The sequence below is a fragment of the Nyctibius grandis genome, chromosome 8 (assembly GCF_013368605.1).
Source record: "Nyctibius grandis isolate bNycGra1 chromosome 8, bNycGra1.pri, whole genome shotgun sequence".
NCBI lineage: Eukaryota > Metazoa > Chordata > Aves > Nyctibiiformes > Nyctibiidae > Nyctibius > Nyctibius grandis.
Window position 1 is genome coordinate 4,256,523 of NC_090665.1, and position 136,864 is coordinate 4,393,386.

Consider the following 136,864-nt stretch of genomic DNA (forward strand, 5'->3'; position numbering starts at 1 on the left):
GCAACCTCACTGACTTTACAGCAATTTCATGGGCTATAAATCGCTACATATTATGATTCTACGTTTGTTGCCAGCCTGGGTTTAGACTATTTAAATTCCCTGTCAGCATCAGTTATGATCAAATCATTTCACATAAAAAGTGAAATGGATCCATAACAAGACTTAATGCTTTGTTGTTTGAAAAACTACTCCAACATGCAATTAAAAACTCCAAGGTTTCTAATTGAACTGTTTTTTTTAGGAAGAGAAAATTAAAGATTATTACATACTTAATAAATCAGAGACATTAATAACCCCCCACTTTCCCTAAAACTCATTTTATTCATTATAGACAAATTGAGCCAAGCCAGTGTACAGAAAATACTTTAGAACACCTGTCAATGAAATACTCCTTCTACCTAGAAAGAAAAGCCTCATAACAGCTTGCTGAAATCGGTGTCAGTCATTAAAATCGCCTGCAGACATTGTGTGCCTTCTAGGAGTCCTTCTTTAAGCACAACCACGTTGCCGGTTCAGTCACTGCTTATCTACAAGAGATATTCCCAGCTTTTATCACGGAGCTTGTGTTTGTAAATAGGCATCACACAAACTCACAGCTCATTTTCCCATTTTTGTACTTAACCGCTTTATGAATCCCAATCTCTTTTGAAGAGAATTTGCACATTCGTACAGTTTTATTATAACGAGCTAAATTCTGCCATCCTTCATCATGAGAGAGAATCATATCCCGGAGATTAATCACTGAGTTTCAGTAGAACCATTCATTGACTAATGATCAAACTCAACAAACACGGCGGCAGATGGTGGCCATATGAGATTTCTAGTACCTCCTTTAATGAGCACAAAACAGTCGCTACCTCATTTGCACATCCCAGCCACTACATCAATGAGTTGTCTACACACAAGCAGCTGCCTGGACAGGAAAAGTGTTGCCTAATTACAGGGCCAGATCCTCAGCTAACGCAAAGCGGCCTTGCTCCTTTTAGATCAGCGGAGATGGAGAACTTATATCACCTAGATATTGCGTTCGTGACTTCTGTGGGGCTGCAGGATCAGCAGCAGGCTCCTTTCCCAGGGAGCCCCAGGGCTGCAACCACCAGCTCCCCAGCAGCACTGGCACTAACTCTACACCAGCAGACTCAGGATACCAGCAGCAGGCTGAAGAATAGACCCCTAAAAGCTCAATAAGCTTATTTTTCCTTTGACATATCAGTGACATTCACAGTATTGTAAGCCCTCCTCATCTGAAATATTTAGAAGCAAACAGATATGCATCCTAGCTGGCATATACACGTAGTAGATCACTAATTTATTTCTTACAGCCCTCCTGGGTGCCATACGTGCTGAGACAACGGCATTCCTAGAAATGGGCATAAATATCTGTATTTATTTTCCCATCATACTGACAGGGGACCTGGGGAGAGGGAGCCAGAATAAGAATCATCCAGAGAAAATGGCTTGACAAATACTCTCAGTACGCTTCCTTCGGTGGGGTATGTGACATTATTTCTCATCTGCTGTGCTACAGTTTAGAGGGGGCCGTAATTACGGATTTCCAACTGGCATGATGATTATTATATATTAGAAGTTAGTCTGTAAAGACTGTCAAACCAATGAAATTTGCAGGTTCTGAGTAGCCTCCAGGGTAGGGCTCTGCAAGGCTCGGCTTCATGAGCCATTAGTGTTATTTATAGTCTAGAACTAAACAAGGCAGAAATTAAGGGAATGCTCCTCGCCGAAGGTAATGATATGAAAATGCTGAGGTAGGTCTGTGACAGCAGACAGAAGCAATAGCCCTGAGAATATATTGGAAGTGTGGAGGGGAACAGAGCGAGCAGCACCTCAAGGCTGCTTTTTGTCACTCTGATGGGACAGGGTCGTAAATAATCCCCCCCTCCCAAGTCTACACTCAATTATCAGTAATTTAGTAGCACATGGGATATTATATGCACAGGAAAATACAGCATGTTGCTTCCAGCTCTCAACAAAATCACTTGGATAAATTGGTGTTTCACCTGATTTGGACTGCAGAGGTTTTTGAGGGTTGAGGCGCAGTTTAAGGTAGGCATTTTCCATACCGCTATTCCAAACAACTTTTCTACCATACCTCCCTGGACTAAGCAACTCTAACTTTAAATGAAGAAGCCAATCCTGAGCCAAACTTACAGGAAAAAAAAAATTCTTACCAAACCTAATATATACACGTGCTAGATGAAAGTTCACCTTAAAAAGGTTAACAGAACTTGTGTTCCTGTACAGGTGTAACGCTGGTCACTGGAAAAAAAAAAAAAGGAAAAAAAAGTGCTTTTTATAAAGATCAGACTATTAGAATATCGGTAAAGGTTTTCCAAGGAAGTGAGAAGTGGGTCTTAAGGCCTTTGCTGTTCTGTATATCACTAGCAACTCCCACTCCCCCACCACTTCAGCCCTGCAGCCTTGGAAGGGAAGAGGTTTCATTTCAGGTTCTTATCTCGGAACAAGATTGGTGTGTATCATCTACGGGTGCTGCAGAGTCGTGGCGTGAATTGGGACCATCCCAGAAATGCTCAGTGCTGCCTGCCTGTAGACTTCGAAGTAGTTTCCTGCCCTGAAGAATTGATTCCTTCAGTCTTTGAGGCAGGAGGATGGCAGAAACGGGGAGGAGGGAAGCATTGCTCACCACCCCTGTAATAGCCATGAATGAGGTACGTTCCCAAGGGCTTTCAGTCCTGCCTCCTTAAAGTCCACACACGAGCTTTGGCTCATGTCTTCTTTCAGTGCCTGTGTAATTGCCAATTCTATTAGCAAAAACTGCACTTGCAATCTTCAGTATCAGAAAGCATCTAAATTAAAGGCTGAAATGCGTTACCTGCTATCTCTGCTACAACGAGCTGCTCAGGAACACACGCCAGCTAAGCCAGGGAGTTATTTAAACAGCTAAAAACATACCGATTCGAAATGAAATCAATGAGGAGTAAAGATTACATATAGCACTACACTCAAAATCTTTTTAACATTTTTTCTGTGTACATTGTACTTTCATGCATGATGTGCTACACAGAAAATGTTCTTTTGCTGCCTGTTCGATGATATGCTTTCAGCAACCTGGTCTAGGAAGGTGTCCCAGCCCATGGCAGGGGGTTGGAACTAGATGGTCTTTAAGGTCCCTTCCAACCCAAACCACTCTATGGTTCTATGATATGCATCCAACTGTCCTTTCAGTCCCCACTGTAAATCACACACATCTCTACACACCTCTGGGGAAAAATATGCTTGTATTTGGGAAAAAAAACCTTGTGCACAGTACACAAACTCAATATAAATGAGCATTTGCCCTTAACTCTTGAAATGATCCCATTTGGTCACGTCTGGTAAGTAACAGAGCTTGGCCACCAGCCAGCGCCTGGGTCCTCCTGCGCAGTGCCAGAGCCAGCCTATGTGGTACCGAGGGCACGTTCCCACCTCATCTATTAGGCAATAAACATTCTGCTATCTGTAACAGAGTCTGTGGCAGTAAAATGCAGCACGGAGGGCATGATACTGACACCGACCCCCCTTTCCCTTCTTCAGCTTGAACAGCAAATTGCTTCACGTTGTTCAGATGAGAGGCTGTAATTACCCTCGTAAAGGACGCACAAATAAACCAGTCACAAACAAATGAATCTAGTCACATCTTACTACTACAGAGAAGTGTTTTATCTGTATTGTCTTAAACATAATTATTATTTCTAATAGGTTGAACTGAATTTTGAACTGAGTTGCCATAAAAACGCCGTCTGCTTGCAAATCAAAGGATAAACCAGTAACTGCCACAAATAGTATTTCTCTGCTGGCACTGAAGCCTGCACCCAGCTTGCAGCCTTACGGGATATATGTTCTTAGCAGCAGACATTATCAGTGACATTACTAATATCATGGCTACAGTGACCCAAACAGATATATAATCACATGAGTATCTCATAAGATCTATCACCAACAAAGTACAATGACATCCCAACCTCAAACGATACCCAGATCTACCACATGGGTATGAATATCTTACCACCCGAAGGAGCTGTGTCGATGCTTTTCCAATGATCAATGCTTAGGAAGATGGCAGTACTTACATGGAATTGTATGAAAGCCAAGGAAATTTCAGTTCAGCATTTCACTGATAAAATTCTTTCCATTTCTGTTTATCTGTTGATTGGAAAGAGACAAACTGAACCAGATAGCAAAATTTATATCCACTCAAGGGATCACAACAGCAAGATTACATAGGATACAGGTGGACATGGCAAAGTTACAATCAGGGAAAGCAGATAGTTGTCTTTGGACCTATGGTTATTTAATAAGACTTTGCCAGATAGAAATAGAAGGTAGAAATAATCAGTAACAATAATCTTTTCTTTAATTTTACCACTTGCTTTTAGGAAGAAAAAAAGGCAAGTCAGTCAAGTGATCCCAGCTGAAAAATGACAGGCTCACTAGCCTGGCAGGAAGAAAAATAGACTGATCTTCACCAAAAATAGAGGCCTTTCAGTTCTGTCTAATGTGCAGATTGCAAACAGAATCTGGTCTGTCTGCAATAATATTTTGCATAGTACAGCGATGTTTTATTGTCTGTAGAGTACCATCGATTTCCTACTCACCATGTCAAATAAAACTTAACTTTATTTAAAAGAATCAAAGCCATATCTACAATTGGAAAAAACAACAACTCCTTGAAAGGACACCACAGAAAATAAAGCAAACTCCATCACTCTAATTAGAGCCTTAAGTGCCTATGCAAGGACACAGATGAGTTGTCCTCAAGCAGAAGTCACCCGGGACGTTGGCCTTGTAGCGCACCACAAAGCCCAGGAGGACTGACTGGCTCCAGAAAGCTCAGGCAGAAACTCAGTACTCGAACGGTTCCAGAAAGCGTGCTGACAGCTAACGGATTCATTTCCTCTTGGTGTTAGTGTTTTGGCTATATCTAAACCAGCTTCCTGGTCTCCTACTATGGTCAATGGTGCTGCAGAGAGCAGTTCATCCCACCCATGTAAGCAAGCCAAGAACACAGTCAGCCAATGCCAGTTGGAGACAAAACCTACCTTTGCTGGAGACAAAAAAATAAAGAAAAAACAATATCAAGACAAGCATTTAGATGATTGAGTTTGGGTGAGGTGAAGTTTAGACCCAGGTCTCAATTGAAAACAATGTAATAATGAATATTATTCTCAGTTCATTGCAAACATCATGGATTCAGAGCTTTAGCTCCTTATGAGCCATGATTACTTTGCAGGCATGTGTGAACAGCAACAGTATGTTCCCTCCTTGCAGCTGGGAGTTATTACATAAAAATAGTCAGTATGTAAATACACAATGCAAAATATACAGAGAGGCAGCACGCGCCCTTGGTGCTAAAAGGCATTTTTCCCCATTTCCAGCACACTGCCAGTACATTGTATTGAGCATGCTTTTGGCCATAACTAGTTATTTTCCTTGCTGAATTTATATCCTAAAAGGCACAGAAAGATATTTGTTCTGAAAGTTTCAAAGGAGACAAAGACACAGCAGCAATTTATCCCTTTTTATTCCTCATCTCTGAGTGAACAACTGCTGTGTAAGTCATCTCTCCAGATAAAGCCACATCTATATTCTTTGAATTTCTGAGTTTACAAATGAGATGTTTGCAAATCATGTCTCAGTATTTTTCATAATAATGATATAAAAATTTAGCAGGGAAGTGCCTTTTATAATTTCATTTCTTTGAAGATCTTGAATAATTTTAAAGTGCACTTTCTCCCCTACTACAAAGCCGAGAGAACAAAACCTTAGGAAGTCAATGTTGTGGCAATCCTACGCTGTAAACACCAGCCTTACAATAACCTGAACATGGACAGACCCATGGCTTGAAACAGGATTTGTTGTGCCGACCTGGTGCCTTAGTTTGCAAGAGAGATGGTAAGGAGCTTCCTCAACTGTGCTGCAACTTTTAAAGCAATTTTCAGTGATCTACAGCCAGACCTAAATCTTCTTTCTGCACCGAGTTGCCAATGAACCAGTGAGTTACTAAGCTTTGAGAAAATTAGACTTTGACAGATTTTTATCTTAAAAAAACTGAAGTAAACAACACATTTCAACAATATATCTTTTCCTGCTTTTTCTTATATCATCTACGGTACCTGTCCCAGCGTGTCACTGTTATCATCCTCTTTAGTACCAGGATCTGGGAGATGTCAACTGCTCTGTCCTTTCCAACACTAAGTTTATGACGACAGTGAAATTAAACTTCTAATTAAGAACAATAAAAACAAACCCCTTACTATAGGCAAAGCAGAAAATACTCTAGTAATTTCAGAGTCAATAAAGTGATGAAGGAAAATAGCAAACCCAAATATAAGCAATATGATATAAGGTGACAGGAATTACTAAGTCACATACTCCTACGACTATTATTTCATGCATGCTAAAACTAACGTATGGGGACAGAGGAGCTTCAGCATGTGTTACACAGATTGCTCTGGCTACGCACCCTGTCTGGGATTGCAGGACAACAGCAGCTCGGCTTACAAGTTAAAATACTACCCAACGATACAGTAATTAGTACTGTGCTACCTGAGCAGTGGCACTGATGGGTACACGTGGCCTCCGTTCCCTTTCGCAGGGCTGTGGACACCCCTCCAACCCCACGCCTCGCTGTGTGCTCACAGGGCTTTAGGGATACCTACCGACCTCCACTGCGTAGGCGAAGGACCGAGGGAAAATTCAGAGCGCTGATATGCCCCCGCCTAGATCAATCAATGCTCACCTATGCTCAAACACACTCACATTGTATGTAATGATTATTTTTTTTTCCAATGTATAACTGAGTTTTCCCTGCACTAGCCCAACATCACGCTAAAAAACAATAAAATAGGGTCTGTACATTGCCACGCACCAATAGGTGCTTTTCCTAGGCTGATATTCATTAATTCACAGTCTGGCTTCTACAGATTAAAACAGCTTTTCCAAAGATGCAGTTTGGGGAAATATTGGTAGTACACCTCATTTTAAATGTAATGTAATTCATGCAGCGATAATTTATATTGACAGTAATTTCAGATAAGATGTATTTGCCATCAAAGACGGAATGCATTTCACCTGTTGGTATTCCAGCTATGCATATTTCACGACAGGAATCTATTTCAAAGGTGTTGCATACATTTGTTTTATTTACAAGACAGAAAAACTGAAATAAGGAATTCCCTTGCTGTATCCTCCCTGCTGGAAACACTTGACCTCAGCTTCAGGACACTGATTTAAAACTCTGACTGTTCTTCAGATTTGCACTTCCCCTAGTTTATCCTGTGAGGGGCACCACCCTTGCACCTGCTTGTTTCTTATTTTAACGGTTCTGTAATGCTACTTCTTAAAAGTCGAAATGGAAGACAGGTAAAACACATAGAAGACCTAATAGACCTGATGTTCTAAGACAGAGCTTTTGTATTTAGACAAGTCCTAATGTAGCATTAAGAGAAGCCTCTTTTCCAGGAAATAGAAATTACTACTTTTTTTTTCCAGGAAATATTATTACTACTATTTATTAGGGCTTCCCGCTTCTCTGAAGTGACCTTCCTCTGAGAGCACCTCTTATTAGACAAACCCAAGGGTTTAATTCACATTAACCTCAGCATCAGCTTCCTGGATAATGGGGAAAGGTATCAGGACATAAGCTTGATCTTTGTTACAAGACTGAGATCAAGGCAGCAAGAACAAAGTTTGCCATTATGTAGAGAAGTTTCTGCCTGTGAAGTACGACCAGATACCAGAAATACTTTGAACTGGTACACTCGATTTACAGCGCTATATTTCCAACAGCTACACAGCACACACCCAACTTTCAGTGAGTTTGTGGTAGACTTAAGTCAGTCCCTTTGTCCAGTCCCCAGGATAAGCCAGATATACAATGTTTTTGAAACCAAATCTAGTGACTTTCTAAAGCATCACCAGAAAAGCTAAGCAAGGTTTAGTGAGCAAGCATGGTGCTGGGAAGCACGAGACTGATTCCTGGGCCAGCTCAGCTGCTGAGTCCGTGCATTACTTTTAAGCTCGCACTCTTTCCACTACCACCCTTTGCTCTGCAGCACCGTGAACTCTCTGCTTATGGATTTTCTGCTAACATCTGCTGATATATATGATGTGTTTTATTACAGAGCTAGTAAATTAAATTGGATGGGTCAGAGCTGGCCCCCTCTGAAGATGTCAGTTTGGTCAGTGAGTTAGAAAGAGTTTAGTGTGCATTCGGGTTAAAAATTAACAGCGCTGTACACTGGCCAGTTCTTTGTGAAGCTGGTATTTTCACCTGGAGCATATAAGCCAAGGTCCAAGACTAAAGTCTCCTTAGCTCATGTGGTGGTTTGCAACACGACCGAATGTTTGGGAATGTTACAAACACATTTAATTGTTATTGCCTTTTAACACACCAACATTTGAATACATGCTGCCAGCGTAGGAACTAGCAGGTTATGATCTTTACCAACATAGCTCCCATTTCAAAACCTTCATCTTGCAGTGACAAATGTATTAACCAGCTGATGACGCATCTCTCCAACTGATGAGTACTCCAACTAAATGTCCTGCTTTGGTTTTCGAGTCTCACACTACACAGGGCATGGCATGTTAGAGGGACTGCTAGAAAGCTGCACTAAAGGGCAGCAAACCCCATGGAGGTCAGATCCTTGTATGGTTTCTGACAGAGCCTCTCTCATTTAGCTGACTGAAATAATTGAGTAAGAAAAGCAGGATTTCTACCATATGTTGCACAGTCCTCGAAGCGAGGATTGCATGTCATGGCTTATGTGTATATGTAGGGTTTTAGATGAGCAATGAAATCAAACTCCATTTTCCCAACAGCATTATGGTTTCAACATCTTTCTTAGCAAGGCAGGGGAAAACAATATGCTATTGTTTTGACATTTGTATTTGGGTAAAACTGCGAGAGAAGCCCAGAGCTTGAAAGGCTGAAGGAGGAGGACAGGCTTTCCTACACCTTTATGATTCCGCTTGTGCTCCGGGTTAAAAGCCTCGTCTCACATCCAGTGCCACAGTGCTAAAACTCAGCATCCCCATGACAACCAGTAAACAGTTTGATTTTCTGCCCACTGTCAGTCAGCAAGAAGGTAACAGTAGATCCTGTGTTTGAGTTAATTACCTAGGGGAGAGCAGAAACTGTGATGAAACATAAAGTCTTGCTATATACATCTTCATTACAATAATCTCATACGATTGTGCTCTGAACTGAGAAAATACTAAAATCTGAAATGCAAATCACAGAGCAGTGGGCATTGGTTTTTATTCCCCCCTCTTCATCAATTCATTAAAAAGATTTCTGATCCCACACTACTCAGGGCAGCAGACTCGCTCCTTTGGAGTCATCTGCGGGGGTGAAGCAGGGCATCACCACAAACACGGCCACACACCAGGGACAGCTGGGGAAACGTGTCTAACAGAAGCTGTTTGGTGGTTAGGGAGATCTTCCTTATTTCTCTTGGATAAGCAACACCTTGAGTTATCACAAGCCCTTGGAAAGTGAAATTCAAGGACACTGAGAAGACAGCAGCTGTACTTCAGAATTCATTGGTTAGGATCAGATTCACAAGTTAGGAGAAATTTCATTTGAAATCCACAATGACTGTTTCTTTTCTGTGTTTTGGTCAGTGGACATGAACTTGCTCAAAGACAACAACCTCCTACTATCGTTTGCTGTAAACTTACATCAGGGAGTCACATCTGATCGCGTTACTGCAATCCAAAGTCAAGAAATCATCTTGCAGTGCACCAGGAAGGGTCATTTGTAATTGTACTATCACTGTTATAGCCCTGTTTTTATAAAATAAAACTGTCAGGCACTTGATACTTAAAAGGCATCATAGTGAGTCTTCTACTTGTCAGCTCATGGCAGAGCCACTGTTTAAGGGTGCTTCATACGCCCTCAGAGTTGTTTTATCTCACAAGTAAAACACACACTGTACTGACCATTGCAAAAACAACTCAGGAGTTTGTCCTGGAAGCAAAGGCATACCACCTTCCAAACTCTTCTCACTAAAGTTTCTCACCATTTCTCTGATTTTTTTTTTAAAAAGACAACTTTAAAAGTTGTATTTCTTCACAATGCAATTCAAACCTAAGAAAACATCCTGGGTTTTGCAGCCAGTGCATACAACTAAACTGGAGAAACCTTATATCATAAACTAATGTTTGATCTTAACACCTAAGGCCATAAATATAATAGTAATCTATTCTAGCAACAACTGGTTGAAACCATCAGAAATATTTTCTTGTGTACTTGTAAAAAGTCATTGAAGTGAGGCAGTGTGAAGCTGCCCTTTAGAAGGTCTTATTTAATTACTTAAACCTATTTGAGAAGCAATATACTTCATACTTACCAAATTACAAAGACTGCTTCTGCCCTTAAAAACATCTCAAGCAGAGCAAAAGCTGAACTCTGATTATAAGCAAGCTTCCTTTTAACACGAATCTTGGTATTTTCTTACACGTTCTAAGCTCTCTGCCAATTACTGAAGGGTACTGAGAGGTTACAGATTGCTCAGAAAGGAAAGGAAGGGATAAAAAAGAACAGAGATTATCTTGTATATCAGGAAATCATGCACTTTCTCAAAAATATGCTGTTAAAGTTAAAGGGAAAAACAGAACATGGGAGCTATCATGATTCACCACAGATCACTAATTTCAGAAGGTTTTATCCATACATGCATATATGTATGCAGTGATAGGACGAGGAGTAACATTTTAAACTGAAAGAGGGGAGATTTAGATTAGATATTGGGAGGAAATTCTTTCCTGGGAGGGTGGTGAGACACTGGCCCAGGTTGCCCAGAGAAGCTGTGGTTGCTCCTTCCTGGTTCAAGGCCAGGTTGGATGGGGCTTGGAGCAATCTGGTCTAGTGGAAGGTGTCCCTGCCCGTGGCAGGGGGGTTGGAACTAGATGATCTTTAAGGTCCCTTCCAACCCAATCCATTCTATGATTCTATGATATTAGTCCTTTATGAGCAACTAGCAGAATCAAGAGCACTGAACAGTACCATTGCACAAAAACAAAAGGACAAAAATTTTTAAAAAATTTAAAACAATGATATTTAAAAAACCTAAGGCACACTACAATGAGAAGCAACTTATAACAATTAAAGATAATAAGAAATCATTCTGTAAGTGCACTAGGAATAGGAGGAAAAACAGGGAAAATATAGGTCAAACAAATGACAGGAGGGTAAGAGCTCTCCCTTAAATAGGTCAGATCATAATTGGACAAGACGGATGTTTTCAAAGTCTGACCAGTGAACCTCAAAATCTTAACTATTCTAATTGAGGAATCAAGGAAAAAAAGCATGATAGCAGGACACCTTAAAAGGCAATTGTTTTCCCTGTCTGCTAGAAGAGGGAGAAAAGAGATGAGAAAAGAAAAACAAGACAGCATTACTTCCATCTCAGAAAAAAAAATAATCAGGAATAATATAATCATGTTACTGGTAAGCAACAAAGGGTACCAAGAGGTGAGCAGCGGCCGTCACTCACTCGCCAAGAACAAAGCATATCTCATTTCCTTTCAGAGCAACATAGCAGAAAGCAGCAGTTAATTCCATATATCTTGATTTTAGGCAGACATTCTCCTAATTAGTTGCCAAGATGAACCTATTACAGGAGAGAGGCAAAGCAGATGGATAGTCGTCGTGATTTACTACCGAAGTGGGAGGGTGTGCTATGGCACAGTGCATCAGGAGGTGGGCAGGGCTCTGGCTCCGCGGTGACACCATTTACCATCTGAATGATGGAAAGGATCTGGTGACACAGATCTGGGAGGTAGAATTAGAAATTGTCACCATTTTAGCTGTTATTCTCTTACAAAACCCAAGAGTTAATGATATATTTATGTATCTGGAAGATTTGTGAAGTACTAGAACTGGTAGGGCTTCCCCTGCAACACTAGTTCAGTGCTGGAGAGAGGTCCAGAGGAGACAGGGGTCAAGAAGGGCAAGGAGGCATCGGTATGTGATTATGTTAGCATAGAGGGGACTGAGGAAAGAGATGGTAACAATCTCCAATTACCTGAAGGCTGTTGCACTGTGAGAAGGGACTCACCTGTTGTCCGTGACCATGGGGGGATAGGCAAGCTCTGGGGACCTCAAATTACAGGAAGGAAAATCTAGTTAGACATTAAAAAAAGCTTTTTAAAAGCTTTTTTTTTTTTTAGGATAACATAGGTCTAGAATAAATTACTTGAGGAATTAATGGAGACTCCATTACCAGAAGTAATATGTTACCAGAAGTAATATGTTAGAACAACTTTTAATAGCACAGGGCTGCCTCCCGGTACCCTACTTCTCTGTGGTCGGTGTCTGGCAGGCAGAGGCTTATGATCAACTCATCCAAGGTAATTTAAACAGGGAGCGTGAGAGAGAAGTTCACATCTAGTGATAAAGACATGGTAAACAAAAAAAAAATTAAAAATCAATTAAAAGAACTGACACCAAGAAATGTAAGCTCTGTTGCTGACCATATCATCATCAGATAAAAGGCACAACAGATCCAGAAAACATGGCTGTACCCCAATATGAGAGAAAGTCAGAAAGGTGGGGAAATCGGTTTAGGACTGGGCACTTACTGTTACAGCTCCAGATAACTTCTAGAAACTAAAGAAGAAAGTCTCATTATTGCTCTTGCGAGATTTGATTACCAAAGCAGTAAAATTCACGATTTCCTTGACCTAACAAGCGTTTCACAGCAAAGTTAGCAGAGCGGTTACTTCTCTGAAGGCTTACCTAGCCATGCTTACCCATGGCCAGTGGGAGCAGTTCAGGGTATGATCACTTGGGATGGTGAAGGTAGCATTGAATTTAGCATTACATTCTACGCCTCACTTCCTAGCTTTTGCTAAGACCAGTTTTCTGGATGAGAGGTTGTAAGAGGTTTTTTCCTGCCTTTTAAACAATTTCTAATAGTTTTTTTTATTAATACATTTATTGGTAATTGCCAATTACCAATTTTCAGTGTATAGCTGCATAGTTAACTCTTGCCTTTTAAACCAGGCAGACAGTATCCTCACTGAAGAACTCATTTTTTACAACACATGCTGGTGGAAATGGAGCACGTTGCCCAGCTCTGGCTGACCCTCTGCACATGGTGGCACTGTCCCAGCCCAATAAGAAATAAACTTTTATATAATACCATTCCGTATCTATTAATGGCAAACTCAACAGACGTGCTTACTGGCAAACAGACACTGCTCAGTTCAAGAAAATCAGTATCTAGAATTGGATGAGTAGAAGACTAAACAGCAGAGGGGAAAATAAAACACAGGGCAGGAGATATCACCAGTGTAAGTGAAGATGTACATCTACAGCCCAGAAATGCAAGTTTCACAGGTACCTGCCCTAGATGTACTTATCTCCACATCCAAGCATGGCTCCAGATACTAAAAAGCAAAACTAGCTTTAGTAATAAAAAACAAGCCACAGGGCAAGAAATTACGTTTAAATCTAGACAGTAACTACCCTAAATATCTCAGCGAAACACATCTGTAGTCTAGATCACATCCATTTATAGTTGTGAGATAGATTTGCTCTATGGAGGAGGCTGATTCATCTAAATAGACTACCAGACTTGTATTTTAAGCTTTTCTGAGATGATTCTGTTCTCTTTCACATGGGTATTATTTTATGACAAACTTTCTTGAAGAAATGTTTTATTTCAGAAAAATGAACTAAAAATGCAACATTTCATGTCAAATGCGTGATGCTCATCGCAGCCAGAATTAGCTGTGGTATTTAAGCATCTATTCCCAAATCACCATGCAGCAACATCTTATCTTGTTCCTCTGAGCCTCTCCAGTAGTTAGGTGAAATGCTGTACGCAGAAATAAGAGAGAGATGGAGAAATGGCACACAGCAAGCAAAAAGATTTCTGACAACAAATAACCACCATTTTTTTTCCCAACTTCAAATTACTGTCTGTGTTTGGGTATTTAACTTTTAGGTGCTACATCAGAACAAATTGATTATCCAAGTTCAGTCATACATCTAACTTTTGAATACCACTACCAAAAAAGGCTTACAGGTGGTTTTCTCCCCCAAATAAAAGCATCCAGTGATGCTTCTGTCTTAAGGGAATCAGTCACCCTTTCCTTTAGATTCGGATTTTGTGGCTGATTTTGAGCCTTCAATTTTAACAGTTAAACTGAAAACATGCACCTTGAAAACAATGTTCCTCTTGCTAAGTAACACTTTTTTAATAACAAAATTAATTTTATACTTTATATTCCAAATGCCTCTGAAGTTTTAAACAGAAAACATACAGGAGTTGGTCCATTGCCCAGGGAACTTCTGCTACTGCCGCAATAAATGCATATGTATGTTTTATAGCATCAGGTTAGTAAAGGAAGAACTCTTAGTCAATTATAAATGGGAGAGGATTTGCCCTGGCAAAATACAACAGTCATAGCTGAAAAACAGGTAGGACACCAGTGCTAGAGACTCAGCTTTTTGGGTAACTTCTTCAGCCCCTGCAGGGAGTTAGGCTGACCTACCCTAGCTGAGAATCATTCCTTTCAGTAGCCCGTTCATCCCAACATCAAGTCCAAGCCCTGTATCTCCTTATCTGCTCAAACACTGACTCCATCTGTATACGTGTTCCTATAAGATCTCGCAGAAGGCTGCTATTACCTCTTCTGGCTCTAAGCCTGCACCAGTGTTTTTCTGCTATGGCATGATGCATCTCTACTGAGCTAGAGACAAACAATTTTCCACTTACATGCTGGCAAGTGACATTTTGATTCAGCTTCCCAAGACAGGAAAAAACTCCCAAATACCAATCTCGCCTCCGCAGTCTGATCCAAATACAAACTACACTTGAAGATGATAGATTTCAAGTGCACCAAAAGCTATTTTCAGCCCACAGTTCACCAGCATAAGCTCCAACAATTCTAAAAGCTATTTTAGCACTGAGTGATGGCTGACAAAATTGTAAAGGGATAATTGCCAACCATACATGCTCCTAAGAAGAGTTTGCATTAGTGTCCCCATTAAACAGCAAAGTAACTTCTTGTAAACAGAGTTTAAAATAACCTTAACTTCCCTTAAAGCTTTAGGAGATGTTTAAGAAACATTTGTTTCTTTAACCTGAAAACACTCTGTCCAGAGGGAGAGGATTCTGAATTGTGCTTTCAGACAGGTGGGCACAGATTGATGGCTCTGACAGCAAACTAGATCACTGCCTGCTTTTCTTCAGGGATTTTTTTCTTTTTCTTTTATGATCAGATTGTAGCACTGCTGCCATGCTATAAACATTCATTTACACCAAATAAAGTGATGAAAACAAGTCACGATCCCCCATATCAGAACACAATACGCTCCAAGGTTTGCATCTCAAGCAGCAGATAAAAGATGCTGTTTGGGCTGAGCTCTAGCAAACGTTATCAGAGGCGTTCCCCTGTACAGCACCCACGGCTCTTCATTGAGATGCAGGTAGTGCTTCCATACCAAAGACTGCAGTGCATCATTAAAGTACCGGCAAGACAAACAACACTCACGCTGCATACCAAGTGGTGTTACATTTAACTGAATCATTTTCGTATGAATACATCCAGGTCTGCCACTGCGAGCCACTTGTGTAAAACGTGCTGGCAGAAATGGATCTGCACTAATTACATTTCATGCATATTTCAGAGTTAACCTCAGGGATACGGAAAGGTGGCAATAAAGGGGAATTTTATAACCAAGTTCATTTGAAATTGGCAGCCACGTGAAAACTAGCTTTCCTCAGAGATAACCCTAGAACAGCTCAGATTAGGAGTTTTATTTCTATTATGGTTGTTTCACTGAAGCACAGGACACATGAAGATTTTATATCTCTTCAAACCTTTATCAGAAACTAAACCCCTTTCAGCAATGAAAGGCTGGAGGACTTGAGCTGGTGTGCCAGCTCAACTAAAGCTCAGGAGCAGCACACTACCCCTATTTCTCTCCAGGGAGTGTCACAAAACATCACAATTAGGCTACATCAGTATGAGATAATTTCCTATCCGAAGTAAAGGGTTGTTTCTTTTTGTCCCTCTGAACTTTCTGAAATCTCTTCCAAGGACACACTACTTTCAAGCTTTTTCCCAGGGAACTGCAGAAAGGTTGGTTTGCCTTTTTCTTTACCTGCTTCAAGACTGAATTGCACAGGACACAGCTAACAGCCTTCCCGCTGCCTCTGACCCTTCTGCTAGTTTCCTGCTCCATTTCCAGTATCATCAGTTCATTATTAAATGAGATAAAGGGGCATCTCTGAGCTTCATTAAAATAGAGAGAAGAATGGGATTTCAGATCTCTGGGAATAAGCCAGCAATCTTCTGGATGCGCAGCTGATGCTGAATGCCCTGGCTCCTCAACACCTGTGAACACAATAGAGAAATCACCAATTATCTCCAGTTTTTTGCTTCAGAATGGGATTCAGAAATGAATAGCTTGCCCTGCAGAAGGTCTGCCTTGCTTATTATTTTCCTCACTTGCCACTAAACACATTTAGGTTTGCTGTAATAAAGAGTTGTCAACCACCATTTTCCATTTTTATTTGTTTTGTATCAATAGCCAGGGCCCTATTGTACTATTATTCACTGCATGAATACACAATATATTCCAGTGATATCCTGTTCCTACTCCAGCATGTTATATTTTGTGGCTTTCACATTCTTTGGAAAAGATTTGCTATTTGTTGTATGGAGCAGCAGAGAGGTTTGTGACTTGGGATACCCATGAGGCAGGGTGGTGGGGACACCTGGAACACAACGCCTGGTGCAGAGCTGCCTGCAATTGCAGGGGAATCACCTCCACGATCCCAATTAGCCCTTCTAGGCGTCTATTCTTAAGACACAGTCTTTGTCTAGACTGGCTTATGTTCTGCATGTGCAAAGGAGGGGAAAAAAGCAAACAGGTGATTTATCCAAGGTCACAAAGCAGACAAAGGGCACAGTTTGCCATCAGTCCCGTTTCTGATCTCAATACGATGCCTCAGCTAATGAATCACACTCATTTTCTTTTCCACAGTTCGTGCCTTTTTCATTTGATGTGTCTGCATTGAAACGTATTTGTTTTATAATCAGGCAAATGAGAGGAAGCAAAGCCATTATGTCTAAAACCTCTTGCTCTTGCATACAGAAAGAAATTAGAGTTATCAGAGAAAAGCTGAAACATCAGCATTGGCAGACCTATGTTTTGCGAGGGTCTCCAAAGACCAGGAAATATTGTACAGGAGCTCTGCAGCCAATAAGGCCGGTTAGGAAGCGATACGGTAAAAGTCTCCTGTGGAATCCTACAGAGGCTGATGCAAGAGACTAACAGCTCAGATGGAAATATCATGGTCTGTTGTGCACATAAATGAATAGGCAATTTCTAAACCAATATTTACTTGGTACGTTGTAAAGGGCTTTTAAATAAGTCTATGGCAGTAACTGCTCCAGATCACAGGCAACTGCCCGTTCTGCAGGGACGATGGGGGTCTGTTCTTTGTATCATCCCTGAAAACATGCAGCTGCAGGACATCAATAACTAAACGCAGACGAGTAATGGACAGGCAGGCTCCTTCAAACAGGGTTCGCCTGTCAAAAAGGGTCCCTTTCTGCAAGAGGCCATCCAGAAAAGGCAGAGATTTTACTTAATAAACAATCCCATTTCTCAGAAATTGAGTGGATGACAACCTTGATATATTACCTTAAAATCTAAACATTTATTATAGTGGTAATCATACATAATGGTTTTTCTTTTAATTCCATCTTCAATTACCTGAAATTTCACCAAACATTTTTCCAAACTGAATCTTCTCTTTTTGCAAGCTGATTTGTCTTCTGAAATCACAGCCACCATTTAACTGATGCGATAATTCACTCTGATGGGTAATATGCCTACAGGTAAAAGAAATATTGGTACAATACACAATCATAGCCACCATCATAAATCATGGTAAATTAATAGAGAATTAATTTTAAAATTTTTAGCATAAAATTAAGATGAGTTGAGAGTAGGAAGCAAGAGCATAAACTCCTTGGGCAATACTGAAACACCGTTGTAAATGAGACTCACTCTCCACACCAGCACTAGTATATTAATAACACTGGTTGCACTTGAAATAAAGGCATTTAATGAAGAACTATATGCAACTATGGAAAAAAAATTGAAGAAGTCAATTCATGCAGAACTAGGCACATAATTAAGAAAGATACTAAACTTCACCTGCAGGCTGATACCAAGACCATCAAAGCAGCTCCCCACATTACAATGAACTGCATTTAGTCTGACTAAGTCCCAGAGATGCTGGATCCTGCAAGGTCCCCAGCACTCATGCTTCAATTAAAGACTGCTCACAGGCTTAAGTGTGTTTCTGGAGACACGCCAAGGTTCTCAGCATATATTAGATATGACTCTCTGGAGAACAAGGACACATACTTGACAACGTGCGAGATAACGTACGTTTGATCCTGCGAGGTATTCAGTGGCATCAACCCTTACAGGCTCAAAGTTGTAGGAGATCCTCTGTTTCAGAATGGACCAAGAAAGGAATCCACTGTGGTGAAACACACTGCACTGCTATATAGTATATGTAGTATATATAGCTTATATTGGTAGGATCCATATAGAAAGAGTGAACGCTGGCAACTGACTTGGGAACTGCTACTTCTAAACCATTGCTGTGTCTGTCTGAACACAGCTCTGAAGTGCTTTCTCATAAATGACCTCAATTTTGTCCATGCTACTGGGCTAGTTATTCTTCACTCAGCAAAACAAAACTGGCATCTAATGTTTACAGTATACACTAATTATTCTTCCACAAATACATGGTTGCTCTACAGTATGATGATGATGGGATCAAAATGCATAACTACCTGAGAAATCCCCATGTTGTTTTTTCTAGTTAAAACCCAAATGCATCTATAATTTTCACTCTGCAGTCTGTATGGAAAGACAAACGAGGAAGTTTAAAAGCCTGACTGTTGCTCGAGGACTTGAACCTGCAAGGCTCTGAGTGGCATTTATGAAAAGTTGTGTTTCATGAGCTTGGTAATTTGCAGTTTGTTACAAAGACTTAAACTCGTTTCTGACTAAATTGTATTGCAAGTCATGCTCCTCAGAGAACATCTAACTAAAAGGTGACGTTAAAGTAATTTCCATAACATCAAACTATGCGTCAAATTAAAAACTTTATAGAGAAGAAAACTGGGGAAAAGGAGCAGACTGAGACGGAACAAATTTCTTTACGGTAGTGCTCAAAAGGGGAAAAGCCAGATATTGCTCTGAAAACTGCAATTTCAAATCTGTTTTAAAAAGCACAGCATTTGTTTTTCAGCTGTTTTACTCCGTTATTAGAAATAATTTTTCAGCAGCATCCAGATACTCAGCAAAATGTTCTCCAAGGAGCAGACTCCTGGCAGGTACACACCAGCATAGCCTCTATGGTTTGGGTGTTTCATTTGGTCTGGCCCCCAAAGTTATCTTGTACTAAAGCAAGTTGAAAAACAACTCTTACATCCAAAGTAAAGGACTGAATCAGCACATACTCTGGCAATCATTCCTGCTCACTGCAATAATGTGATATTCTGAGGGGAAAGATCATTTGATCATTCAAGAAAAAAGAATTTGCAGCCTTCCTCTTAAGAGCAACTGGCTGATCATACGAACAAGGAAACTAGAGCAGTGAAGAAAATAACTTGTACCTGCCAAAGAAAGACCTACCTTGAGGAGGGGAAAAAAAAAAAGGGTTCTATCAACCTTGAAATTTCAAATCAGGACATTTATCAAGGTAGTTGCACCAACTGCAGCATGGAGATCCCATCTTATTAACAATCCCTATCTGGCAGGTCTTTACATTTTAGTATCACTGCTGTGGCTATTTTCCTTAATGAGACAGAAGGGGGTTTTCTTGTGAGAGACTGAAAGACCTAAACGTGTACAACTTGGGTATGTGACAAATAAGGGGGTGACAAAGTGTGAGAGTCACTGAAGGCAGCCAACATAAATAGAAGAACAACCTGTTTAGTGTAGTACAATGATTATGAATGTGAGGAATGGTATGCAGCAAGGATGAGGGTAATTTATCCTGAATATTAGAAAAAGCTCTAACAGTGAGACTGAATTCATGTTCTGTGCTGTCAAGGGAATGGACTAAATGACATGAGAGGGTTTTTTCCTCCTGTAATTTCCATCATCCTATGATTCCGTGATAAATTTCCTTCCTGCCTTTGAATTTCATTCAGGTCATGCATAGGTACAGCACTAGAACACACCTCAGCTGGTAGGTCAAAACCTCTGATGCTGTGAGCAACATATTATAAAGTCTTTCCAGCAATTTAATAACCTCTCACTTAAATGCAATAATGCCAACTGGATATTTTCTTGTTTGATAGTTTGTGTTTTCTTCTTACAGTTCCCACTGGACAGCTGTATTAAAACTAGCTGCCCTAATGATAATTGCATACCTAAATCATTCAAGGCCAATTTATATGTTCTTGTGCCAGTACTGTCCTTTCACCTGACTACATTTTTTCCACCCCATTTATCACACTAAAATATATATGGATGACATCACAACCTCCCTCAGCCTACAAAGACTTACCAAAAAACTCTAGGCTTACAAAAAAACCAAACACTTTCTGCAAAAGATTATGACAAGAAGAACGAGGAGTCTGTCTTCTCATTTACTCAATGAGATTTTTTTCATTTTAAAATTCATTAAAAGCTATTATAGAATTTTTATCAAAATATATTTATGACATTATGTTTAACGTGTCCAAACATCAGTATCCCCAAACGTTAGAATGACTTCATGCTGATCATAAGCTTTATATCAAAGCTCGTATATAGCAGTGTTCTTTACAAGCACTCCGGTACAGTCTGTACCGAGAAGAGTTCTTGCTGGAATTTGGGTTACAGAAGCAAACCTGTTTACTTGCAAAAACAACAGCCATAGAAGAGCCACCACAAAGAAAAAATTATGCATTCAATAACTTACATATCCCTCTAACAAAATGGACTATGCAGAAACTTCACAGAATCACACAATGGTTTGGGTTGGAAGGGACCTTAAAGATCATCTAGGTCCAACCCCCTGCCACGGGCAGGGACACCTTTCTGCTAGACCAGGTTGCCCAAAGCCCCATCCAACCTGGCCTTGAACACTTCCAATGATGGGGCATCCACAACTTCTCTGGGCAACCTATTCCAGTCTCACCACCCTCACAGTAAAGAATTTCTTCCTAATATCTAATCTTCCATTCATCAGTTACTGGTTATTGTTGCTACCAACTGGTAGCAGCATGTCTGATTGCTACAGGCATCTGCTCTAATCTCATCTCAGTTGACCCTCTTCACCCTAGAGACTCTAAACGTGCAAGAAAATAACTACAGTATATTTTCTGCTGCTCACAGATCTAAAATTGTATTTACCAAGAAGTCAAACCAGCTTTATTCAGAGTTGTACCCATACCACCAGTTCTTAAAGATCCCAAAATATCTTCTTATCATATTTAAAATAAGCCATCTGTAATTTTTAATTATCAGCACAAAATAAAACATATTCAAGTAATAATTCCTGGCAGCCTTGTCTTTAAATATATAGAGAGCGCTCTGAAGTTGACACAAAAGTGTTCAGCCTCAGAAGACCAGTCCTGATCCCACCATAAATACTGAAAGGTTGTGCCAACATGTAATAATGATGCAGTAAGATCAGTATTCAAAAAAAAGTAAGAGGCACATATATATTTTGAACTTCAGACAGAATTGATACTTCTGGGGACTTCCCTGACACTCAGGGATGAGTTTACTCCACTGTAAGGGATGAAGCATGTATGCCACCACTTGCTATAATCTACAACTGTAATGACACGAGTGAATTTCATACCTTTTTTTGAGCTCAAAAAAAGGTAACTCCAATACTTTTCAATTCCCTGGGGAATATACAGTGGTATTGCCTTCTCTGAGGGCCAGTCACTCTGCTGAAACTCTGAAAGGTGTAAATTAATTCCAGTTCTAATGAGGGGTTGGGTTTTTTTTGGAGCTTTGGACACCTGAGACCACAAGCTTGTTTCAGATGATCTATTGAATAGCCGTCAGATGGTAATGATTTTTGGTTGCTGGGCTCAACCTGCTCTAGTGAACCTGGCTGGAAGCTTCTGTATCTTATTAGTGATCTCCTAAGCAATTATCCTACAGCACAGACTTTGCCTTGATTTCTTCAGTTGTCCTTTACCAGCAAGAAGTATGGATGTATTACGTTGGGCAGGGGGCAGGGGCAGTGGAGAACGACATTAGGAATACAGTCCCATCTCTTCATGACAAATTCCTGTCTATAGGTGTAAATGATGACTTTCATTTTTATGTTAAATAAAAATGAGAAATAAATTCAGCTGCTTAATACCTGTGTAGAAAAACCACAACTAATCCTCATATCAATTCTATTAATATTTTCTTATTGTATTTTTCTGCTAGTCAGTATTTTACATTAACATCATGATAGTCTCAACTGCAAGTTATGTATTTGAAGAATAACTTATTTCACTATGAGAATGAGGATCTCTGCTTTATGAAATGTAAACATACCCTGATTTTCTAAGGTGCTAAGCAATCCACACTAAAATCTTTTCAAGTGGGACAGTAAGAGCAGAGACAGAATAACTCAGGTTGTGTCTTGGTGGCTGAAGCCTGAAGTCAAAAGGAAACAAAAGAAAATCATTTTTCTCATCATGTTGTATAAAAAGCCTTCAAGCTCAATGCAGAGTTTTCTTCTACTAGAAATGTTTTAATTCAGTTTTTTTTTTTCTTAGGTCAATGCCTAAAAATTAAATGTCTAAATGTAACTTTTTTTTTAAAAGGGTGAAACTCTCTTTTGCAAGTGTTGAGCTAAGTAATTGTGATATTTATTTTTGCTTGAAAATAATATTCCCCCATATACACACTTCTATTTTGCTAAAGTTAAGTACAAACTTTGATCCATTTTACAGGTAGTTTCAATAAGTCCGAAGTGGCATTTTTTATTTCAAAAGAATTTTGTGGTTGAAGAAGCTCCCTTAGCTTTACACAAGAATGGAGCTTCAGTGCATCTGTTCGATATATCATCACACACTCCAGGTCGCAACCTTCTTCTAAGCAATTTGCAATTTATAAGACCTCTGTAGAACGATAAATGGAATTATCATTGTCTTACACAATGAGTTTATGCTCCCCAAGTGCTTATGCTTTTACGCCAATAGCTGGTTGCAGCCAAATTATTCAATCAGAAAGTCAGAAAAAGCCCAAACATCCCCCCCTGCCACACACATCCACACCAAAAATGAATAAAAAAGAAACTGCAGTATTCAAGGAAGGGAGAAGTGAATTCCTGGCCCCAACCAGTGACCAGCAAAGGCATGTGATGGGTACAGTGCAAATACTTGTGTGGAAAGCAGTCACCCAACAGCCTTTAACCCTCTTCCCTTATGTATAGATAAGCCTCAGGTATTTATAGACTTTATCTAATTTCCTGTCCTCAGAAACTCTCCTGCACAGTTACACAATGTCTTCCAAGAACTCTTAATTCCACCTAAAGGCCATTTAGGTTCTTTTTCCTTGTAAGGTGTTCCGAAGAACACACAACTTCCTCAAATAAGGAGGAACCCCCACTTTTAGTAGCTAACCCAACTGTAGTCATCATACTGTCATAGTAATTCAATCTTACAATCATATCGCCTTCTAGCTGAAGCAATTCTCTTTTTATCTATCCCAAATATTTCAGTAGAGCTTCATAATCTCTTCTGGCCTTGATTAGGTTTTGAACAAGCCAAACCCTTAATCTCTCTTCACAAAACGATAAGTCAGTTCCCTTGATCTCCTTAACCGCACTTCTCTGGTTCCGTTTCCATTCGAGGCAATCTCAGCCAGCACTGTCTTGGAGGAAGATGTGTGTTAGGGTACTTACTGATGCCACTACTTGAAGCCCGGAGAGGAAAGGCACACGGGCACTGGCAATAGGCTGGCTGCAAGATGTCCAAATAACGTCATGGCCCACAGAGCAGCATAGAGCTGCAGGGAACCGCAGATCAGTTCCACCTGGCACCTCCGCAGGTACTGCAGTGAGGAATGAGCAATTTAAGACACCTTCGCATTTTCCTGCTCTGGGAAGAAAACATGCAGCAGACATTTTAATGAGATAGTAAAGATTTTCACGTTCCGCACAACCATTTTCTGCAAATTATGAGTATTCTCCTCCAGTTATTTGCTTCTCTGATTTTCTTCTGGCAATATAATCCATGCAGAAAATTATCTGAGCACTTTAGCTGAAAGATACCGACTTATTTTACCTCAATTCTAAAATATTTAGAGGGTACCATCTAGTTTCTGAATGTTCCCATACTGTAAGTGATTTGCCTTTGCTCATATTAAAATGTTTCTCATTCTAAAGACTATGCAGCACTCTAAAATGTGACAGACTCATTGGCTTGCAAATCTTTCCTTCATGCTTGGGAAATTTTATTATTATTACAGTAATGTAGTTGAGATCAGGGCCCCATTGTGTGTACTCCTTAAATAACGAACAGGGAACTGAGGCACCGAGAAATTAAGCGTGTTGATCGAGGTCAGGCAAAGGTTAGGATGGCTGGAACTACAGACACCGTTTGAGACAAGGCCACCCTTGTTCTCTGCCACTCTTTGCTCTGGTGTCAAAACTGTACTGAAACTAGAGACAAAACAACTGTTCCACCTCTCTAAGAAAAACAGACCACTGATGCCAGCCATACAGCAGAAACAGGAGAAAAATGAGACAAATTCATGCACAAGTCCAGTATAGGCTGGGTACGCACAGCCCCACATCCCTGTTCTTCCAGGCTCTGTCCCAGCTCTTTATCATGCCAGAACAGGGACGAATTCAAGCTGCCCACCAGCTCGAAGGGATGCTGGTTGGCAATTCACAGCAGACATTTCTAGTTGTGTCACATGCAACATAATAGCATCTGACTTCATTCATTTAAAATGGGAAATAAATCTCATGGTGCCACAAATTTGCTGGCAGTATCAAGAACAAATGTTTGATTTTTGTCATTGAGAAGAGTTAGGAATGGGGACTAGGTGTTCAGTGCATGGTTCAAAGATATTAAAGGGGTTTTATATTTATTTTAAAAGTGCCACACTGATGGCAATTCTGACTTGAGTATTGAATATTGTAGCACAAAGGAGGGATTTTTTCACAATAAGCAAACTGGCCCTCTAACAACTGTGATCCATGGAGAAAGGAAACTGAATCCTCTCCGAACCTGCAAGTGACACTAGGATTTGATTTTCCTTTTCAACTTAGAGTTACCTATTGAGTGATGTCCTACACATTAGGAAAAAGTTGATATACTTTGGATATACAGTTATATAGTGTTTGCAAAACAAAGGTATAGCTACATTACCTACAGGCACACCAACACTACGTTTAAGCTAGGACGCAATTCTTGTGAGGTTGTGAAGGAGCAATAGCAGGAGTTACGGTCTTGCTAAAGCCAGTGCAGATTTCCCTACGCCAGCACTTTGCTACAGAAACAGGCTTCCAACTCTACCACGACTGGAACCCTGTTCATACTAACAGAGGCAGCTCTCAGGGATGAACTTCCAGTGTCACATTTGTAAGAAAATTTCAATACTTATTTTAATAGTTAAGTATGGAATTTCAAACACTTTCTAGTTTTCAAGTTCCATTCACAATAGCATTAATTCTTTTGTCCAACTTTGAGTTCTTTTACTGCAGAGACTGAAAGACAGAGAATTTTAGGCATATCACCCCCGAAAGATGTAGATCATGTGTTGCATTTCTCAACTCTAATAGCTCAGGTGTGAAAGTCATACAAAATTATCTCTTTGGTTTCCATTGCTAATCCAGCTACAAAAATCTGAGATGTGCAGCAGCTTTTACAACTCCTTTGCTTCATGGGAAGGAGAGATCACGTCAGCAAAGCAGTGACAGTCTTGCAATTGATCCTAAACATAACCACCCAAAACATGTAAAATCCCCACACATTAAACTATGCTAACACACTGTAGCCTACAATGTGCACACCGTAGAGTTACACTCTACCAACGGCACAGTAAAAGGCAATTAGAAGAGAAGCAATGCCATCCCAACAACCAGGAAGCATATACAGTCTATATAACCAAAACACTTATCCAGCTTCCACTTTCATGACTTTAGATGGAAACATCTTTAGACGTAAATTCTTCCTTCTCAGCAAGGGTCATTAGACATGGGAAGGGGCTGCCCAGGGAGGTGGTGGAGTCACCATCTCTGGAGGTGTTTAAGAAAAGACTGGATGTGGCACTTAGTGCCCTGGTCTAGTTGACATGGTGGTGTCAGGGCAATGGTTGGACTCGATGATCCCAGAGGGCTCTTCCAACCTGGTTGATTCTGTGATTCTGTGTTATTTAAAGGTATAACTAACTTGAAATCATCATCCCCCAATCCTCTCTGACCCCCCCCCGCCTCCCAAACCCTTCCCAAAAGAAAACCCCACAAGACTAACACTCACCATTTTGGATAGTTTTCAGAGGTCAAGAAAACAAATGTAAAGGCCAAGTTTTTCACTCATTTCTACCACATTGTTCTCCTCCAAATAGCTTTTTTGGAAATACAGAAGTGATGAGAAGTTTCACCTGGAAGGTACACAAGTAGCAGAAAGTACAGGTTTTGAATTAGCTTTTAAGAAGTCAGAAAACCCACAAAGCTGCCAGCTCCTAAAATTCAGTTCCAGGTACTTGATTCAGAGAGACTGACCATCTAGAGATGAACAGAAGCGACAGTAGTTTGCGGCTGGACCATTCCCCTAGTAAAACCCATTTACTTTAGGCATTTTTGATGACGAACTTTTCCACTTGTTCCTAAAGTTAGGCTCAAAGGACAGTGACTAATGGCTTGGAGAAGAACTGAAATTGGAGCTTGCAGTCTGAACACAGAAAACGAAGCCCAGTGACTGCTGCTATGAAAATAAATGGCAGTGTGTAGGTGTACCCTGTACAAATGAACTCCATCCATTTTAAGCAGCCTCAAAGGCTACAGGAGCAGAAGAGTCTGGAAACAAATAAAAAGTCTGTGCTGAAACTTATGCCCTTGAGCTAAGGCTGCTGCCTTGCACAGAACGGCTACAGGCAGAGCGGGGACCCAACCGGACTCTCTAGTCCACCTGCCCTCAACCCTAGACCCAGAGACCACGGGTGCTTCCTCTAAACCCAAGAGCTATACCGAGAGACACGTTTGTGGCCTGTATAAATAAAGAATTATTTTCTCCTAAAATCATTAAATTAACAGTCAGGAAGGTTTGCACCCGAATCTTCTTACGTTTTAGAACTGCAATATCTATAACGTGGAGGAAGATGTGGTAGCTGCTCGTTGCCTGTTTCAAGAATTGGGTAAAGAAAGCAACATCAGCTCGGACCGGGGGGGGCTGTTGGTTTGCTTCCCCAGCAAAGACAGCATGAGAACACCTCGCATGTCCCACTGGGCTCAGCGTCCTTGCAGAGGAAGCACTGGTCCAAGGTTACACATCACACTTGACACCTCAGTAAATGAGAATTGGCCAAATGGCAGGTTTGATCTCTAATTATTCCAGTGTGTCAGCCTTGCTGTTTAATTTGTGTCTAACAGACATGATTACAACCGTGGGTTTTTTTGCACCTCAGCTGTATTTTTCTTATGCATTACTCTGCTAATGCAAGTTGCTTCTGTATATTGGCAGGGAATTACAGAAGCATTATTGCATGTTCATGAGAAAAAGCTCCAGACAGAAAGAGGTCAACAGGTTGAACTTCACTTACTTTGGCATCATCAGCAGTTGTTATTGCTTGTACTTCATGATATAAAGGTCTCTTCTTGTGCTGGAAGGAAAAAAAACATACTTAGCTTTTGTGTCTTGCTAATGGGGATGTTTGTTTTCTCTTTGGAAAAGAACATCTCAGTTCTCCTTCAGGTATTTCTGATAGAAAATACCAACTTGCACAAGGTTTTACTGTTAAACATTTGATTTTGATATTTAAAACCATGTAAAAAATGCAAGTAAAACTTAGCTCGTTATATTTTCCTTTGCCCCTTAAACCTTGCAATTCTTATCAAACAGAAACAGACAGGATTTTGTCTCCCCTTACCTGCAGAAAACAAGGTTCTTTGTGAGGCTTCAGAGGCACTTGTGTTAAATTTGAGCTTGACAGAGCTCCAATCAGCAGCACAGCTCCCCAAATACTAGTGCTGGGTTATCTGACCACAATTTGTCTACAACTGTCTAGATTCAGAGGGAGCTGACAGCTAGGCCTGAGTTTTGCTTCTCAACCTTCATAGGCAATATTTATTATCCTTACTGCATTACATCCTTGGTAGGAATTCCTGATCTCCCATTCCAAACCACTTAAGAAAATTCTGTTTGTCACTCATTAAGCAGATGTACAAAACCACACAAAATTATTAATACCACATGGCTATGCAAACAGCAGTGAAAAATGGTTACCACATTTTCCCCAATAAGCAAAGCGAAATCCCTCCAATTAACATTTTAATTAGAAAATTCACTTACCATGAAAGCGTCCTGCATTTTCTTAAAGGTTATATAGCTCAGTCTGCTTTCACATTCCACCACAGCATTTTTCACTGTGGCTCTATCAGAGATTAGATACCCAGCAGCAAAAAGGGAGTTTAAATCAATTATACTTGTAGATCATACTTGAGTCTCTTTATTTTAAAACTTCAGGCATTCAGGCTCCTATTTCACCCATCGCTTTTCCTTGGAGACTAACACAGCTTTGGGAAAAAAGCAATTACCTGCTGCGAAAAATCTACTAGTTACAATTATGGAATAATAAAATGTCAAAGACGTCTAATTTAGATATAGTGTTTTAAAGCTTTTAGCTTAGTGAAACACTACAAAATATTCTCTAAAATCACTATGCCACCTTTGATTGTGATACCAACTGCAAATTCACAAACATTTATACAGTATATCTGAATGGGCATTAGAAATTAGCAACCAAAAATCTATCCTTGTCACCAATAGTGGAATTACAGCACTAAAACACTTCTTCTTGAATACAGTTAGTAAGTAGAACACTTATCTCTAGGGTGGGAAGAGTTTAATATTCACAATGCTCAGTCTTTTGCTTCCCTTCCCCTTGGGGCTCACAAGTGTCACAGTTCCTGACAGTCCCTACGAGAACAACTGAACTTCCCTCCACGGCCGCCTTTGGTTACTGCTTAAAAAAGGAAGCACCCATGAATCTTTCATAGCAAGAAGCGAATTCCAAAGGAGTAGCAAAAGCAAAGCAAAGTCTAAGCAAAGACCAACTTTTAACTAGGATTTTGTGACCAAACTGATCTTTGCCCAACAACGCACATCTTCTGGAATGAGTCCTCAATTGCAAATTCTCACGGCATGTGCTGCTAGGTAAAGTCTTACTGATCTTAACACAGCTTGACCTGCGATACGAAGCACTGCAAGGTGCTTCTCAAGGCAGAAAAGGGGAAGAGATTAAACCCTTTATCCTGTACTTGTATGCTCTGATAGTGTCCAGGTATCGTTATCACAGTCTTGAGCTTTTTATGAGTGCAATGCGGGCACAATTCTTGCAGCTCAGATGTTGCCAAGCTGCACTCATCCTTACAATGGGTATTAAAAAAAAAAAGTGATGTGTTTGCACAGATTTTGCAAAAACAGCTGTGAAGAAAACACGCAATATATGCTAAATGAGAGAAGAGAATCACACATGATCACCTAGGAATCAACCCTGGTGTAAATGCCTAGTGAAGAGCTTTTCTCCCCCACACTACACGAGTCCTTGGCACAGCAACGTGCTGCCTGCAGACCCTGCAGCATGTGGGTTCTGCTTCCTGAGCTGCTACAGCAGCCCCTCGTCTGGCTGAGGGTGCAGGAGGACGAGGTGCAAAACAAGAAGTTATGGAGAAGGCCTTATGCCATCCAGCAAGACAATTGCTATGCATTGTACCTAGTCAGAAGCATTTTGCGTTGTCTCAGGACTCAAGCACTACGTCTACAAAATCAACACCAAACTGTGAGCCAGGAAGGACAGAGAAGCTAACGGACATGACCTCCACAAAAATCTCTAGATGAGCCAAATCCTCCTCCTCCTCCACCTTGGAGACATCATCGCCAATGAATTTTGTTGCAAAAGTCAAGTTTGTGTTATGAGCACAAGTGAAAAATTATCTCAGCCCCAAAGGAGCAAATTTAGCATTGCCTGTACCTCCACTCTTTTTAGAGAGGACCAAAAACTTGGGATTGTGTATGTTTAAAAAGTGAAGCCCAAGCTGGTATACAGTTCATCCCAAGAGTAAGTGAAGAAGAGGGAAAAAGAACAATTGGTTGTGGACAAGGTTAGCGAATTCTTCATCGTAAATTAAATTTACGCAGCATATTAAACTTCAATATTTGAAGGTGTTTTTTCTTTCTTTCAGACTTTTAAAATGACATTTAACGAGGAATGAGGACAAAGAAGCTGGCTTTAAAACAGAATGTGACAGATTTATGACCAACGTTATGTGGTACTTTTTAACTTCCGCAACAGGAAGCCAAACTTGATGACCCAGGAGCATCTTTCAGTCCTATTTTTGAGCACTAAGTTTGCTGCTAGGAAGCAGGTCTGTTCCTGAAGCACATTTCCTACCAGTCTCTTTTGAAAGCAACATCTGCCCAGGAGAGTATGAGGAAAAACAAAGCAGGGGAGTGAAAAATGACAAAGTGAGCAAATGCACTGAATCATTATCCAAAGCTAGAAGAGTTCCCACAGCTCGTGAGCAGAAACTGCATGCAATACCTTTTTCAGAGGGCACTGGTTAGTCCTGGAGGAACTAACCTGCACGATCAGCCAGACTGATCATGACAAAGCAATAGTCTGAAGCAGAACAGCCAGTGCCTACTCCAAAGGTAAGAGATAATCACAGCTGTGCCAAATGTGGGTGTTAGCATCTCACGCATTACAGAACTAGGTTACATTTATTTTATCTCCACTTCATAATGGAATAATCTAAAAGATTTGTGGCAAGCTTGTCTAGCTAACCACCTTTTCATGCCCCACCCAATTCAGAGAAGCATACACAGTCTCTTTGTAAAACAAAAAGATCAGGTAACACCTGCAGAATCAACAAAGCATGTCTTCCCTTGACATACAAAGATCCAAAACAAACATTAAGGAGGAACACTTCAGTGGTAATCTAGATAAGATTATAAGAAAAGATAATTCTTAATTAAGACTGATACTATCCCATCTTACTGTCTGGATAAATAGTAGTTCTGACCATGAAATTTCATACTTAATGCTTTATGTCAACTCCAGATAAAGCATATATTGAGCTGGGCACCTGCACATCTTACAGACTTTTAAACAAGACTTTTTATCAGTATTAAAACAAGAAGCTTCTAACCAGAAATAAGTCAATCTAAGCTTTTCTTCATTTCTTTATAGGCTGAGAAAGATCAATACAAGTGATTAAGACATTTCTTTGCTTCATTAACAAATATACAAAGTTTTATTTCGTTTATTAGATGTTTTCTGTGTGTTAACATTATCATATCAGTTATAACCCACATTCACAGCAGAAATTTTCTAATAGCATTTTGCAACACTAACTGCTGTACTAGAAATCCTTAAGAGAAACTTATCTTTAGCTACTCAGGTAACTTGCATAATAAAGTGCAAAACCACAACAAAATTTGACAGACATATGCCCCAGCTCATACTCAGTGGAAAATAAAGTTCCTAAGAGGACTAGATGTGGATTCAGCGCACACAATAGAAGAGTGTCACCTGAAGACATCAGTTTTCAAGTTTTCCCATTACCAGACATTGATTACAATGAATAATTTTCCATTACTTTTAAGGGTAACAAAAAGAAATCACAGTAAGGTTCCAAATAAAACAAAACATTGGCCAGACTACCTGAAGCTTAGCCCTATGCTTGGTACCTTTTACCCAATAAAGGTTTTAGGAAGAACTGATGAACAGTAACAGTCATTTCTTGATAGCCTCTTTGATTTTAATTTCAAGGAATCAATCAGCAGAACATAACACAGCATCTTGTCTGGGACTCAAATCATATTGGTTTTAATTTATTTTTCTACTACATCTGCAGACAGAAACATGATATCATTCAACTAACAACTGCCAACAGTAGCTACTGTCCCTCTCAATCCAAGATAGAAAAAAAAAAATATCTCAGAATTTTATTGGAATTAAGTCCAATTCAAAGTATAACCCAAGCTTTCATGTCTCTCCTTACAGCCACTGGTGCAGCCTCCCCAGTACCAAACACTTTTCAAGACAAATGAAGTATGAGAAGTGCTGGGTGCCTTTCCCTTTCTTCTACCTGACTAATTAGTTTTCATTAAGCCCTTTGGTGCTACGACTTAAGTTAAAATCATCTGCAAGGAAGACTACTCAAGCTTTTTACTTACAAAATTCAAAGACACAAATTAATTATTACTCTAATTTAGTCAGACTGCCGCCTTAGTAGCTGCTAACATTGCTTCTCTTCTACCGCTTTCCAAGAAATGACAGCATTAATGCCAAGCTTTAATAAACAACAAAGTTTTAACTATAAATTTTATATGCATCCCTTTGTCATGTTACTAAGTTCAATTTGCTAGTAAACACAAAACACCACTGTCAAAACAGAACACAGCCTGAAGAGCAAGCTTTAAGGACCATGTCCTGTTTATAGCTTTATGTAACCAAGAAATTCACAACATACATTCCCAAGAACTCATTTTTACATCAGACTCTCCTTCACATTGTTATATTTCACTACAGTCAGTGCTTGCATCAAGGGAACATTTCCACACACAGATACACGGCAGAACATCCAGTGCTATTGTGGAAGGGTGCAGATAGCATTTTCCCCTTTTAGACCAGTTAAGCAGATAACCAAATTCCAAGACCCAGCTGTTGTACTCTGGATAAGGCACTTGCCCCAAATGAGCAATACAGCACGAGGCCGGTGTGCAAGAAAAGTCTGGCTGTACCTTTTCTTTATCATTTATACCTAAACAAGGAATAGTTCTGTAGCAATTGTGCTCTTTCAGTCTGAAGTGATCCTCCTGCAACAGCTTGTGCAGCTTTATAAACTGCTTCACATTCTTCCCTAAACTTACTAGTTATGGTCACGTAAATATTTTGAAAACTTTCACAGGTTTATTCTATAAAGATTCTATTGCAAAATAAACTCAAAGTGCACTTCAAAGGAGCATGCAAGATATTCATTAGAACTGGTGAAATATTACCAGGAAATCACAATGATACAATTTGAGTCCGTCCATCAGCAGTTCTTAACCATCTACACAGACAAGCTTTGTCAATCGAGATCTCACATGATTTCAATCCCTGAAAAAAGTTGCCTTATGGCATGCATAGTATAGACATCACTAGTGCTACCTGGAGGAGTTCTGCCTTCTCTCCTCCTCTCTTCCAAAAGGGTATCAATACAAAACCCAGTTATCTTAATATTTTAAATTCACTCTTGGCTGCATAGTCAGATGCACATATTGAAAGTAATTCTCTGCTCAAAACCTCAGATGAGTCTAGGAATAAAAACCTGTTAACTCACCACCAACAGAAGATAAAGAAAGAAGTGGGATTTAGGTTCTATCAAAAACAAAAGCGCACCTCATTTCTGGGGTTATTATTTTATCAAAGACATTTAATAGAATTTTTCTGGTATTCTGGTCTAGTATTAAGTCACAGCCAAAAATCTCAGCTTTAAGGAAAAACCCTCATTTTATACTGATTTGAGCTACCAGTAGCTTTAAGCACCCAAATAATTTTAATTTTTCCATTTAATGAATGTTCTGCAGTTCTAGAAAGATGAGTTATGCATTGTTGTTCATATACAAAAAGACAGTCTAACAGATGTAAACTATTTATTGAATATTTGCCACCAATATTGTTAAATACATAATCTTGCAGTTTTCCGCTTTCAAGTTAAAATGTCAGAAACAGAACACCAAATATTTACAATTCTTATAAGGAATGTTACATAATGACACATTAAGGCGTAAATTCTTTTGGCTTATAATTCTGAAAAGAATGATAATAGCAAAAAGTGATGCAAAATCTTCATTGTGAGATTATGATTAAGCTACAATGTTTTACAAAAATATGGTGTAAGATGGCAATAATCCCATTCAAAATCCTGCATTAGGCCCCTCAAGAGGGGCTGATAATTTATACAGTCAAAACTTTAAAATTTACATATAAAGGTACCCTATTCACCATTGAAAAGTACAACTCTCAACATATACAGTTTTCAGGCCACAGTTTTGAAGGTCTGGAGTATCAAGTTGGTTTGATGAATTAGTCGGTTGGCACTTATGAACACATTTATTGCCCTGTTAAAAGAGAAAGATATTGCTTCAGACACTTTTAGAAGCATGTTATTCAATAAATACAGCATTAAATTTGGGCAACTAAATATATTGGTATCTACGCTCTGCAAATTGCAAGCGTATTGATGTTTTACTATATCGTGATTTACCTGAAGCTTACTGCTGGCAAACAGACAGACTTATTTACATAGCTAATCCTAGGAAGACAATATTTATTGGCAGGAACTTAAAGACTTTGGCTCTCCATCATCATTGACATATCAATCATTTAGTTCTAGAGTTTTAGCTAACTAAGAAAAAGAGTGGAACAGACGATCATTAAATGCCTGTTCTTTTCAGAGCTGAACATTTCATCCCCTAGTAATTCCAGAATTCCCAACCCTTTCCTCATGAAATACTAAGCATGCATGCATATGGAAGCAACATACTATTTTAGTTACCTTTTTGTTAAGAAAGGGATGTGGGGTCACTGAGTTTTTCAGCTCAGTAACGATGCCTGTTAGCATGACTTTTGTTTAGTGCAGTTACTTTCTGTGGGAGCAGGGTGTCTTATTCAACATGCAGTTGAGATTTAAATTACTTCCGATTCCACAAGGATACGAAATACAAGCCTTACCTGGGATTTCTTGCAATACTGATAATACCCAACACACTTAAAGCTTGGGCCAACATTCACTTCACACAGGGCTAAATAAAGCTGGTCTCTTTCAGTATGGCTGGGGTACACGCACAACACATACAAACCTTTCCCCATTTTTTCAGTCCAATAGTTTTCTAATCAACTGAGACTGTTTAAACCTAGATCATGTGAAAACTTATCTATATATCTGTTCAGTAATCATAAAGCTACCAAGGTCTAAATTTCTCATTTTGTTATCATAACCAAGTTTAGCCCAAATTTCAATAAGAGGAAGAAAAAAAAGAATGCTTTGATAGGAGCAAGGTTGTATTCACAGCTGGTCTCAAGACCCCTCTCTCCTTTAGTAATGCCCTGGGTGCTCTTAGTCTTGCCAAGCTCAATAAGACCAGACATAAAAGTTAGTTCTCATCATTAAAACAGTAGCACATAGAACACTTTGGCACTGTCAAAATCTGAGGGGAATACACTCATCATCCGAAACAGTCACTACAGTGAAATATAGAAGAATAGTGACTTCAAAACCTGGGGTGAAGACCTGGAAAAAGCCTCATTTTGAAGGCTAAAATGTTCAAATATAAACAGGTTAATCAGCTGAGTAAATCCAAATACTGCAAAGGACTATAAGGAACTATAAAGAAAGGACAATAAAAATGTAAATCAAAGAAAACACTGCACAGATGTTTAGTGTTTACAAATGATATTTCAAATAAGTGGATTACTTTTTTCAATAAAGCATTCATAAGTTTTTTGTCCTTGTATATACACTGAGAAAAACCACAAAAGGCCATGAAATTCAACTTCACATATTCAAATTCAAAGCTAATACTGCACACGGGTGTTGTATAGTGGTGCATTTAACAGACTCCCCTTTCCTCAAAGGCATTACAAAAGGAATAAAAGTATTTTAAAGCAGCCATGATGGTCTCGGGACACAGGTGAGGAAAAAAACTAGGCAAGTCCTGAAGAAGGTAGCTTACACCCAAAAGCTTGTCTTATTTTCCCCTGTTAGTCAACAAGACCTTTCATTACATAAAATGTTGGTACAAAAACATACTTACTTTCCATCTTTAAAATAGGTTTTCAGAGTATCACTGAAACTTTTGGAGTATTTTACAAACTCTTTCTTTTGGTGCTCAAGTGCCTAAGAAAACAAAAACACCAGGAGCAGAGTCTTAGTTCACATATTGTTGGCTACAGTCAGAATCTTGATGTTAAACTGAGAAGAAGATTGGCTAACATTATGTAGGTATAGGAATTTTTACTTTTCTTAGCAGACATGCAGAGAAATCACCCTCTTCCTATGAAACTGCTGAGACCTACCAGACAACAATCCTGTTGTTGAAGTATTATGTCATTGACCAGTTAAGCTCTCCTATTCATACTTTGATTAAAAGGATATGATCCCTCTTATACTATTAAAAATACTGTATAGAAAGAGTTATTGCACATACCCGCCGGTTCTGGTATTGGTATTTCTTGAAGACATTATTTACTGTGTCGAGAAGTTCCTTTATTGCACTTGCGATGTCCCTATTTGGCAATAAAAAGATAATTGTAATATCCTTAAGCTATCCTATTTAAATGTGGAATTAAATCCTCTTCTAGTAGTCAAATACTTCTTAAAACTGTCTCTAAAGAGTAAGTGTCAGACAGGATGTAGCAAGACCAAATGCAAAGACCAGTGACACTGAAATTCAAACTAGGAATCAGCAAGTTAAGTTTGGTCTAGTAACATGGGGCTCTCGTTAAAAATCCTCAACTCTGTCCACTCATTTGTAAGCAAGGACCAGGCTCCTTTCCCATGGGAACAGTGCTGCTAGCATCTCCTACAGCTTTTGAACTTTCAGATACATATAAAAAGTTTGACCCCTCAATCTGCAGAAAAATACATAATACAGTACTTACTTGATTGTCTGAAGAAACCTCACTCTGTCATTGATCTCATCAGGAATCTTACTAAGAATCTGTTTAAGTGCTCGTGCCTTTTCATTAAGATCTTGGAATTCTGGTTCTGGTCTTTCAATCATATACTCTAACAAGAAGAACATATTCAAAAATACCATTAGTTTTGCCTCAAGTCTCTAGTGACAGCTAAAAACACTACTTCAGAAAAAGCAGCGTTATTGCCATGTTACATTTGAAGGTGAACAGCATAAACAGCCATGAGTAGAAAGCTGCCTTGAATACACTCTGCATCAACAGGAACACAGTGAAACAATAATCTTTATATTGCAAGTTGGAAAAAAAGCCCATCTTACTCTATTTAAGTGAGACACTGAAGACACTACACTAATCAAATGCAGGATTAAAGTAGCTTAAAGCCTACTGCATGCTCCCCTTCTCTGACAGCATAATTATTGCTTTTAATTTGAAGCAAAGACAGATGAATATTATACTCCATATATGCTTTTTTTCTGGTTGTTAGCATTGCAAAAGGTGAACTATGCACCCACATAAACATAGTTCTAAACATTCATTTTCTTTCTTTCTCTTATTAGTCAGGTATGTTTTTTAGGGAGATTTAACTTCTCCAAGAAATGTATTCAGAAAATACAAATATTCTTCTACCATGCTGAAAAAAATCTATTAAGAAACAAATAATCTCTGCTGAAAATAGGCACAGAGAAATGCATGTCCCTAGTTAACAGTGTAATTAAAAATACACTTATTCAACATATGAGATAAGATACTACCTTCTACATCATCAGCTGCCATACGCAGAAGAGACTCTGTGAAGTTCACGTCCACACTTTTTTTCTCCAGAATTTTCATGATGATGTCCTGTGTAAGACCTGGATTTTCTTTTTCAGCCTGTATGGCAAAGAAAATTTTTATTCTTAAATATGCAAGACACGAATATTGCAAGCACAAATGCAGATTTTCATGTAACTTGCTTCATATAATGCAGGACTTTGCTAGAAACTTTAAAATTCTAACGGCTTTAAACTAGCAGATTACATTGAAAACCATTCTTCCACTACAACATCCATTTTTCTTAGATTACATCAGTGGTTTTGTATAAGCAACTTTTCCAATAAGCCTTTCCACTCATTTCAATTTGAATAAGAAAGTTTTTCGTCAAATTCTATATTCTGTTATGTTTCCATAAACACTAAGCTTTGAGACAGAGATTTTGTATCCATTGGGATTTAATTCACTCAAACACAGGTGCTACTCCCCCATCTTCCACATGACATTTTATAAATGTGCCTCTGATGAATCACATCATATGCTCAAACATCATCTTGGAATTTTTTCAGAAAAAAACTTTTGATTGATGACATATCTAAGTAAAGCTAAGCTAGACTAACATTGGAGGTATTCACACTACCTGTGCTGCTAACAAAGAATTATGCTGTGTTGAATAAGGGTGTGTGGTTTTTTTAGCTAGCGCTACCATTTCCACCAATATCTCAGTCTTTACATTATTTGTGTTCAGCTTAGCTCCTTACCACCAGTTGTAAAAACATTTAACTTCTATGAGCTCTAGTTGAGACTTAGGACTGTCCAGGTACACTTCGATTTAAGTGTAGAAACAAGGAAGTGTTACTTAGATGCACAGTTCACATGTTAAGATATTTCATGTCTACAATTATTTTTGTTTAAAGAATTTCAAAATATCAATGCTTCAACAAAACAGTATAAAGGAATATCTGTATTTTCATTCTTTAAGAATATCATAGAAAAGTTAGATGAATCTTTTTTCCATTTGCTGTTTGATGCAAATAGAAGCATTGAACTTATCCTCATCCACAAAATAATCCCATTACCATTCACTTTAAAAACCATTTTCAAAGCCTGCTACATGCCTATTTCTCATGAGCACCTATTCTACATCATCTTGTCATATTTAGACTAAGTTTATTACCTTATTACCGTCACTGACCGGTTCTTCATTTAAGCTTTTGTACAACATGGACAAGATTCTGTTTGTTTAAAATTGCTCAATATGCTTCTATCATTCAGATTTCTACTCATAACATTTGCAGACGTCTCAAACTTACAGTCCATGCAATTGTCTGCTTTATTTTTATTTTATACTATTGGATCAAGGATGCAGTCTTCAAACATGAAGACGTAAGGAAACAAGACAGCTGACTTTTTAGCTTCAACATACATGCTTTACCTTTTAAACAATCATTCTTCAATACAAGTTACTTCTCACCTTAATAAAAGCTGCTCTCAGTGTCTGAGCTGCAGATAGATTTACTCTTTCTAGCTGCAATAAAAGTTTAGAATGATTAGCAAGTCTAATGTTGCCAGAGCAAAACAAGTCAAGTACTCATGCCTTGCCTTATATAGCATAATGAAAAAGGAAATTGTAAGAAACATTCAAATTATAGTATCTCTCCCTCAAAGGAAACCAGTAAAGTTTGATCCCAAAGGAAGGACTTCCCCCAAAATAAACACATTAAAAATCAAACATGTTACTGGATGTATTTTGCATTTATCCAGCCTACAGCAGAAGTCTGATAGAAGCTTTTGAGAACCTCTTGACCATCTCTGATACTCGCAGAAAAACAAATATCCTATTAAATTACAGCCATTAGCAGCAAAATTAAAATGTTCACAGGTACATGTTCAACTGTACATTACTTCCTGCCATAGAATGCAGACCTAGCATTGTTGTGAAAATCCTCTGTAAAAGGTAAGAAAAAAGATCAGGGCCAAGACAAGTAGCAATCTTTGACAAGCACGAAGTTGCATTCATGGAAAGAAGGGTAAAACAATGCAAGAGATGGTACTGGACACAAAGCATTCCGAATCAAGATCAGCAACCTGTTATTGTGATCATATTTCCCAATGTAAAGGCGATTATTACATTCTACAGCAAACTGTAGCTTACCTCATTAAAGACAGGGTACATAACAGCATAGAGGGGCATGGAAACCATAGAAGTGGTCTCTGCTTCATTCTTCATCTCTTCCATTGTCATCCTCATTCAAAGACCCACTTCTCAAGGAAAACACTATACAAGCAAAAAACTCCTCATTCACTGAAATGTTTCTTCTTTTTCCTCGTTGTGCAAGAATACTTGAAGGACTTGAAAAATATATTGTCCTTAGATTGTGAGAGAAAAAAAAGGAAAACACACACAATTATGAATGCTCGTGACTGACAGGTTCTAAAAATGAAAAAGCACAGAACAACATTAGTTTGTTACTGCCTAGAAACTAGGAATTACTTATGACATGAGTTGAGTAAATATGGAATGACTACTTCCTGTAACTTCAAAACCCTAACTGAAATCTATTAAGTGAACAGAGATTTTAAAGAGTAAAATACTACGTTTTACTTCAAGTTCTTATGGAATTAATTTTCCTGAAATACGTGGTTTTCTGTATTACAAAAATCTTGATACCACTCGTAAGCAGCAGCATAAGATTCCTGAAACTAATGTATATAAAAAGCTTGAAAAGCATTACATGCTGTAAACCCCAAACCCATACAGATGCATTATGACAATTAACATTAAGACTACCTATAAATACTCCATATTTCTGCATACGCATCAAGCTGCGATTCTGCTGGAGATCAGTGCCTACTTTCTACCCATTTGAATTCCAAATACTACATCTTTGTTTTTATATAAGCAAAAGTCTTAAGTCATGTTTCCACTCAGGGTGTGTCAACAGCTATGTTAACTCAATGGAAAATTATTGTTCCAGTAACTGAATCTAGGTTTTGGAAGTTCTCCACCCAGTCCAGCTCATCATATCCAACACGGGGTGATTGCTCAGACCCTGAAATCATGTGGGAAAGAGAAAAAGTCACCCTACAGTTCATAAGAAGCCTTTGTTACAGCCTGCTATATTTGCTGTTCATAAAATTCTTTTAAAATATTTTATATAACATAATTGAGTTTAAAGACCTAAAGTCCAAGTTAGGAATAAAGATACACAGAAAGAGATTAACAGTTTTAGTTTTTAGATTTGCTTGGAGTATTTAATGCACTAGGGGAGAGTTTTTTCCTCCGAACAAGCTTCAGGCATCAGGCATTTGTATGTTCATGTACTGATTTTATTGACATTTTAGTAAGGAGTGGAAAAAGTGAAATTTTTAAGAAACGGCAGAAGCTACTACAGTAATCAACATCACTTCCCAATAGTTTGAATAGATTAAAAAATGCCAAGATATTTCTCCAAGCTATATTCCTCATTATGCTCTGCACTGGCTAAAAGTATTCAAGCTCTTTAAACAGAAAACCAGATATTATTTTTTTGCCCAGGTCAGGTATAAAGTAGTTTATCTATAATTATACAAGTGAAATTTGTTATTGATTACACTAAGCAAAGAGAAGAACTTGGATGACTACAAATATCATGCATGTCTCAGCTGAGTATGTTATTAGGCAGTACGAATATACCCAAAAGTGTGAAAACAAGTGAAGAACTGGTCATGCTACAGAAACAGCCAAGAGTTAAAAAATGATTTGAAGAAAAATTAAACATGACCACAGTAACAAGCAACAGCTCTTTATACAAGTCTTCTGACATGGACTACTTACTGCAAAATCTCATCTTTGTTTCTCTTACTGTTCCAACCCTTCAACGTGACATAGAAAGCAGATTCCTACAGCCACAGAACAGGATTACTGAGACTTTAAAGAGGGGTCTGTATAAATGAGGTATGTCTACATGAATGAAATCGCAAAAATCAGGACTCTGACATTTTTATCACCTACCCATAGATATTTTACAGCTGTCAAAAACATGGAAGAATACAAGCAAATATTCATCATTCCTCAAAAAGTTGAATATCTTTAAAGAACTTGTTTCAGAGTTGCATAAATTCATGCAAGGTCTACTGACATGGGGGGAGAGAACGTGTCTGAACAAGTTCTCACTCACAACTGCAAGTACAAGCCATCCCATTTATTACACATGCATATTCCCTGCACTAAGGACTCTGGCATGTACAGGGCAGAGTGGATGGAGAGATGTTTGGTTTAGTGTTTAATTCTGTGTTTCTGGAAGTTCAGTCAAAATATATACTCATGCAAGACACTATCTAGAGTACTGTATTCCCAACAGAATAAGTTTTTAAAACAGTTAAATCAGCTCACTGAACATTGTTCTAGTCTACCCAAAAGATTTTTGATCACAGGAAGAAGGGCAAAAAAGGACAAAATAACCATTAGATAGAATTATTGATTAATTAATTATGGGTTAGCAGTGTCCACAAAGAAGAGGAAATACTAATTGAAATGATGGATTTTTATGATGATGAAAACTTATTACACTATGGACTACCACGAAGAACTCGTTTTCTCCTGGAAAGCCATAAGCTAGTGTTACTAATCCATGGTACAGTTAAACCCTCCATATAAAAACAAGCCTACACCATCTATTACCTCTTTACCAGACACCAACATTCTTCAAACAAGATACAAACCCTTGGATTTATATTAACACAAAGCATACAAGTGTTGCGACTGAAGTCAAGAGGTAGATTTAAATATTCATACACACAAGAAATACATAAGAACATCAAATACTTTTGTTGCCAACATATGAAAAGAAATATATCCAATATATCACACTGGTTGTTCATTGCTCCAGAAATCTTCCCATTTTCCAGAAGATACTTGCATGACAGCATGACACTACCTAGTGTATCTGACTGCTAACATGGCCACACTATTTGTCTGTGCAGCAAGGGATCAACTTCTTCACATCTTTCAGATGTCACTTGGACGCACTGCAGTCTTTGCTAGTGTTAAATAGCAGGGATAAAAATCTTCACAAAAAAACCTGCATTTATTTGCATTACAGAAAGACTGTCATAGCTGCAGTAAACCACATACAAATGTCTCTGAAGAAGGTCTCAATCCTGATTATGGACCAAATCCCCATGAAAACTGAGGTTTCTGTTCTATTATTTAGATAAATTGTTAGAAAGTCCACTAGCCTTCAAAATTGTCTGACTAAAGGCAAAGTGTAACACACATTAACATGCAGCAACTAGGAGCTTGCAGTATTTCTTCTGGTATGTGATCAAAAGCCATCTGCAGAGCTGCCAAGCTTTATGGCAACATTGTCTTCCAAAAGCTTAACTTCAGTTCACTACAATCTCAAGAGTCTCTTACTTGAGATGAGTTTACCCTAGTTTCACCTGCCAATTGTTTTTTTACATTCTCAAAAAAAAAAAAAGAAGATTCCACAAGAAGGTGATTTATTAGAACAGCACAATGTAGGTGCGTGGTTCAGGAAATCCTAGCAAATTACTGTAGGTGCAAAAAAAGGTGTTACTTAGCTGGCTTAATTGGTCTGAGGGGGAAGAGATAAGGAGAAGATAGTAGTCTGTCTATTCTGTCTGGAACAGACAGACTGACGAATATTCATCTGCATGCGAGCCTGATCTTTTTTGTTACAGTGATCCCACAGATACAAATCTGTGTATGTGTAATTAGAAGTAATGCTTCATGCTACATCATCAGATGAAGTCAGCCATCAGAGAGAATGTACAGAATGATACAGGGAATTTAAAGAGAACCTAAATTTGAAAACTATGCAAAGATGCCAGCTAATACAATCCTGCTGCTCAGTCTTACACCAGCAAACACATCAAGCTGTATTCCAAGAGATGTACTAACATGGAGTATATACTTTCACTGTCAGTACAAGTCTTACATTCTAACCTTTAAGTTCCAGCACTAAAATATAATCCCAGCTATTTAGCAAACACTGATAGAACTGGTACATTTTAGATCAGGAACACATCTGGAAGGATTCTTTGATAGACCTATTCCCCCATATCCATACTTCAAGATAAACTTCCTGTAAGCCAAAAAGGGTAAATAGCAAAAACCACCACACTTCCCAAAATGCACAACTACTGTTATCAGTATCTAAGGTGATACTTTGCTTTCTCTAATCTGTGCCATTTCCTGACAGACTTTTAGTCACACACTAAAATCAAGTAGCAGAACTGCAGAGCTACTTAATAAGAATATAACCACCACAGAGCACAGTAATCTTCCCCAAGCCCACATCTGCTCATTGGCCAGTGTGAAAATAAGCAAGGTATGCATGAAAGCAAGCTGTTTGACACTATCTTTTGAAACAGTGTTTAAAGAGAAGAAAGCAGTCTCTCATGATTACAACTTTTAGATTTTTAAAACAACAGAAACATTAGGTATCAGTTGGCAGGATTCCAATCTTCAGTTATGTCATCAGTAGATCTACCTGTGCACTGATGTTGTCTCTATTGTTTTCTCCAGACTTCACCTACCTCAGGTCTGGAAAAACTTTAAGCACCTAGACATTACTGCTCTTTTTTAGAAAAGTACTAAAGAGGAACTAGGCCTGAGGCAGTGATCTACCAGAATGATTACTTCAATGGTTGGCTTCTAGAAAAAATTACAGCTCTATTCCTGCTAGAAAAGGCTGTCCTTACTGCCAAGAAGTTCTGCTCCACTTTTTGCAGTGAAGATTCAAGAGGAGGTTTTACCTTTAACCTGATCCGAGACCCCTGAATTACCAGAAAAACTAACAAGTTCAGGAAGAAAGAGTGGGGGAAGGGAAATAGCAGCATGAATTCTGTCCTGAATTCAGAGGCAAAGAGCTTGGCTCCTATTTGTAAGACCAATGTGCATGGGAGGAGAGAGTTTAGGTAATTTACTAATTACAGTTGTAAATTTTACAGAAGAAAAAAACCCTGCAGATTATGCTCTTTTAACTATATGCATACCCTGCACATTGCTTGGTAACTAAGTTTCCCTTATTAATGGTCACTTAAAAGAAATCAAAGAACTCACTCTTTTTCCTTGTTAGATGGTAACTTACCTGCCAGCACTGCAGTTCAGTTATAGATTGTAATTATTTCCCATTGTATAACTTAGACTATATGGTACAAAGCTTAAAGGCCTTGTGCTTCAGACACAGAACTACTTTTCTTCTTTATAAAACTGAGGCAACTTCATGACAGTGTGGTTCAATTCATTGGAACTGGCATACAGATCAACTGCTACAATAACAACCTCTGTATTTTAAAATCAGTAAAGAGAGCAAGAAACTTCAAAAAGGTACTCTACTGTACTGATTCCATGTTCTTCTAACTCTTACACCCAGCAGTTTCACTGAAGAGTTAACAAAAGGAATGTCATCAGAAAATAGCATTGAAGTTTTAGAAGTATCTTTAAACGCCTCTCGCTAGAACAGAGATATGCAGTTTTCAAACATCTCCGCACACATATAATAGCCACTTACACTTGAGTTCACTCTGACAAAGCATAACTGCTTATGCATTTTATTATTGTACGAGCCATTGGTATGACTAATTCAGAAACCACACAAACTTTCAACAAACCCAAGATGTCTATTTTTAGACTCATATCAACTTAAAAAAAACAAAATCCAAGCCTACTCTGAAGTCAGGTGTACAATTAGTTCACTGTATTTTGCAATGCTGAACTTCAAAATGGAAGTGATTTAGTCTGTCCTAATACACCCAGCTTTTGTGTCTGCCTACCACATGACAAACTATAGCCTCCTGGACTGTGCCCCAATTTCACCAGTTAGCAACATTAAAATTATTATACAGTATAACTGAAACAGGTCATGGTTCTTACCATATATAATCACAACAACATATCCCTGTTTCTTTTTTTCCTTTGGGAATGTGAAAGTAAAGCTATCACTCTAGCAAACGCTAACAGGTAAGACACAGTTTCAAACATACAAATACATTCCGACAAGTAAACAAATACCAGAGGGCAATTAGTTCCTCTGATAACAGGAACAGCACAAACCTGGCCCACGGTTTCAGCCATCTACCTGTGCCCCAGTACGTGTAAGCCACAGGAGAGGAACCAACCAAACTCACCAGTTAAGTGAGCACTTTAATGGGGCGCCCAAGCACTGAACATCTCCCCAGACTCCTGGGTTACTCAGAGGAGCACAGCCCGGGGTACCTGCGGCCCCTGCCCAGCACTTTCGCTCTCCGCAGCGGAGCGGGGCGGCCCCGGAGCTGCCAGGTGTGCGGGAAGGAGCCGAGATGCTTTTTTCTCTGCCGACCCGAGGCGGCCCAGCCCGCGCCGCTGGCGCTCCCCGCAGCCACCTGACAGCGCTCCGCTCCGCTCCGCCGCCAGGACGGGCTAAAAATAAAGCACATCCGGGCCTGCGCTTCCCAGGCCCGGGCGTCCCCCCGGCCGCCCTCCCGGGGCTCGCCAGCCAGCGCGGGGCGGCCCAGGCCGAGCGGCCTCAAGCCGGGCAGCCCCCCACACCCCGAACTGGGGAGGGCCCCAAACCGCCCGCGGCGCCGGGGGACGGAGGGCTGAGGCAAGGACAAGCCCTCGCCCCGCTGCACCCCTACCTCGGGGCGAGAGGAAACAGGTCACCCGCCCGGCAGGGCCGGACCCTCTCCCCAGCCAAGGGAGGGGAAGGGACACCCTCCGCCTTCCCCACACGGCGAGGCCCGAGGCCGCGCTCACCTGTGGCGGGAGCTACCGGCGGCCCCCGCCGCTCCTCTGCCCGCCCCGTCCTCCCCCCGCCGCCCCTCAGCTAGGCCCCGATGCTGGAAAGAGTTTTACGCTTCTACCGCGGCGCAGCCCCGAAGGGCGAGCCAGGCCCTGCGCAAACACACTAGTGGACCCTCCCCACCCTCCAAACGCGCTCGCTCCCCCCCGGGCACACGCCGAGACGGGAAGGGCGGCGGCAAGGCACAGCACCTCACCTCGCCTCCCCCCGACCCACGGGGCCCTCGAGTGGGCTTCGCCGCCGCGCCGGAAGCGCCCGCGAGGAGGAAGCGTCCGCCGCTGTTACCACACTCCAGGCGTTGTCCGGAACTAACCGGTGGCCGCGCGGGCCCCTGGGGGCTGTAGTCCGCCACCCGCGACCACAAGCCCCACAATGCCACGCGGCACGGGGGCGAGGGAGGAGACGGGCGGGGGAGAAGGAGGCGGGAGCGCCCAATCGGAGCGCGGGGCCGGCGGAGCCTCCGCGGGGCGGGGCGGGGCGGTGCGGTGAGACTAACCCAGGCGTTGGCGGCGGAGGGAGCATACGCGCGGCGGCGCGCGGAGTCGAGGGTGCGGCGATTGGTAGCGGGCGGGGGGGTAGCGGCGCCGGCACCGGGCCGGTGAGTGCGCTCGTCCCTTCGCTGCTGGCGTTACTGAGGGGGTGTGCGCGCGCTGGGCGGCGGCTCCGGTTTGTTTTTTGCGCGGAGCGCAGCTTCCCCTCACTCTGCGTCCCCGCGCGCCGGTGGCGGCTGTGGGGGGGGGGGCAGCGCCTGCCCGCGCTGGGGCCGCCGGTGGGAGCGCCGGCACGCGCCGGGCTCACGCTGGGCGGGAAGGCGCCGCCGCGTGCCGTTAGCGCCTGAGGGGAGGGCGGCTGCGCCCGCCTGAGGGCAGGGAGGCGTTTGGGGGCGGAGGTGCTTCCCCGCCGGTGGGAGAACTTAAGAGAGGGGGGGGGAAAACCAAAGCCAGACCCGCGTCGGGTGTTTATCCACCCTTTGTCCCTCCACCTGCTGGCAGCGGCGGGGAGGAAACCGCTCCCGCAGCCCCGCTCCGCAGCGTCTGCGCTTCAGCCACGAGCACTTTGTTTTCAAGTTACGCTGTGGTAAGCCTTGCAGCAGTAGTTGTTACAAACCCGTCTGTGCCGGAGGAGGTGATGTCGCGGAGGTCTGTGGGGCTTTCCCGGTCGCTGCCCGCCCGGAGCTGTGCTCCCGAAGCCCTTTCCTGAGGGGCTTCTCTCGCGTGTGGCACACTTGTTCGTGAATTTGCTCAGTGCTCTGCAGGCTGTGTGTGTATACGAAGTATTTTGTCTTTTGGCTATTAAAAAACGTAAGTAAACTTGTGTATTGTTTGTCGAGATAATTGTGTTACTGAAAAGCTTTAAGAATTAAAGTTTTAAATGATATTTAAAATTAATTCTATCGTTGAAGAGCTAACTCAGTTTTGGATTTGTATCTGCGTTTCTGATGCATCCGTATGAAAACTTGTCTTTTTTAAAATGCTGATTAGCATTATCTATGTTAACAAGACACATGGATTCAGGTGCAAGCAGGTGAATTAGTAGGTAAATTATTCAACTTGCCAAACATTGGTAACTTCTTGTGGCAGTGAGGTAGCAAAGTGGGAAGACTTTGTCTGTATGTGGAAACAGAGAGATCATGTGCACGTATCTGTGTGTGTTAGTGGTCCCCATCACCTTCACGTAGGTGAGTAAGAACACTGGGGAGGAAAAAAGGCAAAAAAAGCACCTGAGTTTTTATGCTTTATTATGTGTACTGAATTTTCTTGTCCCTACACCTTGTGTTGTTCTAATCAGATCTATGTATGATCTCTCATATATGAAATACCTCACGCATCTTGGTATTAAAGGGCTACTTAAAACTTGCATAGTGTGTATGATTTGTGTATTATTAATCACCTACTATCTCTGATTCCCCAAGTCTTGTATCATCAGTTTTGATGTGATCAGTACTTTAGTCTAATGGAAAATGATGCCATTCTGCTTAGGTGAGAGACATTTCCCAAAATGTCGTAGCACAGATTGAGCCAAGTATGTCTATGGTATTTTATTCTTTCAGTGAAATTAGTACATTTTGAAGTAAAGCTACAAAGCTGCAGTCCTATGGGTGCTAAAACTTAAAATAGAGTATGTTATCCCTCTCTATCAATTTTGTGATGCTTTTCTAGATTCTGTCTTTTTTTTTTTTTTTTTTAAAGCAGTGAGGTCTGGGACCAGATTTGTACTTTCCTATTTCACATCCATTGTATTTTTCAGAATTGTTGTGGCTTGGTTAGGTATGATGAGGAGTAATTGTTGAGGAGGAACAGCTGTTGGCTCTTTCTTCAAGGTATGGGTTGTCTACAGAATTACACAGGGCAATTTAAGAGGTAATACAAAGTGAAGGCTTGTGGCAATGTTAAGTTTGCTATTAAATGCAGTCATGAGTTCTAAAATTTATCTTTACAAGACTGTCTATCCTATGTATTCACATTCTCAAGTCAGGTTTGAGATTGAGTTTGAGTTTTTATATTTGCTTTGACTTTGTCTCCCTATCTACCATTTTCAGCGAATTATTGGTTCACATGTATGTGAAAGTATTCATGAAGTTGTCACTCATCTACTTTCACATTCATTGTTGAAACCACACAATATCCAGTGTGTCTCTTGGCCTGCTGAACCCCTTAGTTGGTTCCAAAAATGGCCTGGGATTAATGCAGCTCTGAGCTGCTCAGTGACTTGCTTCCTGCGGGAGCATGCTGGTGTGGCGTGTTTCTGTGCCTGTTCTTAAGGCTGGGGTCTCTTGTTACCTCCTCTCATCTCTTCCTCTCAGATAGAAGGATGTGTATATGTTCATGTGTAGTTTAGCAGAGTTCGAGGAGTGCATGTCTGTGAACACTGCATCGTTGTAAAACTCTCTTGAGATTTATTCTATAAATGTAAATGTCACATGTTTACTTGTAGCTCAGTTCCACTTCCAATCTTACTGTATTACAAAATGTAGCAGTGGAGAGGAGTTAGTGCCAGTAGATTCTTCACATCAAGATCTAGCTACTCTGAGCTCTTGAAAGTCCTTTTCAAGTGACATATCTAATGCTTTTTCTCAGAATTTCAAATTTGTTATTTAGTTGCTCATCATCCATGAAGACACATTTTTGATGCCTTTTAAAGTAACTTGTGACAATCCGTCTTCTGTGTAGGAAATGCGTTATTCTGTCTTTGTAAAACACCAGCTGAATATGAATTAATATAGGGTACATCTCTCCTCTACTTAGTGTTTAGGCTGTCCTTATCTTCATTATGCTGAGTGTTCAAAATAATGTTAAGAATTGGTGTGTAAACATGGCTTTGAAAAATTAATGCCTGATTTTTTTATTTTGTATGCACTTGCATATCCCTGATACAGTCAGTATCTCTGGTTACACATCAGTAGTCTCTGACATGTCTCTGGTTACAGGGCAGATGGTAGGGAAAGACGTCTATGTAGTCAGCTGTGATTAGTGATAAATTTCTCCTCAAATACATGAAAGACTGGAGTAGTTAAATTTGGAAATATCTATAAAATTTTGGGGTTTAATTTGTGTCTTTCGAGTGCTGTTCGTCTTGTGAACTGGATGACAAAAGGTTAACGAAACTTGGTGTGGAAATAAAGTAACATGCATTTCTGCAGGAGGAAAGGAAATACTTTCTGGATCTTGAATGATTGACTTGACGGAACTACACATTTTCTTTAAATTTCTTTGTAAAATTGTGCTGGAGACAATGAAGCTATCCATGTCAAGACAAACAAAAAAAAAAAACACACTATTAAATAATAAGGGTAAAATTTTGGACATATTTTCCCTCTGTACTTGGTATTTAAAGCAGTACAAAATGACAGGGATGTAAGTAAACTGCATCAATCACATTAGGAATATATATTTTTTATAGTGTAAAAAGATGAGCACAGTCATTAGAAAGGGGGGTTATATTTGAGAAGGTCTGTAACAACACAGCACTGTGAGAATTCAAGTAGGATGTATGCCTGTGTGAAATCTGTTCAATTTCCTGACTTCACTGAAAGAATGCCGTGTCATCTTTTTTCATTTTCCATCCCTAAAATTCTGTTTCTAAGAAGGTAATTACATATTGTACTAACATAAATGTTGATAAGATAATCTGTGCCTTTTGCTAATAAGTAAAGCTATACTACGTTGCTTTATTTTAAAACTAAAAGCTGCGGTTTCTTTTTTTCTATTACACATGCACGCATTCTGCTGCTTCTTGATCCCTCAGCCCAGCCAAAATCAGAGGTACGTGTTGGAAGTTGTCTGGTGACTCCTCACTCAAAAGCGCAAACCCTCCCTGTAGTGTGGTCACTGCCTGGCTTCACTTGGCTGTGCTATAGTAGTGTTCTCTTCTGCCTGTTTGTGTTTTGGGTAGTTCTGAATAGCATCTCGTTTGGTGGCCTTAATAAAATATGTCTGATAAAGAATTGTTCTTATGTGCTGTGATTAAAATACCAAATGTAAGGTCATGTTCTGCTTTGTTTAATATACTTCAAAGCTAATGATTATGAAAACTGCCGACTGTGGCTAATGTGATAAAAGCTGCATGAGTTATCCACATCCTTTCTGGTCTTTCAGAGTCACTGCAAAGCAGCTGTAGCTATGAGATGGGAAAAGAGAAAATTTCTTATTAATACAAGCTAATGAGTTAAATATGTGTCTGGCTTTTGGGTTAATAAGATCTGACCTCCTGTGTTGTAAAGGATTTTTGGTTTAGTTGAGTGTTTAAATATTATGATAATTCTTGAGAAATATTTTTTCAGACGTTGAGGCTATTCTTGCAGGAAGAATCAATAATGACAAGTAATATGCTGTCTAGAAGAACACAGTTAAAACAATGTGGTTGTATTCAGTTTTAACCAAATAGCTAGCCTATTAATCGGAAGATATCTCTCCACTTATTTATGTACTTCAGCTCTGCAGTCTTTCACTATTATCATTACATCTAAACAAGTAATTGCTTAATAATGTAAACTATTTCAAATCTGCTGTGTATGTCTGACGATTCTAAACCCATGATGACTTGATGGGGCTAACGGACAATTGGCATCTTGTAGAAAGATCAGTTTTGTCAGAACTGAAACTGTACCATGTGTGAAGTGGGATTTCTTAAATATACCAAAACCAAGCACTTGTTAACTAGGTACTTTTTGAGCAGTGGTGCTATTCCAGCCCTTGAGTCTCCTGTGGAAATTTAGAGTAAGCTGGAGAACTTGGACATCTACTTTTCAACATGATTTTTTTGATTGACCTTGTCATGTCAAGGTAGTGTTAGGAGCGTAGGTACTTTGCCAAAAACAGCCTGTCTGAACTCCTCACGATCACTTAGCCACAGGAGACTGCCTTCTTCCTTGACAGTGTAGCAAAACGTTGTTTTTCAGTAAGTGTTTCTATGTCTGAGGTAATGTTCGCTGCCCCAGTTTTCCCCGTACATCTCAGTTATGTAAGTTGTAGTTAGAAAGAAAATAGGTTTAAAGATCTAAGACATCTTTTTTAATTGGTACACTAAAACTGCCCTTTTCGAATGCTTTTCTTTCCACATTTAAATTAAAGCAGTTCTTGGAGCATTTAATGATTGTGTACTTCACATAGCAATTTGAGTTCACTGAAGCAACTCATGTTTTCTTTCTTGGCTATCTTTTTTTCAAAAGAAGGCATTTGCTCTAGTTTCTAAACTATTTAAAGCTATTAATCAAAACCAAAGACAACAGGAACAGCTTACTGTGATATCAGGTCTTCAACTTGAGATCCTATTGATGTAAAGATGCCTAGGTCCCTGTCCAAATTGCTGTAAGTATATGTAAAGCCTGTAGGTGAATGATAACCTTTTCATCTGCAAAGAGAAGTATGAGAAGTGGGAGGAAGAAGAGAGGGAAGCCAAGTTATTTTTACTGTAAATATGACAGTTTATTGACTTGTTATTTTCAGATTTATTCAAAAAAGCAGGAGGAGGAAACAGTAATGTCTGCCAAAACCAAAGTAATTAGTGGGAGTTAAAAAATGTCTAATGATTCTTCCAAGTATTAAAGAGGAATAATCTAGTCTCTTATTAAACTGGATATGGACTTTTAAAACACTGTAGTAATTTTATTTTGTCTTTAAAAGCATGCGCACTTGCATATGGTGAATAAAAACCTCTTTATTAAAGTAACATTGTTGATTCACAGTAATGTTAGAGGCAGCAGGTGGTTTTGTTATTAAAAAAAAAAAGTAAAAAACCAAAGCTGACTCCACACTTCTAAAATAAAGGTTCAGATAGTACTTGACAAAGCTGATGTTTGAGTTGAAGATGACAGAAGAGACTTTTAGTTTAATGTGCCTGCTACACCTCCATGGTCTAGCATGAAAAATAAGGTCTTGTTTCATGACTGCATGTGGTATGGCCCATTTTTTTTGTTCCTTGTCCTGTGATGCTGGCTGTGATTAGTCTGGTCACAGAATTCATGAACACATCTGTTCTTCCAGTTCTCTCTGTCCAAAGAAGTTACTAGTGGAGGTCTGCAAATTGAGGAGGTGGGAAGAGGAGGACAGCAGTGTCTGAGAATCTCTTAAGAGAAGTAAGGTGAGGTGTTGAAAAGAACAACCATCTAGCACTTATGCTGTAAACATAGGAGATGCAGAGCTGAACCCTTTTGATTCAACACTGTTTTGGTCTTTGGTTGCTATGATCTCATTTTCATCCTGCAGTGATGTTGACCTGAGTATCACAGGGTAGGGATTATGTGTTGTCCATAACTGATAGTAGTGAAAGTCTGGAAGGGATGTTTTGCCTTTGCCTTAGGTCATTCCTCTGCATCAGAGCTGGACTTTACATCTTCATCTGCTTGCCTGTTTTATCAGTCTTCCTCAGTGCCCAGGCCTAACCATAGAGATCTCCTTCCGCATGCTCTAGCGTTTCCTCTGCGATGCCCATGGTGCTCTGTGCTCCTCCAGTGTGTGCATGCAGATCTTTGCTTCTTTTCACTTCCAAGGGACATTGCCCACCTCCTTACTTCTGCCATCTGAAAATGCTGTTGCAAGAAAGCAGAACTGTGAAAAGTACTAGCTGTGGCTTTCTTTTTGGAGTAAGCAGCAGTAGTTTTATTACTACCCCTTTAAACAGAAAATAACAGTGGTCTGTGAAATATCCCATGTGAACTTGTTCAGACGTGTGGGGGTTCTTTTAAGATTTTTTTTCTAAGCCAGAGCCAAGAGAATGGCTGATGAATAATGACTTCTAATGTCTCCCCCTGTCCCTCATCTGACAAACTCAGGTGTGTAAAGAGCATCTCTAAATACCTATTGGGAATTCAGCCAAGACATGAGGTAATGTTCTTAATAGAAGGATGATGCCTGATAGGATTAAGCAGCCTGAAACAATGTTTGTGGTGCTTTGTAGCTGTAAGTGTTCTCATTCTTCTTCCTGGGGACAGGTTCTGAAGTCTCGCATGCCATGCATGCCTGAATGCAGCTCCTCAATTCCTTGTCGCCTGTGTGGTCACTGCATGCTCCAGCCACGCTTGTTCTCCATTTCCTGTAGGAGAGTGCCTGTGATTAGTCCTCCCCAGCATCTCTGAGGCATAGAAAATGTCATGGTAGCACAAAAACCATGTGGATTTGAGAGTTTTTGGAGTCTCCACTTGCACAGAAGCTACTTGGCATCATCTGTAGCTGGCAGTTTCCATCTGCTCTCCCTACCATGCATATGTTGAAATACTAAAGAAAGCAAGATATTAGATCTACAGGGTGATACCAAGAAAAACAAATATCAGAAAAACAAGCAAGCAGAAATGTCTAATTATGGGGGATATGGAGCAGCAGGGCGTATAGAGAAGATATACATGAAAGTGAGTAAGAAACAAATTGACTGTAAGTAGATTTATTTTGAGGGGATGATATGCATTAAGTGAAAAAATGCCATTGATCATTTTTATATATGAATGTGAGGGAGGAAAATGTACATACAATGTCAAAACACAGTATACTTGTGAATTTGACATAACTGATACCAAATCTTCATATATGAAGTGACAGCAAAATACCCTTTAGCTTGAAGAGGACAAGCTTTCACTCACGATGAAAATGAATTCTTGAAGTGGTGGCAGCATACTTCTCAACAAGAACACTAGGATATCTTGTATTTGGAAGGAGAGGAAAGCAACATAAATTCAAATCTAGGTATAAGAATTGTTACAAGGAGATAAGTTTGATACAGTATCATCTTTACCTGTAGTGAAAACCCTGTAGAGGCAGATACATGATATGTGTTCCCACTATTGTTGTTTCAGGGTTGGTTAAGACTAATTGAATTGATATTCACCATCCTTTCCTAATCCTTATCTATGTAACTATCCTATCTTTGAGATTTTACTTATTTCCTTAAGAATTGTAGGGCTTTAGAAGAATCCCCAGAAATATTGCTGAAGCACCAAGAGAACAAGGACAAAATTAAATTTTTGCTTTCAAAGGCTCTAGGATTGTCCTGGGAGCTCAGAGAAGGTAACACCAATGGATAGGATAGTTTTAAAGGAAGAAGAAAAAAAAGCTTGCTTCTTTTTAGATCCTTTGGTAGTGGACAAGTCGTTTAATCTTATACTTAACCTGCGTTCCTCCAATATAAAATGAAATCAGACTCATTACTGGATTTTGAGTAGGAAGAGTGTGAGGCATCTGAGTATTAGTTTGTTAAAAGGTAAAAGTCTATTTGAATGTGATTAATACTTTCAACAACCTTAATCTATTGTATATAAGCCGTGTAAGCCACTAGGTGGTCATATAATTCATCAGGCATGGTGGTCTTTGCTATCCTAGAGCAGCTTGGTATAGATTTTTAGAGATATTAGATCATTCATTTTACTTACTCTAAGGATAAATGGTAACATTTATCATAGACTTTCCATTTTTATTTTGTAAATCTTTCAGTACAATGATTGAATAAGACTTTGAAAGCTAATAATTGCAAATCCTGTATATTGTTTGAATTGTAGAGCTATTTTGCACTGTCTTGATCAGAGTAACAAATATCATCCATAGACTTACACAACACAAGTGTCACGTACATTCAAGGAGGCCATGACAATTCAGCATTCATTTAAAAAATACTTGAGACAGTAGCGTGTCATAGAAAAATTCAGTGTTGAATTTCAGTCAAGGCAGTGAAGTCCTTTTGAAACAAGAAATTGTGCCATGACTGAAGTCTTGCAAGGTCGTGCATACGACAGGAAGCAGCAAATTAACATGAAATTTCAATCTTTTTTTCATGCTTAAATGGAGTAGATCTCAAATCAATTCATTCAGCAAAACAACAGTTTGGAACTACTTTAGAGAGCTCACTTGAGGCAACGTGCTCTTGCTAGTTCACTTTAAACATAGATTGTGGAGACTACTAAAGATTTTTTCATATTTAAATTACCATGGGTTTTATTTTCTTACATTTTACCTGGTCGACTAGAGAAATAAAATTTTTCTGACTGTCTTCTGGCTTATACAAAATATAGTTAATTAAGACATCTATACTTTCTCCCCAGAGTCAAAGTGTAATGTTCAGCTGGCCGACTTGCATGAATAATCCATCACTGTGAATCATTAATTTAGAAGACAAGCTATGGTAATTGATGTCTTTATGCAAGCTATGGAAATGCTTAGGGAAATCATTTATTTTTCTTGTTGGTACATTTTAAAATTTGTTTTAGAACATTTCTAGGCCTGAATAGTGTTGGGCTGTAGCCTCTGAAACAGATTCACCTGAGATTCGCTGTTCTGTGGGAATGTGAACTTTTTCTTGTTTTTGAGTAAAAATCTGAATATTTTTATTCTGAAAAGCTATCCAAATTGTAGGACTTAACCTTGGGCTAATCTTGTGTGCATATACTGGATGAACCACTGTTTAAATTCTGGAAGCTTCTAGTAAAAAGGCCTGGCATAGTGATATTGGCAGTAGCCTTTATGAGGTAAAAATGCCTTTCAAAAATCATGGCATTATTATATCTAGTAATGCAAACAGGAATTGCAAGCACTAATACATACTGTATACATTGGTATTTAGACCTTCCTGTATTCTAATGTGTTGGAAGTAATTACCTGATGAGTTGATAGTGTGTTTCTGCATCAAACAAGCATGTCAAAGACTCATGTTATGTATATTTTGTTGGAAGACTTACACCTGAGGTTAATTTAGCACACAATTCATAAAGTTTGTTTATGGGTTAAATTATACTGTAACAATCGTGTCTGTATGGCAAGAAAAGTTACCAATTCTGTTTACTTTCTAGGAATCTCTTCACTTTCACTCATAATTGAAATATTAAGGTTTGCTAGTCTACAGTGATACATACCAATTTACAATTATTTTGTCTGTCTTCAAGACAGATACAGCTAGGTCAGTATTTGAATGGGAGCTGACAGTTTGGTGGTATTTCAGTAGCAATTCAGAAGCAGAATGTCAATAACCCATAACAAAGGCATCAGTTTGCTGAGGTAAAAACACCAAGTGGCAATGGTTTTCATATTATTACAGATCAAGGTAGTTTCAGCATTTTTTTCTCTTATTGCCAGACACTTACAATAGACATTTTATTTTCAAATATATCTCTAAATTCCTCCTGTATCAGCAACCAAAGATGTTTGTCTTCAGTTTGAGTCTTTCAACTTCGTACATTGTATTGCAGTTGCAGAAAGGTCCTCCTCAAATAGATTTTACATTTTTCATTGCAATAAAAGAATTTTATGAACTTAGGAGAGGTTTTTAATGCGTGCATGCAGATTTCATATATGCAAAATATGCTAGACTTAAAGTCTTTTAATTGACTTTAATGTGTCTTGGACTAGAAGTACATAGTAATGTGGTGTTTTCTATTCTGTTGGGGAAACTTCTTAAATACTTCTCGTGTTCAGTAGCTGGGATGCAAAGTGGACTGTTTCTACATATAGTCCTTAAGTTGTAATGATTCTGAAAACAAGCAAGCATACTTTTTTTTTGTGTTATTTTTTTCTACCCTGGAATATTTACCTCCCATTTAGGCACCAAAATAGAGGCTTGTTATCGCATGTGCTTGGCTGCTCCTTTTTGTTCTCAGCTGAGCCCTGCTGTGCTGCACTCTCAGAAATCCGGCCCTGAATTTTGACATTATATATAGGAGCAAAAAGAGAATGTGTTCACAATAAACTGGCATTTGAGCTAAATTCAAATAGGCTTTGCTGTTTTGGTTCAATTTCGTAAGATATGAGAAGTATCATACTGCTGATAGGTTCAGTTATTGAAAAATGGTAATCAACTTTATAAAGTGAGATAAATCCTGTTTATTAGTGCTTCCTGTGGACAGTGACTTGGCCCTGGGACATTAAATACATAATTGAGCTGTGTAATTAATGTTTTTCCCCTGTAGACTGAGCGGCTAAACATGCAAAATTTTGAGTAGCTACAAAATATTTTTGTAAAATTAGTTCAAGCCAAGGGAAAAAAACCTGTAATTTTTCAGGCCTTTTAAATAAAAGCAAAGATACATAGTGAGCAGAACTTAGTTCCTAATGAGCTTTATATGTCAGCCATAAAACTCAAAGCAGTGACTACTTCTGTGTTTCCATACCTGATGCGGAGTGGAGATTTGAACCTTACTTGCCTCCTTGGCCAAAGAATTCCAAAATAATTGAACCAAGAGAGATTTTGAGCTGGACCTTTCTTGGTTTTCCCTTAACAGTTGTTTCATTTTGCATAGAACATAGATTGGGAGCAGGTTTATATAGTCTTTTTCTCTTGCTTTCCCTCTCATGCATCTTCCATGTGAGGTCACTATTGCTTAGGTAGATAAAGTCCTTTTCAGCACTGTTTTTCAATATTTAAGGGGTACATAGTTTTATGGTTCTTAAAACGGGGCCATAGAATGTATATGAGTGGGGATGTGTGCGTGTATGTGTACATGTATGTGTGTGCATACGTATCCTTTTCAGAACGTGGAGGATGGAGAAAACATATGCTATATACGAGGAACTTGGAAACTCACTCCTGTAGTTCATCTGCTTTCCCAAGGCACAGTCAACTGCCTCTTGACTCCTGCTGTGCTTGTCTAACCTTCTTGAAGGGATCTAGTGGGTATGAGTAGATCTAGAGACCTCCCCAGGCAACATATTCCAGAGCTTCGTTGTCTTTGCCAGCAAAATGCTATTGTTAAAGTCCAGTCTGATGTTTTGTTACTACAATTTGAGGGTCTTCTTGTCCCATCCATTATGCGTATGCAATCAGAATAGTATTTTAATTCCTTGTTTTTCTTTCCCCTCCATGATTGATATGAAAGATAGACTGGAATAAAACATCCCCTAACTGGCAAAATTTGGGCTTTTAAATCCACATTACTTTCATATTTGGATGCCTCAGCTGGCATCATTGTTAGTCCAATTAAAAAATAAGCACCTGCCTTAAAGAATTCATAGCTGGATTGGTGTCACAGTCAAGCTTAGGAGAAAATTACTTAAACATAGAAAATACTTGTGGTTTTTGAAAAGCACTGCTTGAGAATATAAGCTTTTATTTCACAGTAACCAGCTCAACCTCTTTGACAATTCATTAGCAATATCATAAACCAAATACACTGAGACATCCACAGTTTGACCAGGACATTACTTTATCCAGGAATGCATACTAGAAATTGTTCCCTGTAATCTCAGCAATTGTTAGAGGGAGTGGTGAGTCGCCAATGTCAAATAGCAGATGAATATGGTTACAATTCCCTTCCTGAAACAATTCTGCAATTGGACAGTAGTGAGACCAGTGAAAATCTGAACAACTTGAGGACTTTGAGGTATTTGGTACTCTAATTTTCTAATGTCATGGTCTGACTCTTTCTATATAAACAGGTTAAACTAGTAGAACCTTTAAAACAAATACAAGGAAATGTTTGTTTAGTAAGGCCAGAGTAAAGATTTTTTTTTTCCTAATGCAGACTCACTGAATGGGAGTGTAAGCAGTGTTTGAGGTTAAGGATCAGCTGTGGCTGTTCAGGCTTGTAATTACAGCTCTTGTAAGTGTGTTTTCAAGTCTTGCTGTACTGAGAGTTTTCTTAATCCATTATTTCACTAGGCCTTTCATTGCCCCTCCTAGTACATCGTAACTTCCTGAAACCCCATGAATCGTGTCAAGACAAATGTTAGGCTATTAATTTCTGGCTATATAGAGACATAAATTTAAGTCCTACCTAGGCGAGTGCATGGTCATGTTTGACATCGTTATTATTGTATTTAGTAGCCACAGTAAGCATGCAAATATTACAACTGTATATGCAGTGAAGATTGAATTGTTTAAAGTCTAGCTTTTTAATTTAGCATTGGGGAAAAAATGTGTTGTGAGCTTTTATTCCATTATTATTAATAGGTTCTGTTCCTACAGACTGAGAGCTAGAAAAGATGTGTCCTCTTTAAGGTTTGATGTTTGCTGCAATTGACTTCCCTATATTTTTATGAAAACAAGCACGAAGCTGATGTCTCAGCTGATTACTGTTTGCTCCTTAAGCCATGCAGAGATCCATGCCATTGGATGTCAGACAGGATTGGACGCTTGATACAGTTGAGCTGCTTTCACCTGTATGCAGGCAGTTTACTGCTTAAAAAACCCAAATCTTTGAGCATTATTCTTCACTTAGAGCCTTTATCTTCTGCCTTGGATGACTTTGAACAAAGAAGAAATAAACTTAGAAAGAACTTCAGGTGGATAATTTCATACTGTAAGTAATGTTTCCCATTTAAATTCTACCGCTGTGCCTGCTTTTCTCTCTCTAAGAGGTGGACTGGCCATAATTTGAAACACTGTCTCATGTATTGCAGTGATAAACTTTATCTGATGATGAGACAGATGTGGCTGAGATATACACTCTAGTTTCCACAAGGTGTATAGTTGTTCTCTCTGTGCTTCTTCAAGGGTTATCAGATTCTTTGTGCGATTAGAGGTGAGCTTTTGCCTATTTACGCATTGGGGTGTGTTTGGATCCAAAAGAATAACTGTTCTGTGGTGAATAACTAAAAAAATGTGCGTGCTTTGGGCAACACTTTGCATACAGCTGCACCGACTCCAGGAGGTCTGTATGAGGCAATGCATTCTGGTTGTTTGTTGGCTAATGAGTTTGCTGCTGAGATATACTGATTGAAAATTAAAATATCTTTTCTGCTGTGACTGTGTTAATGGAACTGGTTGGCACAAACTGGGTCTAACTTCCTTGCTTTGAGCTACGGCTATCCACGTTGCCTATTTAACAACTTAATTTAGACATAACAATCAATAACCTGTGGAAAGCTTGAAAATTGGGATCTTACATACAGGTACAATTATTTAGGTTTGCCTATTTAGTCTTCAAAGCCACACTAATTAAAAAGATTAACCTAATTTTTAATAAGAATGTTTATATTACCCACCAATGTAAAATATTAGACATGCATGAATCATAGCTTATAATACAAAAAATGGTATTAGTATTATAGTCTCTCTAACAAATGGTAGAATTAATATTACCTTCCCATAGGAAATGCTAGAGGAAGCACCTTAGACTTGCTGGAAAACAGGTAGTCTATTTTTGTGAGGGGGAGACAATGAGGTTTGAACCCTCATTTTTCATTCTGGATGTTGGAAATGACCTGATTACTTTCTGTAAGGTATTGGAGTTTTTGAAAAACATTTAAAAATCTTAAATTAAAAAAGAAAAACAAACCCACAAAAAAAAACCAACCAACCAAAAAAAAAACCCCAAGCACCCTCTGTAAAACATACCATGAATGTGTTCATAGAGCCACAGGGTGATTGTATAGATGCGAACCAGTGAACAACAGAGGTGGACTGCTTCTTCAGTGCTTCATGTTTCCTTTTGTTTGTGTGAATTGCTTTAGCATTTAGAATCAGATACAAACTTCTCTGTGTGGGAGAATAAGCAAGATTAAGACAAATTCAGCTCCCTCCATGTGTTGTTTAAAAGGCTTGTCATCGAGAGGATACTTGGAACAGCATCAGTTCTCATAAACACAAACCAATGAGGCTTGAACAGTGATTCGCAGAAGTGCACTTCAAGGCCACATTCCACCTTCCAGGCACAGCTTGAATACTGGACTCTAAACTGAGCTGTTTTTTCCATGGTGAGCCAAGAGGGATGTATCAACAGCTATAGGTTTCCAAGGCCAGGATAAACAAAACTATTAGAACAAAAATGCAAATATTTTCACTCCCCCACCCCCTCCCCAAGTAGAAGAGCCTTGTTTTTTGCCTCTAACTGAAGAAGCTATATTTCTTTGGCTGTTACATATCATTCTCTTGTGAACGAGATACCTGCACAGCAGGGATTGGTTTTTTTTCCTCTCTGCCTTTCTCTTTCGGTTTCCAACTTTGTCGTTTATCCCTTGAAACTGCTGCTGATCCAAATATTCTCTCCGAACAATTCCAGTAACTCATGCAGGACGCTGAATTTGCATCTTGTCTTCATACACTGCCAACTCACCCAGTTTGAACAGTATGAGGCTACTGCTATTTCCTCCCCTCCTTCCCTTAACCTGGTAAGTTCATGGATGCTCATGAAAAAGCAAGAGGGAGGAAGGACTTGAACGATGGTGTGGAGAAAAAGTGTGAGGATTTTAGTGGCAATTCTGTCCACTATGGCATGCTAGCTCGTCCTTCCTCCTGTCCAGATAGTACGTGTGTGAGTTGATCAGTTGCCTGTATTGGTGTCTGTAATCAGGCAGATGCCCTGGTTGCTTTCCTTTTTTTTTTTTTTTTTTTTTAAGATATTTGCAGAGCTGCTCTCAAGTGGAAGCAGTATAAAATTGGAGTTCTGGAGTTGAAGAAATCATGGAGATAAGAGAGACAAATGAAAATATTTGAAAATATAAGAAAACTACTAGCAGAGCAAATAGCAATGATGCTGAGGCCTAAGAAGCAAGAATTAGAATTGGCCTTAGGGCAGGAGGAAGAACTTTAATTCTTCTTCACGTGGTCTTTCCATGCTTCTCACTCCTTTGGGAAGATCAGTGATGAGCATCCTTCACATCAAAAAGAAATTTTTATCATATGCCTTGTTTGGACTTTTCCACTGCGTGAAATACAGAGTGAAAAATCCTGCTACTAGCTGAATTTTGCATCTGGATTATTCTGTAGTTTTTAGGAAAAAAGTCTTTATTTTGTACCATGTTATGCTATTATCTTAGAAAAATATTTGAAGTGGTGAAGCTAACAGTAGTGCTAAATTTGTCTCTCAATGTTACTGATTTTGATTAAGTGTACTTGTTCAGGGACTCCATTTTGCTGGTTCAGAAGTAAACACCCTCTGAGTGACTCTTCTTTTTCATCCTTTTGTCTCTGAAGTTTTTGTGCAAGACCAGCTTTACAGGCTGTTTTCATTCTGATTTTTGTATCAGCTGTGGCTCTGTTGGTCAGGCTCAGCACACTTGCCAAAACAGCTCTTTCAACTGGTTTTCAAAAAAGTCTTTCATAGGCCCTGTCCAGCTTCAGCTGCTGTGCCAGAACAGCTCTATTAACTGGCTGTTAATGGCCTGGCCACCTCTGCCAGCACGGTCCCCTGGCTGGCTCCAGAGCAGCTGCCAGCACGGAAGGTGCCAGGGCTGCTGGGGTGGCTGAGGGAGCTCTGCCGGTGTGCTGCTGTGCTCCAGAGTTAGTGTGGGCCAGCGTTTCACACGGGGCTGTTGCTGGCTGTCAGGCCAGTCTGTCTCGTATATGCAGTTGCTTCTAAGAGTGAGTGTAGCTGGCTGGAAGCTCACCAGTGGCTGCGGCTGCTGTGGTCTTGCATCTTCCGTGTAGAAATGGACTATGGGGCTGAGAAGCGTTAGAGAAACAATGTCCATGCCTTATAAAGAACAGTCCTTGTAATGATGAATTGCCATTTGTAATTAATCAGGGTATGACGTCTACTTTTAATGCTAGGGTTAATCGTTATTTTTTTTTCTAAAGCAATCTGTATATCTTATTACTGTACTGTAAGAAACTAATTCTGATCTAAGTAGGGTTAACATAAGTGAATTATAACTCCTGGCAATAGTGACATTACCTAAATGTAAATGGAGCCCGGTGTTGATTGCAAGTCTGAAGCAAGTACTGTTTTGTAGGAAAGCAAGCTGTTTTGTGTGTCATGCTTGCATTCAGTTTATGAAATGATAGGCTTCTTTTCTGAAATCCTGATACCTTTTAATTAACTTCATCTTCTAGACATAGTTATATCCATAGCCTAATCTTTTTTCTTTGGAAGTCCTTGTGAAGGAAGCTGAACAATGTATTGAAGAATTAACTTCTCCTTTGAACTTTTGAAACACTGTTTCACATTAATATATACCACGTCTATTTAGTTATTTTGGGATGATTTGAAGACTATCGTTCTTCATTGCATTTTGTTAAAGACATTTAAAATTTTGCCTGAGTTGGTTGGTAGGCTTTTGAAATGCATTCAGCAAGTCTTCTCCAAAGAGACACAATTTTAAGGTACTTTCGATGCAGTATTCACTATTCCTATGAATCACTGAATAGTGAAGGGCTCCTGTTCTGTTTTTCTTTACCCCTAACTAGTTGTATCCTTCAGTCCTCCAACTTTTGAAGGTTTAAAATTGGCTGTGAGAGCTTGTGTAATGCCTGTATAAACTAGATATAGTCTTAATGTAACATATCTCAAGTGACTTTATGCATAAGTATGGAGTTGCGAGAAAAAGTGTATGGCACTTGAAACGTGTATTCCAAGCTCATTTGCTGTAAATGCTTTCACAAAATGTATTATTAATATTTTTTAGTTCTGCTGAACCTGTAGTATTGTAGTGCATTACAGCAATGCCTGTGACATAAGTGACAGCTTTCATCACTTATAAAACTACGCTCCAGTACATGCAGTAACATCGCCTTTAGACTTAGACTGCAGTGATTGCATCTGGCAGTTGCATATGGTGAAACTTAGCTACTGCCCTTTTAATTAAATTATAGTTGGGAGCTTGCTTCTGGGAGCTTGCTGATCAACTGAATTTCACAGTAAAATAACAGAAATATGACTTATTGTAAGTAAGGGGAATTGCAGTGCATGCAAGTATAGGCAATAAGTTGTTCTTTTATCTAAAATAACTGATTGCAATGTGCCGTCTCTGCTGCTTCTGATAGCAAATGACTACTGCAGAATCAGATCACACCCTTCCTCTCCCTTCCTTTCCCAAACCACCCTGAGGAAATCTGGGAAAGGAAAAATAATGCTATTGTCTCATTTGGGGTATCTTTCCTAGATGGTTGCATTGTGAGTGGAGTACTACATTGGCCTTTTCATTTAAAAGAAAAAAATTCTAAAAGCAGAACTTGTCAAAATTGGTTATTGAGAGTCTCTAAGACCAGCTTCATGTACTGTGTCTAGGCATTGTCCCTCCTTCCATAGTAAAATCAGTCCTAAGAGGAGGTTCCCACTCCTGGAACTAAGTTAAGGCAACTTTGAGGCACCTATGTGGACCTTTCTGTTTGTGTCTTTCTCTGTTCTTGTGGGAAATCCAGCCATTTCACTTCTGAATAGAAGATTTTATGCCCCAAATTTTAAACTTACTGCAAAATGTAAAACAAAGAAGATGAGATCCAGTCACTGGTTTGATGGTATATTAAGTTTTAATTGGGTAGTCAAACAGTATACACAGAAAGCTGTCTAATATCAAAACAAGCATAACTTATGCTTCTGAAATGAAGCACACTGATTCTTTCAGCCAGTTCTACTCTTGTCAATAGTGAATTGAGGTCAACACCTTCACCAAAAGACCAAGGTGCATGGGAGTGACCTCATTCAGGGTGGCGTACAGGACTGACAACCCTCACTGAAACATAAATAGAATATATGTAAAAAAAAATATCAGTCTGTGCCTGATTAAGCTGCTTCTATGGGACTTGACAGGTAGACACCCCCACTTTTGATCTGTTGAAAGCAGATCCAATGTCAAATTTCAATTTCTATCCTTGAAGCTCTCCCCAGTCAGGCTTTGTTGACTTTTTCAGAAGGGCCATGTGCACACTCCCAATTCTGAGCCTTTAGAATCCCAAAATTCTCTAATACTTTAAACTTTCTAATTCACAGAGCATGTTTGTTCTGTGTGTTCTTATTTATAGCTTTTACTTTGTGGGGCACATTGTAACTGTCACAAATAAAAGCACTCTGCCAAACAATTTCTAAATTTTTTTTTCTTCTAGGCAGAAGAAACTAAAATAGAGTAATTGTATATGGATCCTCACAATTGAAGACCTTATAGTAGTAGTTTTTTAAATAAGACCACCTTTTCTTAATTGTCTAGACATGGATTTAGATGTTAGCTTTAGGCTATTCAAATTTAAGTATTTTGTACATGGCTTCTCAGCATCTCTTTTTATTTTTTAATTGGAGCTGAGGGATTATGCTTGAGGAAGCTCAGTTAAAACAACTTCGACTTGCATAATTGCCTCAGCAGGTTAGTGACTCGGTGCCAAGCTCCATGAAAGTTTAAAAACATTTGGGATTTAATGGTAGAATTTGTCGATATGAAAGTTTTCAGTGTACCATTTTCCTTTCAGGTTTTCTAGAAGCTGCTGGTGTTAGGAGGTCATTTAAAAAGTAGAAATAAAGAATCCTGAGGGGCGTGCCTTGCTCTGTCTTGGAGAGCAAGGTTTTAGTATAGTCCAAACACTTCTTATATAGTGACTTTTCTTTGTTTTAGTCACTCTATACTAGATGTTTAAATACACCAGTATTTGATATATTAGTATTGTGCTGCTTTCTAATGAAATTAACCTCCATGTTTCCTGTTCCAGAAGGCAGTGACTCCGTAATTGACAGATGGTGATAAAATCCCATAACTTTATTACTGATGTTTGTGCAGATTGAAATATGGATGTCGTTGCACATCTCTGAAACAAACAGATTCAAACAAGCTTAAAGATTCTAGATGTGTCTGTAGAATCTCTGTTTGACAAGGTCATATGCTCACGTAAGCTAAGGATGAACATTTTTTAGGGATAAACTTTTTGCAACACAGAAGATGTAAATACGTACTCTAATATGAAGGAGTTGACCTGCTGGCTAAATGTAACACATGTCATAGCTAGCATTTATGTGCCTGACTGGTATCAAGAGGCATGTATAATTTCACGTGATTGTCACAGCTTCCAGTAACCAAGCTACTTCTAATAATCAAAGTACTTTGTACTAAGATACCTTAAGGTACTGCTTGCACTGTCCACCATAGCTGTAATTTAAAACATTTTATGGACATCTAGTTGTTCTCCCATTTCCTTGGGTATATTCTTCTGGCTATAAGCAATAATACCTCATGAATTGCATATCTGTTGCTCTGAGAATTGGTACTTTCATTTGCCTTCTGTCACCTTGAGGCAGGCCCTCCTGTGTCTCAGCTCCAGGTGTAAGCGTGCCCTGGTGCATTGTGTAAGTAGACCCTTAAAGCTGTTGGTAGGATATATACATTTCCCATTTAGACGCTTGATTACAGCGGTTAGCCTTTGCACTGCTGTCCCCTGTTATATCTGCCTGTTTTTACTTCTTATGTAAAAGAAATCATTTTTCAGGCTAAGTCAGCTCAAGTTATAGCTTTTTTTCACAGTAACACTGTCTGTCATTCCCTGTGCTGGAGGGAGAGAGTGGCTGAATGATTGGGAGGGAAAGGACAAAGAACAAAGTGACTGATGCGAGGAAGTGCTACATTACTTCTGTGGGATTTTCTAGAGGCAAAACCACAACGTTCCAGGTGTGAGAATACTTTTGCTCCAGTAATGCTAGCTGGAGATGCAATTTTTGCCCAGTCTTTAAATAAGTAAAAATCTGAAAGGTCGGATTCCTGGACAAAGCAGAAAGAATTGAAGAAACTATTCTTACATTGTTGTGCAGTGCAAACTGATCAAGTGGATTTGTAAGACTCTTGAGATTTGTGGTAGCAGCCACATCCCCCTGTCGTTGCAGGGCAGCATGCCCGAGGCAAGCCTGAACCAGTGCAGGAGCTCTTCCTTACCACTGTGTACCTCCTCTGCACATCCTTCAGGGTAGCCATGACAACCACCGCCTGGTCCTGGTGAACAGCTAATGATCTTGTTAACTGCTCTGTTCATCTCCTCTGCCCAACTTGGTGTTCACCAGTGGCAATTATCACGTTTACTAATTGGCAAAGCAGTAGTGGCTGAATTTCACCAAACTTGCCTGTCCTTTCATAATTTCTCTGTCACAAACATGATACAATTTTGGTTGGGTTTGAGGGGAAGGAGGAGGCACCCAGCTCCTACCTAGATAGATAGTGTTTTGGTTTTTTTTTTTCCTCTGACCAGCAGGGCTTGGTCCCTAAGTAAATTAATCTTTTGCTTTATAAAATTGTCCTGCCAGACTTCTGTCTGTTCCTGCAGATGCTCTTCTTTACAGGAGAGAATGTAATCAATCCTGTTCCCACACTTGCTTTTCTCCCCAACCTTTTCTTTTATACGCTGATCAGAAGGAATCAGCAGTTTTTCTCGTTTGTGCTTCCCACACCTTTGGTGTTGAGCTTGCATGTAGCCAAGAGTAATCTTTAAGGCAACTAATCTTAGTTTAGTCTCTGTGTGCTGAGAAACTAAGGCAGTATATTACAGTTTGATTTTGCAGGTTTTTAAAGCTGTAGATTAGTTTCTTTAAAAAAACCCACAGTCTGTAAAGGTGTAAAAGACAAGAAAATTATAACCCTTTTTTTTTTTCAACCTGTCTGGCACATGCAAGGTACTAGAATTCAACCCTTAATTGAATTTTTGCCACCTTGCTACATGGAGGCCAACTCTTACTGTTTCAAAATTCACGGTACTTCATGTCTGTGAACTCAATTTGAGTTTGTTGGTATGATATCTCTCAAAATATCTTGGCTTACAGAGGACACTTGCCCCTTTTGCATTTTTCTGAAAGCATATGTAATGAACTGAATAGTTCAGAGTTTGTGGGTGTGAGGGGGCGATGTTGTTCTACTCCTCTTAGTCATTTCAGCCTTATGCTTGGGGAAAGGCAAGAGCTATAGTTAATCAGTCCTGTATTCTAGCCTATGAATGTTTTTCTTCGAACATTATTAAAACTGGTGTTCGTTCTGCCCGTGTACAGGAGCACACCTGTGCTGGCCACAGGGCAAACGAACAGGAATGCTGCCCTTAGGCTGAGCTGGTTGTGACCTGTTGTGGAAATGCAGTAGGCTGAATATCAGGACTGATGAAATCTTTATAGAAGGTGTCTGAAATTTTGAATGAAAAAGTTTCCCAGGAATTGAACTAGCTGTAGCCTCAATGCAAGTAACTACTGCATGACATATATCTGGAATATCTTTTTTATTATTTTAAGTAGTATGTGAGGGAAGTGACAAAAAACAAGAAAAATCAGAGAGAGAGAGGAGTGCATTCATTTAAGATGGCTCTAAGAAACTTAAACGCTGTACAGAACAGTGTCCAAAAGCAAGAGAAGCCCTCAGACAAAACAGGCATGGCTGTGTACCCAGAGCAAAAACACCAGAAGAATCACGTAGGAATGTCAAACTGAGTGGAGTTGGTGTTCAAATAACGAAGTGTATGTATGTTAGAGAAGCCAATTTACATTGAAGTTGTAGTAAAAGTTGCCAAGTAACACCTGCACAGGTATCACTGTGCAGTAATGTCTCATCTGGAGGTACAGGTGTTTCTCAGGTTTTTGAAGTGATACTGCATTGTTAGTGTTCTGTTGCTGCTTTTTTCCTGACAACAGTTGCAAGCAAGAACAAAACTAATACTCTGACAAACCTCTGTAGCCAGAGATGATTTGTGATACACAATTGTTTTGCAAGAAGAGGCTATTGCAAGGAGAGTATTTGTCTATTTGCACCGATTCTTTGATTGGCTGGTAGGAGAGAGTGGTGTTGCATCAATTAAGAGAAAATAAAACAGAACTTAGATTCTGAGACTGGTCCTCAGACAAGAAATTTGTATCGTTGCTCTTAGCATCTGTGTAATTGAGGAGTGAAAGTAATTTTAACAGCTTTTTCTAATTCCTATAGGTAGCCAAAAAATGCAAAATGAGTGCAGTAACATTTGAAGATGATGGTTCTTGACTTTTTTTTAAGCATCGTTCAGTGTGGACTCTGACTCCTTTTCAGCTGATGCAGTATTATTTAACTAGATGTCATTGATGCAGAACAGCAATGACAGACTGTACTGCTGATGACTCTGAGGAAGAGTCTAAAAAGACTGACTAAAAAGTTTGATGGTACTCATGGGAATTGTTTAACGTCCTGGACATATATTACATAATGTTCAGCTTCATTTCCTTCTCTTAAAGTATGTTTGTGAATAGGGTACAGTCAGTTCAAAAAATGGTCTCTGTACTGCTGTGGAAACAAAACAGAGTGCCCTCGACTCTTACTGAAGAGAGATGCTGAGAACGTGCTGCACCATAATAAGCGCTCAGCTGTTCGTTGGATCAAGACCTGCTGCTTGAAGAGGCATGAGGAAGCATAAAACCAAAAGTAATATAGCCTAAAGTAAGGCAGAATCAGAGAAGCAGTAACTGTTATGACTGAATGATAATTAAGAGTTGGATTCCCAGTTGTCAGAGAACAGTGTGTGCTTGTACCAGAAGTGCAAGAAGAATTTACTCCAGAAATCTCAGATTAAACAGATAAGATTAGACCAGTCACATTGTCTGGCAAGGCTTGATCAGGTGTCTGTGCTGTTTTACAGCCTTCTGCCCACTGACCATCTCCCACAGATCTTCAGTTTGCTTTAAAACATCTTCCCTTACCTTGTACTGTTATTTATACATTGTGAGAAAGTTATATTTTCACAAATATCTAGAGAGCACTGCCAGCAAAGAGCTGGTCACATCCTCTGGCTATACCTGGGTGCTCATCCCCACCTCCCTGGCTCTCTTCCTTTTCCCTGGACGTGTGTATGGGGAACTTCACTGGGAGCTCTATTAGAAAACCTGTCTAGACTAAAAGTGATGTGGAAGGGGAAGCAGAGGGAAATCCGAATTGTTTGGCTTTACTTCATTTCTACTGGGAAATTTGATTCTGCACAGCTTAACTTTTTGCGTTGCAATCAATGGGATATAAGCATGTATTTAAAAAGTAAGTGTAAGTTTGGTACTTTGTCTTGTAAGAACATTTCAGTAAAAATCTTATTTGTCCCCATCTATGTACTTATTCTATTCTCTGTCCAACTAAATAATTAAAAATATTATAACTTGATTATTTCACATGAGGAGCTTTTCAGGAGTGGTCAGGAAGAAAGATTACTTTGATTTGTATAGAATTTTTTTTTGGCATTGTCTGATACCAAATATTTTATTAGCATTCAAATAGTCTAACCTACATGTTAAGCACTTCATTAAGATGTATAAATTTCCCCTGTCCCTCCCCCCTGCAATTATTTAAGCCTGTCTGTCAATGGCACGTGTGACAAAGATCAGTGATGGAGTGCTGAATAGCTGCCTCTGCAACTAAAAGGCTGGGGAAATTTCCTTTTTTAAAATAGAAGATTATCTTACATCTGTTGTAACCTTGTCAGGTCTCAAAGTGAGCTCAAACAGTTCTTGATGCAGGAGGGGAAAAGCTTAGGTATGTGTATAATTGCATCCTCATTGAGCAGCACAACCTGTTTGCTTAGGTAGGATGTGAGATTCCCCACACTTGCAGGCCAGTTTAAAAGCCACAATGATGCTTTGGGTTCATCCTCAACAAAAAGATGAGCTTCTGCTTATCTTTTTTTTTTTTTTTGAGTACTGTTTTTGACACTGCTGTAGGCCTCCTGCGTGACCTAAGTTTATAAGCCTTTTTCGCCTTGTACAGCTTTTAGGGTGAGAGATTAATACCTGGGCTCAGTCTATCACAGTGATGTGGAATGAAGTCTTATGTCATGTGACATTAGGAGAGATGCGTGCTCTTGTTTTTTTTAAAGAAAGAAATCTAGAATGCCCAGATTCACAAAGAAAACTGAGAAATCCAGTTATTTTCTATAGCAGAAACCTTAATATCCTTAAGTCAATAATTAATAGACAGGCTAAAAAAAAAACAACTGCTATTAAGAAAAGCACTTATTGGGGAAGTTTGTGGTATGTTGATAATGTTTTGGACAATGAAAAGATTGCCTCAGTCTCTATGAAATAAGTAGTGATTGCCTCAGTCTCTATGAAATAAGTAGTGATGGTCATGGCTCAGACTGAAATGTTTTCCATTGGGCAGCAGTGAAGTGCTGGATAGTTTTAGGAGTGTACTGAAATGTGATAGTCATCCAGTAACAGGCACAATATGAAGCTGGTGCTTTAGGCTTGTAGGACTTGTTCTGGGCCATTCGTAAATAGAATAAGAGCCTTCGGTGGAGATTTTTGGTATCTTGCTAAGAATCAGAGAAGGATTGATCAGGTAGTCTAGAGAGATGAAGTGATGCCGGCGTAGAGGAGGGCTTATTACAGCCTGAGAAAAGGGGCATACTTCATACATATATGGAAGCAATCATGAGAAAGGAGGTGTGGGGCAGGGGAGGAACAAGGCTCTCGCTACCGTGTCGCACTGAGCCTGTCCTTTTCCCCTGAAGCACGCATAACTGCTGCACCGGTTCATCTATTTAATTTTCTCAGCGAAAAAATAAACAAAAGGCTGATCTGTGGCTGGGGGACAGGAAGAATCTTAACTAGTGACCTGCATCGGTTGCTGCCAAGGCACGTACGTGTACCCTGTTGCTTTTTATATTTTCTCAGATATAAAATGTGACTAATAATGCTTAAATTATGTATCATGCAGTGTTGTGCGAGTTAATTAGATAATGCTACATAGTCCTTTGAAGATGAAATGCATAATATAAGTGTTGTGTAAAGCTTACTAAGGTCTCTGTGTCAGGTATATAGAAGCCCATGGTAACTGCAGACGTGGGAGAGCCGGGAAGCATAAGGCAGAGGCACTTGGGCTGGCTGCGTGCAAACTGACTTCAGTCGAGCAACAGAATAGCACATTCACACAAATTTGTCCCGTGCTGACAAGTCCTCCAGACTGGCACAACATGTAAACACTTCTGGACTTCTACTGTCTAACCTACTGCTTCAGGAATCTTTGCTTCGTTATGTGTTAGAGAGAGTGTAAGTGGCAAAGAGAAGGAACTGAAATGCAAGCTCTATTGGCTTGATATTTCTGACCCAAGACAGTTGGAAGCAGCGGGTCAGATGCCAAGGTAGCATGAAGTTTAAAGGAAAAAATGGAAGGATGGGGATATACGTACAGTGCTCCAGGAGATGGAATTTTAATAATATCAGAAGTTGTGTGATGAACCAAACTGGGATAGAGTGAGAACTGTTGCTTACTGAAGCATTTTAACAAAGCTTGGAGGATGGATTAGTCAAAAGCATTCGTGCTAACCCTTTTGTCTATTTAGTTTACTTTCTTGTTTCCCCTGTTGGATCTTTCTCGATGGTGTATACAATAACTTTTATCCTCTAAAGATCTCTGGGCAGGTATTGTCTCTTAGCTAGCATAGCTACCTAACTTCTTACCATTATTTACTGACAAAAGGGATTTTATTTGGTAACTAAGGCATGATTTATTTTTCTTTCAAAGAATTTTTGGCTGCTTGCCATGTGTTCTGCAACTGAGCAACATCATGGTACATTTCGTTTGTCACCAGTGTCAGCAAGCTCTCTTACAGTGCTTGAAATAGTTTTACCAGTTTGAGGCTTAGAGTGACTTAGATGAATAAGTTGCATCCTACTGGAAGGTCAAATGAAAGAAATGCGGATTTGTAAGTCTCCTTGGTGAACAAGTACAGAAATACCAGTTCCAGATCAGCATTGCTTAACGATGACAACAGCAAAATTAAAAAGTAGAAGTAGGAAAGGCGCTGCTATGTCTCTGAGGTCTTTTTCTGTAGAAGCCGCGTTTTGTTAATCTGTTGCCGAAAGATTTCAAAAGCATAAAGTCACATAAGGAAGTAGGTTATTTTTCTTCCAAAATAGACCATTACTTCAGTTTGAACAGAATACGTGTTAGCTTCTCCAAATAACTGAATTGTGCATTGAACTCTGTAACTGGGGCTTTTTTCTGCAGAGATTTAAGACTAAAAGTTTACTATTCTTTTTTCTCTTGAGTTGAATCTTTTATTACTTAAACAAGGTTAACTTATTTTCTCTAAAATTTATCTTGCAGATCTTAGAATCTGAAGACATGTATTTCCTTGGACTGTTGTCTTTGCTTGTTTTGCAAAGCAAAGCCTTCAAGACAAATTTTCCTGATGAAACCATTGCTGAGCTTTCTGTGAATGTTTACAACCAGCTGCGAGCTACAAGAGAAGATGAGAATATTCTTTTCTCTCCTCTGAGCATTGCAGTAGCCATGGGAATGGTCGAGCTTGGAGCCCATGGAACCACTTTGAAAGAAATTCGACATTCCTTGGGTTTTGACAGCTTAAAAAATGGTGAGGCCTTTTAATCATGTTTTACTGTGAAGCTTTTTGTCTTAAAGAAACAGATGGCAATGCCTGAACAACGGTGGACGTGGCCCGGTCATGTTCATGGGTTATTAATCAGCAGGCTTCTTGGCATCCTGTTTGATGGCCTGAGCGTGCTGAAGCGTGCTTCAGTGGATTCTGCATAAGCTGAGAGATGCTAACATACAGTCCTGGCTTGGGCACCTGAATCTTAAGCAATTGCAGCTAATTGTTGATCTTGGTTTCTGTCTGCCTTTGCCTCTAGTTATAAGAAGATTTTTAGGAACACCCTTTTTAGGGATTATAATGAAACCTGAAAAGGAAAGCAGTAGCACATTACTTTGAAAAGGCAATTTCTATGAATTTTGATATCAAAGTAATTGGTTTGAAACCTGAATGAAACTTCTTATTCATACAATGTACTGGACTTCAAGTCTTTGGTGAAAGGCTCTTGGGGAGGAATTTCTGAATACAGTGTTCAAGATGTGTTCAACAGTACCACTGCAGAGATGATGCCTCTCTGTGGAGACTACAGCACGTACTTAGTTCTGCAGTTTGTCTCTAAAACATTGATAAATTATCCCTTAGCTGTAATTGAAGAAGTTATGCAGTTTATTTGAGCTGGGCCATTTACTGTTCTTATATATGAGTGGTGTTCAGTGAAAGTACTCCAGTGATTTCTGCTTGGAATACGTCATTGCATTCAGTTTTTAAGGTTTTCTTTTTTTTTTTTTTTAAATAAGAAATTTCAGCTTCAGGTAGACAATGCAACAGTACAGACTTCCTATCTTAAAGCAGGCTACTTTAATCCTACTCAGCATTCCTCATTACCCAGGCAAATGATTCTGTACTACTCCACGCAGGATCCTGGGAAATTCTATACCTGTTTTTTGCAGAGAAGTCTGTGGGGAAGTCCTTAGCTTCAAAATTTGAAGTTCATTTTTCCTTAAACTGGCTTTTAGGATGTAACAAAAATTATTTTAAGGATTTGTGGTGGCCAGACATAAGTGTGACTTGTAAGAATAATTTTTTCTAATTACTCTTTTGGTGTTGAAAGGATTACCATTGATAGCTTTGTATGTGATGGGATCCAAATGTCTCGTTAATTACACTAATTATAGGTAGTTGAAAAAATAAGCTCTAAATATATGTTCTGCCTTGTAGATTGTTCTTTCAGATCTGAAGGACCTGATCTGTGTAGGTTTAGAAACAAGTTTTTTAAAAAAACTTCTTTTTTTGGTGTAAAATGTCTTTGTGAATTTCCATCAGAAAAAACATGGAATAACTTTCTGTTCTGAAACACTGAATCAGTTTTTCTTTCCTCAGGTGAAGAGTTTACCTTCTTGAAGGACCTTTCTGATATGGCAACTACTGAAGAAAGTCATTATGTTCTGAATATTGCTAACTCTCTCTATGTGCAGAATGGATTTCATATCAGTGACAAATTTCTGCAATTGGTGAAAAAATACTTTAAAGCTGAAGTAGAGAATATAGATTTCAGCCAAAGTGCAGCTGTAGCTACCCACATCAATAAGTGGGTGGAGAATCATACAAATAGTAAGTCCGCGTGATTCTTCTATATACTTCCTGCAGTGTCTGTGTTTCCAAAGCTATACAGTGTTGTTGAATTGTTGCCTTGGCTTTTATCTGTTCTGTTTGAGACTAAAGTGTCTCCTCCCATAAAAAGAATTCTACTGTCAGCTCTTTGTGAAGTTATATTTTTTCCTGTGCAGAGATGATCTGTCTTAAGTAATATTAGCCATTGCTAATCATATAGTAGTATCTGTCTGAACATTTTTTTCTCCTGTCTTACTATCTTAAAGTACCTGTAACACTTATTGAAGGAGAGTGTTTTAATGGTAGGCATTTTAATACTGATTTCAGTATTAAATTACAAAAAAAAAAATACTATTGCTAACTGCAGAAAATTTGTCTACAAAGGGGTTATTGGCCTATGCTTTGAATGTGTGGAGTATCACGAGCTCTCTGAGGAACTCATAGTTACAAGGTGCTGAAAAATAGAATACTAAGGAATACAAAAGATAATTTTGAACCACAAAATCAGACGCTGTTACTTAATCTTTTCCAATGTAAGGAAACTAGATAGCATGTTGAGAGAGTAGTTGGTTTTAGGAAGACTGTCAACAGAGTTTCACAACAAAATTTGCAGCAGGGGAGTAAGCACAAAATTACCAATGTAAATATGCATATTCAGATCTGCATGATGTAGTGCTTGCTTCGCTTGTGGAATCCCAAAGATGTGACACTTTCTGAATACATGCAGAGTCTCAGGGTATGGGAGTGAAGTTAGTCCCCCATTGTAGGGATCAAAGCGTAATCTCATTCTGGTTCATCTGGCACACTCTGGAGTTTGATATTTTGAGAGTAATTCAACAGAGATCTGGCTCTAACATCAGTCATACCATTGTGAATTTGAAGGTATGGGAGTCCTCTGTAAGGAATTAACGCATCACCATCTAGTCTGAGCATTTAAGAATCCATAATGCCTTATGGAAATGTACAGCACCAAAGTGGAAGAACACTTCATACAATGCTTTTATTCTATTTTGGAAATAATCTGTTTTTTCCAAGGGAAAATGGCAGCTATTATATTAATAATAAATTCTGCCGTTTATCTCTAGCTACAGAAATAGAGGGAATGTAAGTGCTGCAGCAGATTGCAGAGTATTTTCAGAGAAATGTAGTGTCTGAAGGAAAAGTAAAATTCTCTTTTAGAAAGAACAAGTTCTCCTGCTTAATACCTGCCCTACATGCTGACTGAGCTTGTAACCATTGCCCTGGAAGGAGCTGTGCAGAGCTAACAAAGGCAGCTGGGGCTCTCTTAGCATTAGGTTGCGATAGTAACCGCCCATCAGCCTGGTCTCTGACCACTAGATCTCAGTCTGTCCTGCCTGCCAGCTCTGACAGAGGTGGCTCATTTTCTCATTAGGGAAGGGGTACAAGACAGGCAGGTTTCCAATTCCAGCATGTTAAGCATGATGGGAGGCTCAGAGCAGAAAACATAGCTGTCAAAGGTTTCTCTGGCCAGAAAAATTCTTAATGTGCTTTAATGTATTAACAAGATATGGCTGAAAAATATGAGGGAATATGATGTACCAAATAGAAATGGAAAAACTGGAAGTGTATTCCTTCTTAATGTTTCCTTTTTTTTCCAACCACAGAAAGTGAGTATGGCAGTTTGGGTCACATCTCATTTCTAAGAATGTTCTAGATAAAATGAAGTACAAACAGCAACCCAGAAGAAATACTGCCCTATGATATTCAAATTTCACACCGGTCAGTTGGTGTCACATGCTCCAGAAAGCAGAATTAATCTGTATTTTAAACCATGGATTAAGAATTAATAATCAGACTGAGAAATGTGTTTATTTTAACACCTTGCATTGCAATGTCACTTAAAAATAGAAGTGAGCAAGAAAGCTATCTGAAGTAGGCTGTAATTCTTCAGGAATAGTGACAAATCTGGTCAGTGCACCAAATGTAACGAACTTGAAATTACTTTGCTGAAAAGCAAGCCAGTTAAGATGAGCTAAACCAGGTAACAGACTGTTTTCTGATATAAATGACTTATTGAGGAGTAGGAGCAAAGCAGCTGCCATGCTCAGCTGACATACCTCCCATGAACAGAGCAGATGCTAGATGGTCTTTTCTCTTTTACTTTTCAAGAGCTAATGTCAGTGGAACAAATGCTAGGAATTTACGGGTTTTTTATTAGTCCTTACTTTGAAGTCTGTTGAATGTTACTTGACTAGACACTGAATGCTTCCTTCAAAATTGGCCCAGGTGAAGTTCCAATGGGTATGCTTACACACTTTAAGTTAAGCACCCTTTTCAGTGCTTCTTTGGATTGGAGCCAAAGTTTGTAGAATTTCTGACCTTAAGAGGATAGTGCTGAACTGTATTATAGCACCAGTGTAAACATTCCTTATTTGACCCCTTTCCACTTGGTTTCATTGTGGAGTATGTGTAAGTAGCAATCAAGAAACAGTTGACTAACGTGTACTCAGTGGAAGGGTTTACACACCTACACTGTGATTTAGGTTTACAAAACACAGGCAGTTTAATTTGAGATTTAATGCAACATCTGAATTGGAAATTACATGTTAGCACAGCTTTTTATTTTCTTGCATTTTTGAAGCTGTCTTAAGTTCTGATTTAATGCTCAATTTGACATGCAGACTGACAGTTGGTTTTCCTCTTAGATATGATCAAAGATTTTGTGTCTTCAAGAGATTTTGGTGCTCTAACTCATTTGGCTCTCATCAACGCAATCTACTTTAAAGGCAATTGGAAATCACAATTCAGACCTGAAAATACAAGAACTTTTTCTTTCACTAAAGATGATGAAAGTGAAGTGCAGATTCCAATGATGTACCAGCAGGGAGAGTTTTACTACGGTGAGTTTGAGCTTTAGCAATTTAAAGCTAATAATTCTTCCCTTCATAGGTTTGTTGCAGTAATACTCATTTGTATTGTTGTCTTTCACCTAGAGTTCTAAATGTGGTGTTTGCCCAATGAAGGGACTCTGATTTTGATGGCTTTTTGTAATGTGTGTGCTTGTGTATTATAAGTAGGTAGCAACATTTGTAATTACCTCTGTCTTGATTACTTTTTTAGGTACGTATTTGGTGCCACATGGTGGATTTCAGAATATTTATCCATTATTTCTAACCTCTTTACAATTCTTGAGCTAGTCCTGCTTCTCACTAAAATATTTTTCCTGTGCAATGCTAAATATTAAAATTAGTAATATTTGCTCATTACTGTTTTAATATCCTTAGAAAAGTAAAATAGGAGTTCTTTGAATAGCAGAACTAATGATCGTTTTTATCTTGAGCTTGAACTCCAAGTGGGTTCTACAGTGTCCAGCATTGGCAGTATTTCACTCAGTCTCATCATTGACAAATTATCTCTCCTGAACAAAAAAACCTCTGCCCATTTCCATGGAAGTCTTGGCAGCGTAACAACTTTTAGACTTCTCTCTGTCTAACCAATGGAAGTTATGTAATAGGTTCAGAAGTATGCTTGTCTACAAACTGTGTGATTGCATAAGCTTGTTTTCTTTAAGAAAGCAGATGTAAGCCTCAAGTCCTATGATGAAGAAACCAATATAAATTTTATACAGAATAGAATAAAGAGGGTCACTTTTAGTTCCAGTATCCAGTAAATACTGCCTACTATTAGCCTTCTATTTTTCCCTGATCTCCAGTGAAGATAAAAGAAAATACTTCTAATAGCTTTTCTTGTTGTTTTTCCTTTGTAGGAGAGTTCAGTGATGGCTCCAATGAAGCAGGTGGTATCTACCAAGTTCTGGAAATACCATATGAGGGAGATGAGATTAGTATGATGATCATTCTTTCCAGACAGGAAGTTCCACTGGTCACATTGGAACCACTGATCAAGTCCTCGTTGATTAATGAATGGGCTAATTCTGTAAAGAAGCAAAAAGTGGAAGTGTATTTACCAAGGTGAGAATATGCTCCCATGTCAATAGAAGGGGAAGGACTGCATTCGAAATGATTGGAGTAGCAGAGTAGGTAAAACTTGAACATCTCAACCAAGTCTGCAGTTATGTAGCACCCATGTGAAGGCTGCTTTGGCAAGAAAGCCTGGGGGGCGTGCAGTGCAGAATGATGGTTGTTTGAGCAACAGAGGAGCACTTTGCATCCCTTTCACATGTAAACAGGAGAATTTCATCATCGGGAGTATATCCACTCTGAAGGATGCTCAGCGTATTGCAGAACTCATTATGGATAAGTTCCATTTAGACGGGAGCCATAGAAATATTGCAAGTCTGAATTAACAAAAAGTAGAATGTTTCATTTAGGTCCTAATTAGATTTCTATGTGCTGCTAATTTAAAAAGTTCTAATGGTGTGTGTCTGTGTAGATACAAATGGTTGAGTGTTGAAAGATAATTCCAGTCAATTTGTGGTTTTTGTCTTTTTTCTTAGTTGTAGTAAGTGCTGGTTTCCTCTTCCTTAGAGGAGCAATAGAATAATGAGATGTTACTTCCAGAAGGGATGAAACTTCTGTCAGTTCATTTGTAGATGTAACTTGTGTGTGCTCAGTGGTGTATTTGCTCACGTATACCACTTAGTTATCTTTCCCAGAATTCTGTTTCATCTGCCTTCAAATATTTTTCATGCTTGCCTTAGTAACAGAGTTGTTTACTACTAAATGTCACTAATAATGTATAGTTGGATCATGATGTCCTTCAAGTGATTCATAATGATTTCATTCAAGTCTTTATGTAACAATATGGCACAAGTTTGATGTGGATCACTTCTACTTATTCTACTTTTGTGGCACTGTGCAGCAGGTCCATGACAGCAGAAAAAATAAACTATAGTGAATCCTTTTAATCATTAAAATTGTTTTCAGGTGACTTGGAGATTTGAGTTTGTTATATTTCACATCTAAAGAGCAGGGTGAAAATCCCTGCAGTTTATCAGCTTCCTTTCCAAGCAAAGACCACTTTCAAGAAGCTAACTGCAGCTGAGCACAATAAAACAAGGCTAGCCGGTATAAATCAGGTTGAGATGGACTGGTGCTGTCAGCATGCCCTGATTCCAACTCGAGATGGAATTCCACTTCTCTTTAAAGCTGTTACACTTGGAGTCAGAGTGGTGAGGGAACAGCAGCATTTTAGGGCTATTTTTCTCTGCCCTGTAGTAAGAGTTCCTTTCTTTTTTAAATAGTATTTCCTTCGAAGAAGCAGGGAGAGCAGCAAAGAGCTGCATTGCAGGTTTTATACAAACTGAACCTACTGTACGCTATTCCTGTGATTTTTTTGTTTGTTTTTCTCATGGAGCTTGAGGTCCCAGGAGCTTTAGTATTAATAGTCCACTAAGATGCAGGGGTGGGGGCGTTTCTCCTAGGCTATTTCTCCTGCGGGCTTGGGCAAACCTTACCTGAAGTTAATGAGAAGAATGGAGGATTCTTCCATAGCTTAAGCTTTCTAACTGGAGCATATCACAGCTTGCGCATCAGGTGCTGAAGTTGCACATATTCTCTCAAAGAATTTCCAGAGTGCAAGATCCACAACAGAAGTCTCTCTCTGTTGATTATAAAGGGAATCTGTGAAAACTAGCTTACAAATTTAAGAAGCTTAGGTATCTAAAGTTAAATACACGAATGTCATTGAAAATATTTTAGTTATGTTTATGACTTGAAGTTTATAGAGGTAGTTTTGGTTTTGTTTGCTTTTAACCAAAAGCAGAGACTCCAGGATTCTCTGTAGCCAGGTTCTCAGACAGGAGTTTGAGGCTTAGATTTTGTGTGATCGTATAATGTCTGTATTTATTCCGTCCTCAGGCTAGTCATCATGCCTGTTGCTCTTATCTAAAAACCTCAAAGAACTTGGTAAACATCTGCGAATTAAGGCTATACAAAGGCAAAACAGGTACAAGCAGGTGCTGTTTACCTCCAGTATTTTCAGATTATGAAAGATAACTATCATGAGCTTGAAATTCCCTATAGTAATACTGCCGTTTCCTTACAAAAATTCCGAAGATTAGTTGCATGCTCCCAAGGTGTTGGATTTCCCATTAGGGATTCAGAGGTGATCTGCAGGATTTTATCAATGTGCTAAATAAACACTTCATAAATATTTTATTTTATGCTCTGACTCAGAAAGGCATGTTATGAAATGTGGCCTGCAGGCTCTGTCCACTGAGAAATTGAAAGCAGCAGTGGAATAAAATTAAATTTTTATATTCTGAAAGATGGTATCCAATTATAAAGTGAACATTTTTTAAACTTATACATTTGTAATAGGACCTGAATGACTAGCCAAAGCAGAGTTAATCACAACTTTCCAATTTCTGTCTGCATTATCTGTGTGCAAATGAAATTGTGTCTTACTCCTCTTAATAGCAAGGAGAGATTTGTACAGAATTGTTAAATTATACTTTCTCATTTTCATTTTCAAATCATTGTTTCCAGCTTAACCCAGACTAAAGTGATCAACATTTTAATCCACTTTTTGCATAGGAGTGAAACAGACCATGAATCTAATTTACAAAGCTGTCTGTCTAACATAAATTACTTGAATAGCATAGGAGGAACCTATTACCTAATATCAGTTCTACAGTCTGCAGATCTCCTCTTAAGGATAGTTCCAATATGTCTGGCTCTCTATAATGACCTTCTTGCTTTTTTTGTGCATTTAAAATACCTTAAAAATGCCTTAGTGTTGAAATACGAAGTTTCTTTAGCTTTATCCAAAACCTAAAGGTTCATATACATAACTAAAGAGACTGTTGATGACATAAATGCTTCATTTTAGTCTAATGCTTATGTAAGTTTTAAATTTTGTGAAAATATCATCATGCTCTGCTGAGCTCTCCAGAGAACTGTTTGTTATTTCTCAATCTAATTCTGCTTCCTAAGCATCTCATTCTGTTCTTCATTTCATGTGGGAGAGATCCAGAGATTGTGGAAATCTAGGGAAGTATTTTTGTTCATCTCTTTGGACTGCATTTTACATGTAGGAAGTAGAGAGACTTTACAAATGAACATTGTAAAAGTAAATATAGAGCTAACTCACATGTTCACTTCTTGGCTGACAGCTGATAGACAGAGTCACTGTCCCTTATTGATATCTTTCTACTCGGTGCTTTCAAAGGTGAACCTTCTAGAACTGCTTAAGCACAGAAGCTCTCCTCTTGACTCAACAGACAAGTCTTTCTGTTCTGGTTCTATGGTGAAAATACCTCATCTTTTCTTCAGTGTGTGAGCTTTCTCAGACTTCCCTTTGTGGTTTTTAATGCTCTCAGTTGCAACTATTCCATGACTTCTGATACTGAAGTGTTGAAATTGATTTTTCATAGTATTTTTAGCATCAGAAGCACCTAAAAGATTATGGAAGAAATAAATATGACCATCTGGTTCATTATACATGACAAACACTGCAAATAGCCATGTGTCAGGGCTAGTATCATGTAACTCAGCATTTCCGAAGTGTGGAGGTACAGCAGATGCCTGGCTTGTGAAATGAGGTTGAATGTCTCTTCTGTGTTCTAGGTTGTCAGCTTTGATTTTAGATACCTACATCACTGTCTATAAGGAATGCAAAGAAATCCAGATATGACTGGAGGATAACTCATACTGAATGTTTACATCGGTTTGCATAGCCTGAAATTTCATTTCAAAGTGTAAAGCAGCCCTATTATTTTTCAGAAGAGGCTAGTTTTGATGTCAGCTAAAATATTTGAAATATCATTAATAATAGCTTATCTGTAACTCTTGCTGCTCTTCAGAGCATGTGAGAAAGGAAGGGAGATGCTATTTTGAATATTGATTTAGAGTGGCTTTTTACCATATGACAAAACTAAAAGGGGAGAAGGGAAGTAATTAGTTTTATTTTCATAAAGGGATAGTTTGGTATTTGTACAGCTGATGTGATATTTTCAGTCTACTTTATTTGTCATAAAAAGCAGGAACTCACTCTTACAGATATTGTAAAGACCTTCACTCATCCACCAATTCATCGCTTAGCAGATAAGTGTGTTTTCTGTCTAGTGGTCCAGGGACTTAATCCCACCTGATTTCCATTTATATCTCATAGCCATTCTCTGCAGTTGGAAAAAAAGCTTTTTTGCAGTTATTTTTCTTATTTGTGACCTGAAATTTTGCTTTTCATGCAGGATTTTCTTGCTAGTGCCCTATCCTGATATTCTTTACTAGTTTGACATTGCTACTTAATAGCTAAATTATCGTGAAGGCTTGTTACTTTTAATACCAATTGTGGTGTATTAAAAGCCAAAAAAAGGGAAAAATACACTATTCTAAAATTTTTTAAATTGCATTTTAACATTAGTTTGCCTTTTCTGTGTGTTTGTAAGGTAGGTACAGTTGGATGTGTTTTTCAAAATGTTGTGGTATAGTTTTAATATAGAAGGAAATATGTCTGGATTCATTCAATGTGCACAGACAACCTCTGTACTGTTTAACTCTAGTTAACTCTGGTATCAGGAATCAAGTCTGAATTCATCTTTCTTAGGGTTTTTGCTGAAGTCTCTAGAATAGATCTGGACTTAAGTTACACGTGCGTAGTGAGAGTAAAACTAGTCTCTAGTTTTGGAGCCTGTGAGACAGTGGGAAATTTAAATGAATGAGCAACTTGCAGATTTGTTTCTCAGCTTAAAGCTAAAATTGTGCAGAAGGTCTTATGAGCTCCCTGCCTGTTGTTTTTGACCGGTGGGAGTGTCCACAGCTTTCTAAGAGGAAAGGGAGTGATGATTCCTCTTGAAGAAAGCTAACAGGGCACATTTCCCTCTTCTACAACCCTATTGGCTGCTTTTAGGTCATCTCATCTGTGTACTTCCATCTCATTCATTAAGATAATATCTTTTTTTTTTTTAAATGCTGCTACACTGACTGATGCAGAATATTCCAGAACACCATAAGCTTCCTCCAGTACATAAATCTTTGTTGGTCTCTTCTGATTCTTTTGAGAACTGACAAAACAATAAAATCACAAGAATCAGTTCTTGTGTTTTTATTCCAGGCGTATCCTGGAATTCGTCTGGACTTGCGGTGCCACCAGTGATTTATCGATCCTGAACTATCTCCAGATCTTATTTTAACTTGCATAAAATTCTTCTCTGGGTAATGACTAATATCTATTCCATCATAGTTTCTTGGCTTCTAATGGCATTTCTACGTTCATTATGAATGTAGATTGGGTATTGGATTTTTCTCATTCTGTGTAAATGTTGTAAATGAGGAAGATGCACTTGACTCTTATCCAGTTGTCTTTTATATCCAGATTATTCTTTTTAAAGCTGCCAAGGCTTGTACGTGCCAAGGTGTCATACAACTCAGCTCTTCATCAGCTGTTCTCTGCTCAGAGTTCTGGTCTATACTTTCTTCTGAAAAGAACGTGTTCCTGCATGTAGTCGAGGAAGTTTAGTCCTGAAAAAGAATCATTACAAGAAATTACACAGAAGCACATTTTATTTTATTTGGTTCTAGCACAGTTAAGACCCTTCACAAAAGACTGCAGTGTAATTACAGAGTTGTTTCTGACTGAACGGCTTGCTGGAGAAACTAACACCACCTTAGGAACACCAGTGTGAAGTACTGTGCATACTGGTATGAAGACAGGCTGAGAGAGTTGGGGCTGTTCAGCCTGGAGAAGGCTCTGAGGAGACCTTCTAGCAGCCTTCCATACCTGAAGGGGGCCTACAGGAAAGCTGGAGAGGGACTTTTTACAAAGGCATGGAGTGATAGGATGAGGGGGAATAGTTTTAAACTGAAAGAGGGGAGATTTAGATTAGATGTTAGGAAGAAATTCTTTCCTGTGTGTGTGGTGACACACTGTCCCAGGTTGCACAGAGAAGCTGTGGCTGCCCCCTCCCTGGCAGTGCTTAAGGCCAGGTTGGATGGGGCTTGGAGCAACCTGGTCTAGTGGAAGGTGTCCCTGCCCATGGCAGGGGGTTGGAAATAGATGATCTTTAAGGTCCCTTCCAACCCAAACCACTTTTTTTATGAACTATATATTTTCTGTTGAACGGTTATAACCAGTCACTGTCAGCATAATATATATTACTAATAATTTGTTTGGTCATTCTACAGAGAACCCATAACTCGCCCATAACAAACATTTATAATTAGTCTCTTGTGTTTGTCTGTAGACTTCTGGTATTTTCTGGTTGACGATGCCATTCTTATTATTATTCTGACAGATTTCTTTGTTTCTCCAGCTGTGCGGTCTGGTTTTGGCCATACGTAAAGAACTTGAGTCTTTTTTGTCTTACTGACACCAAGCATAAGTTTTATAATGTTTAAAAAGAAGTCTTTGTAAATGGGACAAGCTTCTCCCGAAATCTTGCCCTCAGGATAAATCTCAATTTGTCCTTCCAGCACAGTAACATAGCCTAGAACATGGCTTTGCAAGCTAACCCTGAAATCCTGCCAGGTTGTATTCATATGTGTCTTTATGCTAACAACTATTTGTTTTCCCTGTTCTTTACTCACAATCAAAACCCAATTAAAATTTTGCCACCAGAGTAACTAGAAGCTAAGTCAGAAATGCTTTATATTCATGTTCATAACTGCTGGTCTTATATTGTCTAAACAAAAATGAAGTTTCTTTCTCACTTTCCTACTCCTTCTTTGGCAACGGCTGTCTGTGAAGTTTGTGCTGTCCTTTGCCTTATTTGATACTCTGTTCTAGTATGTGTACAATTAAATTCTGGTTTTATAGTAAAACTTCGGTATAAAAAGTAAGCATTTACATTAGCTGCTGCATCATTTTGCACTGAGGTTTTGTGGACAAGGGCTGGACATTCCATTAGCATATTTCTGATTGCTTCTGCATTAGAAAAAAAAAATCCCCTGTGAAAGTAAACTAATTTGTAAGCATTTTTGTAGAAGATGTCCCTATGCTATACTACTAGTGCTGAATCTCCTACTTTACATTATTTACCTCAGTGTTTCAATTGTCATTACTTAGAAGTCTTAACCTTCTAATACCAGTAAGTACTGCTTACATTGTGGGCTTTTTGTAATTTTCTATTACATTCTTTAGGTTCACAGTAGAACAGGAAATTGATCTGAAAGATGTCTGGAGAGGTCTGGGAATTACAGAGCTGTTCAGCAGTAGTGCTGACCTCACTGGGATGTCTGGTAAGAGGTTCTTGTGTTGTCTCTCAAGGTATATGAGGAAGTACTGAAATTGCCTAAAGATAATTAACAAGCTCTTCAAAGTGGTTTTATAGGGGAAAAACAACCTGCTAGCAATTTTTTGATCTTTTGAGATTTTTGCATAATGTGAGAGTGTGCTCACTGTAGGAGCAGTTGGGGCAGGGGAGAAATCCATCAGGGTGTGTATGTGGGGTGGGGGATTTTTGACCTGGGAAAGTTTACTCCAAGTATTTCAGAATTGGATCTCGTTAGAAATGTAGAGAAAGTGTAATACTATGCAAGAGGCAGATCCACATTAGAGCAATATATGGCTTCAGTGCCTTGATGGCAAATGGGATTCACACAACAAAGGGGTTGTTATCTTTTATCTCCAGAGGCTATTTGTTCACAGCACTAAGAACATTAAGCTGTTGTACAATTAGTCATCTCCCCAGATACCTGCTGTATAGAAGCAGCACAGGAAAGAAACCGGTCTGAGAGAAAAGCAATTTAGTCACACATGCTGCTTGCCTATTTCAGTATGTTGTCAACACTTTGTTTTCAGAAGTTGAAATGCATTTAGAAATTCAGGTAGAATGAGATATTTATGCTTTTAATACCTCCTAAAAGGTATTGAAGTGGCACAAAAGGTAGTTGAGTCATCTTTGCCTGAGAAGTTGTTTCATTTTTGTGTAACAAAAGTAGCCACACAAGCAGTGCATTTAGCATGGTCTGAATTTTGGCAAACCCAGTTGTTCTCTATCTGGAAGCATGCGGCAGTGTGAGATTGCTGTCATTGTTCTTGTAATTTATGCTTATGTACTGCTCCCTGTATGTGTTTCTGCTCTATGGGTTACTGCCTAATCAGCCAGATAGATCGTTAGCTGATGGGAAATAACTATTCTTAATTGTCTGTCTCTGGAAGCAATCACATTTGTGTGGCTTATTCAAAATAGTGGTAATAAAGGCAAACCTTCCTCTAAAATTTACAACAGAAATGTTTGAGATTTTCATATCCTTTTCACTTTTGCAAAGGTTGGAATATTGCTTATAGTGTATCATGTAGTTTATTCCACTATAAAAGAAACCTAAGGAGATTTTTGAGAAATTCTGTTGCATTTAAAAATACTCTCCTCCCCCTCTCCTGTTTCTCTTACTTTTGGATTATTGTCAAGGAAAGCCTTCTGCAATTTCAACAACAGCCCTAATCCTGTAATCAGATCCAGGCACAGATTGTTGAGTTCGGTGAAATTCTATGTGGGCTTAGTGGATATAAATCAAATTGTAGGATTACAGACTTATTTTTCAATATTTAGAATTTTTTGCTTTTTTCACTCAATCTGAAAAATGGAAATAGATGAGTCAGCTTTACCTTCCGGGATATCTGAATTGTGAGCAACCAAAGAGAAAGTATTAATCCAGATGCACATTTTAAACGTTACGCTCTTGCAGAAATTAAGTTCTTTGTCAATTAACACAGGTGAGTAGGAGGACATTCTTATTTGGCTGTCTAGTTGTATGTATTCTGTCTCTCACTTTCAGCAAAAGACTTTGACAGGTTTGACTTGCATCTTTGATTCGATCAGGTGTTCAAAATAATCTTGAAACAACTTCTGATATTTGAGATTTTATAATTTACACAGTATGTAAACTTGCTACTTGAGTATTTTAACACTGCCTAGGACTTACCCTTGAACTAATTTCAATACTGAAATTCCCCTTTCCTTTCAGATGTTTATAATATTTCTTACTGTTGTATAATGCCTTAAACGGCAACTGATTTTAACCTCAAGGTGACCTGCATTTATGTAAGCAGTGAAGTAATCTTAGTGACTAACTTTCACTATATAAAGTAGTTAGAAGAGCACCAGGCCAGTAAATAGTTCTTCAAAGTCTTGACTGAGGTAGGTATAATTTTTCTGGGACAACCTAAGCTAGAAAAGCCAATAAACCTGCATGCTTTTTTAGAAATGAGATTTGCAGAGCAACCAGTTGGCAGCTATGAGTAGGAGTTTGCAAGCATATGGAGTGTAATGACAAATGAAGTGTGATGCTAACAGAGTCATGTACATTAGAAGTAAGTCTCGGATTACTCCCACACATTAATGGGTGTCTGGGCTAGGGTCCTGCTGAAAGCTTAAACTTTGATACCAATTTTCCATGGGACTTTTCTGAGATGGTAACAATCAAATCATGTTGGTTCCCATGAAAATCCAGATTCAAAGAGGCAACTAGAGAAAAATGACATGATAGAAGATACTCAGGTAAGCCCCACCTTATTCACAGTGAAAGCCATAAAGGAAAGATGTATAATAATGACAAGATGTGTATGATATTGAAGTGTTGTGGTCAGTGATTTGACAATCACAAAACAGAGCAAAGAGAAGAATGCCTGAGCCTGAACACTAGGTGACAACATTATGCTTCCATGTGATGATAGATCCATTCCCTTCAGGGACAGATGAATGAGAGGGATGTGATAGTGGCAATATAAAGAGAAGAGTCTAGAGAAAGTAAATTGGGATGTGGAAGTGCTGTTTTCACCACCCAAGGACAAAGATACCCAATGAAGTGAAAGGCAAGAAATTGGAACCAAATGGAAAGTACTTCTCATATGGAAAACTTAACTGCAGAGCTCTTTGCTGGGTATTCTTTGAGGTCATGACACTGGTAGGATAAAAAAACAAATTGGTTCAGAGCAATCAAAACTATCTATACTACATTGAATAAAGGCATTCCATATATTCTGTGGATTAGAAGCTTGGTTTAGGGTATAAGGCACATGCTGGGTGAGAGGATATCTTTCTCATGTAAGTTGTGCTGTAGTTTTCACCTGTAGGGCTGCTTGTATCTTGTTCTGAAGCACCAGTAATACTATAACTGGAGCAGTGTGCCAGACTAATTGGACATACTGGTCTCGCCTGCAGAGGCACTTCTTGTATTCCTGTCAACTTAACAAAATATTGTTGGGTTTTTTAATACTCAAATTTTGAAAACATTTATAAGTAGGCCTACTATTATACCTGATGGTAAATGTTAGCAATGTTTTTTCTGTCTGAATTAGAGTCTATAAGGTCATCGGAGGGAGACCAATCTTGTAAGGTGCCAAGTGTTCTGACCAGAAATATACCTTGGAGTACCATAAGCATCACCACACTATGCAAAATAAAGCATTCAGGATGAAAATACAGGGTATTGCTGTGAATATTACAGGCCACGGGAGCAGGCTTTAGGGCTGTAATTAAAAAAACAAAAAAACCAACAAACAAACAAAAAAAAAACAACCCTGTGATTGAAATATGTGATTAGGCTAAGTGGGCATTTCTTTGTCTGCTCTTAAATATAAAAATTTATTTGGGTTTAAGATAAGGAGCTCCAAACCAGCATTTTTATATAAAGGCTGCAAAGTTACTGTTTTCTTTTGGTATGTGCCATATAGCTCAAATGCTCAGTAGAGCTTTGCAATGGCCTCAAGCAAGGCTAGCAAAATAGAGCTGCCTGGAAGGCAGAATTTGTAGAACTGGCCAATAAACTTACCAAGTATCCTGTTAACTGACATATTTACAAAGGCAGCACACATAATGTGAGACAAGCACAACAGGAATTACTGATGTGCTGGATCTGTCGCCCTTTTTGCTGTAGGTATCCATTATCACCTGTGTAAATGTTCTTGCACGTCCATGTTCTAAATGTCCTAAAACATTCTTTGAAAACTGGAGTCTTAATGGGTCCATAATGGAATGGAAGCTTTAGAGGATGACTGTTTAACACTTGATTGTAGTATTGAGTTAGCTTGTGATTTATTTTTTACAGGTAATGCTTGAGGCTTAAAGGTGATGTTAGTGTTGGAATGCGACCAGGCTGTGCTTTCAGGTGACCTTTCTGTTAACAGTTCAGGAGACAAAAGCTGTGAGAATTGTGCTTAGTGTTCAAGATAAGTACATGCCACATGTCCCATGTTTTAAAGTAACACAGTGGAAACTTTATCCTAGCTTTCAAGATAGCATTACTGAAGCCTAGAACTAGTACAATATTTAGCAATCTAGTATGTGTTTTACTACACATAATCCCAAAGGGAATTATTTGGGGCTTGTGTTGATGAGATTTAAGTTAAGCAGCTGAACTAGGAGGTTTACTTGAGTTCTGAGTGTATGTAGCAGTAATGAGATCTGCTGGGGAGAGACATTTTTAAACTGCTATCTCTTGTGGGTTTGGCTTGCATTTAATATTAGAACTAGCGGCTATTGTCGTGAGAGCCAAAATAAATGGGTGACAATTCGATGCATAGTCCCAAGCTTTCCCTCCTTAGTCAGCCTTCGGCTAGAGTTTTGGTATTGAACATTTTGTGAAGGATCAGAAATGCAAAATGGTATCGCTGTCTCAGTGGGGTGGTTAGATTAGATTTTCATGGTTGTGTATCTCCCTGTTGAGAAAGCTTTTATTCCTTCCTTAACTGCCAGTTGTGCTTTGTCATTGCGGTGGATTTTATGCAGGTACAATAAATGTATATCTAATCCTTGTTATGTCTTACGGATGAAACTTAGTCAAACAGATTAAATGGTGCTACATGTCTTGCTTCCTGCAAGGTGCTGAGTATTCCAATAGATCTGATCATTTAGCCACTGAAGAGCTGTAATGAAACATCCAGTGACTTAAGCAGGAGTAGGCTTGGACTGAAATTAAAATACTGACAAAGAAGGATGGAAAACAAACAAGACTGAAAAAAACTAGTTCCACAGTGGTTTTTGCAATAAGTATTTATCTTCAGCTTCTTTTAAATATAATGACAAGAGGAAAGAAAATATATCATTTTCCTGGAGGAAGTCTGTATTGCACTTAATGCAGAAATAAAATTCTTTTGTGTAAATATTTGCCATATAATGTCATACTCCTTTTTCCCAATAGTTGCATTTAAAATCTTATGTTCAAGGATTGTCTTTTACTCTGTCTGGTATACTGGTGCTCTAGGCAGTGCCAAGCTACTTCAATATCCATCTTGTAGGAGAGCACCACAAAGTTAAGGGAGGTAAATCGTGCTATTAAAGGTATTGGCAGAAGGTATTTTAATGCAACTCCTATGCACAAAGCTCTTATCCTTCCCTGCTTGGTATAGAAGGTGGATAATTGGGTTGGGGTTTTTGGCAGTGTTTGGTTTTTTTTTTAAATACTTCAATCTTACTATTGAGCCACTTGAAATATGTTTCCTTTTCCTCTCCAGATAACAAAGAACTTTACCTTGCAAAGGCATTTCACAAGGCATTTCTAGAAGTTAATGAGGAAGGATCAGAAGCTGCTGCTGCTTCAGGTACCTGACTGAAAAGCAGAACTAAATCAAATGTCTGGTTATTCTGTGTTAATTAATTTTTTAAAACTGACTTGCTCTACAGCCACGAAAGCTAAATAGCATGTACCATGAAGACACAGCCTAGCAAATATACTGCTTTTCAGAAGAGAATTCTGGAAATGAAAAGTGTTAGCATTTTTTTTAACATGGTGTGTTTCACAAAGAATTTTGAGTATCCTGTGGTAAACCTCTTCTTCCTGATTGTTAGGAGGGTACAGAGTGCAATTTATATTTTCTTTATGGAACTTAAGCATTCGTAATTTTTGATCTGCTAATTGAGATGGTCAGAGGCATTTGATCCAGAATAGTTAGAAGGAGCTGAGAGTTGTTGCAATTGCATTTTAATAAGCTCGTATACAGAGATGCAAGATGGGAAGTGCTAAATGCAAAAAACATAGCTGGCCACTATTAATGCTAGGAGGCCAGGTCGTTGGTTAACTTGGTTATCACATCCTTTTTCTGAAAATAAGTTACATTAGTTGCCAATATGTATCATTAGGTGATTTCTAATTGCCTCTACTTCTACCAGTCTTTGAGGGAAGGAAGAATGACTTCCATAGTCATGAATATCAGTAACTGGGTTGAATTGCAACATTAATATGGACAAGAGATTACTGGCATGCGTGAGTCATTAACAGTGCAGTGAAAATGCAAAAGTAAATGAAATAATAATGATGTGCTGGAGAAATCCATACATATCCAAATAAAAATAACAAAGAGACAAATTCTGCCTGATTACCAGTTAATTTTACTTTCAGTCTTTGCATTATTTAAAGACTCAAGCTAAAAGCTGCAAGATCAGCCCATTTAGTTGTTGCATATTCCATAGTTATTAAGGCTTACCTTTAACTATCAACTGCAGGCTGGGAGCTGTTTAAAACAGGTCAGCAGTGCTGTCTAACATAATGCATTTTCTTTCTACAAGTGAGCGGGAGTCATAACTCCTCTTAAGGTTCTGGATCTTAAAATTTATAAGCTGCTCCCTCAGCCTGGGAAATTGTGCCACTCTCCATTGTTAATCATTCTTAAAGCGTAAACAGGCCTGCAATTACTCTGTAGGTCTCACTTTCAGATTTTTTTCATGCTATTTCTCAGTGATGCTTAGTGCTGAGAGTGTGGGATTTCAGTGTCTGCTCATGAGCTTCACAAGTATCTCTCATGAAGAGCAGGAGAATGTGCAGCGATATTTAACAAGTTGCCTGTGTTCTTTTCCCTTTAGGAATGATTGCCATTAGCAGAATGGCAGTGCTGTATCCCCAGGTTATAGTTGATCATCCCTTTTTCTTTTTGGTCAGAAACAGAAGAACAGGTGAGAATACTGCAGACTCTTCCACATTTTTCACAGTATATCATCAAGTGTACAAAAGAAAATTGCCTATTTTCATCAATGAACTGGCCTTGTATTATGAATTGACCTTAATTTGTCTTAAAATACCTAATATTGAAAGACTTGACCTTTTCTATGTCGCCTTAATGTTTCTCCAAGTAAGACACCAAAATGTGACATAATCCTGAAAAATATTCACAATTACGGGATTTAAAACCCTGGGGAAGAAAAATTCACCATTTTTCTTCAGAGAACACAGTGTTACTGCCCTGAATATCCATAATCATTGTATTCCATAAGAGCTTGGCTGTAGTAAGACCAGTGAGATATGTTCCCAGTACCAAATGATTTGCATAATGGACAGATATTACAGCTATGAATAATTCTGTTGTGCTCTTAAAGTGTTCTGTGGCAGGCAAGGGATAAGAACAGCACTCAGTAGCAAAATGGGCAATGATTAAGTAATTCCTTAGTTTCATATTTCTAATTTGTCTTAATGATGTGGATGTGACTGGGTGACAAAACATTACTAGGCACCTATGGACTGTCATATGGGTCTGTGCGTTGTGGTATCTGACGTGTTGTACAAGCAGACTCTGGTAGGTTCAGTTTGACAGGTTTTTATCTGTGTTTGAGATCCCCATCGCAGGTATCAATGTTTGTTAAACCATTTAGATTGCAGCAATGCTTACAGTCCAGCTTGGTAGGGTCACTTGTGTGCAAGGCTTGATACCAAATCTTAGGGGTTTTTTGACCAAAACTTGAGTATCCTTGCTGTTATAGACACATATTAGGCAAAAATCTCCCCCAAATGAAAAGTTTAAATCAGAACAGAGTAGAGCTTGGTAGCCTTGGGGCAGTTGTTAATGTTGCATGGGCCTTGTTGCATGTAGAAAGAGGAATCACCAACAACTATAGTTAAAGGCTGAAAGCTCATTACTAATCAGAAATCTAAGGTTAGAAACCTTTTGAAAAAATCTGTGATGGGTACCCTTATTCTCAAGAATACCCTAAGTGCTTATGATTAATTACTGTGCATGTATAAAATGGGAAAGGTGTAAATGGTGATTAAATAGCATAGGGGAGCTATATTCATATAGGGAATTCCTTGTTGTGGATTGCATGCCCTAATGTGGAGTAAATCTGTGAGCTCAAAAGTATCTATCTATTAATAATTAACTGATTGATGTGGCAGCTTCTGGGGCTCACTTTTAATTCTATGAGGAACGTTGTCCAGCAGCTCAGGCATGTGAGGGTCAGAAGTGATCATGAAGGTTACTCTGGTTAGGTGTTCACGCTCCAGTTAAGGTTAGCTGCCACCTTTGGAGCCCCCCAGCCTAGAAACCAGCACTGTGTCGTAACTACTTGATATCAGTGGCAGTACTTGGTGGGCCTTCATCAAACCATTGAAATGAAGGTGAACCTTTGTGTTGATTTCTGGAGGGTTTTCAATCAAGTCTTTAGAATAAGCAGAGGGGCACTGAAATGCAGAGGATTTCACTGTTCTCGTCTGTACTGTATCTATTCTGAATACAAAGAGGTCCTCTTCTCTAGGGCTATTGATCCATTGACTTTCATGCTACCAAGTTCTCTGAGACATACGTTCCTATAAAAAATTGTACACCACATGCTCTAAACTTATTATCAGTATTTGTTGACTTATATCCTCAACTTTTCCTTTTGGCTCTGACAACTTCCATTTGTCCCTTACCACTTTTTTCACAGGTACTGTGTTATTCATGGGAAGGGTGATGCACCCTGAAGCAATGAATACAAGTGGCCATGACTTTGAAGAGCTTTAACTGCCACCAGCTACCAAAAAGAGGAGATAAGCACATAAAGTTTGAAGTTAATATATTTAAGGTTTGCTGTGTTTCCCCCCAAGATACTGTTTAAAATGCTTTCAGACCTAACTGTGTGCAAGTCAGTTTCCAGAGGAAAGCTTACAGTATTAAAGTAATGGTTCTGTTTCTGTCATTGTGATTGCTGTGTCCTTAAAATAAAATTGTGTACATGTCAACAACTGTTTCTTGTTCTAGTGAATTGTAAAGCAAAAAACCTTGCAAATCCATTATTTGTCATTTTTTTTTACAGTCCAAAGACTGACTTGATCAATGAGACAGGAGCAGAATGTGTGCAGCTCTGAATAATGCAAATGGCAAACCTTGATGATAATTTACAGAGTTGAAGAACTATATCTGGAAAAAATGTGATCTGTTCCTGTAAAAGCAGTAAACAGACTGCGATACACTGTCTCATCAAAGTTAATGGAACAAATTAAGCCTAGTGGATTTTATTCTATGAGATAACTGTGGTAGACTTTGTGTGAACTCTCCCACGTGTGATTCTAAAATGTTGCTTTTATGAATGCTCCTGCATGCGACTCTGCAGTTCACCTTCCGTAACTGTTGATGCCAATAAAATTTGATCGCATGAATATTTGAGACTAGTCAGTGTAGAATAGCAATGTATGTGACTGAAGTAAAATAGTTGAATAGTAATCATAATGTAGCAATCATCATGTCATTCGTGGGGACATATTTTTCTCCCCTAAAGTAATTGTTCTACTTTAACCTAAGCTTTGCAGTATCTCACTTCAGGGATCTAGAATGATCTTTGTCAAAGAAGAAAAACAACCTCTTAATTTAAGTATCTAAAAATGTTCTATTCATAAATAAATGTCTAAAGGAACAGCATAATCCTTTTTATTCCCTAACTTTTTATTGAGAATAAACTGACAGCAGGGAGAATGACACATACCACAAGTAAATATTAGCAGGGGAATTAGTTGCTGTTTCCATTTACAAGAGGAGGAGAAGTACCAGTTGTCACCAGAGAGGCATATAATTATTTCTTCCCTCATTATGCAAAATATAAAAAGGAGAGAAGTTGTTAAAAAGGTAAGAGAGAATAGGAGAAAAGAAGGGAGGAGTTCCTTTGAAACAGATCATAAATACAAACTTCTGGATAATAATTGGGGTTTTTTTTCCCAGTCAATAGGAATTTTGTCTTTTGAATTCTATGGGAACAGATGTGTATTGGCTGAACTTTAGTTATAGGCTTCTCCAGCATACACTCACTTCAAAACAGCATAGATATTGCTCACAAAGTTTTTAATGCAAGGAGAACTTCCAAAATTTGACACATTGTTCGCTTTTTTTTAATGCTGCTGCTGCAAATCATGCAGGTCAAACTGGAAAGTGATGGATGTTCTCCAGGGAGGCTGGTTATGCTCCCTCAGAGGAAGGGCATTTGGACACATTTCTAGCCCTGCCTCCTTGAATTGTTTAGTTCTGTTGCACAGAAGAAAAATGGAGCTCCTTAGTGTATTGCTGTTGCTTATTACTATATTATTATTATATTGTAGTCTGTGTATTATAGTCTGGACTTGATGAGGCAGTCTTTGTATTCAAATTTAGACAAAAATTGTAAATTTAGTTCTGTATAGGTAAAAATGTTATGCTTGGGAGGGAAAAAAAGGGAGTGCTTCTAAGAAGGAGCAGGGGCTAATTTTACCAAGATAGTTTCACTGTGGGTAAAACCAGCTCCTTTCACATGGGGTTACACAAGGGCTGTTCTTCATGTTTAAATGATTCTATGAACATCACTTAATGTCTGTAAAAGCAACCCGTATGCTAAGGATCCCATGTGGTTTTAACCTTATGGGAGCCTGATTTTTAAGCTATTACTTTTTTTCAGGCTAATTTTTGAGGTGTTCACTCTGGGAAAGGCATGAGAAAGCAGATGACAGCCCTCAATCATGTTTATTTTCAGTCCATCGAAAGTTCTCCCTGACCAATTTTGTTTTCTTTGCATTAGTTCCCTGCAGCATAGATGCTTCTTACCAAGGGAAGGACTGAAGATAGATTTGAACTAAAGCTATGAAATTATAGAAGGACAGCTGCCAGTCAGAAGTATTTATAGAGGATATCAGGCAAGTGCACAGACTTCCCTAGCAGTTAGACTGAGCATAGGAACTAAGTGGAGTGATGCTGAATCATGTTACAAATCTGATTCTGAGAATTGCCTCGATGGGTGTACAGGAAAATCATCAGAAACAGAAGTGCAAACACTGGTTATTTCACTTGATACTCTCCTAGTCCTTACAGATGCAGAAGAGCCATTTCATGTTTCTTGAAATTGAGAATTGCCTGGTTTTCAGCCACATGAATGGGTTTATTACCAAATTATGCGAAGGTGTTAGTTGTAGACCACGAGAACAGCTCTCAAACAATACTGTTTTTCAGTGGTGATAATATCTTAAGTATTGTTGCCAATTTATTGAAGTATATGAATACTATTCCATTGTGGTTTTTAATCTAGATTTTGTATAATGTTCTTTTCAAAGATGGTATTGCTTTTTCAAGACAAAACTAGCAAAATAATTTTGCCTTTGCATTTTTTTTGGTAAGGGGAATTTGTCAGTAGTGGCTCATATGTGAGTTTAGGTGTATAGTCTTAAAAAAAAAAAAAAAAATAAAATTGTATTTTGTGTTGGAGGCTATATCAGAAAATAAATTACTGAAACTTCTATAGTTGTGCTGTGTAAGTGACCCACGATGTGACGGTGTCTGCTGAGATCCTTCTGTGATGTAGATGGAATTTAAGCATGAGATGCAGTTCCCTGATGATGTCATCTTCTGTCTTTCTTGCATATGTCTACTGGAGTCCAGGTGGAAACGCTTTTCAGAGCTGCAATTGGAAAGAGTACTTTCCCTGCAAATCCATTTAGTAGTGGTGCTACCACTGGAGACTGACTTAACTAAGAAAATCCCACTTCTGCATGACCATGAGCACCAAACAATTTTTCCAAATTAGTACTACGTTCAAACAAAGATTTGTCATGTTGTATGAATTAGAATGTTTTTGTTGCTGTTTCAAGCACTGATTTTCATTATCCTTCCAAAAGCCTTGATGATGACAAAGTAAATTGTTGTTTAGGACAATAACACCTGTACTTCTTAATGGGAGCTAGACTGACTTTTTAAAAAAAAAAACAAAACAAAACAATCAGTTTCTATGAATCAAGTACATGATATTACTCAAACAAATTAGATCTTAGCGTTATACCAGAAACAAACAAACAAACAAAATCGTCAGAGCTTTTGTGGCTGATTTGTATTTGTCAAAGATGGACAATAGAAGAAACCACAAGATGTCACTGTATCCTAAGAAGCTGAGAAGTACTTTCCCATTGACAGTAGTCCTAAGGGAGAGTTGGAAAGCTGAATATCCTGAATAGGACTCAACTATTTGTAGGTCTTCATAAAATCAATGTGAGTTGCTGGAGTTTGAGAGCATAATTAGACCCAGGTGCCTGAGATTAATAATCAGGGCAGGGGGCTGGAAACAAACAAAAAAATCCACTGCTTTGTGTTGCGAACTTTTCTCTGATCCTTGATAACAGATTACTGGATTAAGTTCATTGCTCATAGGGAAATTTCTGTCCAGTGCATAGATGGCATGGTTGTATTTTGTACTTGGTGTGGGGTGAAATAAAAGCAAAAGTTTGTGGTTTTTCAGCCCATCTCCGTGAACAGCAGTAGAGTTGTACTGTGGTTACTTCAGAGTGTCAGTGCTATGATAGGAGACACTTGAATCCAAGAGAAATAACTAGGGCTGAAATCATTGATATGCTGGCCATACTATTCTGTTGTTGTTCTCTTTTGCTTACCTCTCTTATTTCCCTCTTCCCTTGCTGCCTTACATACAATCATGAGAATTTCTGTGTGAGCAGTTTCCAAGTGTGTTCTCGCCTTGTACAGTGAGTCTACACCACTGACGTGTTGTGCTCTCTTCCTGGGGACAAGGCAACGTTTTTTCTATGAGGATTCTCTAAAAAAGACAACAAAGCATACTCAAAAAGCAGTGTTTACAAGCAGGTTCTTGAGTTGTTTCTATCCATTTTAATGGGCAATCTTTACTTTTCTCCCTACAGTGGAAAATGAAAATAGATGGATTAAAAAGAGGTGGATTATTTACTCCCAAAACCCAGGGCCAGGGAGGAGGAAAACAGTACCTTAGTAACTCAGATAATACCGGCAAGAAGTGAGTTCACTTCCCCTGTGAGCTGCTTTGCATCTACTGTCACAGTCGGTGAGAAATTGTAGATTAATTTAGCTTGTAAAACTGCAGTCCCCGAGGATTTTACGTCAAGCTGCACTAGTTACAGGGGCCCAGACAGAATGAAGACTCTGCTTATTGGGGAACTTTGTGAATTGGTTCAGTAGCTTGTCTTTGGCTTCCAGCTGGCATTGGTTAAGGGCTATAAAACAAAGTTACATGTGAGAAACCATTTGGAATATACAAACATAGTTGGTACTGTAAAACTCATGAACAGTACATATCTGTTACCTCCACTGACCAGGGCTTCTCAAGTGACATTATATAGGACTGCTCTTACAACAGCATCCACAGGAATGTTTTTCATTTCACAGCAGTAATTAGAAGCCTGAGTCACAGAGCAATTTCTCTAGGCATTAGGCAAACTGAATAAAAAGATAAGACAAAAGTCATGTAATAAAATGCAGTTTAAATTGCAGTTTATAGGCAATAGCGTAGTGCAATAGTCAAGGCTGTAAGGCTAATGAAGGGTATCAGACTTGTTCACAGTCACCCTGGCAGGTAGGTACATGGAGAAAGGTGGTGAAGATAAATGTATTATCCAGACAATAGGTGAGTTTCTGCTCCACTCGCTATTTTAGAAATCGTTCAGACTTTTTCAAAACACTGTATAAATGCAGCCTCCAAACTCTGTTAATGGCTGTGCCTGGAAGTCAGGCAGCTGATCATTCTCAGATAGGTGCCACTCCAAACAAAGCACAGCAAAGCTCAAAACGTTGGCAGCTGTTCCTAAAAAACGTGGTATGCAAAAATCTGCACGGCGCTCTCCACTTTGGGCTGTGATCAAATAGCCTGAAAGGTTTTTTTCTTAATAATGTGTTTGCAACACTCTTCTGGAAACTAATCTGGCAGATAGTGTAGTAAAATTCTGGGTCTAATAGGACCTGGCTGAGGAAAAAGACTGAAATTGTTCCTGCAGCTGGAGAATTTAGGCCATTGCCTGAGTTCTTATCTTTTCAGCCACACTGAATCACCATATGAATGATGTTTCAGATATGACCTATGCTTTACTGATAAGAAGTTGTTTTACTATCTAGCTCTCACAAACACACATCTCTTCCCTGTGGAAGAGTCATCTTTTGGACAAAATGAGGGAAGAATTCCTACAGAAAAATTATTCTGTATTTGTGTAGAAGTGCTTTTCAGTAAGGAAGGAAAAAAACATACAGCGGAAATCTGGATTGTGTCTAAATCATGTCTTTTGTGCTCTCATTAAGAGATTGGAATAGGCCATGGAAAAATTCTTTTTTTTTTTCTTTAAGAACAATTTGTTTAGATGGGCTTCAACCATTCCTTCAAGTATTCTAATGCTACCCAAAGAGTTTAGACCTGCTCATAGTTTAATATTTTTACTCTATTTACACGTATTTGTTAAGAGTCATCTTTTAAAACCAAGCAACTTGCAGTGCTGGAATGCTTACAAGTGATAATTGTGTGATAGCATTGCCTGAACAGAATGAAAGAAATATGTCAAAACATGCTTAGAAATAAAAGACATCAAGAAGTCCCTCTTGCCCTGAGACCTGTAAGGATCATGGTCTGGACAATGCCAAATCTCACCAGTTACCAACACTCTGATACAAAAAAACCTGTTCATTTGAGGCTTTTGTCATTGTCAGTATACTTTGTAAATGGCATATTTCTAAAGGTAACAGCCAGAAAGCTGGCATAGTTCGACACAGAAATGAATAACATTTCTCAAGTTTATTACAAGAGAAATACTGGTCTTAAAATTCATCAGCTGTCCTGGGCAACATTCTCTTTGGGTCAGGCTGCAGCTTGGAATTACCAGCATGTAGTTACAGTCATTTTCCAGGAGCAGGACTGTGTAAAACTCCTGCCAGCTCTGAATCAAGGATATGTCTTCATCAGCTGAGCTGCTGCTGAAGCCCTCAGTGAAACCCACAGAGAGGTAAAAGAGGCCAGTTCTCATTTGCTGCTGCCTGTTCTACATATGTGTATCCACTGGTTTTTCCTCTACAGAATTTTCTTCTTAGTCTAAACAAAAAGAGAATCAGAGACCATGTGCTACAGTTTATAAGCTCACTTTAGATTTTTTGAACAGAAATTATTTGCAAATGGTCACAATATTTCAGTGCTAGTTTTACTGCTACAATTTCATAGGGTGCAAGTTGAACAGGCTAACCTTGAATACTTCTAATTCATTTATTTTCCAGTGTCATTCCAAGTTTAATGTGTACACATCTATGGAACAAAGTGTTTGGAGGAGGTGATCTCTTGATTACTGACCTTTTGAATCATGACACATGGGACAGAAAGCTTGGAACCATGAGTAAAATAGCTTGTCTTGTACTGAGCACTTACAAAAGCCAAGGACATTGTCAGTTCTTCCTCTTCACTATGATGATTACAACAAGGTAGGCGTAAACCATCCTAAGGGAGAAAGTGCAGTTATCTCTGAGCAGAAATTAGGGAATGTCTACTTCCATAACGTGAAATGTTTAAATCAAGCAAACAATCATGTAGTGTCCAAACACCCGTAGTAAAGAGCATCACCAGAAAGAGCTAAATTTAATCAGAGTCATCTGGAGCCTGTTCCATGTCCCTTTCTAGTCCATAGAAAAAAGATTGCCATCAGTCAGTTTTGGACCATGTGCAAATTTCTCTGCCCTGAAGCATGAGTACAAAGAACTGGCATACCTGTGATTTTGTGTTGTTAGTAAGAACTCAATTTTTGCCAAATTTCCAAAGATGACTTCAGGCCACTTACCTGAGAATACGAAATGGACTTTTAATCACAGTGTTTCTACAGAAAAAAAAAAAAAAAAAAAGACTATAAGCATGCAAGATGTAGAATTTATAAAGTTGTATTTTGTGTGTGTACACATGTGCGTGCGCTCCATTAAATGTGGACATACTATGAGAATCACAAATACTGTTACCATTTTACTACTACGTTATAATGAGTAAGCAAAACCTAACCTAAGTGTCTTTGCATGAAACCATAGGATAATGCAGTACAAAATAACAAAGCCACTCTATGCCTCTTGGTTTAGAGGCTAGAGGACTTTTCCTTGGTGCAGGATGCCTATAATAGAATAAAAAGGTGGTTTGCCCCTCTCCTGTTCTCAGTAACTGTTTAGGGAGCCTAGCTTGGCTTGGTTCCTGTCCTTAGGTCTCTGAAGGTAGACGTGAATTCAGGTCTCTTGGGACTGTTGGCAGCATATTCCTCTGCCTACAATCATAGCACAGAGGATTCACAAGGTAAATATAAATAGACGGATGAAGGCAGAATCCTGGGGAAATAAAGTGATATCAGTGTTTAACACGATGGGCAGTGGCGAAGCCCACCAGCCACTGTCAACACAGAGGGCCCTGAAGAGGAGCCACGACCCACATTTGAGGAGCTGGCAGAACTCATTCCCTTATATGCTGCCGCTGTATTACTTTGCATGTATTTTCTAGGTACAGCAACTTGTTGGTAGATTTATTGGCAGTGCACTAAGAAGTATCTTTAAGAGAAGTTAATTCAGGCTCTCTTAGCCTTGATAACACCTGCTTAAAATATGCTTCCTTCTATGACCGACAAAAGAATAGAGATTATATTATGATAGTTCCATGACAAGTGACTTCCAAAAAGCAATGCAGAACGCTGTTTCTCAGAAGGGCCGTTAGCCATCTGGAAGGCCATTTTCCACCTTTCATTGTAAGCATGATAATCCGAACAGATTCAAGAAAAAGGCAGATCAAAGTCTTTGCTGTTTCCCCAGGAAATGCATCCTGACAACTCCACAGACAAAGACTTTCAAGTGGAAAACATATTTACATTTGTATCCCCTTCAGGGCTGTAAAGCCCTGCTTATTTTTTAGAGTTTCTGTACAAAACCTTTTTTTTAAATGGAGCTTGGAGATTATTAATTTTGCAGGTGTGTTCACGTGCAGCACAGACATATGGAAGACACAATCTCCTTGCAAACTAAGGGGTATCTATGATGGTGTTGTGCTTTTTGCGTCATGACTTTGTAAGTAAGTCGATAATGCTGCTGGTGACTTAAGCTGCTGTAACACTATCTAAACCTGCACAGACACAGCAGTTAGGACTCAGTTTTCCCCGACACAGTTGGTAGAGGAGTATAAAATCACAGCCTGTACCGCTGTCCTCAATATCAGAACTTACCTAGAACCTTGCAGATTAAATTTTTTCTTCACATGCGGTAAGGCGACTGTGCAGGAAAATGCTATTTTACTGCCTTGTCAGCTAAGATCTGAGATCTGAAGAGAGATGGTGGCTCTGCCTCTGCTGTGAGGCTGGTGCTCCTCTTGGCTTCCCCTCGGCTCCTGTGCCTGTGATCACAAACTAGCATGTGATACGGTCTAGTGGTTTGCATGCCTCCGTTTCCCTCCCGTGGAGGGGAAGGTGCGGAGCAATGGTGGTTTGAATCATACGGGTTTGCTCCAACATGCAGCTGGAGCACTGCCAGGGCAAACACCGGACTCAGAACAGGTCTCTGGTCCACCCATTTGACTGTAACCCAAGTGACTCATTCCACAGAAAATACCATTGCTGGAAAAGAGGAAGGAAACCTCATGCTGAGTGACCAACAAGTACAGTTGGTCTAATGCCCTGGTGGCAGGGAAGGAAGAATCCTGCTAGTTTGGCACTGGGTTAAGGTCCCTGCCCTTTTAAACTCTCATTATGTCTTTCTAAGGCTGAAAATTGGAACAATATGATGCTGTAAATTGCTGATCATAAAACAAGGTGGAGACTGATGTGCAGCTACCCACTGTGTCCCAAGCTACTGTCCAAATCACTGACTCGCCTTGTTGGGCCAAAGTGTCAATGGATTTATGTGGTAGGAAAATCCAGTGACCAATCAAAACATTTAAAAACAAGCCAACAAATACAAAGCATTTGGGAGCAGCAGCTGATGTTCCCTCAGAGATGTCACACATGATTTCTATAATCATAAAAATATATTTAATTTTGTTTATTTGAACCAGCCTGTGTTTTACTGAGCACATTAATCATCTGGTGTCACACAATAGCATACTAAATGTCACATATTGAATCACATCTCCTGCGACACTGTTATGAATATTCTGGATGTACTCCACAGCTGTAGACAGAAGTACTTCATGCCTTGCTAGCTATAGAGCAAACACACTCTTGCAGCTTCATTTTGTATTCAGTAGCTCTACAAAACAGCAAAGGCAGCATGCAAAATGAGGAGGAATACTACTGAAGCTCAGCTGCTGATCTTTCACAATTCAACTGCAAAAACTACGAGGTCTGAAAAAAGACATAAGTATCAGTAGAAATATTAAACTACCTTAATCAAGAGAATTACAGCTGGCCACTTAGTTTTTTTAATAAAATTTGTTTGCCTGAAGAAGGAACAACAGCACATAATGTTTCCTGCTGAATACAGGGCCCCCTTCTTCCCCCAGTGCGAGTCAAGGAGAAAAGAAAATTCCTACTTCCCAGCTGCTGGAATACAGCATGGAGCTGGCAGAGCAAGACAAAGTGGAGCAGCTGAAAGATGGGTTTAGTTTATGTTTGAGACTAGTTCAGTGGCCTGGCAGGTGTGTGACAGGAGAATATAGTGACATAAAGTAGTTTAACAGGACCGTCATAAGTCCAAAGATCAGGATGGAGCTGAATAGTATGGGCTTTAATCTTTTTTTTTTTCTAGTAAAGAAAAGCTGCTGCTTATGTCACCTCATCTCTGTTAAAACAAAATGTAAGGGGGGGAAATGAACCTATGAGAAAAATCTAGATTTGTCTTCAGAGGGGATTTTGGATGAAAACAGCTAAAGCAGAGAGAGCCACTGGATGAAGTCATTCTATTTCAAGCCAGTGGATTGCCTTTACTGGACTCTGATTGAAACTAATCAGCTGGCAGGAAAGACTAATGCATATTGATGGTGCACTCCCCTTATCAGTGATTACAAACACATGCTCTGGGAAGTCCCGCCAATAGATTTGGTGTCCTGCAGTACCAGAACTTGGGTGGAAAGACAGCGTTGTGTAGAGTAAGGGGAAGGTGCATCATCCAGCTGGAGATACTTTAAGGTCTTCTTGTCTTTCGAATATGTATGAGTCAAGAATGCCTTCTCTGCTGAAGTCAGTAGACCTGATTTAAAATAGATGTTTATGTCTGTGCCTTGTGAATGCAAAATGCTTATTACTCAGAAATTCCCCATTTGGTGCAGGCAGCATTCACACCTGCGTAGCAGCAGGTACAAATACTTAGCTGAGGGTCAAAGCAAAGGAAAATCAGTCCCAAGAATGCTTGAACACCCCCAGTACCTCTGAAAGGAGAACGTTGTGTAACCCTGAGGATGCATACACTGTGATACAGCAAATGCAGTCTCTGACTTTGACCAGGAACACATTTTCATTACATTTAATTTCTTTTGGCAAGACATGCCAGTTTCTAGCTTTAAATGCAGGAACTGTGGACAGTTACAGTGCGTCTGTCTCCTTCCTATAAAAGGAAGCACTGGAGAAAAACAAGGCTGTTTCTCCTTTCTTGTAACACAAGGCTGCCAGTTTTTCAAACTGAAAGCAAGTGGGAGCAAATTATTTGGATTTCCTGACAAAAGCTGCATGAACAGCCACCTTTAATAAAATAGATGGTTCTCCTCATAATGCTTCTCTCTTCCCCATGAGCATAGGAGGCCCTGCTTTCTGTTCTCAGCTAGAGAACATCTTTATTATCCTCGCAGACAGTGAATAACAAGACATTCATTTGAACTACTTTTTTTTTTACATTAAGACTTGGGGAAAGAATAGGGATAAAAATATCAGAGATGTCAGGAACAAATTTTGCCTGTAAATACACGTTCACAGTTCTCAGTTCTTTCTTTGGTTGCAATGGGGGCAGGTGTCTCTGAATTTTAAACAACAGAATTATGTTTGTCAATCAACTGTCTTGCTTTTGTGTGCTTTCCTGTTCTTTCAGTCTGTCCTTAGCGTGTGTAGAGCTGGGTAGTTTTTACCATCTTGGCCCAGCAATGGGGTAACATCAATCAGAAATGTAGTTCAGTAAAACATATTGTATCATTGAAACATAAATAAGAATGGATAGATCTTTGAAAGAGAGTCGATACGTTTTAAAGCATATTGGTACTGAAATTCAATGGTCTTCCATGAAATTTTCATCTGTATAAGAATACTCACACTCTGTTCCCCTGCCTGTCTTTGCACATTAGTTACATATGTGTATGCACGTGTGTGTAAACATGCACACAAGTGTACACACACACATACACAAATGTATATACCTGTACAAATACGCATATCTGTAAATATGCATGTAAATCAGGTTTGCTGTGCAGGTGGAGTTTGGTACATTGTGTGTGCCTGCACACAACTAAACATATTTCAGTATATGAATGAAACAGATGTACATGTGAGGCAGGAAGGTACTGGGGAGAAAGGGAGGGAAGGGTGCAAAGTATTTCAGACGAAGGAAAGGCTGCCCAGTATAAAAAATTTGAGAACTGCTGGTATTGATAATGGCAGATTGAATGAGTCAAATGTATTATGAGCAGTTCTCCTGTTCCATACTTAAAGAGATTATGCCTATTTATCTTAAATATCTAACATATGACAACTTCGTAAAGCCAGTTTAATAAAGGAGTGCTCTAGTGACTCCTAAGTATTCCCATATTTGCAAGATCTGAGTTTCAGGAAGGCAGGGGTTTGATGGATGAAGTGAAACCATTTTTTCAATATAATTCAGGTAATCAATTCTCCACAAAAAAAAAGGAAACATAATTCTTCATCAGTTGGCAGCAGTTACATAAATAAATACAACAATTTATGGAAATATGGTGGCATCTGCAATGATGAAAGTTAGACAGGAGAATAACCAGAGATACTGCTTCCAATGACACAGTGTAAAAGGAAGCTTACAAGACTGCAACAGGAAATTGTTTATCAAAATGAATTTAGAATGATTTTCATATGATTAAAATCACCTGATGAAACTTATGTTCAATAAATTAGGAAGTACTTAATGAATGTTGTATTCCACCAGGAATTATTAACAATTAACATATGAAAAGATGAAACATGAGATTCATAATAAAGATGTGGATGGAGGCAAATAGGGCTGCCCTCATATCAGAGTTTTCATCTCTGGGTGGCTTCATCAAATGGCTGATCTTGTTTGTTTTGGCAGCTTTGGATAAGATGTTTCAAATTTTGAGAATTAGACAGAAATGGCACTTGGACGAGCTAAGACTGACAGAAAGCTCATCAGAAGGGATGGCAGTTTGCCTATCAATTTCAATGAGCTCTAAACCACGACCTCTGTAAAAGAACGCTCAGTTCAATCTCTTATGAAAACTCTGGCAGATACCTTCTGGGTTTTTTCTGTATGCACATACAAGTTTGATTCTGCTCCAGCTGAATTCAATGGCATTACTCTTAAGGGCTAAAAGCTTAAGCATAAGCTTATCTGCATCTGTGGATTAGGGATGCAATAATTTTGTTCAATATAAAAAGCCATGTTTTAAGGTGAAAGGGGAAATATATCTCATCTCAGTGAAACATATCATGGGAGAAATCATTATTGCACATCAATCGACAGGAGTGCTGCATGCCACTGACTTCACTTGGGATATAATTTTGTTTTCTCTTTCGTGCACCCACACATAAGTTGCCAAATGCAAGAGAAAGTGAGTTATGTCCATTATTTTTTTGAAAAGAGAATTCTGAGAAAAAAAATCTCAAAACATTAGTTATACGTGTTTTTTCTTTAGTGTCAGTCTACTTCATCCAGAAATTGTTGACCTACATTTTATTAGAAAAGTCAGGTTTGGTACTGAAATAACTCTCTGCTAAACCAAATAAAAATGTCATTCTTCATTTCATAAACATCTCTTTTTATGGCTTGATCCAAAGACCGTAAAATCAATGGAAAGACTCAATCTTCAGTGCCAGATATCGTCATTATGACTTGCAAGCCCATTGTTTTTCAGAAGAGAGGACCAAGTTTCAGTACTTGTTGCTTGGTTGCGGCCCCTCCAACCCTCTTGGAATTCATGAGTTTATAACACCTTAGAAAACCAGACATATATAGTTTTCACTTCAATTATTTATGCAGCTAGTTGTTGATTCCTTTTTGTCTCATAGCCCTGACTAAATGTTTCACTACCTCTGCTCTTCTTCTGTCCAAAGCTTTATTCTTCTGTACTTGGCTTTTCCCTGGGAGTGCTCTCCAAGTCCTACCAGTGGGAGTTAAATAGTTTACTGGGATCCTGAATGGGCAGGACAAAAAGAAATTTGTTGCCTAGGTAACTCAGAAAAAAAAACCAGTTAGTTTATGCAAGTGTGCCTGCTTATCTGCTGAAGCACAGATGAGCAGATATGCGTTTAATATTGTGTTCCTTTTCTAGTGCTTCCTATGAGTATCCATGCAGATTATACTAATGAAATATTCAAAGAAATTCTCTCTCTCTAACTGATACCTCCAACACGAATGCCATGGATTCCTGGATATAGTCAAACCAGGTAAGATCAATATAGAATTAACTTTCTGCTGTCGCTAAAATGCTGTTAAGTTTTTAGATCTGATTTTACAGGTGGCATCAACCTAATGGTTTGATATCACCAATAAGCATCAAGCTAACACTAAGTAAGAATTTTTCAGAAAGAACGTGAAATTACATCAACAAACTGATTTTTACAAGCTGCTGTATCCCTGGATCAGGAAAATGTTATAATAGAGAAGTGTCATTTAAGTATTCTTTAATGATGATTAACATAACGTCAGATCAGAAAAACTCAGCCATTTAAATGCGTAGACTTCAAAGCCAGATTGTTCATCTAGTCTGATCTTAACAAAGTCAGTCTCTGTGAATCCTGTATGAATGCTGACCCTATTCACATTAACAGAATTTTTGCTGTTGACTACCACAGCGCCAGGATTTCATGGTCTGAGCATTTCAGTTATTTCTCTATAAAAGGGGGAGGGATAATATTTCCTTTCTCCTACTCTTTGTCTGTCTGCTCTGTTCAATTAGACTACAAACTCTCTGGAGCAAACTCTATTTTACTGGCTTTCTATGGTGCCCAGAACAACAGGGCCTCTTGTGGCCTACAGCAGTCATAATAATTTGAATTGTTTCCATCATTAATCAGATCTCAGGATGAGATGTATTCTGCCTGGTTCATACATATTTCAGGAGTGCACCAGCTGTACCTGTAGGACATGCGGGGAAGCATCTGATCAGTCAAATGCAGATGGGAGAGACACAGGGTTGAGACTGTTACCCACCCTATATTTGCCCTTCTCAGCCATTTCAAAGACAAAATTACTGGTCAAAATTGGATAAAGTGGGAAAACCTATTTCTTTCTTGCAGGGATGGACATGCTGCTGAATTTCTTGGCAGAGCACACTTTTATGGGCAGATTGTGAAGATCTGAAAAATAGTGTTTATAATGGAAAGGCTGACACCATCTTTAATATGTCATTTCACTGAAATAGCACAGATAATTTTTCATATGCTTTATGAGCAAACCATTTGCCATAGAAGATCTGAAGCCCATTAGGCTGTGATGTGGACTAATACCTTTCATTTTATATACAGAGGAAAACCAGTAAGTAGAAAGGCCCCAAATTACAGTCTTGTTTAATTTAGAAATAAGTTGTGGGGTTTTTTTCTTAGCAGGTAGAGAAAAGGTACGCTCAAGTGACCTGATGAAACTCTTAATACCCGGTCCTCTGCCCACCCCGTAATAAACTCAGTTTGTACCACCTAAAGTTGTAGTGAAACCTGATTACTTTGTTAAATTTCAGATAATGATCTGATGATTCAACATTTGGAACCACAAAATACCTTTGCATAGGAGCTGAAATTTTCTGATAAACATTATGTTCCTGTACTTTACTGGCGCAGAGAAGTTTGCCAGCAAAATTTGTAAGAGAATGTTTTGGAGACTTCAGTCACTGTTGGGGAAAGCACATGGCTTTATAAATAGAAAGATTTTATAGTGATCAGCCTTTATAAAGACCAAGAGGAAGAGAAAAGAGAAATCTGAAGCAAAAGGAGGATAGGGAATAATTTTTCTGTGAAGAAATTGAAAGGTAAGAAGGCTGAACCATAGAGGTTTGTGACTAAATGGTATTTACAGTTGAATATCCCTCAGCAGAGGGGTTTACTGTGTACTTTTTTCCACATTGATCTTAATGTAGTTATCCCCTCTTCTTTCAGTGTGGAGCCTAGGAGCTCAAGTGAAGAAGGAACTATGCCTGTAATGTGGGAGATGCAGATCAATAGGGCATGACTGACTGCTTTACTATAACCTTACACATCACAGCACTGAGACGTGGTTCCCGTAACTACTGTTAGAGTTTAAAAGCCGTCTGTAAGCTTCGGCAGGGACTGGCCAATGCCCGTAACAATATTGGGCTGCTGCAATTCCATCAGTGGCATACTGCCAGTGTCTACACTTCGTCTGAGTGAACCCAACAAATATTATATCAAGCACATTTTTAAGTGAATAGCTTCACTAGACTTATTCTCAGAACCTATAGCTTTAATGTTTTAAGAAAAATATAACATAAAAATAGACACAAAACTGACCTGTCAGTTCCCACCAAGAGAAGAGACTCTTGTTTTCATTCTCAGATGCAAACTTGAAGAAGGAAGACTGGCAGATCGTGTATAAAATGGCTGAGTACATTCAAATGGGGCAAGGACATTCAACAGAGTGAAGAGATGCTCATGAAGAACTTGTGTAAACGTTACATAAAATATGAGGCTCTTTCAGCATCAATTTTCTTTTCATCTAAAGTTCCCAGTTTCATTAATAAGGCATTTAATAATGAGGCAGAGGATCTTTTAAGCAAAGACAAAATAAACTTCAAGTGGGAGAAATGTGAAAACAATTCAGAAAAGTGAAGTTGCTGGAGTGAGCACACCAGAGATTCAGCTGGATGATCACATATCTTGCTGCAGGTATCACCAACCTATCTTTAGCCACCTTCTGGAAAGACAGTTCACTGATACCAGCTAGATCAGCACAGGAATTTGTTTGATGTGCTTAAGAGATTGGTAACAATACCTCCTAACGTGACTGCGTTGCGAAGTGACAGTGTTTCCTTGGAGACAGTGAATCCATACAGCCCCAGCCAGGATCCCTGCGGGTTACCTCTCTTCAGAGGGTGTAGAACTACCTCTCTATGCAGGGGCAAAGGTGGGAAGATAAGCTTTGACTGTAGACAAATAGCCTTATGCAAGATGTGAGGATTTTATGCAACAGCAAGACATGTCTGAAAGGTAGGAGGGTGAAAGGAGAGAAGTAACTGTAGTCATTGCACAGCTGGCTTGACATGCTTTGACAACAAAGATAGTGTTACAGGATTGAATATCTTTTTAAAATGTACCAACCTGTATTGCTGGTGGAGATAGTTGTGCAGTGAAAACAGGAAGAAAAATGTTTTTTTTCTTGGTGTCATTGGCTGATTACTGAAAGACAAAAGGTGCCTCAACAAAAACAAATAATTTATTGTAAAAATGTGTGAAAGGCACGTTGAGATGTGGAATTTGTATCGTTGCAAGTTAGATCCATGAAGAGCTGCATGGAATGTTCATTAATATGCTAGGGATGTATAATTATGGTGAAAAGACCTAATTATGTTAATTATGTCTTTTTGGGGGGCAATTTTATGATGCATAAAGCAAGTTAATTGATGATACAGCTAACAGCAAGGATGCATTGTAACTATAACTTACAGGTGTGTTTGTCACTAAATTATGCTCAAAAGAACTGCTTCAAAACGTTGCATAATGTTTCATAAAACTCCTGTAAAAAATAATTGCAAGGTAATAGAGCATGGAAACACTATGTCCAAGTCCTCTACTATTCTAAGTTCAGAGAGTTCTCAAAATAAGTGTTTGCATACAAGCAACACCTGCTTCATAGCAGTAAATTGTGTGCATTTTGAACAAAGCACAGCCTCATTTCTGAGTTTGCTGTCTTTTAAATACCTGTACAAATTGCGTTTTAAGTTAATCCTGCAGTTCATTTCTGTTGATCAGTTTGGCATGTCCAATTGACTGAGACAACATAAATAACTGGGTGTTTGTATCATGCAGGCAAACAGCTATTTGTGCAAGCGGTTTGGACAGATCCATAGCCAGCTCTCTTACAGCCTGTCGGAAATCAGCAGCTCTGACCTAGGCTCTTTGCTTTGGAAGGGTTTATCGCCCTTTTCTCTGTTGTTTGTTTCTTTTTCTGTTTCTTAAAGATGATCTTAAAATTCATCAGATTTGGTTCCTTTAGAATGATCCATGTTTTTCACTTCTGTAGTAGCAGGACTGAAAGAGCTTGGAGCACTTTGCTGTTAAATAGCAGTCTGACCAGATTTCCACTGAGGTCAACCACACAGGAGCATGAGGGCTTTTCCATCATGTATGTTTTCTGGTCTGGTGGGATGTGAAGCTGTAGTGAGCGCCAGAGGAAGTCTGACTCTGAGTATGTGTAAGAGGTAGTATAAATAGCTCTACTACTTGTTCCCAAATCTTTATCAAGGGCATTTCATATTTATAGGGAAAGTAACCACAGTTCAGTGAAAGCTAAGCCTGTTGGGTGCTGCTGATTCATGAAAAGTAGCTGGGCACAAGACTACCAGAAGCTAGACCAGACCCCAAAACTGCTCGAAACGCTGGGACAAAGTTCACTTATAACCTACTTTATCTTTTCTCCTCTTCCGCTGAGCTTTCCATTTGCCTTTTTCTGTGAGGCAAAGCTGAACCTGTGCCGTAGAGTCTAAGATGTTTGTTTATTGAGGCTGCCAGTTGTATTAGGAGAAAGGAGTTTTTTGACTGACTGACTGACAGTCTTTTCTTAACAGCCAAATATCTAAAATAATACACAGGAGGAATGTTTTTCACTCAGAATATCTTTCACTGGTGTAGTTTCAGAAGTAGCTCAGCTATAGCTCTTCAAAGTATTTTATGGGCTTTTAATATAGTCTACCCTTAAAGTCATCTGGACTCAAATGCACTTGCACTGCAGTTAGGAAATTTACAGCATTTTGTTGCCTATGAAAATTTTGCCAAGATGTCAGTGGGAGAAGCAGATCCCTTTCACAGACACACGACTGACACTGACGTCTTGATAAAGTGTAACTTTTATCAGCGAACTCTATAGGAGTGCATGATTTTCTAAGATGCTGCCTGATATCTCATAAATCATGTTTTGAAAAATGCAGTAGCTGTTCTGTACTCATCCATTCCAGTTTACAAAATATTTCAGCCACTTAATTCCCCGCTGGGACTTCCACTGAGGAAAATGCATAAAATACATTGGGTTAGTCATGAGTACTTTCCCTTACCCCCGTAGTCCATGCTACCTCTGTTCAGCTCTATGCAACGCTCTAGATTTCAAGGTGCTAGCAAAGAATTGCTTTGTACAATTTGTTTGTTTAATTATTTAGATGAAATGGCGATTTTATAGATTTCAGTGATGCTAATGGAACGGACTGATTTCCCTGAGCTTTTTTGAAGTGATCAGAAGTCCTGCTATTTCAAAGCACCCTTTTAGGCACTTAAAGTGGGATCCTCTTCATCAAACTTCAGACACCTTGAAGTTGGGTCCACTCTCAGGAAAGCCTGTGGGCTCCTCATGTAGACAGTGTGGACTGTGGTTCACTCCAGCCGAAAATAAAAGGCATCGAGGCTGGGTTGAGTAAATGGATGTCTGGACATACCCACTCGTCTCCACTGACTGTAGAGGGAGACAAGAAAATTTGCTAAGCCTGGCTTTGCAGGCTGGCAAATCCAGCTAGGTGGGAGAAATCATGCTTTAACCAGGTGGAGGTTTTAGGTGTTTAATGTTGACTTGAGTATTCTGAAATTTTGTACATGGAATTGATATCAGTGGCAAAGCTGTAGCCATGATGGGAACAACTAGACTGAGGGCCAGGCTCAGAAATTAGAAGTTGGTCACACACGAGATTTTTCCCCCTTACCATTTTAAGTTTCCTTTCCAATCCTCTTTTATAGGATTCCTAAAATATAGTCAAGTATCTCTGCTTAAAAGACACCATAGATACCCCCGCCCCACTCCAAGAAGAGAGAGAATGGAGGAATGCTATTGCCACAGACGGTTTCCATTAGTGAAATTAATTCCTCTCTCATAAGAATTTAGGTCTATGATTTATGATAACCACCAATTTCTCACTGCAGGCAAAGTGAGAGGAAATGACTCAGCCTGGACAGACATCATGAATCTAATTTTTTTCCCTCTAATGCTTGACATAATCTAGTGTGCTGCTCCCAGGGGTGTCATTGGAGATTCATATCCAGCCGAAGGGCCCCACAATCAAGGCAGAAAATTTTGTTACTTTCATGTATTGTGTGATCTGTAATTGTTTGGAATTGCATCCTGCCTCATTCATTGCCATTTCTTTTGTATCAATTTTGCAGCAAAATAGTAAGGAAAACAAAGCAAGGGAGAGAAAAGCAGTGTTGCACTTGCTCCTTCAGAAAAATCTCCTGTGACGTAATGTTAGGGTCCAGCTGGTGCTTATTAAACTCAGGCAGTTTTGAGATGAAAAATGCTTCCTTCTGTCACTCTTTCCAGTAGATATCTCACTACCCACCTGTTTGGAGAAGTCTTATCTATCCCATATTGATTCTGGAACTTTATGTTTTATTTTCTGTCATCACCAATACAGAATTTTGTGAGTGGGCTTCTGCCAAAAGATCAGAATAGAGTATCAAGTTAAATGCTTCAGCTAAAATGTTCTGTCCTACATTTCAAGGGACTAGGAGTGTATATTCATGTCTCAGCAGAGGAGGTAGAATCCAGCTGAGAGGAAGGTAGGTTTTGGAAAGTCTTGCAGTTATAAATAGTCATTTGAATACATCCTAACAAATTGCTTCCAAAACTGAGAAGAATAATAGATCTTTTTCTTAAATATAGAAGAATTTCTACATATTTCTCTGCTACAACCTCGTTTAACATACAAGAAAGCAGAAGCAAACAAATAACAAGATAGGGCTAAGCAAGAGTTCCCAGCACTTTTTTTTTTATATTGACCAAATGTAAATCCTCTTTTCACAGGGTTGCTGTGTGTGTGAATGCCTGCTGATCTGTGGCAGCACATACACATGAAAGTGGTCTGTGTGCCTCAAGATGACCTCCAAAAATGCCTAAGTAACTAGCTGTTATTTTCAGAGATGCTGACCTTGCTCAGCTTTCTTTAAGTCACCTACGGTTTATTGTGGCTGGTTTGATCCCATTAAAAGAAAAGCATAAAGCGTGAAGGGAGGAGTATTTCCGCATGTCAGTACTCTTCTGTGCAGTCTGTAGGCACTTTCAGGCAAAAGCCAGGAAAGATGTAATATTGGGTTTTGATGATGTTTAAAAAGGGCAAAACAATCTTAGTAAGGTCGGCAGCGTGTATCTCTTCATAATTATTTGCCAATAATCTGTAGTTGTAAGTTTTAACTGATGTTCTATTTAGCTTGTCTGTTACACTCAATGTGAAACTTTCATTACCAACCTCACTAGACCATTTTAAAGCTGCATTTTTATTCTCCATTTCTGCTCCTGACTATAATTGTTTTAATGATGCTTAGTGACAGCTGATACTTTCTGGCAAGCTCTCACCGAGCTTGTACAGTAAAAGTCAGATTATAGTGCTGTATGCACACACTTACTAAGTTAAAATTATTTTTTGAAGTATTCCATGGTAAATTTCTAAATTGCAGCTGCCAGTCTGCAAATTATTCAATCTCTCTGAAGCACAATTGGAGAAATTGCGTCATTTGGGATATACAAAATGTACTTTTGAATGTGTTCTTAGACAATGAACTAGCAAAGCACAGAAGCACATGACTTCAAGACTCAGCTCTTCTTTGGAGCCTTGATATTCTCCTAAAACATACTCAAGGGATTAAAATAAATATGCAGTTGAGATGTCTTTTCATACAACCTAGATCCATAAAATCAGGGAGGTACAGGATAGAAAGGGACATATCATGCTATTGAACAAGTTCAGTTCTTCATTTTTCCAAGACTGAGTTTTTCTAACAAACTGCCAGTAAGTTCCTCTTTCTAACGTTTGGACATATCTGAGAAAGCCTCGTACGTGTAAGTAAATGGTGCTTAGGTGAGAGGTCCCATTGAGGGACTGGAGGGGATTGCCCTACCTATGGTTTGATCTCAGGATCATGTGGCTATTGTCTGGTGTAAGTCCTACCCCTTGCTACTCTCTATCATCTGTTATTATAAAATAGTTTGCATTTCTCTGAACAGAACTGATTACTGGTTTAACATCTCATCTCTAGCTCCTCAGGTCTGACTACGAGCAATCAAAAATTCTGTGAAACCTATTCATCCTGCTGCTCCATCCTAAGTGATATACACACTATTCCCCCGATTTTGTCACCAAACAGAGGATTCATCAGGCAGGACTGTGATTCTGTGCTACCTTCCCCAGTAAGTGTTTGCCTTACCAGTCTGATTATAAGTTTATATTAGAAGAAAGACACTGACAAAGAGTAACTAAGACTGTTGCCTCCTTTTATCATCCGAAGCTAAATCAGATTAGAAATAAGATTATGAGTGGCACAGGAAGCCTTTGAGCACTATGCCCAGAACTGGATGCAATGAGCAAGTATGTAATAAAACCTGACAAGGCTGTGTACATTTGCTATAAAATGTTATAACCAGGAGTGCTATGAAAGGAAACAATACAGATACTCTGTGAGAATCTCTCTCCAATATTTGAGCCAATTCATAGAAGTAACCCAGAATGGCCTGTGATAAACTACACCTAAACTGTGAATCCCCACAGATTTACCAGCTTCTGGATGTGTGTATAGCTCAGCTCTAACTGGAGGGGATGAGGCAGAGGTGCGTGCTCCATCTCTCCTCCTCCCTCAACTCCACCATCATGGGTTCCACTGAAAGAAATGCTAGAATTTTGAGCAAACAACCAAGCTGCATCACACAGAGAGGTTCCCCACTGCAGGCAATCATGGTGCTGTGTCTGTTGGCCATGACACAAATCACACCTGCTCCACACTACACAGGCAGAGCTAGAGACTTTGTTCCTTGCTCCCTCCTGGGAGGCTGATGCCCTGGAAATTATAGAACATGTTTTAGTAGAAAAGAAAAATGGGCAGAAATCTCATATTCTCAACCGCAGCAGCAGGTTTTCTCTGTTTAGATTTAGTTCCTCCATTGCATTCAGGGTATATTGTATGTAAGTTTACATATGTGTTTACATGCACATGCATACACAAATGCACGCCATTATATCTTCACTTCTATACATCATTTTGCTATTCAGCAGGTGGTATTAAGGCAGAAGACACTGTAAACATGTATGAATATTCTACTGTAATAAAGCCAGAAATATGAGAAAATGCAGTGCCAGAAACTGAAAAACTTTAACTGATTCTTTTATATCTTTATTTTGCTTTTTTTAAAGCTTCCTTCTGATCCCTTCAAGTATCTCTGCTGGTGTGACATAGAGGACCATGATGTTCGAGGAAATCAGCTTCATTGTCCCCGAGTGAGAGAAGGTAAAGATCAAAAAGTCGTGTTCACATTTAAGGCTTAACTCTATTTATTCAAACAGTAAGTCCTTAAATGTTATGAGATTAAATCTGTCTGACTATTAATCCCAGTTGCAGTTGTTGTCAGTGGACTGAAAGTTACAAACATATCCCTTTCTCAGGACAATTAACGGATAAGTATGTAACTGTTATATAAACTACTAGCATGTGAAAGAATATATAGAACAGTATTTTAGAACTCAGGTGCTTATGCTCAACCAGTTAGAAAAAGCTTTTATTCTGAGCTGTAGAAGAAGTGTCATTTACTAACCATGTACCAAATCATCACGACCTTAGATTGCTTGCTGAATTATGGGCCCAGAAATAGTAGAAAAATCTTCACATTAATTTACTTCTTAGAAGCCTGGAAACCTACGCACCTATAATATTGTACATATTTCTTCATTTTGGATATCTTCCCAGCTGTATATATAATCTTTGAGCAAGTAACTAAGTGCCAGTTCCATATCACATCCACTATTGTAAATCTTTTTTTTCTGAGCAGGGCCTTCAGAAGAAGAGCTATTTTTCAGAGGAGAAGAACATACTTTGAAAAAAAGAAAACAACTAACTGACACAGAGAAGTGGCAAAAGAAACTGAAGGAGAACTGGGAAAACTGTGCTGTAAAACTTTCTCATTAACGTATTGTACTGTAGTAGTAATTAAGCCAAATAATAATGTGCTGGCTGCTCAGTGCAGTTAGCAGTTTTAAAGCTCAGGTTGGCACCATGACATTGTAAACCAGAAGGTTTTTACAAGCTGGAAGAAACACTGGAATATACTGTTGGTTGGGTTCTGACTCAAAAGAGTGAACTCCTGTGCTGTGACAGGGCTTCATTTGTGCTCAGGCATGTAAGAACTAGTGACATTCTTTGCCTGCTTAGTGCCTTCCTCAAAAATTGGTGATAAATGAATGCTTAGAGGATGGAGTCATTTCATTTCAGCTCTTTCACTCTCTCTTCGGACCAGCCTGAGCAGTTCTTTTGGCTGGAGGTACTATGTTATTGCTGGTTCTGATCAGCAGTAAGTTACAACCTCCCTAAGATCAAGGAGGAAGCCAGGTAGTAACTTCATCTAACACTGAGGTCCAGGACTCTGGATCATGCCTCTCCCTATGCATAAATATATGATACAGACTGAGGAGTATTGATATCTGGCTGCTGCCCAGCACTTTTTTTCCAGATGAGTTTAGAAGCCAAAGCAATAAGCCACGATCACTTAGTGCTGCTTTCTCCACCCAGAGTAAACACACTGGCATCCCCACTCAAAGAGAAAGGAGGGGCTGGACAGTGAGATTCACATGCTTAAGAGACTTTTTCTTTCTTCTTTACTTCCAAAGAACTATGCAGTTCTTCACTGTGATTCTAAGGTGAAATTGGCACCTAGCACCACCAATTGTTATAAGAGCAGCACAATAAAATAGATTCACCTTTTAACTAATTCTGACATTGAAAAGATTTCATGATATAGTTATTAGAAAACAAGAAAAAAATTTAAGTGATTTCTCTTATTTTTTCCCTTCCCAGGAGTTGAATCTTTCCTTTCAGGACTTGGGTGATCTTTACCAGGTGGAAAACTTCAAAAGAATTCTCCGAAGATTAATTCGAGTAGAAAAACTTTGGTTGGTGGACAATTCTTTGACAGACCTAAGTGCCATAAGGTTGCCAAGGTAGACAAAACGTCCTGTTTCTATTTTTATGCAATATCACAGAAATCAAAATTATTATTTACTTAAGTAGTAGCTGGAGCAGACTCTTGAGAACTGCTAAAATTTGATATTTTGGGGAGTATTACATTGAGAATCCATCAGTATATTCCTATTCTGAGTTCATGTCATCCCCAAGTTGAAAATACTCAGCGAGGACATCAGATGATGTCCCCTTTATTCCTGGTGAATAATAAAAGATTCTTGTCAAGTTCAGTGATATTTGTGCCAAAAGGAAAAATGGTTGAACATTGAATGAATCTGTATGAAGAGATGGTGGAGCATAATCCAAGCAGAGAGGCCAAGTGTGACCATGACAACTATACTTTTACAATCCATCTATTGCTACTATGTTGTCATATGTCTAGGTATATGGAAAGTTGTAATATTGAGAACAGGAATAATGATGTATCTATTGTACAATATAAAGAAAGCTGGGAGTATAAAGTGTAGGGATCTGATCTTGCAGTCCCTGGGTAGGCAAAAATAGCAAAAAGGTAAAACTAGTGTGAAAGCACGTCTTGAGGAATCAAATTCTTGTATTTCTCATTGGAAGCCCTAAGTTGCTGTGACTTCAATTATGTGAAGAGCCATCCCTCTGTTGGCTTGCAGGTATGTAACATTATGGATGTGATCAGTGATGTCATATATCTTGTACTTTACAGATGCAGAGAACTAAATGTCAATAAAAACCACTTTACATCCTTCAAACAGCTGCCAAAGATACCTCGGATTCAGCACTTATCACTCGCTGAAAATAACATTATGACACTAAGTGGAATATCAGACTTCAGACATACTCCACTTGAATCCCTTATACTTAAGAGGAATCCCTGTGAGTTTCAAGAAAGATACAGACAACTGTAAGTCTTACCATCTCGTGGCTAGCAAAAGTTGATCAACACAAAGAAATGTTTGTGAGAGAGTTCAAAAGGAGTAGGATCTCAAATACAACAGGCTCTCTCATGCAATCTTTTTATTTTCCCATAGTCTCAACTATCAGAAATGCTCCAGGAACTGGTGAGCCACAAAATATTCAGAAACTGCCAAGGAGGCTTTCTAATCACATGACTGGCAGTTCTCGAACTGAACTAAGTCCATGGATCAAGTTTAGAGGCAGTGAGTAGGGCAGATAAATTAGATTCCCTTTTATTAATAGAAACTACCTATTACTCAAACTCTCTTCAGCCTCATTGCATCCCTTGTGTATTCTGAAAGGAGTCTAAATTGCATTACGTGTCAGAGAGGGAATCGGAAGGATGTGTTGAAAGATGGGAGCTAAAGCAAGAGAAAACTAAGTTACCTTCATTAGATTTTTCTGGATTCTGTCCTCTCTCTGTGGCAGCACTGTGGAAGTTGCACTGCCTTGAACACCCCACTCAGTGTAGGTATATGCTGCTGGCAGTGCAGTGTAGTGTGGCTTAACAGAGCTGTCGCGGATACTGGAAATGAAAATTCAAATCCGTGACAGAGCAGAGAATTCAGGGGAAGATAATTTATTCTAAGTCTCATGCATGTTGTGACACTCACAACCCTATTCCGTTCTTCTCTAGTTGCTTTGACTCCAAAACCCTGTTACCAGGAAAATAATTACACCCATGTCAGAGAGGGGAATTAAGCGTGTTCCTTCTGAACTCTTCAGAAATCTGCATGGTTGCGTGTTTTTCCCCACTACAAACACAGAGTCCTGCCAGCCATCTACAGAAGGCATTGTTGATATTTTTGAGATAAACCTTACAGCATGTGTGTAAGAAGTCATCTCTTCCTGGGAGGGGAAGAAAAAGAAGTTTAAAAGAAAGTGTTTAATGAAAACCTTTCTGAGTTTCCAGTACCCTTTTTCCTTCAGTCTAGTAGGCATCCCCTTGACAGTGTGATAGTGACGCTTGTGCTTTCTAAAGGCAGATAGGCAGATATCAAAGTGAAAGTTAAAAAGTAAGTTTAAAATGATGGATTTCACATTTTATTTGCATATCAAAAGGTCCAGGAAAACAAAAGCTGAAAAGCACTTTTTAACAATTACTAATTATGTTTTGGCTCCCAATCTTACCGGTTCTTAAGGCAATTAAATATCTGGTATTACTTTCACTGCCAGTGTTGGAAGACAGAATGAATCATTTTCAAGCACAGATAAAGCCCTGAGTTACATGCTGAGATCGAGCACTGGAGTCCACACTCACCTCAAAAGGCAGAGGAGCAAATACCACAGCATGTGGGTTAACACCCTGTGCGATGCTTATGGAGGGGCTACAGCTTCTTCTGAAGAAGAAGAAAACAGCAGTCTTGACTGAGGTTAGAGATACTGATGTGCTGTTTAAAAGGGACAGAATATTAGCAGGTAGAGCCATTCATTTCAGTTTGGCATCATGCCCACAAACCAGGGACTTCTTTTCTTTGGGAGAAACAGAAGTGCAAAAATGTTTGCAGAGAGCCTGGTTTCTCTATCAGAGGACAGAAGTTGAGTTGCACTTCTTACAATCTGAACCTTTGCTTTGCAGCAGTCTAGAAAATTGAGTCTAGACTAACACTGTGTCCTCTCTTTTGCATTAGACAACTGGTTTCATTCTACTCTATTAAAAACGTAGATACTTGCAGTGCTTTACTGAGTCTGAGGATACAAAACCTGCACAACAGAGTGAAACCTGAAAATTTTTAATTAGCTCTTTATCAGATAAATTCTGCAACAAATGACAAATCAAGATTTCCAACAATACAAATATATTTTGGTTATGTTTGAATCCACTGTTTGTTTTTTATCAGTGTCTATTTTGTTCTCAACATTTCGCAAGATTTCTCTCAATTTCTATTTTTCTTTTGTCTCTAAGTGTATTCTCCAGTTTGCCAAACCTGAAAACACTGGATGGAATCCCAAAACTGCCAGAGGACTGTTCACCCCCAGAGATCAGATTTTTTTTCAAGATGTGTACTATACTCTAGCACTGTATTTTTGTAGGATCACAGCTGTGCTAGAATCACCTCACGTAAAAGATACACTAAATCCTGCGTATGGAAGTTACTATTTTTTTCTGATCAAAGAGATATTGAAGCAGAAATATAGTTTTTTGAATGTGTTCATGATACCGCAGACTTCAAGTGAGTATGGATAAATAACATGTAAATAAGAAATAATGTGTATACTGAGTGTCATGAGTTTGGTGTATTAAAAATACTCGGTGACTTTCTTGTCTAGGAACTCTATGTAGACAATACCTCACAAGCGTTGACTCCCGCAGCATTTACTTAAAACATGTCCAAGTTCAGACTGCATGTCCATTGTGGGAAATGGTACAAGGATTATCATCCAGGCTACAAAGAAAAGAAAAAAAACCTACCTGAATGAAAGAGCAGACGATGCAGTTTCCTTACGTCCCACCAATGTCCTAGTGCTCTTTAACGCACTTAGTAGATGGGAAAGGCAGAGCCACCCCAATCATTTTGACCCTCAGAAATGAAAAAATAATGCAAGAAGTCCTTGCTTTGGAGTTTGGTATGGCTAGAGAGCGCTGGGGAGCTAAATCATGAAACAGGAAAGAAATCTTTTGACTCATTGCTGGCATTGTTTAGGAATGTCTTGCTGCTTAATAGAAGGTTTCTCAAACCAAAGCCACAATGGGGGAGAAGAGCTGTGGAAGCTGAAAAGGGATTTGTAAGGGCTCCCCAGGATATCTGAATGCAATTATCTCTGAGAGGTATCTGTCCTTGTTTTTGATTCATTTGCTGTTCAGTTTTAGTTGTTCTTTCCAGGCAGCTCATGCTGGCACACAAATAGCTGTGCCACTAATGGTTCAGGAAAAGAATGACAGAGTCCTGGAAAATGAAGACAATTAACAGAATTGCCTAATTCCAGAGACAGTCAATAAATTCTCTGCTGTGTATTGGCTGCAGGCTCGGTTTGGTTCAGTTGCATGGGGAGGAGTAATGATGGCTCAGCCCTGTAGAGCTCTGCAGTGCAATGATTTATCAGCAGAAAGGTCGCAGCAGCTCTGTGTAATGTCTGCATTGGAACTGGGCAAGAGAAATGACCAGCTTGAAAAGTTGCCAGGCTCTCCCTTAAGACTGTTCTTACCTCTCCCACAGCCTAGCAGTCAAAACAGTTGATCAAAATATTGCATGAACTAGATCACAAGGTTTTGAATGTATAACAGTATCTAGGTCAAAGTATTTTCTACAGCTGTGAAAGGAACAAGACAATGGACCACTGCAAAGAGCTGTCAGGCTGAGGGCTCACGCTCAGGAAATGTTCTTGCAATTCACAGAAGCAGGCCAGTTCCTTCCCAGTATTTGCATGCTCACAGGTTTTGATAACTAGATCCAGTGAGTGCAGTCCACCCCAGCAATGGGAACAGACCACGCTATGACAAACCCCTCCATAAACATACTACAGAATCAAGAGGGTACTGTTCAACAATACACGGCAACAAGCTTTTACAGAGTCAGAGAGGGATGATGTGGTTTACATAGAAACAACAAGGCACCCAGAGCTTTGAAACAGGAAAAGCAGAACATTGTGTGCTGTACAGCAAGGCAAACTAGCCCAGAGGAACAGGAATCTTTCACGCAGGGAGGATGAGAACAGAAAACCTGAAAGCTTTCTGAGGAGTGAGGCTAGTAGTCTACCTCAAATCTAGACATTAATCCAGATGATACATTATAATACAGTAATCAACATAAAACCCCCACTGTTTTGTTTGGGAATGGAAAGAGTAAAAACAAAGGATGAAATATATTCTTCTCAACTGAGGATGTATGTGAGATAACACCATCTCCTCAAGAAGCAAGGCAGGGAGCTGAAGCAGAGAGGAAACAGAGCCTGAAGGACCACCCTCAGAGCCCCAGCCAGAGACAGACAGCAGCGAGCAGCTGAGCACTCTCTGCTGTGAGGCTGTGCGTCTAGCGACAGGAAAGAGAAACAGTCTTTTCCCAAGGTATCAGACACGAAGGAGCATTCAAATCAGCGATGTTCAAATCACAACAAAAAGCACATGAGGACTAGGCTCTCTTCACAGAATTCAGTGTTAGAAAGTGAGACTGAGATGGGAAATTGCTCCAGGCCGGTGAGTAGACATTTCAGTTACAAGCTCCTAGTGAAGCTACCACCCACTTCTTGCACATGTAATTAGGAGCTGGTCGGGTCTCTCCTGGGAACACTCTCAGAGGCTTTGCTCTTTAGACCTGAGTCCTGGGTCAGTCACGAGAAAGAGGCACAGACAGTGATTTATTCTTTCCGGACAGGAAGTTGGTTCTGCTCTCATAATTTTTCCTTTCATTATTTTAATGCTCTGGCTTTGGAATCCTGGAGAAATACGAGGTAATATCTGGGGAGCCTTGCTGATTTTATTTAAAGTGCATCCAGGAGCAAGAATGTACTGGTGATGTTTGAGTCACTTTGCTGCAATGAGATTTAAATGAGATGTTCGCTGTTAGCCATGTCACATGGGAAACTGGGGAAAAAGAGCGATGAGGCTCCAGCTGGTTGACTGCACAACAGCCATAAGACCGAGGAAGAGCACTGGATACATTTCAACATTACCGGTCAACTAGAAACCCCAGCAGCAGGAATCTTTTGAAACTGGCCTCAAGTTCATGCCAAAACAGGGATAAATTAATATACATTTTGGGTCCTAAATTAGATTATTACTATCTAACTTTCTTTTCCTGCCAAACTTACACTCAGCTTCACTCAAGAAATAATGGGCCTGCAGCAAATTACCCTTGAGTTTTACTCCCTTGCTTTTCCACATTTATGTTATGGTGTGGTCTAACCTAAACCTAATTTATGACTTCAAGAAAATCTGGAACTGTGGAACAAAGTAGAGCCTTCATTTTGCTAGAGTTTTGAGATTTCATCTATTGTGATTGCACTCTGAAATCTAAAATAATAACTTCCACCTGTGAGCTCAGTATCAAAGTATCATGAAATCCATTTCCAATTATTCACAAAGATTCCTTCAAACCTGACATTTCATGAAAATTTAGCAGCATGTTCCTAAAGTCTTGCCTAACATCATGCAACAGGCCCAGGGCTGACAGAGCTCAGAAGTGAATGCCCAAGTCCCATTTTAACTGTCCTTTCATTTGTCTTTGCATCTAAATCTCTCAATACAAAATAAAAAGTGAGCAATATCAAATCAAAAGACAGATTCCTTAAAGGAACAGAGAGAAAACAAGACTTTTCATTTAATCCATTTATTATCATCCCAGGAATTCCAGAGCAGGATTTAAAACATCTGAAAGTATTATAGTACATGGATCATAGAAGAAACCAAACTTGTAACAGAAAATAAATCATCAACTACTAATGAGCATTTCAGAGAAGACCCTTTGCTCATATACACATTAACCTTGTAGACCATGAAGCACAAACACCCTGTGTTCATATTGGTCTAAATTATTTAAATCACTCAGGAAATAAAGACTTTGAGACAATATCCTTCTCCAGGACTGTGCATTGCAGTATCAGTATTAGATGTGAAGACAGTGAAGAGGAAAGCAGTTGCTTTCCTTGCAAAAGGAGACCTTGCAAGAAGACATTTTTGTCTTCTTGTAGTTCCTCACACTGAGCTTCAGAGGCTGAGAGAGTGCATCAGAGGCAAATCAGAGCTGATCAGGTAAGCCTGTAATTCATCATCATAAATGTTAATGCAAATGGCTCAGGCCCAAATGTATACACCTATATGGAGTAAGTAACTTGTCAGTGATTCCCTAGAGTTTAGGCTGGTAGTGCTGGAGCACAGAACTGTTATAAGGACATCACAAGTGACAGCTTGAGGTCCTTATCGACTCTCAGGTCACTGTATCTATGGGAAATTTGCCTGGCACACACTTTGAAATATGCTGTGGGAAAGCATCTGGGTGACGTGGTAGGTCATGGTGCTTGCTGCATCATCATAAACCATGGAACAGCGGGCACAGAGGGCTGCGCTGTGACAGTTTGCTGGCATCTTGCTGCACAGCAGGCTCTGCTCTGGCTGCTGCTGAAGGCAGTCTAGCTCTTCCTCCATGGACCAACTTGCATGTTCCTGTAGCCAGGAAGGGGGTTAATTTTCTTTGCTTGGTCTGCCCTGGCTTCTGCTCATGGTATTCATGTATTAGTGATGCCAGGACAGCAGTGCTTTCAGTGCTTGCTTATTCCCTCACCGAACACAAGTGTCTACCAAAGTCCTTCCCTCGTTTAATTCAACAGCAAAACTTCCAGTGACTTCAAAGCTGCAGCAGCACAGCTTTATTCTTCTGTGGAAGGATGGAAGGAAGGAAGGAAAGAAATTACTCATAAATGGGGGATCAGGTTACCAAAAAGGGCACTACGAGGCTGTTAACCTTTGAGAAGCAGAACACTCTCCCCTCTCCCTGGAGAACCTCTTTCTGAAGATCAGAGTATATTCGTTTGTTTTACCATTTCCTTCCTGACTGATTAAAATCAAATACCTCCTGGTCTGTGTAAGGCAGCTTTCGATCACTGCCACTTAAGTTTTGCTGTTCAATAAAGAACCTTCAAGCATTTTTGATGATTTCCTTGCTAACAGCACTAAAAGAAAAAATGAATTTAGTGAATATACTGACTGATGTTTTGATCTATTTGGATACATGTATGAGACACGCAGCAGCACATTGGCAGGAAGCATGGGTGGAAATAAGCTATTAAGATGTCCCAGAGCATTCATTTTTCATTTGTAATCTATCATCCAAGATACATTTGCTTTGGAATTGCCAGGTACCATGCTACATTATGTAATTGAAAGCACTGAAGATAAGGAAAGGAGGCCATTGACAACATATGCTTTGGATAAAAGCAGCTATAAAAATAAACATAATGACCATAAGAAGGACGAGACAAGCATGGACAGTAACAAATTAGGAATGACCAGAAAGTTCATGAATAGTCAAGCTACAGGAAATGGTGCAGTCAGCCTTGGGGAGTGAAATCTAAGCCATTTTGTTTTCTTTTTCATACTGATCATTTTATTTTTACTATGTGTTAACATAATATGTTTCCCATTCCTACTCTACATACAGTCTGTTTTCTTTCTAATAGATTGCTATAATTACTCTTTCCGACCTGAGCACTGAGCCAGTTTAAGGATGCTCTTATTAAGAGGCATAGATGATGAAGTTAGATGTTTCTTTGATACAATTTTAATTTTCTATGCAAAATGTACAAAGTTCCATTCTTCTGAACTCAAGGCAAATCAAATAGGAGACTGCATCTGTGCTTGGGGCTCCAGGCCCTTTTTCCATCAGTACTTAGCTCTCACCTTTTCTCAGCATTACACATCTTTGAGCTTTACTCTTCTAGGTTTTATCTTGCTGCTTTTTCTGTGTTAGCTCAGTCACACTCTTGTTGCTTCAAAGACCTTCATCCTGTTGGGCTAATGCTTCCCATGAGCCTGAAACTCTAGCCCAAGATGTCCCTGATGGCTTGGGCTGCTGCAAGCCTTTTGTTGCCTCCCAGGCCTAGCTGTTCTCTCCTTGCTCGTCTCTCTGGTCCTGCCCTGCTGCAGTTTCTCCCAGTTCCACCTTCAGGTCCACCACTGCATTTGGTATGTTTCGTATCACCTAAGCAAAACAAAATTGTCGGCGGAGCAAGAAGTTCGGTGGATGTAAATAGATCAAACAACATCCATTCTGTATCCCTGTTTAATTTAGCTATCCCTGTTTAATCTTTAAAAGGCTGAATTCTTCGTGAGGGCAGATGTCTAAGTCAGGGTACACTATAGAGGAACGTGTTCAGCTTGGAGGACATTTGAAATCAGCAGTGTCTAAAAGACAAAGAATAAGGAGTTTAGACCTGCTGCATTTCTTCACTCAGCTTAATGTTTTCCCACTGGTTCTAGCTTGAAGTATTGGCAGTCCATTTTCCTCTGCTGTTCTTTTTTTTTAAAATTTTATTGTCTTCCTTTGAACATTACAACAGATACAACCACAAAATCACAGCTTAAGCTCAAAAGGGTAGATGTATCCTTGTAGAGAAAATGTCATATAATGTTAATTCTAACTACAGAGGGAAGTGCTCAAAGTGCTCATCATGTCCCATGACACAAAGATTAGATAAAAATGTCCTGAGTTTTTTACTGTGACAGTATCACACTCAAGCACTCTAAAGCAAAAGCCCCACAGTAGCACAGTGCCTAATTATTATATTTGGTGACTAATATTTGTCAGTTTGAAGGTGCTAGAATAATTCCAGGACAGATTTCCCTGCAGATAGAATCCCATTTATTCTAGTTGGGTTTATTTACACCACAGATGTCTGTCAGCTATTGAAAAGGCCATAATTAAATCTGCCTTTAACTTCTGGATCTTCACATCCCAATTCCGTGCAACGCCTGGATGCCTGAAGTAGTTCGAGTGCTGGATGCAGGACAACATTAGCACAGCACACATGAGCTCGGGCAGGACCACAAGGCAGCAGTTCATACAATGAAAGGTATCCAAGTTCGAGCATAGCTGAGTGGCACTGCAGAGCGCTGCACAGTGCTGTATGGGGAATATAACAGCATGTACAGGTCTCTATATCCTTGCCATAATGAGTAATTCAAGAGAAGGAAAAGGAATTCCTCCTTTAACCAATCCTGCTGGAAACTTGGTATAAATTATTACAGCTCCAAACCTGCATGACTGTGAAGTGATGCTGGTCCTCCAAGACCAAGCATTTGGGAACTGCAGTCCCAAGGAGGGAGACAGGCCAGTGCAGGGGCAGGTTTTGTGCCTGGGGAGCCTGACCAGGAAAGAGCTGGTGAGAAACCACCTGGGCTGTGGGATACACCAGAGGGGCAGATGGCCAAGGACTGCATAGACCAGGAAGAGAGGACCAAGCCAGGCAAGGGCTGGAAATGCCATATTGCAACAAAGCTAAAGAAGCACATTTCAGCAGGAGCTTTACAACATAATGCCTTGGTGGTTTAGATGATGTATTGTGGTGCCTTCATTGTGACTGATGCAGTGCTCAGTGCAGAGGAGAAAGTACAGATGAGTAATAAAAGCCCCAGATATCCCAAATATCTACATTCACAACAAAATATAACATGACTTAATAAATCTGTATTTGTCTCTGTTTAACTCACACCCAGGGTTAAAAAATAACCAGTTGTTCTATCACCCAAGACCCCTCCCTAGCTGAGAAAGGGAACTGGGAAAAGGAGAGAGACTCAGAGGCTGAATCTTAAACAGATTTAATAAAATAAGAAAACCCATATCAATGCTAATACAAAAGACACACAGTTATACTCAGCCCATAGAGTGGTGAGCAAGTTCCTCCAGGGACCACAACCATTGCAGAAAAGAAAAAAAAGCGCATAAAAAAAACCCAACCCAACCCAACCCAACTCAACCCAACTCAACTCAACCCAACCCAACCCAACCCAACCCACCACCCCCACACCATTCCCCTGCAGCTTTCTCATTTATAGTGACACAACGTTAATGTTACAGCACACACCTGTGGGCCAGCCTGGGGCAGCTGCCCTGGGTTTAACTGCTGGTGGCCTTGATCACCAGTCCACAGCTGGGCACACACTGAAACAACATGGCACAGAAAAGCGATTCTATAAATTTTATCCCTGCAAAACCAGGATAGTATTTAATGTCAAGCAACTTCGCAGTATGCGCAGCTAGATAGGGCAGCTCATGCTGAAAGTGAAGGACCGGGGTTTGGGGGAGATGGGGTGGTTTAGTTAGTAAATGTATGCAAATAGCCATCTCTGAAAGAAACTAGGTGTTTTTAAAAATAACTGCAATGAAAGGTATTACATGACAATATTAGGAGAAAACAAAAATCTCGATTTCTGTTTTTAATTATAAACATCTGTATATAAATGAAAGCCATTTCTCCCTCTATAGGCATATCTCCTCCATGTGCCTGATTCTTCTGAAGGACAGGAATCCAGTATGGATGCTGTAAAGCCCATCATTAAGTGAGCCGGACTGCTGATGTGCTCATATTCCAGTTGCGACGGATCTTCCTGTTACTACCCCCTCTCCTCCTTCCCCTGCCTGTAAATTAAAAAATATGCTGCCTTCCAGGCCTGGGGCCCATGCAACTATCTCCAGATACCAGGCAGCCCTCCTAACGTGGGAAGGGTTTTTGTTAGGCTCTCGGGGAAGCTGAGGATGGAGGTCAACAGTCTCCTACAGAGAAGATGGGGTAAAGGGCATATAAATAAAGCCCAGATAAGAAGCAGAGACAGTGAACCAAGACATCTGTGGGATCTGCCTAACAAGGTAAAACTTAGTGAACTGAACTTTGGGGTCTGTGAAGAAAGAGCAGATGAAGGGCTGGGATGTGCATGGAACAGCCAGGAAGGGGGAATCATTGAGAGTGAATTTGTTTTGTGGAAGTGCTTGCCCCACAGGACTTACTGTGGTTTGCTCCTCCAGTCTCGGTGGATTTGCTGCAGCCTCAGTTCTTCCTAATAGTCTGACGACAAGTATCAGCCTACAAGTGGAAACAAAGAAGAAGACAACATGGTGCTAAACAAGGTAAGGTAATTATTACACACCTTTTTGTAGACCATAAAGCTTGGGTTATTAATTACTGAATGTGACTTTGCTGGAGAAAAGCAGCTGGTAAACAAGTTTCTTGAAGGACTATGTATTGCTGAAGGTTAACACTCTCTTTGCATTTACCTACTTTCCAAGAGCACTGTCTGCTGTCCCACATGGGAAGGCATGCTGAGCCCCCTCTTTGGTTACTGTGCCGTAAGTTATGGGTGCATTTCATGCAATGCAAGTGGCACATCTTTTGTTCTGTCTGCTGCAGCTTTAAATCTTTCAGAAGCAGACTGCTGCTATGTTTCCATTCGATCTCCCTTCCTTTTTATTTCTAAATACAAACTGACTATGAAGTGAGTGATTTCTGTGCTTGGGAAGTATGCTGTGGTAAAGAGGTATATTTGTGAAGCCATCTACCTGAGGAGCGTCGTGCCTCCTGGGAATAACTAACGGAATTCTTGTGCTGATGATGTATGGTACCCAAAAGTCTTCTTTCAAAGCGCTGCTAGGACTGGTGTTCCCTTAGGACTCATCTGAACTCATCCTTCCTTCTCCAGCCTTCTTGCGTAGTTTTAATTAAGCTGTAATTCATCTCTTTCTCTAAAACAAATTGTTTTTCTAATTTACTTGGAGACGCATCCTTTAATTTCAGATAGGGCTGTATGGATGGTGTGCTATTTGCAGCAGAGCCAAGGTGCAATCTTTCAAAGAAAATGAATAAGGTTTCCCAGATATGCTTCGCTCTTGTCCTTTTCTAGAGATAGGTGAAGGGCAAGTCTGCCTGTCACCAACCGGTACGTGGTTCGTCTCTGAAACACGGGGCTTTGTAACTCCCTGAGTACTAATTTTAGTCACTCACTATAGAATCTCCTTTTATTCATTTCAGTGTATAATCCTGTTTTAACAAAGCCCATTGATTGGAAGAGGAGATATTCACAGAATTAGGGGCTTATCTATTAAATAGATGTCTCTATGAGCCCTGAAAACTGTCAGAGCAATTAATATTGTCTTGGGCGAAATAATGACCTGAACTATCCAACAATAAGAACAGTAGAGAGCAGAGCAGCCACCAAACCCTGGCCAATAAACTGCAGTACAGCTGGCAAAAGTTAAAATTAATTAGAAAAATAAAAAGATCTTTTTTCTGTGGAATGAACTACAGCCAAATGAAACACAGATTTCACAGAGAAACACTGAACTTTTTGACAGTAGAATCAGGTGCAATTTGCTGCTCTTCCTCTCATCCGTAAGCTGTTCCAGGTGTCCTGGTTGTTGACTTTTTGGTAAAAGTGTAGTCTGTTGTGTTCAGCATGCCTGAAGGAGCCTACATGAGGTAGCTGGCCGTGGGCCTTGGGCTTAAAGTGCTCTTGTTCCTCTTTGTGCTAATTTTTTGGGTTGTGGAAATTATTCTTCGAGGCTTCCTGCAGGCCTCAAAGAATTCTGTTTCATAGGATGCCCGAAGGAATAAAATCTCTTTATTATGGTGCTTCTTAAAATCAGCTAGATGTCAATTTAAAGGTGTCCCTTTAAACTCACAAGGTGCCATTTCTGTGCAGAGATACTGAGCTGCCAACAAATGCTGTAGAGCAGAGCGCATCCAGCTCCTCAAAGCACCCCACATATCTATCACAAACTTTCTGTTGTGCTTTGTTTAACCATTTCTTCCTACAAAATTATGAAATTTAAGTTTCGCCCCGTTAATTTCCACCTCAAATAAAGTCATATCAAGGTTTCCATTCCTCGGTTTGGATGTCTGTTAGCGAATGGCCCCTGTTGCTGTACATTTGCACTCGTCCTGTAATCAAGCATCGTTTTTCCTTGCCAAAGGCAGCTGGGTTTGATTGCCTGCCTCGCAGGTGTAGCTTGTTGCTGGAGTACATTTTAGTGGTCAGGACACAGCAACGTGTGTTAATGCTTGTGATAGAAAGGTTGTGATGAACACACCACAGCATAGTTCAGGTTGGAATGGATCCCTCTGGAGATTGTCTGGTCCAGCCTCAGCCAGGTAAGGCAAAATCTGTCCCTAAAAGGCTTCTTTGCCCAGCTTGGGAGCACAAACTGGTGGGTCTTACAAATGTTTGAGATTCAGGGCCAGTTATACCAGAGATCTCTTGTTTTCATGTGCTCTCTGTATTAATGAGTGCATTGGAAATACACTGCCCAGAGTGCAGCACTAAGCTGTGGCTTGAGAGCAGTATTTAAGCGGTAATGTCAAAGGAATGATATACTCTGTTTTGCTGGGATCTCAGCTGACAAGCTGAAAGGAACTTTAGACAATAGGTATTTACCCAGCATTTTTCCTAGCTGTAATAATGTCCAGGATAGCATTTTCATCCACTCAGCTGCCAGTGGGGATCAGGATGTTACATACAGGGAAAAGCAGTTCTCATAGTCTGGTTTTGAAGGCTTTTATTAAGTTTTTACTGTATAATGGAGAGTCCAGGCTGCTTTAATATTATACAATGTCTCAGCTAATTCAGTTGTCCATATTTCCTAATCCTTTCACAATGAAGCAAATATTTTTTCCTTTCTTGAGAGATACCAGAAATCCTACTTAAAACACAAAGCAAAGCTAAACCAAAAAAAAAAATATTGTAAAATTAAACTGAATGCAGTAATACTGAGCAGGCATTTCAAAGACAGTGAAGCCTATACAGAAAGGTAACTCCAGCCAGCAATTGCTGTCTGCAAGAAGAGTTTTAAAGTATTTCCATGTTTTTCATGCTCTTTTCTTTGACCTTTAGTTCAAGGCCATCTGTGCTGAGCAGCTGACTTTTCTTGGTCCCTTGAGTGGCTGCTGAAGATAGGCTGCAGTATACATAATGAGAAATAAAACTTGTTGGAAAAGTACATTTTTAAACCTTCCCCCTTCCAGATAAAGTATGATAAAACTAATTTAGCCCTTGAAGGAACAAGTCTATTAGCCCTTTGATAGCTAATTTAATTCCTGATAATTTATTATGCTGTATGAGTTGGGAAAACAGATTCAAATGCCTTTTGGAGGGCGATAAGAAGTCATTATCAGGATAAAAAAACCCACCATGGAAAAGGAAAATAGTTGAAAGATTAGGCAGAGAGATGGAAGTGCCTGCCTGGCATGGGTTGTGTAATGAGGTTGGCAGCTTGAAGGGGGCAGCTGAAGGCAAGTGTAGGATCTGGGGAGAGGATAAGGCAAAGAACTTGGCTTGAGGGGAAAAATACATTCTGGTTTTGGGCTGGTTTGTCATCTCAAGGTTTCGGGAGTTCATGCTTTTCCCTGTCATATAAAAAGGCCTGTTTTAATTTCCGTATGTGAAGAAGTAGGGGGTAATGGTTAAATATGAGTCTGGTTTGTTTGTTTTTTTTCTGGAACCTCAGGGTTTTATGTAATTTATTTGATTTTATTTATTGTTCCCATAGACCTTTATCTCTAGATATGGCCACAAAGTGCTAGTTTGTGTAGATTGCCTGTTGGCTTTTATTGTTGACTCTGGAAGGTGGCACTATGCTCCCTAAGTGAACAGCCAGCATCAAAACAAGTTATTTGTATGGTAATCCAAAAAGAGGTAATTTATTGGCACATGCTAGGTTTCTGGCATGCAAGGGTAAGTAAATGTTCTGCCAGCAAGCTAAGGGAGCAGCAAAGCTACTCACGTTTGCAGGACATCTTGCATATTAATATGCACTTCCCCTCAAATTCAGCCATCCTACCAGTTCAGTGAGCACAGCGCAGTCACCAAAGTCCTCATCTCTGAAATATGCATCTTTTCCTCTGGTACTGTGTTTTGTAGCACCACAGGTGCTGCCGATCTTGTCTGACTGCCGTCTGTTAACAATTTTCCTAACACAAACCCAGCTAGCTAACACTGCATCTTCAGGCCCATATGGTGCCTGGTCCCCTGTCCCTGGCTCACTCTCCAGCCTGTGGTTCCCTGGTGAAGGACAGCGCTGCTTACCCAGGGGGTGGCTGTGTCGGGAGAGGAGCTGCTGCCCGAAGGAGCCGGTCCAGGGGATGGAGGCTGCTGTGGCAGCAGCACCTGAGAAGCCAGTTCTTTCCAGAGGCGAAGCTGTCAGGACTGACAGGTTGTTAGAGATTCATTTTCACTTATGAGCCATGAAATAAGGCTCATCTCCCTGGCAATTTACTACTATGCAATCCCATTGATTTTTATAGGCATTGCCCAGTGTTTCATAGCAGAATGTGATTCTGTTTTTTTTTTTCTTGGGCATTTCTGATTTGCCTATTGTTCACTTAATGGTTTAGTCAAAAGCCCACTGAGCTTTTTATAGTATTTAAATGGGAGACATTAGCATAGCATGGATGCTTTAATGCACTTATATATGAATCTTTAATATATTCTTATTGATCAAGTCCTTATACGGTAACAAAGTGCTGTCCTCCCCATTTACACACATAAAAAATTGAAACACAGAATGGAAACTAATTGCAAATGTCACGTGCAGGATTTAGCAAAAAAGACTCAAAACCACTTATTCCAAATCGAGTGTCCTAACACCAGGATCATCTTTTTCATTTGAGAATGTGTTTTGCTGCCATTTGTAGGTGTCAGAGTTGATCGTGCACAGAGGAGTCTTGTTGTCCCTGTCTCTCTTGGTTATTTGTTATGCGCTGCTGTGTTTGGTTTGGTGAGGTTTAATCCTGCTCTGCACCGAGTCTTGATTTACAATTATTTTCTAATTGTTGCAAAGGAGCTAAATCAGGTTCCAGGGTTTAAAAAGCCCTAAAGGCAATTATTAATTTACAAGGGTAAATTGTTGGTAAGATTACATGAGCATGTGGAAACAACTCTTGGGGTCATTAAAAAACAAGAACAGATTTATTGACTGATCGGATGTCAATAAGGTTCCCTTACAAGCGTGGACATTGTATCCTGTGAGGGAGTTAGAACAGGCAGGGAAGGTATCTGCTATTGCTAATACAATATTAAATAGAAATCGTCTCTACTTAATCCTCTTATTAGGTGTTGTATTACTTTGGCTTTTAGCATGTTTGCTACCTGTTGGTAAGAGCAAGTAACGAAGTGATCTGCTGTTTTTTGAGAACGTTGTAAATGATTTGTGTAAAAAGGGATGATGTATCGATAAACTTGCAGCGATACTGTGCAAGAGGTGATACCCATATGGGCCCAAATCTTGTGAGGGATAGGAAAACTTACTAGGAGTTTACCATTTTCTGTCTGTGGCAGTTAGATGTATGTCCTGTCTTGCAGAGGGTGAATGCAGTTTGCTCGCTGGCGGCTAAATTATTGGGCCTGGTAATAGGAAATGTGGAAGGCCTTTATTCCCTATGAAATCAGAAGGAACTGAACAAACCAAGCCCCTCCTGGAAGGGTTGAAGCCTTGGTTCTTCATTTCTCTGTGTTTTCCTTGTGGGCCTTCGCTGTGGTGAACTTTGTGGGCTTCCGAGGCAGAGAGGAGGGGCTGAGCTCTGAGGGGTTACGCATCCAGCCGCTGATGCCAGGCTTGCAAGGGGGAGTTGGGGGGCTGTGCAGAAGGGGTGTGAACTGGTGGCTGAGGGATCAGTGCACAGAAACAGACAGGCAGGGCTCTGTGGGGTGCCCTGGGAATCCAGCCCAGCAGCTGCTTTGCCTTCTGCACACAGCTGTCCCGAGAAAACAGCATCAGAAGGAAAAATACCATTTCATGAAGGCGAGTGAACAAAAACTATTGAAAACCAGAACTTGACTCTGCACTTCTCCAAAAGATGAGTATTGCTTTCTACAAGAGGCGTGTAGTAGCAAAATTCAGCTGCCTGTGACCAGACTAAGAGACTATGCAATATGAGCAAATTGTGTGGAC

At 39.4% G+C, this 136,864-nt stretch overlaps 2 protein-coding genes across 3 annotated transcripts; one reads left to right on the forward strand and one right to left on the reverse strand.

The window, feature by feature from the left end:
- Positions 1 to 31,981: 31,981 nt before the first annotated feature.
- PDCD10 (programmed cell death 10) lies at positions 31,982 to 46,766 on the reverse strand. Its single transcript, XM_068406252.1, has 8 exons — positions 46,664 to 46,766; positions 39,834 to 40,048; positions 39,153 to 39,206; positions 37,681 to 37,798; positions 36,893 to 37,019; positions 36,439 to 36,517; positions 36,046 to 36,128; positions 31,982 to 34,350 (listed from the first exon to the last, which is right to left on the reverse strand). Exons 2-8 carry the CDS (start codon positions 39,927 to 39,929, stop codon positions 34,269 to 34,271), a joined length of 639 nt encoding a protein of 212 aa, XP_068262353.1. The 5' UTR covers positions 39,930 to 40,048; positions 46,664 to 46,766; the 3' UTR covers positions 31,982 to 34,268.
- A 196-nt stretch (positions 46,767 to 46,962) lies between these two features.
- Positions 46,963 to 95,898, forward strand: SERPINI1 (serpin family I member 1). Of its 2 annotated transcripts, none has more exons than XM_068406173.1 (9): positions 46,963 to 47,015; positions 73,596 to 73,863; positions 75,202 to 75,432; positions 78,099 to 78,293; positions 79,160 to 79,364; positions 86,434 to 86,531; positions 91,747 to 91,833; positions 93,092 to 93,181; positions 94,925 to 95,898. In XM_068406173.1, exons 2-9 carry the CDS (start codon positions 73,614 to 73,616, stop codon positions 94,999 to 95,001), a joined length of 1,233 nt encoding a protein of 410 aa, XP_068262274.1. In that variant the 5' UTR covers positions 46,963 to 47,015; positions 73,596 to 73,613; the 3' UTR covers positions 95,002 to 95,898. The 2 variants fall into 2 exon arrangements, with proteins under 2 accessions (XP_068262274.1, XP_068262273.1); XM_068406172.1 differs by lacking the exon at positions 46,963 to 47,015 and adding an exon at positions 47,021 to 47,065.
- Positions 95,899 to 136,864: the final 40,966 nt, after the last annotated feature.

Bases quoted from the DNA above. Each gene is read 5' to 3' on its own strand.
- PDCD10 (XM_068406252.1), bottom strand. From the start codon at position 39,929: ATGAGGATGACAATGGAAGAGATGAAGAATGAAGCAGAGACCACTTCT. The intron at 37,020-37,680 runs GTAGTATCTTAT...TCTTCTTGTTAG, and splicing joins GGCAGCTGATGATGTAGAAG to AGTATATGATTGAAAGACCA. The intron at 34,351-36,045 runs GTAAGTATGTTT...CTCTTTTAACAG, and splicing joins ACCTATTTTAAAGATGGAAA to GGCAATAAATGTGTTCATAA.
- SERPINI1 (XM_068406173.1), top strand. From the start codon at position 73,614: ATGTATTTCCTTGGACTGTTGTCTTTGCTTGTTTTGCAAAGCAAAGCC. The intron at 79,365-86,433 runs GTGAGAATATGC...TACATTCTTTAG, and splicing joins GTGGAAGTGTATTTACCAAG to GTTCACAGTAGAACAGGAAA. The intron at 86,532-91,746 runs GTAAGAGGTTCT...TTTCCTCTCCAG, and splicing joins TGACCTCACTGGGATGTCTG to ATAACAAAGAACTTTACCTT.